This window comes from Archocentrus centrarchus, chromosome 1 (genome assembly GCF_007364275.1).
Source record: "Archocentrus centrarchus isolate MPI-CPG fArcCen1 chromosome 1, fArcCen1, whole genome shotgun sequence".
Lineage (NCBI taxonomy): Eukaryota > Metazoa > Chordata > Actinopteri > Cichliformes > Cichlidae > Archocentrus > Archocentrus centrarchus.
In genome coordinates, this window is record NC_044346.1 from 2065878 (window position 1) to 2197129 (window position 131252).

General features: G+C 44.4%; 6 protein-coding genes across 7 annotated transcripts; 1 reads left to right on the forward strand and 5 right to left on the reverse strand.

The window, feature by feature from the left end:
• Nucleotides 1-231: 231 nt before the first annotated feature.
• LOC115789700 (transmembrane protein 121-like) lies at nt 232-1302 on the reverse strand. The gene has a single exon (XM_030743218.1). It carries the CDS (start codon nt 1300-1302, stop codon nt 232-234), a length of 1071 nt encoding a protein of 356 aa, XP_030599078.1.
• A 30992-nt stretch (nt 1303-32294) lies between these two features.
• On the reverse strand, nt 32295-41414 carry spast (spastin). The gene is made up of 17 exons (XM_030731959.1): nt 40994-41414; nt 38860-38943; nt 38622-38705; nt 37751-37837; nt 37137-37324; nt 36882-37012; nt 36387-36480; nt 36192-36266; nt 34382-34453; nt 34229-34304; nt 34046-34137; nt 33882-33961; nt 33676-33718; nt 33526-33605; nt 33284-33354; nt 32632-32672; nt 32295-32469 (listed from the first exon to the last, which is right to left on the reverse strand). Exons 1-17 carry the CDS (start codon nt 41337-41339, stop codon nt 32344-32346), a joined length of 1770 nt encoding a protein of 589 aa, XP_030587819.1. The 5' UTR covers nt 41340-41414; the 3' UTR covers nt 32295-32343.
• A 2735-nt stretch (nt 41415-44149) lies between these two features.
• LOC115782159 (NACHT, LRR and PYD domains-containing protein 3-like) lies at nt 44150-62282 on the reverse strand. The gene is made up of 10 exons (XM_030732209.1): nt 62242-62282; nt 60152-60470; nt 47970-49824; nt 47618-47791; nt 47131-47304; nt 46747; nt 46026-46198; nt 45663-45836; nt 45277-45323; nt 44150-45095 (listed from the first exon to the last, which is right to left on the reverse strand). Exons 2-10 carry the CDS (start codon nt 60459-60461, stop codon nt 44560-44562), a joined length of 3444 nt encoding a protein of 1147 aa, XP_030588069.1. The 5' UTR covers nt 60462-60470; nt 62242-62282; the 3' UTR covers nt 44150-44559.
• A 6002-nt stretch (nt 62283-68284) lies between these two features.
• On the forward strand, nt 68285-76655 carry psen2 (presenilin 2). Its single transcript, XM_030733385.1, has 11 exons — nt 68285-68429; nt 69599-69748; nt 69837-70051; nt 70137-70278; nt 71558-71625; nt 71710-71930; nt 72049-72147; nt 73570-73629; nt 73719-73805; nt 73887-74002; nt 75281-76655. The coding sequence occupies exons 2-11, from the start codon at nt 69611-69613 to the stop codon at nt 75434-75436; spliced, it is 1302 nt and encodes a 433-aa protein (XP_030589245.1). The 5' UTR covers nt 68285-68429; nt 69599-69610; the 3' UTR covers nt 75437-76655.
• A 1433-nt stretch (nt 76656-78088) lies between these two features.
• On the reverse strand, nt 78089-81957 carry dpy30 (dpy-30 histone methyltransferase complex regulatory subunit). Of its 2 annotated transcripts, none has more exons than XM_030735633.1 (5): nt 81890-81957; nt 80770-80810; nt 80644-80691; nt 80402-80544; nt 78089-78252 (listed from the first exon to the last, which is right to left on the reverse strand). In XM_030735633.1, the coding sequence occupies exons 1-5, from the start codon at nt 81897-81899 to the stop codon at nt 78180-78182; spliced, it is 315 nt and encodes a 104-aa protein (XP_030591493.1). In that variant the 5' UTR covers nt 81900-81957; the 3' UTR covers nt 78089-78179. The 2 variants fall into 2 exon arrangements, with proteins under 2 accessions (XP_030591493.1, XP_030591498.1); XM_030735638.1 differs by lacking the exon at nt 81890-81957 and adding an exon at nt 81228-81296.
• Nucleotides 81958-82255: 298 nt separating this feature from the next.
• Nucleotides 82256-130963, reverse strand: LOC115784410 (3-oxo-5-alpha-steroid 4-dehydrogenase 2). Its single transcript, XM_075074394.1, is given in 7 exon segments — nt 82256-83964; nt 84153-84303; nt 84763-84864; nt 117048-117211; nt 130603-130786; nt 130789-130818; nt 130821-130963. Coding segments are annotated over 7 exon segments (750 nt in total). The 5' UTR covers nt 130873-130963; the 3' UTR covers nt 82256-83897.
• Between the last annotated feature and the right edge of the window lie 289 nt (nt 130964-131252).

Sequence of the window (131252 nt, forward strand, 5' to 3'; positions counted from 1 at the left end):
AAGAGAGATTATTAGTTTTTTTTACCCCCTCAAAGGAAAGGTCATATTTGAGCTTATCAACAAGAGTCTGAAAGCATGTCCGATCTGTCCGTCAGTGTACTGCAGTGCAGTGAGAATAACACGGTTTAGTATGGTTTGATTTTGTAAAGCAGCTTCAGTCTGAGCAGAAAAATACCAGAAACGTTCTGAAAGTTTCTGAGTGAAACTGCACACAAAACACGTTCCTTCGTTTCACGGCTGGGTGTCTCCTGCTTTTATCTCATCCTCATTAGAGGTCACCTCTTGTTGGCATCCATCATCACTTCCCTCCTCACCTTCTTCATCCTCTTCCTCCTCCTCCTCTGGTATGCTGGTGAAGTCCTCGATCACGACTCTGGGCAGCACCGCATGCTGGGCGCTGGACACCTGAACCTCCTCCTGAGAGCTCTTCTGGATCGTGGCACCTCGATCTGCAGGAGAAGAAGCCGGCTGGTGTTTCCTGTACTGCGCCAGGCTGCAGCTCTTCACAACGATGGCGATCACGTTCTTTCCCATCATGATCCCCGACACTCGGATGTCACCGTAGACCAGCAGGTTTCCCGCACGGATTAAGAGGGTGATGATGTTGATGGTGGCGAGGCTAAGGATGGGATAGAGCATCATTCTGTGGGGGACGATGTTCACCCCCTGCATACTGATCTCGCTCAGGGAGACGCATGGCAGCACCAGGAGGAGGATGTAGCAGTAGAAGAACATCAATCCCTCCACCCACAATGGGAGCCCTTCGCTTTGAAGCTCCCATAGATTCGCTTGAACGTCCACAACATCCAGCAGGTCCAGCACCACCCAGAAGAGGCGGTTCCGTATCTCCTCTCTTTTTTTATATGGCCGCAGGTACTCCAGGTGATCTATGGCAGCCAGTGTTATGAACACGATGGGCATGCAGACAGACAGCAGCAGTGTAAGAGCGCTCCTGGATAGACCTGCTTCCATCTCCTCTGCATCTACATTTGTGTCCTGAGACTTGTAGTTCTGATAAACAAAGTAGACCTTAATTTCCAAGACAAAGATGTAGAAGAACCAGAGTATCATGGCGTAGCCTCGCCTCGCAGTGTGCACCTCTGACCCGGCCCAGATGGCAACATATCGAAGGACGATGAGGAAACAGGCGTCACTCGCCAACACTGTGACGCACACCCCGAGCCTCCTGGGACCGGGATTCTGCTCCACCAGATAACCATCCATCAGCGCCAGGCTGGTCATGATGAGGACCGCCGTCAGGCACACGTGGGGCTTGTTTGCAACAGGTCGCGGGGTAACCATCGTTGGTTGAAGCAGCAAAGGGATCAGGAAGGAGGACAAACTCTGTAACCCTGTCCTCGAGACAATGCTCCAAGCAGCTACACTAGTATTTCCTCTCTGTGAGTGAGGGGAGCAGGTGAGGTTCTGTGTGGATGTCCATGTAATGTTCAGTTAGAAGCAAAACAGCCCTCAGTTGGAACTCTTCGGTCCAAGTTACAGATTCAGAAAGATTATCCAGCTCTTTGGTGTCATTTCTCTTCTTGTGGAGTGAGTGACCGTCCAAACTCTCCCCCTGCAGGTGCTGGAAGCAGAAAGTTAGTGTTGAAAAGTTTTTTAGAAAAAGATTTTTGTTCTTTGACGCACTGTAACAAAAGCTTCTTCAAAAATCCAAATAATGAAACAAACAGGAAGAGTGAGCGAGCCCATTATTGCTTCCACTGCTGAAAATGAATCCGGTCACAATCCAGAGCGCTATCACCGCTGCCTGCAGTCGCTCCACTCACGGCACCGAGCGGCGAGCTGGACTGTCATCGGGCTCGTACGAGCGCGCAGGGAGTCTTTCTCACGCTTTGTATCTGCTTTCACACAGCACGTCTGCAGGAGCTTTCCAAACATCTCTGAGCAGAGGAGAGCAGAGAGGGGGAGGGAGAGATGGGGAAACGAGCCTCTTTGACTCTCCGCCTTCCATCCGAGGCTCCCATTATTTTTTTTTCTTCATCCTCAGCAGCATGACCTTGTTTCTGTACACACACACACACACACACACACACACCAAACTTCTGCTTATACAGCTGAGGTGCCATCTCAGGCAGGAATCTTACAGGGAGCCTCTTCAGACTCAACTGCTTTTGTTAAATAACTTCTAAAATCTCATTCTTAAAGCATCTATCATGTTAAATCTTATATCAGTGTATGAAATGTTGTGTTCAGGTCTGCCCTGTAATCCGGGTGAGGTTGCTTGAAAAAAAAAAAAAAAAGCATCTGTGCTGCAGATGTCCCAGTTAAAGGAACAGTTCTCCCAGTCTGTCACCACACCCCAGTACCTGTGGGTGCCTGCTGCAGTATTCTCGTAAACCATAGGTGTCGGCACTCTGACAAAACCTCCACGTCATCGCAGGTACCGAAGTAGAAGAAGTTTAAACTGGAAGCAAAGAAATGGTTATCTCCAGAAAGTCTCGTCTTTTCAGGCTGTTGCCTCGGTACAAACTGGGATTCTGAGCTTCTGCACAGACGTGATCTCACACACACGTGTTTTCAGCTCGGCCACCGCGGTTGTCGTATCTGCACAAATGAGAAGAACTGAGAGGTGCTCCCATGGCTGAAATGTCACCAAAGTACAGCTTGTGTCAGCAGATGTGACATCACTTTTAGAGTGTGGCGGCATTGCTTGTGAGTATAGGGAGCCCTTGAGCTTGCTCGCTGTTCCCAGTACAAGGCTTCTTCCAGTTCAGAGCCAAAGTTCTCCCATTGGAGGTTGTGTGGGTAAGTTGTTAGACCTGAGTCTGATGATGAAAGCCATCTACAGGTGATAAATCTTACTTGGGCTAAAAAAGGTCCTACAATGAGCAGGAAAATGACACCTAAACCACTGCTGCTGTGACCCAACTCCAGAGGCGTGGCAGAAAATGGATGAATGGATTTGATCAAACCAAAAGTTTCTGTATCGATAAAAATCTCAGGGAACATTCAGGATTCAGGCTTGCCATCAGACCAGGTTTGGTACGATTTGTTTTCTCATGAGCTCAGTGGTTCTATAAACTCTAGTGAAACAAAATGAAAGACAGGAAGTGCTAACGTGAGTTACAAATGTGCCGAATACTGCACCTACCCCAACCTTTTCCCTTGCTCTCATGTACAGTACAATACTTGTCAGACTCAAGGCCGATGTAATTTCATACGGCCCACGAGAAGATTTCATATAGCTATTATTAATGGCCAACGTAAACAGTGCTCCCACCACTTATACTACAAATCCCACAATGCACCGCAACAGCTCCTGCAGGCCAAGACCTGTGCGCTAACCCATTTGTGTTGCCAATGACCCACTGATCAGTGATCAGCAGACAGCACTTTTTACAGTGACATTTACGCTAGCTTGACCCCCAAAAATAGCCAAATGAAAAGTGGAAAACAGGTGGGAGGCAGAGGACCTGATCGCTGACATCGGAGGTAAACCGTCTGTCTCATTAATCCGCCTGCGATGTGTGGGTAAAAGAGCGGATTGGTGGGACAGTTATGGGAGAAGATGCAGAGGGAGACCTGCACAGGTGAGCTGACAGTGCATCACTGCTCACACACCAGGAAACGCTGTGCAGCAAAGTCCCGAAGACACAAACATCATTAGTAATTTCACGGTTTGTCTTAATGGAAAAATTCAAATAATTTCTGAAAGCTGAGAAATTGCGCTTCACATCCAACATAGTTTATTACAGTAAAAGTTCGCAAACGGCGGCACCTTTGTGCCTGCAGCTTCAGGGATGGAAATCCGAGCAGGTCTCCACTGCTGTGCCTGCAGCAGTGGCAGCTCCAGAAATATTTGTCTACAGGTGCTAAGGGGGGTCTAAGCATTTTACTGAGGGTGCTATGAAGGATCATTTGTTCTTTCAGTCCTCAACACAAACAGACACAAGCTATTTTCTTGGGGGTGCTACGGGGTGGTATGACTTTTCCAGGGGGAGCTATAGCCCCCCCCCCCCCCCCCCAGCGCCGCCACTGGTTTGCAGCTGCGCTTTTTGCTGATAAACTGGACACGCTGCCCAGTTTATGGAGCATTTTTCCACATATGAAATGCAAAAATCCACATCACAATTTTTACCTGAAAAATAAGCAAATTTTCATCAGCTTGAAATATTCTAATTTTTCCTGATGTCATTTTTGAAGAAAAATATTAATTTATATTTTATTTAATGTGTTGAGGGAAAAGTTGCTGTATTCTGACCATTCAAATCATATTGCTGATTAAAATGATTTTAAATTCTGGGCGGCCCGCGACTCAGACTGTCTTCAATTTTGGCCCTTCATACAACTGAGTTTGACACCCCAGCTTTACAAATCAGTTTGTTTCCTTCTGCAGGTCACAGATGTTCACCTGGTAAGCACATCAGGAGGTTTTGCATTGAAGCTGCTGCTGTTAGAAGCAGCACCTGATCTCTGTGTTAGTGGTACAGAGCAGTCACAGGTTTGTGACTGTACTTCATTAGCTTCAATTCATCAGTTCAGCCCTTTTTGGAGGCTCTGATCTTAATGACCCAACTTTTATCTAGGCTAAGCTTTTTATGGGAAGAGCACATTAAAAAGTTATGAGAAGATGCTCTGGAAATGCATAAGGATGAATTACATTAGCCCAGTTACAGCATCATACAGCTGAGTCCCGCTCAGCGCTGCGTTCAAGGGTGGCTCAGATGTTCTTTCAGGCTGCAGCCGCCGCTGAAGCTCACTGCTGCTCGGAGAGGGCCAGCAGTGGCACGAGGCGACGCCTGGCTCCACATCAGAGGTGCAGATCTGTGATTTAGTGGGTCACAAGTGAAAGCAGCAGCTGGCTTTGTGGACAAAAAATACTAACGAGGTGTTGATGGAGCTTCATCCTTCAGGTGGAGCCAAAGGAAAGGTGAAGAATGTAAAACATGAACTTGAAGGGTGATTAAAGTGAAGCATGTTGGAGTTCAGACCCATCACGGGAAGAAACATGCAGCAGAAAGTGCAGCCCCTGCTTTTCCTCTCGAGGCCAGTAAACAACTGCATCGTTAAAGAAGCAGTTCAGTTACATTTAAAAGGAAATGTATGTAAGCATATGCAAACATAACTGCAGCGGTGAAACAGTTGCTCCCTGAATGTCCTGCTCAGGTGAGGTCAGCAGCTGTGCGCTCTGTGGGAGGAAAATGCCTCATTAAGACTGCAGGCAGAGAGCCTCACAGCTGCCTCCAGCACCTCTTTTCCCTGATGCAAGAACTCTGCACTCCTTCACTTCACTTCAAAGCCAGCTGGAGGGAAAGGAGAAGCAATTAGCATAGATTAGCATATACCTACAGATGTACTCCATCCTGCAGCAGCTGTAAAGTCTCCATCCTGGGATGAGAACCTCTCGGGAAATGAATTTTCCTTCTGAACCTTCATGGAGCAAAACTGCATTTTCTTTAAGCAGTTAGCAGATATTAAGGAGTGTGGCAGGTAGCCACTGCTGCCACACTTTCTTTCAACAGGCATAAATCTCTGTGTAAGCAGAAGAGTCTCACCAATAAATACACAATAAATACAGAAGCCAATCTTTCACGAGCACTGCTGGAATCAAAAACAATAAGTACACATCTGAAAAAGCTTCTTCTCTGCAAGTGTTTCCAGTTTGGAGTCAGATTAAGAACGCACCTGGGAAACAAAAAATAACGTGGGAAAGTTCTGTGGATTATCTTCCAGTGATGAACACTTTTCTGAGCAACACAAGCAGTTCATTTTGTTTCATTAATGACCAACACAACCTTCCAAAAGCAGCATGCATGAGCAGGTCACAAACAAGCGCACCCAGTAAGCAGCGGTGGGTGGATCGATCTAGATATCAACAGTATTGATGCCAACACTGGTACTGGTATCAGATCGATACCAGTACCAGCCCTGGTCATGGTGTGCAGTACTGCACCTCCCAACTACCACAGAGCAGCAGTATAAATGTAGATGTTACCCCATGAGTACGTCTAGAAACCACAGGTCATCCAGAGCAGCGAGCACATGTTCTGTGGGGGCAGCCGTCCTCCATGTGGACCCTGACCACTCTGATGTTTCCACCTGAACAGCACACAGGTAAACCACAGGATGCTGGTTACCACCAGATCCCAGCACATATGCTGTTCATGAAATTAATGTCGCTGTGCCACATATTGCACACATTTATTCCTCTCAAACTACCCACTGTCAGACACTGAAGCTGCACATCTGCCTGAAAAACAGGGTGAGGAGTTCAGTCATTTAGGAAGGGGTCAGAGTAGAGCTGCTGCTCATCCACATCAAAGGGAGCCAGTTGAGGTGGTTCAGCATCAAAGTGTGATGAGGTGTTTCAGGCCCCAGCACAGATCAGGACACATTAGGGATCTCTCTCAGCTGGTCTGGGAGATTCTTCCTTTGTTGCATTGAAAAAATGGCCCAACAGCAGTGAAATGTGCATGACTAATTTTAGTAAATAACAATATATTGTTTCCTGAAATATTCCCCTCCCCAAACTGTTCACTTTGAAGGAGAAACTTCTCTCCTACAGCACAGCGACCATCTTCTGCTCACAAACAGGATGGAGCCTGTAGGTCATCACAACACCTCAACCAGGTGGGACCGAGGTATAAAAAGTGGTAGGTCAAGTCATGGTGTTTATTGCAGTAGCTCTAGGATCAGCTCGAGTCCACTAGGGAGCAGAGTGACCAGGGAGAGTAAGTTGGGGGGAACCTTTGTTCACCTGGAGATGCATTATATACACTGGTGCACTTCCTGTGGAAAGCACGGTTTGAATAGCCTAACACATACCTCACCTGTAGCCCGTTCCTCATACCTGTGGACAAAGGAGGAAGAAAAGAGAACTGGGCTCATGATTTGAACCCAGAGATGGAACGGGTGTGAGATTCTCATGTTAAGTGATTGTTAGTTTTATGCATGGTATTTAACTGAATTATTGTACGTTGGCCTGTAAGGCCTATTGTTTAGTTGATTTGGTTTAGTATAATGTATGAACAATGTTAACAATATTAAGGTCAATTGTGGGAAATGTAAATATTAGTGAACAGAAGGAACATGAAAAGAGGGATTTTCGACCCGTATACTGACGCGAGCACCGCTAGTACACGACAGCTTTCGACAGTTTACGGGGCAGCGCATTTGCATTCGCCTGAGTCGGATATGGTCATTTACGTACCACCAGAAGCAGCAGGGGGTAAAGGTGTGGGGGAGCCAGCAGGCGGGAGGTGTTAACGACTACTTTACATATGAATAGCAGCCGAAGCAGCAGCAACAGACCAACGTGGCTTCTCAGTCATTGGATGAAAAAAATGACATCACAATTCATCACTCACATGTGATTGGTTGGTAGATCTGTCCCCCCATTGGCCTTTATAAAGACAGGCCTGGGTAAGCCCCTCCCTAATAAATAATAACCCAGTCTGTGTCAACAGCTGCTGGAGCACACATTAAGTCATTATGAAACTGTATGAAATATTGTGAAAAATCAGGAAACTACACTGAAAGTTTGAGTCTCTTTGACATTGAATACACACATAGCAGATAAGACCCTGAATGCAAAAAAATAAATAAATAATCAGCCCAACGTCACCAAAAACAATGGTTATGTGACAAAGTACCAACTCCTGTGCATCCTGTGAATAAAAGACAAATGAACAAGTACTTTGAAAAAATTTAACATTGATAAAAGTACCTCAGTGATTTTGGTCATTAACCCTTGAGGCACCTTTAAACTGATTATACACTTTTTATCTTTTAGGTCCCAAAATGTTACAGCTGCTAAACATTCTGTGTTAATTATTTTCACCTTCACTGCATCATCTTTTTATAGACATTTTGGGTTGTTCAAAAGAAGCCAGATTTTATATAAAGTTAAAAAAAAAAAGCATTATTTTCCAAAAATAAAACTGCATTTCTAAACTAACTACACAAATACAGCAGACCAACAATACAATCCAATACGTCTTACCCGCTTCCTTCTTTTACGACACCAGGCAGAATTTTTAATGGCTGCTGCCTTTTCCAGAACGTGAGGCTGACTGTAGCGGAAGCTGCGGCGGACCGTCTGTAGGTTTTGCAAGAAGCTGGAAAGCATTTTTGTACATTGTAAATACGGAGTGTAAACGGCTTTTATTGGATTGAGAGTTGTGCAGGCCGCGAACTGCTTCCTATAAAATAAGATTAAACCAAATAAAAATAAGGAACCAAATCACAATACGTCTGTCAACTTACTGTGACCATTTTACGACTCTTAGTATTTTTGTTTTAGAAACGACCAAGTCTTACTATAGTTTTCGGATTGTGTTGCCGTCTTTTCCTCTTGAGTCCTTCTGTAGGTGAGTCTTTGTTAGAGTCCAGAGCATCGAGTCTCTACATAATAGACGCCATCTTGTCTTTCAGTTGCGCTAATAAAAACTTGAGTAACTGACAAGATAACCCACTCATTGCAGCCAGCAGTGTCTTCTCGGCTGCAGCGGGGCTGGTTGAAGCTGGCCGGTAGAGAGGCCCGCTTTCACGAGGAGCTTCTGGGGTGTTGAAATATAGACGAGGTCCTCCATTGTCGTACCAGAAAAGCAGGGTAGACAAAGAACACCATTCAGTTTGAACAGAAGAGAACGACGGTACTTATTTCCTGTGGTCTTGAAAGACCTTCAGCGTGATCCCACACGTGATCTGTATTGTCCAATCACAGGCGAGGAAACTGCCATGCGGAATTCAATTAATTTCAATTCAATTTAATTTTATTTATATCCACAGTATTCCTGACTTCGCAACATTACCCCAATTCATAGTGGAAGCCGGTATTTTACTTCTGTTTGCGCTGCTGTTTACGGTTGCGGGGTTACACACTTGCCGTTCATGAGGGGACGACCAAAATGGCAGAGTGAGTGGACGCTCTCTACCGAGGTCCGTACGAAAAGCTCGTAAAACACGGTATAACTGTATCTACTTGTCTACTGACACTAATAGCTTTTTAAAAGACAACTGACACAACAACCACAGCAAAATGCCAAACCTGAAGGGAGCAAAAAGCGGGCTAGAAGGATCCAAGTCCAAGCTTACATCAGAGACTGCTAACGAGGCTAAGGCTACAACCGGCAAGGTGTTGTTAGAAGACTTTCACAATTATGCTGCCACTCTGATAACACTGGCACTGAATGAAGAGGGAATTGATGACTTTCCGGCCTTACCTGTTAGACCTCTGAAATCGCCTGCCCCGAAGAAGGTGATGTATGACCGTAACAACCCTGACCCATCTGCCACAAAGGAGATAATATCCAGTTTGTCTACTCTAATAAACACCCAATCTGATAACATCAAGTGCATGGTGAAAGAGAATTTGTTAAAGATTGAGGGTCTCAAAAAGACTATTGGCTTTATATGCGCTGAAATGAAGGATGTGAAGGGAAAAGTGAGTGGTCTGGAAAAAAGTAACAAGAGAGGAAGGTCAGGTGGACAATTGCCTGCAGAGGATAGCTGAATTGGAGAGATACTTCAGGAGGTGGAATCTCACACTACAGGGAGTAGAGGAATTAGAGAAAGAAGACATCCGAAGTAAAGTGATAAATAAATTTGCCAGTCAGTGCTACCAGAACTTAAACACAAGCTGCCTGAAGCCATTGATACCGTGCACCGACTTGGACCCAAACGACAAAGAAGCCCTAGACCTAGAGGGATCATGATCCAGTTCACTTCCAGAGTCATCAAAGATGCTTTATGGAAAGCATCCAAGACATCACTCTACCTGAAGGACAACCAACTGAGATTCACAGAGGACTTGTCCAAGGAAGACAGAGAACGATGTAACAAACCGTGGCCCATGATCGACAAAGCCCTTAAGGAGGGTAAGCCAGCTTACTTTGTTGGGGGTCGTGGATTTGTCAGCGGAGTAGAAGTCTTCCCCCCATCATAAATGCTCACCTAAACGTTAAAAATGATCACTTTGAGAACTTAGTTACTTATTGAACCTGGTTTATATTTTGACTACGCTCTTAGTTCCCTTTTGTCAATTTAAATTTACCCTTAGTTAAAATTAGTATTTTGATATAAAAACCTACCCTGTTTTTTTTTGTAAGATTTAAATTTCTATCGTTAAACTAAGGCAGTTCAATGCTATATTTTTTGTGTTCTTGGAAGATATATACTTAATCAGATTACTACCGCTCTTCTACTTAAAGTGTATAGCACTCAGTCCCCTTTCTTTGTGAACACACTCTTAATTTTAGAGGATTACAACTTGTTCTCTTTGTTATTCCTATCCAGTAACTTTGTCTTTTACATTAGTTTCTCTCAACGGCAGGTTCATTCCACATCTGCTGACACTTAATCTCAATGGGGAAGTGAAATATGGTTATCTCACGGATCTGAATGCTCTGCTATTGTCGCCACATTTAAAAATAATTTATTTGGAACTATATTACACTCTGACTGCGACACCCTAGGTCACTACATGCTCAGTAATTGGAAACCATAACAATATCTTTATTATAGTTAATGTATACGGATATAATAATAAAATTGATAATGACAAGCTATTTGAGTCTCTAGAAGAAAGAACTTCTGTATGGATTTCCAAATACCCAGACGCAAATCTTTTAATTAGCAGGGACTTTAGGATTGTGTTAGATCAGGGGTCGGCTACCCAAAATGTTGAAAGAGCCACATTGGACCAAAAAAACAAAAACAAATCTGTCAGGAGCCGCAAAAATTAAAAGCCTTATATAAGGCTTATAATGAATGCAACACAGGCTTTAAGTGTCTATATTAGCTATATTAGCCTACTATCAAAATGACTAAGTGTATACATGTTAAGTGTGACTATTTTATTTTGGTAGCGCTCTTGCTTATTAGATGGGGAATGTTGGTTGACACTTTGCGGTACGTCGGAGTGTGACGTCATTACGTTTATGTGTGTTGTTCTCACCATGGTAACCGTCAACAAAGGGGATTGGACGGAGAAATCTGTATCTGCATACATGTTGAGAGGCTGTACAGATGGAGCCTGTTCTGTTTAATAAATATGCCTAAAGGCTAAAAGGAAATGGAGTCACGTCTCGCTTGTCCATCCACACGCAAGAAAGAAGGCTGCGCGACCAAGCTCAACAATACATAATGAGCATTCATGATTGAATATTTATTTTCCCTGCAGTGCGTCCTGGAGGGAATGACGCACCACGTGACTACTCTGTTGTACGATGGTATAACTTCCATTAAAATATTAATGTATTATGTTTTGTTGCATTGATAAAATTAAAGAAATGCAATAAAGAAATTAGATTTTGATGTCATTTTTATTTTGAAGTTTTGACAGGGAAAGATAGTCATTTTTTCCTTTTGGAACTCGAAAAATCTGCTCCCAAATGCAGTTTGCATAACAATGATCGCACCTTGTAAATAATCACCATTAAGTGTGTGATCAAAAAAATAACATGCGCGAAAAAACAACAACAAAACGTGCATAACATGCCCCTTATCTGGGCAACAAATGGAGTGCAATAAAACGCAGCCTGCAGTTATAAAAATAAAACGGCAGGTTTTTGAAAAGGTAAAGTACATAAAATTAAATTAATACAGTTTAAGTTTGATTTCTGTGCAAAGGCCAAGCAAGTCGGTGCAAGGGTAAAACGCAGCAGCATCCTCTTCTCTTTTGACACGCAACCAACGCAGCCATCCTCGGACCTGAGCAACAAAACACAATAATATTGCTAAGTGTCATTCCAAATAAATACTGACAAAAATCACTAATCACTTTATAAAAACAACCACTTTGTTACTAAATATGTGCCTATGACAGGATTGTGTTCTTACCTGTTTAATGTGACTTCTGTTTACGGACATCACTGGAGAGCTTCTCAACATCAGGCATGTAAGATGTAACTTTAATCTTGACGCAGGACTGCAAACTCTCATCTGTGAGGCGGGTGTGATATTTGGATTTGATGTAGTTCGTGTTTGAGAATATCTGCTCGCACAGGTATGTTGATCCAAAGATGGACAATACTCCAAACGTGTATTTCTTCATGTTCCTATAACTGTCAGGAAGAGCATTCCATGTTTCATAATGGAGGCTTTCAATTTCGCTCCATTTGTGGCTTTGGGCAAGCTGGGCTTTCTGGCGAGTGACGTCTTCAAGCGCGGTTGTCAGACATTTGAATTTGGACACCCATAAATCCTTGTCAGCTATATCAGCCATTTCCATTTCAAGGTCAGCTTCATTCACTCCTGGGAATGTGTTCAACAACGACGGGTCAATCTCCAGGGGTATGACAGGGAAAGATAGTGTTGTTTTTTCCTTTCGGAACTCGCAAAATCTGCTCTCAAATGCAGTTTGCATATCTACGATCGCACCTTGTAAATAATCACCGTTGAGTGTGTGAATCCTCTCAGGGAGGGGAAGTGGGAGAGTGTGCCTCGCTGAACATCTTTGGCAGCTTCCAGCATTTGCAGTGCAGTGTTTCCCCGCCCCTGGAGACTTTCATTCAGCATGTTTAGGTGGCTTGTCATATCCACCATAAAGTGCAGTTTTTCGAGCCAGTTGGTGTCTTCCAGTTGCAGATAGTTTAGGTCTTTGCTTTTCAGGAATGTTTTCACGTGTTCTAAACAAGCAACAAAGCGACGCAAAACCTCACCCCTGGACAGCCATCGGACTTTGTTGTGTAGCAGGAGATCGGAATATTCACTGTCAGCTTCATCAAGCAATGCACAGAACTGAAGGTGGTTTGCTTTTGCAATTAACTTGTTCACCATCTCGATTACAAGGTTCATCACCTCCATACACTCCGATGGGAATGTTTGTGCACACAGTGCCTCTTGATGCAAGATGCAGTGGAATGCAAGCACATTTCGATCCAACACTTTCTGTATCAAAGTCACAAACCCCCTTTTTGATCCAAGATGGCACCGCGAATGGATGCCCTGGTACTTCGGTGCGCTCTGTTTTGTTTGTTTTTGTGCATTATTTCTGTGTCTGGACACTCTTCTGGGTATTCTTACACCAGAGAAGAGCTTTTCAACATTAGGTCCACAACACCTTCGGATTTATTTCCTGTTTTTGTCGCATCTGCGGCGGATTTATTACACACTCTGGCCCAGAAAGTGAGACGCCGAAAGAGAGGGAAGCGCGCTGGCGTGCTTGTGAGGCTAAGGAGACGTGGATTACGCACAGCCTTACCTGGGATTTTCCTCTCCAACGTGCGTTCACTTACGAACAAAATGGACGAACTGACACTGATGAGGAGCATGAATAGAGACTTTTCCAAATCCTGTGTGTTATGCTTCACGGAGTCATGGCTGTGTGAGGAGATACCGGACTGCGCGCTCCAGTTGGAGGGATTTCATCTCCTCCGCGCAGACCGGCAAGCTGCGCTTTCCGGCAAGGCTACAGGTGGAGGAGTCTGCTTCTACATAAACAGTGGCTGGTGTACAGATGTGACAGAGATTGCTAAGCACTGCTCTCCCTCACTGGAATATCTTTTCATTCACTGTAAACCGTTCTACTCTCCGCGGGAGTTCGCTTCATTCATACTGGCTGCTGTTTACATCCCGCCGGACGCGGACGTGCACGAGGCCCAGTGCGCGCTCACAGAGCAGATTCTGTGCATGGAGCGGACATACCCGGACTCTCTTATCATCGTACTTGGGGACTTTAATAAAGCCAGCCTGAGACAGGAACTTCCCAAATATAAACAATATATCACATGTCCGACCAGAGAGGAGAAGACACTAGACCACTGCTACAGCACGATAAGCGGGGCTTATCACGCAGTGCCCCGCGCTGCACTCGGCCTCTCTGACCACGACATGATCCACCTGATCCCCGCGTACAGACAGAGGCTGAAGCTCTCAAAACCTGTGGTGAGGACAACAAAGCAGTGGACCCGTGAGGCTGTGGAGGAGCTCCGCACATGCTTCGAAACTACAGACTGGGACTCAATGAGGGCTGCCTGTGACAGTCTGGATGACTACACGGACACTGTAACCTCGTATATCCACTTCTGCGAGGACAGCATTGTGCCATCACGCACCAGGGTGAGTTATAACAGTGACAAACCCTGGTTTACTCCCAAACTGAAGCAGCTGTGGATAGAGAAGAGGGAGGCTTTTAAAAGTGGGGACAAAGACTGCTACAAAGAGGCCAAGTACAGGTTTAGCAAGGAAGTGGCCACTGCTAGATCACATCACTCTGAGAATATACAGCAGCAGATCTCAGAGAACGACGCGGCCTCTGTATGGAAAGGTTTTAGGCAGATTACCAACTACAAGCCTAAAACCCCCCACTCCACAGACGACCTACAAACTGCAAATAGACTGAACGAGTTCTATTGTCGTTTTGATGGTCAGTTCAGCAGCCTTCACACCTCCACCAGTCCCAACTACAATACAGCCAACACAAATATTCACCCCCCAACCTCCCCCACTCCCCACACCTCAGAGAAGCCCACATCATCAAGGACTCCCACCCCAGAGTCCCCCTCCTCCCCCACCCCCACAGTCTTTTGTATTCAGGAGGACCAGGTGCTAAAGCAGTTCAGGAGTGTCAAAGCTCGCAAAACTCCAGGTCCAGATGGTGTCTCACCTGCCACACTGAGACACTGTGCTAACGAGCTTGCCCCATTGTTCACGAACATCTTCAACTCCTCACTGGAGGCTTGCCACGTGCCTGTCTGCTTTAAAACCGCTACCATTGTTCCTGTCCCCAAGAAGCCAAGGATCACTGGACTAAATGACTACAGACCTGTGGCACTGACTTCTGTGGTCATGAAGTCATTTGAGCGTCTGGTGCTGTCCCACCTCAAGTCCCTCACAGCCCCCCTTCTGGACCCCCTGCAGTTTGCCTACAGAGCCAACAGGTCTGTGGACGACGCCATCAACCTGACTCTGCACTTCATCCTACAGCATCTGGACTCCCAGGGATCCTACGCCAGGATCCTGTTTGTGGACTTCAGCTCTGCCTTCAACACCATCATCCCTGATCTCCTCCAAGACAAGCTGTCCCAGATGAACGTGCCAGATCCCATCTGCAGGTGGATCATTGACTTCCTGATGAACAGGAAGCAGCACGTGAGGCTGGGGAAGAATGTCTCGGACTCCCGGACCATCAGCACCGGCACTCCTCAGGGCTGTGTCCTCTCTCCTCTGCTCTTCTCCCTGTATACCAACTGCTGCACCTCTGACCACCAGTCTGTCAAGCTTATTAAGTTTGCAGACGACATGACTCTCATCGGACTCATCTCAGACGGGGACGAGTCGGCCTACAGGATGGAGGTCAAACGTCTGGCGTCCTGGTGCAGCCACAATAACCTGGTACTGAACGCCCAGAAGACAGTGGAGATTATAGTGGACTTTAGGAAGCACACAGCCCCTCTACCCTCCATCATCCTGACTGACACCCCCATCACCACAGTGGACTCTTTTCGCTTCCTGGGAACTACCATCACCCAGGACCTCAAGTGGGAGCCCACCATCACCTCTGTCGTCAAAAAGGCCCAGCAGAGGATGTACTTCCTGCGGCAGTTGAAGAAATTCAACTTGCCAGCAAGGACCATGGTGCAGTTCTATACTGCCATCATTGAGTCCATCCTCACCTCCTCCATCACTGTGTGGTACGCTGGAGCCACCACTAGGGACAAACAGAGACTACAGCGCGTTGTGCACTCTGCTGAGAAGGTGATTGGCTGTAACCTCCCATCTCTCCAGGACCTGTACACCTCCAGGACACTGGGGCGTGCAGGTCGGATCACAGCCGACCACTCTCACCCTGGGCACAGACTTTTTGACCCTCTCCCCTCAGGCAGGAGGCTACGGTCCATACAGACCAGAACCTCCCGCCATAAGAACAGTTTCTTCCCCTCTGCTGTTGGACTCATGAACAATTACCCTAAGACTGTTACCACCACCCTCCACAAACGCTGATGACCCTATGTCTATGCACCTGTCTGATTGCACTGATGTACATATTAGTGGAATATAGTTTACATTCTTTTATCTTTTAATTAGTCTCTGCACTGTATATTTTGTAATTTTGTAATATTGTGTTATAGTTATAGCTCTAGTATCTCTGTATATTTGCAATTTGTATACTTGTATATTGTCTTATAGTTTTTATACTTATTTGTTTTTTTTTCTGTAAGCACGAAGTACCGCAGCAATTTCCTAATGCTGTGAACCTGTTCACCCATATGGCAATAAAAACCTTCTGATTCTGATTCTGATTCTGATTCTGATTCTGATTCTGATCCTCTCATGCTGGGTGCCCCATCTGTAGCCACTGAAATCAGGTGGTTGGTGTTTATTCCATTGTTATTTAAACACTTAACCACAGCCTCACATATGTCCTCCCCCCGTGTTTGGCCTTTCTTCTTGCGGACCATCAGAGTTCACATACCTGCATAAAAGCGCAGCCTGTTCAATATCGATTGCATCACACGACTCATCACAGGCAATTGAGTATGCCGGCGCTGAGTTAATGTCCTTGATTTGCTGATCGGTGATGTTACCTGCCATTTTAATGGCCCTGTCCTTCACTGTCTTTGCGGAGAGAGGCATGTCTTTAATTTTCTGTATTATCTCGGTTTTGTTTTTAAAGTCTGCAAATAGGTGTTCTGATATCTTGATGAAGGACTCCTTCATATAGTCACCATCTGTGAACGGTTTTCCACGCTTTATTATCTCCCGGGTTGCAACAAAACTTGCAGCAGTAGTGGAGTTTGGAGATGCATTCCACTTCTTTAATCTATTTTTGTGCTCCTCTAATTTCTCCAGAAGTAATGCAATCGCACTTTTTCTCTCACTCCCAACTTGGGTTCAGAATGGAATCCTACTGGTGGCTCAGCTGGTTAATAAGGAAGGACGATTACTCAGTTATAGTGAATTCTGTTCAATATATAATTTTTCAGTTAGTCTCCAGGAATTCTATACGCTGGTTACTGCTATACCCCTGGGCACCTTAATCAGGGTTTCAGGTAAATTTTTCATCACCCCCCCAATATATTTTGACTTTTACATTGATGCAGACTTTTTGTTTTAAGTTTGTTTAACTATAAAATCTTTATAGAACTACAACTACTCACCAGGTCCGATCTGCTGTGCACATGCGGGGAGTCATTTTGTGCCTCGTCATGGGAAAATGTAAGTTTTCACAACTTTGGCTCAATGACCCGACATTCAAAGACTGGCTTAAGCCAGTCATTGGGAATGATCGACAGGCATTTTGTAAAGTGTGCAAAAAAAATATATAAATTTTACCTGAAACCGTGTGACGGCGATCAAATCACACCAAGCATCCACCATTCACCAGCAAAGGATTCGTGTGTGCAGGGAGCAGATCCCTATTTTGTTTTTTGGTGCTACACAAAACACTGCAACTGCAACCTCAAGGTCAGCTACAAGCACAAGTATTGCTGTCACACCTCAGCAGCAAACCAGTATTCCAATATTCTATTGGAAAAATAAATCATCGGCTTGTGAAACTTGAATTTCATTGCATTTTGTTTATATTCTTAGAAAAACAAATTTCCTGAGTCTTTTTTAAATGTGTTTGGAATATTAATGTATATAAGACCTTAGTCAAGACAAAGTCACAGTTACATTTTCAAGTAAGTAGGATAAAGTTTTGTCTTTGGTGAGAGATGGGCTATCATCTTACATGGCTTAGTGCTGTGAATCCACCGCCACCCCAAAGAAGGCTGCTGCTCGATTTTGTGCTCGTAGTAAAAATATTTTAGAGGTAGTAAAAATAAGTAGTAAAAGGTAGTAAATTGAACTCTAGGATTCCTGCATAAACCCTGATCATAGTCAAGGATGATGAAGCATTTCTTTTGACTGCTAAAGTAGAGGTCCCCAACCCCAGGACCGGTCATTTGGTACCGGGCCGTGCAAGACTAAATAACTTACATTATTTCTGTTTTATTTATCTGAGGCTGAAAGATGTTTTATTTTGAAAAATTGGCGGATCCTCTCCGCTACATCCATCTATGACTCTCTCTTGATGTGTGTAAAGACTTACCTCGGATAAAAAATATGCTCCCATTGTAATTCATTTCCAATTAAATTGCAAATGGACTAGTTCTTATATAGCGCTTTTCTACTCTGTCTGAGCACTCAAAGCACTTATTAAATGTGATCCATAAGTTGGATGAGTTTAGCGCTAAAGCCCTCCTCAGCTCCCATCCCCCCACTTCCATGAATCGGCTTGTTCATGCACAACTACACTAACAATGCCTGGAGATCGCTTTAGTGTCTCTATCAGTTCATTTCACCAGAGAAAATCATGGCAAGCATAAGCTACAAACTCACACTTGCAAGCAAAAATATGAGATTATAAAATTTGCAGAAGTAAATCCAGAGATGAAGCAGGAGCAATTGCAGCAAAATTCGATATTAGACCCCAAACTGTCCTTTGACAGATTTGACGGATTTTATATGACTTACACTTATGATGGATTTTTTTTTTTTTTTTTTATGTTGGATGAAATTTCATGGGGCATTTGACCCCAACTGAGGAGATTGATGCTACTGTACTGGTGTTACTTTTAACATTACGTTTTAACACCAACACCATAGTAATGTTAATGTGACACCTGGTATTGTTGAATGTTAAATAATGTCTGGTGTTAATTTAACAAAAAAATGGGGGTCAATCTTTTAACACTTTCACAGATGTTATTTTAACACCAGCTAGTGTGGACACATATAGACACTTTGTTGGTGTTGAAATTAACACTGTGGGTGTTAAATTAACAGTGGAATTTTTACTGTGTAAAAATTACAGTTATGGGCGCCTGGGTGGCCGGCGACCACATACACACGGCGCGTTGCGGTGCGGGCTGCCCGGGTTCGCGTCCCGGCCCGGCGCCGATTTGCCTGCGTGTCTTCCCCTGTATCTTTCCCCCATTTCCTGTCTCTCTCCACTGTCACAAAAAGCCGCTGTGGCCAAAAATGAAAAAAAAAAATTACAATTATGTATTGTTTTTGGATATACGGTAATCACGTTTCTGCCACAGAGATACACCCTTTTCAATTTCACGGTTTATTACTGTTGCCATTTCAGTTTTCCACTGTCATTTTTACAGACTTTTTTTGCAGTGCAGGAAAAAGATTTTCACAGTGAAAATGTGATTTCAACATATTATCAAAGTGAAAATTACAGTTATGTATTGTTTTTTTGATTTACGGTAATCACGTGTTTCTGCTACAGAGATACACCCTTTTCAATTTCACAGTCTATTACTGTTGCCATTTGGCAGTTTTCCACTGTATTTTTTTACAAACTTTTTGCAGTGCAGGAAAAAGATTTTCACTGTGATTTTAACACATTATCACAGTAAAAATTACAGCTATGTACTGTTTTTGATTTATGGTAATCAAATGTTTCTGCCACAGAAATACACCCTTTTTGATTTTACAGTCTATTACTGTTGCCATTTCACAGTTTTCCACTGTCATTTTTACGGACATTTTTTTTTTACAGTGTACAGCTTAACACCATAGAAACCCTGAGAACTTTATTCATTTTTAAAAGAAAATAAAGTCAGTATTATTTAGTTTTTTGATTCTCTGACTTGAATATTTACACCTTTGAAGGAAATTAAAAAGAGACAACAGAAAGATATTTTTTTATTACTATTTATTTATATATATTTGTTTTCATTTATTTTCAATACCAGTCAAAAGTTTGAATGTGTCCAAACTGTATATAGGACCAAATAACAGACCCTACAATGCAAGAAAGAGAACCCCAACAATCAGACAGTCCCCTATGAGCAAGCATTTGGCAACAGTGGGGAGGAAAAACTCTCTTTTGACAGGCAGAATCCTCCAGCAGAACCAGGCTCAGGGTGGGGCAGCCATCTGCCGCAACTAGTTGAGGGGGGGGGTGTTCTTATAGATCGATGTGAATCCTAGTTCTCTCTTCTTGCTGTCATTACTGTTAAGGCCCTTTTTCAAGTTACGTGAGTCGAAGTTTGTTTCCTGTAAGATGAATACTTTGGAACTTCTAAATGGTTTGGTGATGGCTTTGCCCAGCGTGGAGAAAAACCTGACAATGGCACTCCACTTCTTTTTTGGTTTAGTGAGATGTTGAACCAAACTGGCAGCAATGATTTTTATAATGATCTTTTTCTCTACCACCATTAAGGCAAGAACATGTTCTACATCCCCACAGTAGTTACAGAGGTCCTCCAGAATGTACTTTTAAATGTTTTTGAGTTTTTTTTGAGTGATGTGTTCTGTATTCTGGAGTTCAGCCCATACTTCTTCCAGGAGCCAGTTGTGGTACTTTGCGCAAGCATACATGCAAAGGATGTTTGCCTTCTTGGTTTCAGGATAAGTAGATTGTGAAGTACCAGGCCAAAGTAGGCTTTGCGCATTTCAGGGTCAAATTGAACATGAAAGTCCAAATTGAACAGACAGGTCCTGTGCTGGTTGTATCCTTGGCCTTATGGCAGATATTATTAAATCTATCACCCGCTGACTGTATGGCTCCATCTGTGTGGTTAACCACCATCTCATGAACGCAAAGATCTAATATCCACAGTATTCCTGACTTCGCGCCATTACCCATAATTCATAGCGGAAGCCGGTATTTTACTTCAGTTTGCGCTGTTGTTTACAGTTGCGGGCTTACACACTTGCCGTTCATTTAAACATTTTGACACTGCAGTTTCTTTTACCTAGCGTAAATGGTACCACATCCGACGTGGGTACATTGCAAGGATGTTTTAAAAAGCAGCGAGGACAATTCGGTAACAGTGCCTCACCCGTCACTTGTGTAAATGATATGAAATTATCATCCATCCATTTGCTTCCGCTCATCCTGTTCAGGGTCGTGGGGGGCTGGAGCCTATCCCAGCTGTCATAGGGCAAGAGGCAGGGTGCACCCTGAACAGGTCGCCAGCCTGTCGCAGGGCCAACACAGAGAGACAAACAACCTTTCATGCTCTCATTCACACTATGGGCAATTTAGTGTAGCCAATTAACCTAACCCCAGTAAGTGCATGTCTTTGGAATGTGGGAAGAAACCAGAGTACCCGGAGGAAACCCACGCAAGCATGGGGAGAACATACAAACTCCACACAGAGAGAGGGAGAGGCCTAGGCCAAGGTGGAATCGAACCCAGGCCTTCCAGATTGCATTCTAACTAACCAAATTATCAGTTACCTTGTTTTTTCTGAAGGTGTTAATGGTGAGGAATCACGTAATTATAAGAGCACCAAGGCATATAATTACCTTCAAAGCAATAAAGTCAATAAAGTAATGCTGAACAAACAAGGCAACGTTGTTTTCCTTAAAGCAGCTGTAAAGCCAAGCCAGAGCATCGGCCAAGCTAAGCACTTAGCATGGGTCACACTAAGGGAAAGTGGAGTGATGGAGGCAGTCAGCTGTTCCTGTATTGCCGATTAGGGAAATCGTGTAGTGATGCGGCAGCTATTCTGTGGAAGGTAAATCATTTATCTGGATATTAGAGTGTTCAGATCACTGAAACAGAAACACTGGACTGGCTGAAGGCTGTGATTGAGGAGACACGCAGCTGTCATCTTGCTAACTGCTACGTGTTTACATGTGGAAGGCACGCATCATTAAAGCTTTGTGTAGGTGTATCCTGTAGTGTCACACTATAAATAAATTAATGTAAAAAAATAAGGAAAACTTAAACCATGAGGAAAAAATACAGTAACAGAGAGTCAACACTTTTAACAAGCTTCTCCACTGACTCATGGCTGTTGGTTCCGCTTTTCCCCCAGAATTTGGCCCTGAGTTTAGCTGCACTGCGAAGAATCGAAAAAGTGGTTTGCAAAAAATGTTTTAATTTTGATTCCTGCTTCTTGCAGCAATGGCTGGCATTCCTCATTGTGTTGCTCCTTAATAAAATCACTGAGTTCCACTGAAAGTTTCTGAGACTCTTCAACTGTATCTGACTGCACATTTTTGGATTGTCTGAATGTTCAATGCTAGCTGGGAAGCCACTGCACAGAAGAGGATGATGGTGTGACAGACTTTTTGTTACAGTGAATTAGACTGAAAATTGAGTATGCTTTTCAATGAAAATAATGCTTGTGGTGTCACCAAAATCAAGTTATAGCCTTTGTTTATCTCCCTCAGTCCACTAAAGATCAGGGATGCTGTAGGATGATGTTTGTTTGCAAAAAGTGAGTTTCCTGTTTGTGTTTTTGTGATGTCAAAGGATGGAGAGGGAATGAATGTCTGAAATGATGGAACAGTTATAATGAAGTCTGTTGTTTTTAAGTGATGGACTGCAGTACAAAGAATTTTTACCTGCACTGATATGTTTGTTTAATCTGTCTCAGTTTAAAAAAACGAATAGTTTTGTCTATAACTTCTGTTCCCTGAAGGAGAGGAACGAGGTACAACACATATAGTATGGGATATCACGCCCTCGCGTGTCCTGCTGAAGACACCTCTTTCACGCCTCTAAGGCAAATGACTTGTGATGACATATGTGTGGCTTCGCCCGCACATATATAACACTGCCATCACGGTCATTCCTCAGTTCAATAGCCGCTCTTCACCAAGCCCAGCTGCACGGCGGGGCATCCTAGTGTTGTACCTCCTTCCTCTCCTTCTGGGAACAGAAGTTATAGACATAACTATTCGTTCCCTTTCAATCGATTCACTCGGTACAACACATATAGTATGGGACATATATACACGCCCCAGAGAGCAGCCACCGAACTGGAGTCGAATCACCAGCACCCTAGTGCAAGGCAGACCCAGCAGAAAGAACAGAATGAGCCACCGAAGGGGCTGTCACATCTAAACAGTAGAACTGAACAAAAGTGTGCGGTGATGACCAATTAGCTGCAGCACAAATATCACTTACAGGAACCCCTTTAAAAAGGGCCCATGAGGTTGCCATTCCCCTGGTGGAATGTACCCTCACACTCTGAGGCAAAGTGACACCTTTAGTGCCATATGCCAGGGAGATGGCCTCCATAATCCAGTGGGAGAGCCTCTGTTTAGACAGAGCTCGACCTCTAGCTGAATTAGCAAAGCAGACAACTGGTCACATGAACGCACATCCCGAGTGCGGTCAATGTAGGCCCGTAGCAGATGCACTGGACACAGAGAATGCAACCTCCTCTCCTTCTCAGATGTGAAAGGAGGGGGGCAAAAATTCTGAAGTTCAAATACCATAGAGCTATAAGCTGCTGGAATAACCTTAGGTAGATATGCGGCATTTGGGCGTAGTGTGACCTTGAGACCATCAGAAGAGAACTGTGTGCAAGAAGGATGCACCGATAATGCATGAAGGTCACTCACTCGCTTTGCAGAAGCCAAAGCAAGAAGAAGTGCAGTCTTGTATGAAAGAAACTTCATATCTACAGACTCAATGGGTTCAAAAGGGGGGCCACAAAGGGCATCCAGCACCAAAGTCAAGTCCCACCAGGGGACAGGGGACTTAACCACAGTGTTGTATAGCGACTCCACAACCTTCTGCTACTACACCATTGAGCAGGGAGTTCTGCACCGCTGACACACTCTAGGTTAACCAACAAATAATTCAGTTCCAACATTGCACTTCAGGTTGTTTATTTGCATGTTTTAACCATCCACACAGCAGTCAAGCCTGAGCACATGCAGGCTATGTACTTCATGGCACTCCATACAAATCAAGGCATCGACAAGCACATAGAAAACGTGAAGAAAGTCCTTGAAAAGCGGTCAACAAAAATACATTCTCCCTACTCACCGATACTCCATGCTGACACACCGGTGACCAGGTGATTATATTTCCTACCCATTAACCAAACACCTCCCACGTGACCTACGTGCCTACCATAATCCCAGGCATAAACATGCAACACCGTATGTTCACCATAACACCACTAAGTTGTATATGGCTCTTACACACAGGTCGCAGTCGGCGAACTCCCCTCAAGAAGCACATGGCAAGAGGATGTGCACCTGGTGTCACCCCATCAAAGCCGATATGACAAGGAGATATAACTGCTAAATAGACCTTAATTGTAGAAAAGGAAATACCCTTATCTAACAGCTCCTGCAGGAATGTCAAAACATCCACAATAGAGCACTGGAATGGAATAATGTGCCGGTCGTGGCACCATTGCTCAAATGCTCGCCATTTGTATGCATACAAGCCTCTAGTGGACGAAGCCCTGACACTCTGTATTGTTGCCACTACACTTGGGGGCAAACCCTTAACTATCAAATTTGACCTCTCAACAAGTAAGCATGCAGCCACCACAGTTCTGGGCGTGGGTGAATCACTTCCCCTCCTGCCTGAGAATGGAGGTCCCTGCAGAGAGGAAGCTGCCAGGGCCTTGCTGCCAACAGACTGATTATTTCTGCATACCATGGCTTCGCTGGCCACCAGGGGGCCACCAGAATCAGAGAGAGGTGCTGCTGACGCAGTCTCTCTAAAATCGGTGGTATCATTTCCACCGGGGAAAAAGCATAAAGGAGCATGTCTGGCCATGGGTGAGCCAGCGCATCCGTCCCCAGAGGTGCATCGTGGTCGGTTATGGAGAAGACCAGGGGGCAGTGAGCATTCGCTCTTGAAGCAAACAGGTCCACCTCTCACTGCATGAAAAGTGGGTTTTTCGACAGTTTCTTGCATGTAATATTGCCGCGCGCCTTGAGCTTTAGGGCTGTCAGCAGGAGGCTTTGGCCAGAACAATAAACTGTAGGGAAACTGCCGTGGACTCTCTGTGTCAGTGCTCCCTCAGCCCCCCCCCCTCTCCTTAGGTCTAGGGCAGGCTCTCATATGTAAAGGAGGTTTCTGTGAGTCATACAAATGCAAAGCAAGTACTCACCAGTGGTCACCAGTACTCGCCAGTGGTCTACCCCTCCCAACAGTTGTAAGCAGCATATTTTTATTTTGAGATATATATAATCAAATTTACATTATCATCTTTTAAGCCTTTTTCCATTTCAGTGTGACTACACATAAATTCTACAGCGAAACATTCAAACAAGACTAAACTCAGAAGAAGTCATTCTATTTTATAAATTAGTATTATCTAGTTGGAAATATACTTTTGGACATTTGGACGGATGCAGGAGTTGGTACTTTGTCACATAACCATTGTTTCTGATGACAAAGATGGGCTGATTAATTTTTTTTTTTGCGTTCAGGGTCTTATCTGCTATGTGTGCATTCAAAGTCAAGAGACTCAAACTTTAAGTGTAGTTTCCAGATTTTTCACAATATTTCATATAGTTTCATAATGACTTAATGTGTGCTCTGTGTCAACAGCTGCTGGAGGTGAGGGCGAGTGTCCTGGCAGTGAAGGAGGTTACCTTCTGGGACGGTGTCACCACTGACCTCATGTTGGATGAGGAGGATGGTGTCTCAGAGGGCGTATCGGGCTGGATTAAAACCCCCAAGCTTCCCCAGCCAGGAGCTCAGTGACCTCTGAGCCAAACTGCAAGACAGACTAGAAGCTCACCCTAAATACAACGCCATAAGTGTTTGTATGCTGGACCATGCTCTGAGAGAAAGCCACCACCACATGGCCCAGAAGTAGCAAAGCATCATATGTCATAATGTTTTTGTTTTCTTATATATGATGTGTGTGTGTGTGTGTGTGCATATTGTTTGTAAAAAAAAAAAAAAAGAAATTCAAACTTGTGCCTCACAATTTGTTTCTCTTAATTGAATTCCTTTTAGTTGAGGTTATTAGCATGGCATGAATACAACATAACATACAAGGTATATCACAGAAATAATAGCTAAAAATAATTTTTATTACTGGGTTATTATTTATTAGGGAGGGGCTTACCCAGGCCTGTCTTTATAAAGGCCAATGGGGGACAGCTCTACCAGCCAATCACATGTGAGTGCTGAATTGTGATGGCATTTTTTTCATCCAATGACAGAGAAGCCACGTGGGTCTGTTGCCGCTGCTTCGGCTTGCAGCGCTGCTATTCATATGTAAAGTAGTCAACGCCTGCCGGCTCCCCCACACCTTTACCCCAGCTGCTTCTGGTGGTACGTAAACGACCATATCCGTCTCAGGCGAACGAAAATGCGCATCCCTGTATGCTGACGAAAGCTGCCGTTTACTAGCGGTGCCCGCGTCAGTATACGGGGACGAATATGCTTCTTTTCGTGCAGTGTCTGCCCTGCCAAATATGTCCCAAATCTGGGCCACAACCAAGGGGTGCAACCTCCATTCCCTCACCAGGGGACCCCATCTGGAGAGAAGGTCGTCCCAGGTTCAGACAGCCTGGAATGTGAGTGGCTCTCAGCGACAGAAAACAAACACTGCACCATAACAGTAGAGAGTGAGACAGCTTTAACAGGGGAAGGGAACGTGTCCCTCCCTGCCTGTTTATGTAAGAGACCACTGTCAAATTGTCTGTCTGGACCAAAACAAGCTGGCCCATTAGAACTGGACAATAATGCTCGAGCGCTAGAAAAGCGGCTAGTGACTGATGTGCAGCTCGCGCTGTAGAGCAGTCCAGACCCCTCTCACCGATGCGCCGTCGCACAGAGCCCCTCACCCGCTCAGGGAGGCATCTGTGGACACCACCTTGCAAAACAACACCCTCCCGATCTGAGAGCCCTGAGCGTGCCACTGAGGGAGGTGGGCCACCAGTCGGCTTACCTGCAGTACTGTAGCTGAGGCAATGTCGCCCCCCAGTGTGTCTGCGGGGAAAGGTATGACCTGCCTGACTCGGCTCATTTGGCCTGCAGGCTGAGGATTTGCACTTGTTTGTGAATATGTATTCTTTATTGATCATAGTACAGGAACATGTACACTTATATGGTTTGTAAGAGGCACCTTTATTGGGGCCTAACAATGAAATACAGGAGGAGCACTTGATGTGGTCACCTGAGCATTTAACCCAGGGATCCTCACATCCAGGCCTCGAGGGCCGGTGTCCTGCAGGTTTCAGATGTGTCCCTGATCCAACACACCTGAATCAAATGGCTGAATTACCTCCTCAGTATGCAGTCAAGTTCTCCAGAGTCCTGCTAATGACTTCTATATTTGACTCAGGAGTGTTGAAGCAGAGACACATCTAAAACCTGCAGGACACCGGCCCTTGAGGCCTGGATGTGAGGATCCCTGATTTAACCCAACCTGAACAGAACTTACACAGCACCTTTTGTGCAGCAACAGATGGGGCGAAGTGGCATCTCTCTGCCACTGGAGCCCCTCTCCACTCAATTCCAGAGCTAGGAGGGCTGAGGATTCTTCCTCCTGGGCACGGAATCCTTCCTGGGCCCCAAAGGTGGGCCTTTGTCCAAGCCGACTGGCCTGGAACCCGACCCATCGGCTGTGTTCTTGCTGGTGGCAAATCCAAGCCGATGTCCAGCAGGTCCTCATCATCCTGGCAAGCAACTAGCTCAGACTGAAGCTGGCCAGCACTCTCACATGGTTCCGGCTCACTTTTGACTAACCCATCAGTGTCCTCCATATGGTCTGCCCAGCTAAATACGGGGACATCAGTCGGATACTCCTCACCTTCGGATCCAGGGGAAGCCAGGATCCCAGACTCGGAGAGGAGGGGGTCATACCGTGCAGCAGCCATCCTTCCCAGCACTTTTTCCACAACGTCACCCGTCTCTCCAAGGTCGAGCACCAGCGCTGGCGACAAAACGCACAGACATCGGGCTCAGTCAACGCTCTCCTAGCGTGGACAATCCCCAGGCAGACGGGGCACGCGTCGTGCTGGTCCTTGTCGTGCAGAGAGAAACCGCACCCCTGAGGACAGGGGCAAACAGAAGATTTCTGCTCTGCTCACTTTGGTTTAGTATTCATGCTAAAACGCAAAGCAAAAATGCTGCACTAGAAGACTCAAAATTAGCACTCCGCGGGCAGTCCACACACCAACTGAGCGGTGGGGCTAACACCAACAGGGGCAGTTAAACTAACTTCAAGCTGGTAGACAACAGAGCTAACTAGCAGCAGCTAGCTAGCTCACCTCGGCAGAGGTGTTCTTAGCAAGGTGAAGAGCGTAAAAACTGAGGAATGACTGTGATGACAGTGTTATATATGTGCAGGCGAAGCCACACATGTCATCACAGGTCATTTGCCTTAGAGGCGTGAATAGAGGTGTCTTCAGCAGGACACGCGAGGGCGTGATATCCCATACTATATGTGTTGTACCAAGTGAATCGACTGAAAGGGAACTGCACACTGCATTTGACTTTGAATGAGGACTGCTTGCTCAGGATGGCATTGACTGCTTCATGCTGTTTTTACATTAAGTGAACAAGACCTCTGCAGTCAATATTAAATATATTAAACCACAGAACAGCTAATGTTTGTAAATGAAACTGCTATATGGGACATTCCATGTAAAATCAACCAGTGTCTCCTACCTGACTGCTGCAGAAACTGCTGATATTTTGGGTACAACAACTTTGGTTATTTCACATATTATGATTTTTTTTTGTTTGTTTGTTTGCCAGAGTTACAGACTCTGGAAGTACTTATTGGGTGTTCTCCATAATTTTGTGCCCCTCCTTAAGTACATGGAAATATAGAGAAAACAAACACCACTGTTTGTATTCTTCATTTCACAGCCATAAACTGCAAATCTTAAAATAGGATTATATAAAATAAATAAATAAAAAATAAACTGGACAGTGCATTTCCTGAAGAAACTGCAGCGTGAATGCTGAAAGCTGAATGATTTGAGTAGAATTGTTTAAATTGTTGAAATGTTTAGCCACAGGATGATTGTTTAATTTGTCAAACCTATCAGGCAACCACTAATATATCAGATAAAAGAAAATCAGTCTAGTATAGTTTTGGGAATTTTATTAATTCCACTGTAATCATGTGGAATAGAATGAATGGATAATGTGCCGGGAGCACAAGTTTTATGCTGCCATCTTGTCAAGCGTCCGAAAAACTCCCTTTTTAATGGGAAGAAACCTCCAGCAGAACCAGGATCAGGTGACCGGTTGAGGGTAAAATTTACACATATATGTAAGTATCACATAATGGATATCGGCATCTGTTGTAGGTCCATCCATCAAATCAAGCGAGGTGCATATGGCGGAACAAGAACGTAATTCTTTTTGGAAACTGATCGAATGCCTGTTCCCATAGGCACACGTTTGTTGGAACCAATGGGAGGAAGGGTGGGGACTTGTGTCCCAATCCGACAAGGTGGTGGAACAGGAAGGTAATCATTTTCGGAATCTGATGGAATGCCTGTTCCCTTAGACACCCGTTTGTTGGCACAAATGGGAGGAAGGGTGGGGACTTGTGTCCCAATCCGACAAGGTGGTGGAACAGGAAGGTAATCATTTTTGGAATCTGATGGAATGCCTGTTCCCTTAGACACCCGTTTGTTGGCACAAATGGGAGGAAGGGTGGGGACTTGTGTCCCAATCCGACGGGGTTTTGGAAGAGGAAGGTATTTTTTTTCGAGCAGACTTTCACTGTTAGATCGCTGTACCCGTCCTGCTACTGCACGGTTGAATGACACATATTCAGCATATGCCTGTCGTCTTTTTACTTGTTTCATTACGGCAGTCTCGGATTGTTTCAACTGTTTTTGTTTTTCAGGCTGAATACGTTCATCATGTTTGCATTTCGCCTTCTTTTTTTGTCCATCCATTTTTCGCTGTGTTTCTCTTGGACCTTCTTTAAAGGTTACCTTCTCACACTGTGATTTTGTGTGTGTTTGGTTTTCTGATGGCTGTGCTAAAATGTCCTCGCACAGCATTGTTCTTTCTTTTCCTTCAGCTGTTTTGTCTTCAGCACAGGAAAACTGACAATTAGCAGCAAGTTCTTCTCCGCCTGCATTAAAGGTTCCCGTGTCTGATGAGGCCTTACTTCCTTCACAATCTTCCATCTCTTTATCTTCATGTTCAGAGAACATGTTCTCTTCCCTCATTGCTAGGTTAGCAGCTTGCTCTTGTTGTGCTGCTGCTTCACCATTGCTTGATGCAGTTTCAGTTTTTAGATAGCTTTTTAGTTTGTTCATAGTTTTTGTATTGGGTTTGTATTGCCACTAAATAAAACAAGACGGTTTCTTCTGTTTTTCTCTCCAGAGGTTCGATTGAGGTTTGCTATGTTGGGCTGGTAGTACTTATGCGTTTTTTAATCCCTAAATGATGACATCACTTGTAAAGAGCTTTGAGTGTTTTGATCTCGAAACATTGTAACCACTTTTGATCTATCCCTAGGTCCCGCCCCCCTGTTTGCATAGCAAGCGTTGCCTAGTAACAGTAAATACATGCTGTGTCCAAGGTTTAGAATCGAATCGAATAGAATAGAATCGAATAGAATAGAATGCCTTTGTCGTTATACAGAATGTACAATGAGATTGGAGGGCCACTCCTGTTCAATGCCATGTAGTAGAAAGTCACACTTTTTATTTTATTTTTTTTTAAATTAGGAAGAAATCAAAGACATAAAAACATACAGTGTTCGGATGCTTGGGTGGCTCAGCGGTGAAGCCGGCAACCACATACATATGCCGCGTTGCGGTGCGAACGGCGCAGGTTCGAGTCCCGGCCCGTCGCCAATTTGCCCGCGTGTCTTCCCCTCTATATTTCCTGTCTCTCTCCGCTACCCATAACAGTCATTCTTTTTTTAAAGCACACCCACACACACCCATAGTTTTAAAAAAAAATACAAAAAATAATATAAAAAGAAAAACAAGATCGACTACTGAACAATGATAATACTCAACAATCAGAAATCCTGGTGATTCAAGTTTTATAAAGGGAAGGTAATTAACGTACAATAAGACAATAAATAAACGGACTGGCTTCAAGCTGATGCTAAAAAGTCCAAAACACCTTGCCATTAACTATTAAATGGGTTTGGTGAGCCACATCTTGACTATCTGATTTTCAGAAATGACATAACTTTGTTAATCTAACGTGTAGTGGAGTATGGAGAGCCGTTTCATTCAAAATGAAATAAATAAATAAATAAATACTGCTACTGATAAATTATTAATAAATATTCCATGAAATAAATAAATATCCCCATGAAATAAAGCAAAATATAAAATATAAAACAAAACAAATTTTCATTATTATTTTTATTTTAATGTATTTCGTGGTTTATTTAGTTATCTATTTATTTATTTATTTCATAATGGAGTTTTATTTTGTAAAGCTACTTTACGTATTTCAGTGACTTTTATTTTTTAACCCCGTTTTTCATTTGCAGCTCTTTTTATTTCATGTTCTTATATTCAAATGAGGGGGCGGAGTTTATCTGTTAATTAATTAAAATAAGATTGACTGTAAAATAAGACTGTGACCTTCATTATAATCATAATTCTTTTTCTAATTATTAGTGATTGATTATTCCTATAATTAGTATTTACAGTAATTCGATTTTTTTTCTTGCTAAAAGCAGCTGCCTGACCAGGGATCAGAACAGAGACCCCTCAGACCCCCACCATGGACTGTTCTCCCTGCTGACCTCTGGAAGAAGGCTTTGAAGCAGAACAGATTTAAAAACGGCTCCTTTCCAGATGCCATGGAGACTGTTGGACTCGAATTAAAATGCTGCTCCATCCTCCATGAATGCGCCACACTTTGGAGCTCCAGTGTAAAATATTCTTTTTGTGCAATATATTTTATATATTTAGTATTTACCTATATATGTATACTATGCATATAAGCTTACTTTTGTTTTTACCTTTATATTGTATTAATTTTTGTTTTATTTATATATTCTGTATTTTATTTTAAATGTAGTTATTTCCAAGAGCTTGTAGAAATGCACTGGATTTCAAAGTATTCACTGCTCTTTAAGCGCAATAAATGCAGTGTTTATTGAGTCAATGAGTAATCACGTTAAATAAACGTGATTATACACAGGTGCTGGTCATAAAATTAGAATATCATGAAAAAGTTGATTTATTTCAGTAATTCCATTCAAAAAGTGAAACGTGTATATTATATTCATTCATTACACACAGACTGAGATATTTCAAATATTTCTTTTAATTTTGATGATTATAACTGACAACTAATGAAAACCCCAAATTCAGTATCTCAGAAAATTAGAATATTGTGAAAAGGTTCAATATTGAAGACACCTGATGCCTGACTTGTATATACACACACACACACACACACACATTAAATTTTACTTTCGTAGTCTTCTTTGTACTCTGTACTACACTGTATCACCGCTGCTGTTCCTCCAAATCTACTCAGAGCCTATAGCAACATAATTTAATTCTAATGTGGGCTGATTGGTGTAATTTGAATGACAATAAACTCTGTTTCTGTCTACACTTAGAGTTTGACCCAGGACTGTGTGTGGACTGTTCAGCTAGTTAAAAAAGACACAGATCAGACTTCCGCCAATAAATAAAAAACATTTATTTTAAGAAACACTCGTACAAAGGTTCGTACAAAAAAGAAAAAAAAAAAAATCATCCAGCCGTAGTGTCTCCGTAGTCTCTGTTCCAGCGGACATAGAGCTCCAGCGTCTGCGCGCTGACGCTCCTCTTGATCTTCTTCAGAGAGTCTGCAAAGTCTCGGAAACAGATGCTCCTCACCTGTGACGAAACAGAAGGACTCACAGTAAAGGTGCATCTTCAGGTGCTGCTAGCAGACTCTCTCTCTGTCTCCTTCCTTTTTCCCTTTGCTTCCTTTCCTAACGGAATTCAGAATGAGTCGACCCCACGAGCACAACATCAGCCGGAGCGGTGTGAACTTACCTCGCTGACGTCCACGTTCCTCACCTGTTCTGGACGCAGCTCTGCCAAAACACAAGCAGAATAAAATCAGAACAGCTCAGAATGGTTCCCGTTAAAGAACCGTGAGGCTGAACTCTGAGCGGAGCAATGCTACGAGAGAAACTCTGCACGAGCATGAGGGCGATAACAGCCATCACTGATCCTGCTTCAGTACTGCCGTTCACCTCCCGGAGCTTAAACACAGGTCACTGTGCTTCACCCTGTGAAGACCAGAAACTGGAACAAGAAAACTTTGCTTGTAATCCTGAGTTACGGCAATCCCAGCTGTCACCATGGCTGCTTATTTCAGTAACACTCTCTCTAAATGAGGACATACTGAGCTCACAGCACGGCCTCCATGACAGACAGGAACTTCCTTCTTTTTGTCGCCATGAAATCAGCACAAAACTAAAGTAAACTTCCAAAGAATCGGATCAGTTTCACACAGACGGCTCGTTTTCACCTTCACTTGGAGATTGTTGGAATTAATTTCTTTATTTTTTTAACTAAACTTCAGGTCTGTTCAAACTTTCATTACAAGTTTTAAACACAGCAGCGTCAATGAAGACATGGTGTCACCAATTAATGCTCAAATTAAACATATAATAAACTCTAATATGCAGAGTTTTCTCACCTCTGATTGGTCCCAGGGAGGCATCTTTAGCCAGTGAGGTGAGATCACTGCCTGAGTAGCCCTCTGTCATTCTAAACCAGGAAGACAAAGGTCAGAGGTCACGCTGATTGCCACTGCAGTGCAGTGCGTAAAGCTCAACCTGCAGATATTCCCAATAAAACTATTCCTGACCCGATCAGGAACAGCCAGATCAGCTGATCAGAGTGCAGCGCTAACAGTCATCCAATGATCGATGAGCTCACCTGGCCAGCCGGCTCAGTTCTCTGTGAGTCAGCGGGTCGCCGTGTTTCCTCAGCAGGTTTTTCAGCAGTTTGAAGCGAGTCTGAAAGCAGACACAGCGTCACATCAGTGCAGCAAACCCTCAGACAGTTTCACCTCGAGGCTCAACTCACCTCCTCTGACGGCAGAGCGACGTACACACGTTTGGCGAAGCGTCTGCAAATGAAAAACAGCGTTAAATGTGCACATGCTGCCACCTACAGGCAGAGAACCACAGCAACATGACAGGGAGGTCAAAAGTTCACTTAATCCAGCCTTTCACCGAAATGAGCCAAACAACCAGAGAGAAACTATTTTTATGAAACATGGGAGCTCTGACCTGAGAACAGCCTCGTCCAGCTCCTGAGGCCTGTTGGTGGCGCCCATCACCAGAACCCGGTCCTCACTGCCCGACTGGACCTGGAAGAAGCTTTCATCTGTCAGCGTGTGCCGTTGTTCTTCTGGTTAATATGCATTTGTGTGAGAGCTAATTAAAAACATCACCCCGTCAAACTCGATGAGGAATTCCGTCTTGAGGCGTCGGCTGGCGTCGTGCTCGCCCTCCCTGCGCTCACACAGCAGACTGTCCACTTCATCTGGACACAAACAGCAGCACCGAACCAGCGGCACGTTAACATCCATCTGCTACCACTGAGATGTGAAACATCTAGTCATGAGCCAAGTTACCAATGAAAACGATGGAGGGCTGCAGCTCTCTGGCCACGGAGAACAGAGCTCGAACCAGCTTCTCTCCTTCGCCCACCTGCACACAGTCAGCCAGCCATCAGCGACCTGCCTCAGCAGCAAAGTTCAGATCCTGCTCGACTCAAAGCTACTTACGTATTTGGAGGTTAAGCTCGCGGCGCTGATGTTGAAGAAAGTGGCGTTGGACTCGGCTGCCACAGCTTTGGCCTGCAGACCACAGGAAGCACAAACAACGCGGTGACTTTCTAGTTCAACGGGTTTTAATTTTATCTGATGTCACCCGATGAAGGCGCGGTTCTGCCTGCGACACCGGGCCGCACCTGTCGGACCACCTGACAGTCTCGATAGGAGGCCTAACATCTGGAAACGAGTTCACATTTCTCACTTCAGCTGAGCTTGCTGACGCTTCTAAAACCAAACATTAGCCCAACACTTCTGGAGAGCGCGTGCTCGCTTCAGAAATCAGAAAAGCTGTTTCACTCAGAGTATCATAAACCTTTATTTCCCACAGATCTTATTACCAGGGCAATGCCACGTTCTGGGTCAGTCTACCAAAATACAATGCTGTGCAAAAGTCTTAAGTCGCCTTCATTTCTTTATATGTTGCTTCTGAGGAGCCGCTTGCTTCCTGTAGTTTTCTAAAGTGCTCTTGAGCAGCAGTTCTCCAGCTTTCTGAAGGTCTTTAAAGTTCTGATTTGGACATTGGCTGCTTTTTCACCCATCTTCAGTCTGTGTGGCTGACCATTTTCAGAGGTTTTTTGTTTTTAAGCCTCTGACCTCTGACCTGTGAGTCATTAAAACACAAAAATGCTCCAAACTCAAGAATGAACCAGTGCTGTGTCGACACATAACAGACCACTGAGCAAAGAACCAGTTTAATCTGGATCTCTTCAGGCTTGTTACCAGCAGCCTGTCACAGAAACACATCATTTGTTCCCATTTCTTTAGTTGAATCTGTGAAAAATGCCAAAGAGAACTCAGTCTGACAGCATAAAATAGGATTTCTGCACAAACGTCATTCCCAAAGAGCTGTTAAAACTCAGCATATCTCAGCATGGTGTGCAGTGTGTTCTTAAAAATGAGGAAACTGAACATGTGAAAGACAAAAGAAGAACTGTGAGGCCTAAAAATCTATCCACAGCAGAAAGTCACAATGACACAGGACCTAAGAGATGCATCTGGACCTTCACCTGATCTACTGTTCACTGAAGCCTCATCAGAAACGGTCTCAGTGGAAGGGAAGCTGTTCTTAAGGGAAACAGGGAGGAAAGGCTGAGGTCTGCCACATTACACAAGAACTGCAGGTCTGATGGAGTCTGCAGCCATCTGTGAAACATGGTGGAGGCTCTGTCATAGAACAAAAGGCAGAAACATCCAAAGAAGAGCTTTAAATGTCCTTCAAGAAGCCTGGAGAACTGTTCCTGCAGACTGCTTAAAGAACTGACAGGAAGCTGCCTCAGAGAGTTCAGGCTGTGTGAAGGATAAAGGAGGTCACAGCAAATATTCACTTTTGAGCTCATTAGAATTGTACAGACTCTGCTTTTGCCTCATATGCTGTATTTCCCTGTATGTTTGCGCATGTTTCAATAAACCACTGCATGTTTCCACTTTTCACAGCAAAATATAAAGAAATGACGAGCAGCTCAAGACTTTTGTGCGCTGGATGTTCCTCGAGGCACCTTGAAAACTAAACACAAAGACTTTTCTTTGAGCTACGAGGGATTCAGATCATACCTTACACTTCATGACAGTTATGGAGGAAATGAAACAGACTTCCATGATTATAAGTTCGCTGTTGGGCTGCCGTGATATCACTTTACTAAAAACCTGGTAGTCCAGTGAGATTCCATCACTCAGTCAAATCATTTCACTTCAATGTAATCTGTTAAAATAATAATAATAATAAACATTCCCATCAGCCACCATCTGTCAGTGAACATCTCACCAACATCGTCTTGCCGTTGCCAGGTGGCCCAAACAGAAGAAGCCCTCGAGCTGGAGCACGCAGACCTGTGAACAGCTACAGAAGAAGAAAATTATGTTCAACACCAGCAGACCACAGGTCAGCACTGCAGGTTCATCATTAAATCTTTTATGTGACGAGTCCATCGTGCACGTGCACTCTGATTCGTGAACTCACCTCCGGCCTCAGCGCCGGCAGAATGACGATCTCCTGTAACGCCTGCTTCGCCAGGTCCTGACCCGCAACATCTTCAAACCTCACAGACGAGCCGCTGAAATGCATCATAGACACCATCAACACCGACCGCTGTTTTTGGATACACCTCGATTTACCTCGCCACCTTTCACAGACCAGGCTGGAAACAAGCAGCCATCAATCTGAAAGAACCTTTTATTTGCTTTAAGAAGTTATTCGAACCTCCTGAACCTTCTAACGTCTCCCTCACAGTTCTGGTGCCTGCTGGGAAGGTGTGAAGTAAAGTCACCATAGAAGCCTAACTGAACCAAACACAGGTGAAATTAAACAGTACAGCAGCTCTAATGCAACCACTGAGCTGGAATAACAGCCAGGTGTGTGGACACTCAGGTGAATTACATCATGATCACACCTGGTTGACTCCTGTACATCACCTGAAAGCCTGTAATGTCCACCTGGGTCATCAGAGTCTCTCACCTGCTGACGATCTCGTTAAGAATGAGGCTGGCGAGCTTCCCATCGACATTTTTCAGGTTCTTTGTGTCTCTCTTCTTCACAGGTGTCGACGGCGGGGAGCTGACTTGACTCCTGTGTCGACTTGTTCTACCCTGCACGACGAGTGCGGCACAGGAAATGTTCGTTTGTAGCCTTACAAGCACACACAAAACGCTCTGCCATCAATGTTTTAGTCAAACGCAGCTCAAAAGGAAAATAACTGAAATTTAAGCGCACCTTGCAGTTGCTGCTGTTGTGGGTGGGGGGGCGCTGCAAGTGGCCACTTGGGTGGAGGTCGGGTGAGCGATGGCCGCCCGCAGAGGAAGACGAGGAGGGTGGTGACGAACAGGACGTCTTTAAGAGGTGCTTTGGTCGGCTGGACGGTGCCACATTAAGAGAGTCTTTCCTTCTGGAGACAGCGCCACCTGTCAATCAGCAGTCACACTGCACACCTCAGAGCACCTCAAAGTAAGGCTCACATTAATTAACAAGCATCAACTGTATACAAAAGATGGACACAGTCACCGCGATGTCACCCACTCGTTAGTGATTTTGAAACCGGACATGAAGCGAGAGGGACGGCTCGCACTGAGAAACTGAGGAGCACAGCACACTCGTACAGCAGCAACCTCTGAACCACAGGTAGCCCCGCCCTAAATCCTCACCTGCTTCATGCTCCTTCAGGGCTCTAATGGAACCACAGTTTCCAAAGTTAACTTCATTGTTTTATTCAGACAGATCTGAAAGCAGCATTTTTTGTACTCAAACTCATGAGGAAAAAAAAAATCAAATCCTTCTTTCAGATAGTTCAGTGGATTATGTGTATGCAGTGAATAACCTGCACATTATACCTGAGCGCAGAGGTGCAGGGTGGCTGGAAGAGTCTGTGGGGCCAGAGCAATTGTCCGTTTGAACCCCGGAGCCTGAGAGGACCTCAACTGAAACAAGAAGAAGGACAAAAATAATAATTTAAAAGAGCAGAGCTGTCAAAACTGGACCAAACATATTTGATTATTCATTCATAAAAAACACAAAAGCTTGAACAATCGCAATATCACATCACATCCACAAGAGGGTTAACCAACACAGACAGAGACAGAACTACCTGTACAGGTGCACTGATTTCAACATAAATGTGCCTTTCAAAAGATGATGTTACATAATAAGTAGAATAAAAAAAAAGAAAGGGCACTGGACACCCTGAGCGAGCTCCACTGAGAAAAAAGGAAACAGCATTCCAGTCAATAATGGTCAAGTAGGTATAGCCAACCACACAGCACAATATGATCACATGATTAGGCTAAGCCAATCGGCCATGAGAAAGAGGCTGCATCTCATTAGTATACATTATCATAGCATTAGAAGTTCTCCATGTTGTTTAGTCTCCACTTCAAATAAATACAGTCAAAGTGTACAAAGAGTACTAAACATCCAGGAATATGAATATCGTCCTGCACATATTTGAAGAATAAAGAACATATTTGCTACATTTCATGGCTCAACTCCTTGTGGTTTTGGAGTCTGTAGGCAGAACCTCACAGACAGAGGCTGGATGGATGGCTGGTATGACAACGATATCCTTCCTACACAAACTAAAGAGGGAGCATATCGTCGTCATGAGACAGAAAGAGCTGAGGCCAAAACCAAAATGTTAAACACCGGAAAAGCAGATTAATAAAAGATAAATTGACAAGATATTTATCAAAAATTCAGAAAGCCTACCGAGACTGTGCAGTCTGTCTCTGGCCATGAGCAGGTTGGTTGTCATCTTGTTTTGCAGCCGTCTGTCACACTCGTATTTCTCCCCTGCAGAACGAGACAGAAAAAACGACTCAGGTGAATTCAACGGGGACGCTCTCTGCAGCTAAAGGAAAGATAAAGGAATCGAGACGCTGATTAAACCATGAACACGGCGCACCGCAGAGATCCCGTTAGGATTTGTAGAGCGTTCACCTCTCACCTGTTCCTGAGATCTGGATGGCGACACCTTTCTCCAGCTCAGCGATCCCTCGCTGGTACCAGCTGACCGCCTGCTGCTTGTCTCCTGGCAACACATCAGCCAATGAAATGGACATTTCTGAATGTTAATAATCTGCAGTGTGACTTATGATCAGATGGTGACTTGAAATCACACAGAAGAGCAAAACATCAAATCTGTGGCTGGATCCTAAAACTGCAGCCTGTTATAATGAGCTCTCAAACACAATGAAAATACATAATTTCATCCTGCACTTGATCTGATGAAGAACCAAGAAAGCATTTAAGCAAATGCAGGTAAGAAGCAGTGTTGGGTGAAAGGATCCTGAGATCAGCTGCAACCATCCACCCTTCCTGCTGACGCTTACAGAGACCGAGAGGTTTCTGTGACCGATGGAGAGACCGCTGCCTTCAAGTCTTTACTGTAACATCCGAGGAATAACGGAGGGGGACACACGTGGGGTACCACAAACACAACAGCCCAAAGCAGACAGGAGTAGAGGGCCTTTGCTGTCCTACATGACACCAGGTGGCATAACAAGCCTGAAGATCCATCCATCCACTTCAGGGTCACAGGAGGATTTTAAGCTTATTAATGTTGGCCCTGTTAAATACTGAGCCATAAAAAAAAAAAACAAACAAAAAAAAACACTAACATGAAACATGGCAAACACACGAGAAACTAAACTGAACTAAAAAACAAATCAAAAAAACAATGAAAATAGAATCTAATAAAACACAAAACTGTAATAATGTGAATAATGTGTGAATAATGTGAATTATTATATCTTTATGTGTGAATTATTATATCTTTATTTATATTTATAATAACTGCGGCTGCTGTTACACCCAAATTTCCCCTCTGTGGGACAATAAAGGCTGTTTCTTCTTCTTCTTCTTCTTCTAATCCTGCTGTACTGGAAGCCTCCATAACACACCAATAAGAGATTAAAAGCAGGCCCAAAGTAACAGCAGCTGTCCCTGCATCCCTGCACACAGAGAATCAATAATCAATTACAGAGTCAGCAGCAGTTTCAGGTCACCGAGTTTCAGAGTCTCAAAACACTAGAGTAGCATAAAAATGTTATTTTTCCATAAATGGAGCCTTTAGAGTTTTAGTTCGGATGATTATGGGGTGCAAATAAATCAGAAATCCAGATTATCAGAACAGTTCCTCAGATCAATAAAAAGGCTTCTAGAGAAATGTAGAGTTCCACAGTACCAGTTTAGCTCATATGACATATTACACGGGTTCAAGTCTGACTCACGGCCCTATGCCGAGTGTTTTCCCTTCTCTCTCCCCACTCTCCTCTCCAGCTTCACTGATCTTCTATCAATAAAAATTTTTTTTTAAATAATCGTAAAAATAAGAAATGTGCAGCTTGGTTGGACTTGGTTTGGCCTCCTTCACCATGAACTCGTGCAGCATGGAGACCAGCTCGTAGCTGCTGGGGTGTTATTGAAGCTCAGGTTGCTCTGATAGCGACCTTCAGCTTGTCTGGATTTTTGGGTTGGGTGTTTCTCATTTTTCACAGATTCTCTGAGAGCTTCGGTCCGGTCAGGAGCAGGGCTGGTTTGATATGAGGACTATGACAGCTGGAGCTCCTTTCCTGAAGACGTCTGTATGTGGAGGCTCCTGATAATCTGAGACCAGCCTCAGTCCACTCACTGTGAAGCTCTCCAAAGTTCTTCAGTCGACCTTTCCAGGCTGAGGTCACCCCTGCAGCTTTTCCTGCCACATTGGTGCCTTCAGCCAGCGAGAACCTCCCTGTGAAGGTCCATCATCATCTGGACACCTGTCAGGTCAGCAGCATTAACTGAGTGTATGTGTGCTGAAGCACACAGTCTGAGTGGTAATTTAGATTAAATGTTCTCCTAATCTGCGATCCCGGGTTTCTGATTTTCATGAGACAGAAGCTTTAACGACCCGAATCAAATCCAAAAAGCCTGAACAAAGAATAAACTTCACCTATTTAAATAAATGACAATAAATTCAAGCTCTCGGTATGCAGTAGTAGCTCCGTCTGTCACAATAAACTCAGAAAACCTGCGAATTTATTTTGCTAATAGTAAATATGCAGCTTTCACCGACACCTCCGGCCCCGCAGCCCGAGTACCTTCCTCATCCTCGTCGATCCTCAGCGCCGCAGAGATGAACTCGAAGGCCCGCCTGTGGTGGCTCTTCACCCGCTCGCCTCGCTCCGGACTGCCGCTGCCGACCCGCTGCTTCACGCCGCCGGGTTCGCCATCTGCTTGGGGCAGGGCTCTAACAGTGGTACCGTGGCGAGTCCACGGCCAGCGAAGGAGCCCCCGGAGCAGGGACAGCGCGGCCAGCAGGGCGCAGATAACGGACAACAGCACGCCCAGCCTCCCGGTAAAGGCGCCGTCACCGGCGGCCCCTCTGCCCGGCGGAGCCGCGGAGCTGCAGGTCCGCTTCCTATCAATTCTTCCGCAGGGACTCATTCGCTTCCATATCACAGCATAGCGGTCCGGTTCGGTCCAAAGAGCCGCAGCAGCTCTCACACTCCCGGTCCGGCTTCCTCTCTGTGCTTTAATGCAAACCGACACTGAACAGCGCCCCCTGCTGACCGAGAGGAGTCACCGCACTGAAACGTACCTGTTCCAGCAGCTGACTACACCTGGAATCATGTCAGGGCTTCAGATGAAGGTACTTGTTAGTGTAATACCTGGAATCAGAAGAACTGACGTTATTCCAGGTGACACAGGTTTTTTTTCTACTGATATGAGCACAGGTGTGTCTTTGGCATTGTACTCCAAATATACTGGACAAAGAATGACTCCTAAAGGGAGCAACCAGAATTAGAAGAAGAAGAAAAAGCTCTCATCCAGTGATGCTCAGAAGTGGACGAAGGTGCGTTCCAACAGTCCATTTGGCCTCCTCACTGAAAGAGGTGACCCGGAAGCATCTGCACAGCGGTCATAATAAAAGCTGGTGCATATTAGGGAAGGATACTTCAGTGCTTCCTTTATTAGCTCCTTTAGCAGATGAGACACTGGAGCATCAATTATGAAAGGAAAGGAGATAATGCCATCCCAGAATTCATAGCAACACAACATCAGACAGTCCATGAAGACAATCAATCGATCAACAATAGATCATCTTGAAGTTGTTGCCTGTGTGCAGCACATTGTAAGGCAGCTGGTCACAGTGAAGTGAAGGCTGGCTGTAACTCAGTTTGCATTGGTCATGTCCTCAGGTTCAGGATCATCATGACTGAATAAAGGAAGAGGAAAAATGGATCATCTCCTCAGCAGTTAGAGAGAACAGCTGAGCCCAATTTAATTTCACTCTGTGACTGGGAAGCTTTATTCTTTTTCCAGCCTCTGTAATAAAGTGATATTTTTCTCTGGTTTGTCCACATGTATAGAGGTCCTATAAAATAAAACTGTGCCAGCACACGGGGTCAGCAGCAGGACAGTTTCAGGCCGCCTGAGATTGATTTTGGCACGCCATGAACAGTCGATTTGTCTGTCAATAATCAATCAATAAACCATTCAGACAGGAGAGCATCTCAGAGACACACATAATGGGCATATTCAGCCTCTAGCAGTGAAGTGTGTGTCTATGTCAGTCTTTACTGATAATATTTAGGGTCCCAGCCAAATGCACAGTCAAACAAAAAGGAATTATTGAGAAGAGAGTACCACAAAAAACACCAGAAGATGCAGCTTAATGCAAAAAAGAGAAACAGCAGAGAAGCTCAAACTTCTGTGGGAACCTCCTCCAGGTCATCCAAGGGTTAGACACTGATGTGTTCCCCTGCCAACTGAGAGATATAATCTCTCCAGTGTGTCCTGGGTCTGCCCTGGAGCCTCCTGGTAGGACATGCCTGAAACACCTCACCTGAGAGGGGCCCAGAAGGCATCCTAGTCAGATGCCGGAGCCGCCTCAGCTGGCACATTTTGATGTGTATGAGTAGTGGCTCTACTCTGTGCCCCCCCCGAATGACTGAACTCCTCACCCTATTTCTAAGGCTGACACCAGCCACCCTTCAGAGGAAGTTCATTTCCACAGCTTGTATCTGTGATCTCATTCTTTCAGTCACTACCCAGTTTGTTCCCAAGGAGGCTGAGGATTGTGATCCCTGTACAGCTGGAGCACAACCTCTGTTCTCCCTTTTGAAACAGGGTACCACCACCCTAGTCTGCTAATCCAGAGGCACCGCCCCAGAGCTCAATGTGTCAACCAGGACAGCCTCACTAGTGACTTCATGCTCACCAGCCAATCACAAGAGTCTTTGGTGAGTGGTGATTATCCTATTTGTAATTTTTAATAAAAAGATGAAAGATTACTGCTCTGTTTCCCATGTTCTGCTCTAACTCACTAATCTGCTGCCCACCCCCCCACCCCCCGATCCTGAATAGGATAAGTGGAAGAAAATGGACGGATGGACTTGAATTCTTCAAGCATCAGCGTCTGGATCCACCTGTGGGCAGAGTCCACTGTTTAGTTTGTCCTCTCCACACCTCTACCTGATAAACTAGTTTTGTTCAGGGTATTTAGAGGCTGGAGGTTGCCTCAGTTCCTTGCCACAACAATGAAGCTGGGGCCAACTCTGTACTCAGTACAACTCAGTACTTTGTGTGTCAGCTAACCCTGAGTCTCTCTGTTCCTTTCAGTTACCAGCCTTGTGCACCTGTGGATCATTGTTTTCTCTGGAATTCATGAATCTGTGGACTTGTGAAAGCCTCCAGCCACACCTAGCCAAAACTCACCTGCAGAGCACCTCCTGGAGCTAAACTCACCTTTCACCCAAGTGAGGCTGTGTCCAGTCTCCACTATCCAGTCAACAAACTGTCTCTCCTCCTCCACATGGTCCCATGTGCCCCACCTCACAGCTTCCACCACTTTCATTTTACTAATTCACCTCATGGTAAACACAAACTCCCACTTGAGTTTTCTGGGTCCATGCCGACCTTTAGCATGACACACATCAGGCACAAAATCATCCATTTGTTGTTTTTTTTAACTACTAGCACAAAGAGCTGCTACCCAGAAACCTTAGCAAGCAACAACTGCATTTATGTGCTCTTTTTTAAATTGCAAAAGAGTCCAGGGAATGTCCCATAAATACATCATAACTGTAATCAATATTATACAATAATAAAAAAAAATTTTAAAAAACAAATGCAGTATCAGATTTTTTTAAAAATAACATTGTATTTACTGAAATGGTGGAAACATTTCTACAGTGAAGTAAAATCAAATATCCAGACATTCAGAGCAGTGATTCTTTAGTATATATCCTGAATAGCTGCATGAAAAACTTAAGCTGTAATTCATAGTTGAAACCTGGATATTGTTTTTGTACGTTTAAGTGCTTTTAAAAAACTTATAAACTCAATCTCAAAACCATAAAACACAGTATATTAATATGCCGAGTGGTTGTTTTTTTTATATGATACATGAAATAAAAATGTTTGCTATAGAATGTGAAATGTTTTGCAGGTTGTGAGCGTAATATTCCCACAGGGAAACGCACTCTTTATTGAACCCATCACAACAATTACATTTAGTGCAGCGCTACCATGTGTCACCCAATGTCTGCTGCAAGCCACTGCTTCAGTCAGCGTCACAGGAGAAGTACCCAGGCATGATTAGGAGGAATTTGAACTACCAGAGGACAGACGAACATTCAAACTCCCCACAGAAGGGCCTTGTTCACGCCTGATGTGTATCAATCTTCAGCAGAGACACCGAGGAATGATGGGACAACCAGAATCCTGGGTAAAGAAGGTCAGTGAAGGTGGTGTTGAAGGTGTGGAGGTGGATCAGCGAGTCAGAGGAGACTCTGTAGAAGGACAGAGTGCCAGCAGGCCAGTCCACATAAACTGCTACTCTATCAGGGACAGTGGAGGAGGAGACACGGGCTCCTCTATTATTGTGCAGCACATAGTACCCAACATCAGAGCACCTCAGACTCCATGAGTGTGTATTATCTCCAAACCGAACCCTTTCATAATTGTTTCTGTTTTCTCTGTAACTCACGGCTATGTCAACCACTCCGTCCCACTCAACCTCCCAGTAACAGCGACCAGTCGTTCCATTTGTACACAGCATTTGTACAAAGGAGTGAAACCTCTCTAGGTGATAAGGATATGGCTGCTGTTCCACCACACGAGTGACCATCCTGTTGCTATTAGACAGTTTGAGGTTTCTGTGTGCGGTGTTTGTATCTGGTATGAGTTCGCAGAAATCTGATGGAGAGAAGAAACAACAAAGCAACCGTTCATCACTTTAAGCCTTTATTTGCTGCTTTATTAAAAGAGACTTAATTAGAGAAAAACTTGGTGATCAATCTTTTTGGATCTCCAGTCAAACTGCAGATGAATACAGACACACATTTCTGATTTAAACTCAGAGTGAACACACACTCACACTTCTTTAGACCAGGTTTAAGCCTCTGCTCTCCACCGTGATCCAGCCTGCAGCAACAAACAAATTCTAATTGAGTGTCATCGATGATTTTCATAAATCTTAATTCAGATTCAACCTTAAGACAAACTGTATTTAACACATGAATGCACACAGTCATTAAAATTCTTAGATCATCTTCATCCGCTAACCAGGGTGAAAGACTACATTTTAAACCTCTCGACCATTTGACATCAGCATTGAAAGCTTGGCTAAAATTAACATAAAGAGATGGGGACAGGGACTTAGATCATCAGCTGATGTCTTCACTATCAGCAATGGTACTGCTAGAACAGACTGTGAACCAAGTTCTCAGCCTATCTGTGTGAGCGCTCATTGTCTGTTCATACCAGAGGGTTTCAAGTCTCCAGTGTGGATCCTCCAATCCAGCAGAAAGCAACTTCTCTCCAGGATCTCCAGGGTGATTGTAACTCAAGTCCAGCTTTCTCAGATGGGAAGGGTTGGAGTTCAGAGCTGAGGCGAGAGAAGTACAGCCTTCTGCTGAGATCTGGCAGCCTGACAGCCTGGGCAGGAGGGAAGAAGGTTCATGAATTGACTTGTTGCAGTGGTGTCATCAGTGATGTCAGTAACGCACTACTTAGTAACGTGTTACTCTAATCTGACTACTTTTTCTCGGTAACAAGTAATCTAACGCATAAACAAACAATAAACAATTACACTTTTTTCCAGTTTATAAGAGGTAATCATCTTACCTGAGAGTCTCCAATGTACAGTCAGGATTGCTAAGTCCGGCAGAGAGCAGCTTCACTCCTGAATCCTGCAGGTCATTGTTACTCAGGTCCAGTTCTCTCAGACTCGAGGACTGGGAGCTGAGAACTAATGACAACTTGTGACAGCAATTCTCTGTAAGACTAGTTTGATTCAACTTGATGAAAATAAATTATTTTGAGTTTTAATTTATCCCTTAGTTTATCTGTTTACAGTGAAGTTAGATATACAGTACCAGTCAAAAGTTTGGACATACTCATATGGGTAAGTCTGTCCAAACTTTTGACTGGTACTGTAACTATTCTGAAAATGTCATTAACAAAGAACAAAAAAAAGAAAACCTCTAACTTCCAGTTATCACCAGGAGAGAAGAAAAACAAAAATACAATACAGCACTGAATGTTTGAGGTGCAACACAGCACTACATGTCACAATGGCCCTTTTTCCACTGACACGGTGCCGGTGCCAAGCGCTTGAACTGTTCAGCATTTTTTCCACCGTGAACTCACGCGGTGCTCGGCCAAAAAACGTGTTCAGCTCCAGCATCGCAAACTAGCTGGTCTGGAACCAAGAACGTGTGACGCAAGCAGCAGAAGGGCGTGACTCTGCCATCTCAACTTAAACATTTCTACCGCTATTTCACTGCAAGGTGTGTATTACACGAGAAAAGCGGTGTGATTTTCACAGCCGTGAATTAGGTTGGACCCTAAAGCTGAACTTGCTGAACTTTGTATCAGTTTATATCACAGACAAAAGGATGCAAAGTGCGTACTTGTTGTCTTGATCGTAATCGCTGTCTGTTTATACCTTGTGCTGCACACAGATGCTGCAGTAGTTTTGTTTGGACCTTAAAATACGTTTGCAGCACAAGAAATAAAGTTTTACAAAAGGGACACGTGTTCTGCCATGTTTGTGTCCTTCGGCTTATGTTTCCAGATGAGGAACCACCCACACGCATACGTAAAGGATTAGCTTGCAAAGTGCAGGGGAGACGCAGGCCCGTTCTTAAGCAGTTCGTCAGTTCATTGGAACCGGCACCGGCACTGGCACGCAAACCGGCACCTCGTCACCTGGTAAATGTGATCTGACCTGAGAACCTGTAGGGTACAGCGATGACGTTCCATTTCAGCAAAGAGTAGCTTCACGCCTGAATCCTGCAGGTTGTTGTTACTCAGGTCCAGCTCTCTCAGACTGGAGAACTGGGAGCTGAGAAGTGCTGAGAGTGTTTGACAGCATTTTTCTGTGAGGCTGGTTTGAGTCAACCTGACAGAAACCAACAAACAGCATTCTTAATGTTTGAATTTGATATCATGTACTTGTTCGTAGTGAAACAGCAGAAGATGACAGTGTGAATTCCTTTACAGAAGTTATGAGTCAAAAGATTAAACAAATGATGGCTTAAACCAGTGACAAATGTTTGAGTAAAAACTACAGAAAATCATCAACATTAAACAGTGACTGGGAAGAGTTAAAGATCTAAATGTATTCCTGAAGGGTCTGTATATATTGGATAAATGAAGAACGTGGACCACAATACAGTGCAGTGTTGTACAAAAACATTTCAGTGTAAGCTTACCTGAGGCTGTGTAGTGTACAGTGAGGGCTCTCCAGTACAGCAGAGAACAACATCATGCCTACCTCCTGCAGGTTGTTGTTACTCAGGTCCAGCTCTCTCAGCCTGGAGGACTGGGAGCTGAGAACTGAAGACAGAGTTTCACAGCTTCTCTCTGACAGATTACAGCCACTCAATCTGGAGGGGAGTTAGTGAGATGGTTTATGCTCTATAAAACTAATGTAATGACAGTAATAATAATGACTTTCTCATTAAATAAATTTCTGATGAAATGTTAGTTTAATGTATTTTTAATAGTTAATAAAAACCTTACACCTGTGATACCATTATCATCTCCAATTATCTGTGCACTTACATAGCTTTGGTGGAGGCTCTGACCACTGGCAAAAGCCTCAAAAAAGCTTCCTCTGAAGCAGAAGCAGAGTATTTCTTCAGCTCAAAAACATCCAGATCTTTTTCTGATGAAAGTAAGATGAAGACCAAAGCTGACCACTGAGCAGGAGATAGTTCATATGTGGAGAGACTTCCTGATCTCAGGTACTGTTGGATCTCTTCCACTAGAGAATAATCATTCAGTTCATTCAGACAGTGGAGCAGATTGATGCTTCTTTCTGGAAACAGATTTTCACTGAGCTTTTCTTTGATGTACTGGATTGTTTCCTGATTGGTCTCTGGGCTACTGTCTGGTTTTATCAGCAGGTCCTGTAGTTTTTCCTGGTTGGTCTGCACTGAAAGACCCAGGAGGAAGCGAAGAAACATATCCAGGTGTCCATTTGGACTCTGTAAGGCCCTGTCAATGGAGATCCTGTGGATCTTCTTTGAAGATGTTCTGTCGAAAAGCAGTCCAAGCTTTTTCAGTGACATTGGTGGTGAAGGCATCACATTTTTGTTGCTGTTAATAAATGACATCCTCACATAAAGAGCAGCCAGAAACTCCTGAACACTCAGATGGACAAAGCTGAACATTTTGTCCTTTCCTTTCCTTCCTCGCTCTTCTTTGAAGATCTCTGTGAACACTCCTGAGCACACTGAGGCTTCATTGAAATCGATGTTGCTCTCACTCAGATCTTTCTTGTAGAAGATCAGGTTGCCCTTTTCCAGCTGATGAAAAGCCAGTTTTGCTAATGACTTAATGTATTGAATGCTCTTCTCTGGGCCATACTTCTCTTTTGTCTGATCAATATGAAACACCAGGAACTCTGTGTACATCTCAGTGAGGGTCTTGGGCAGCTCTCCACTCTCTCTGGTTTTCAGCACATCCTCCAGAACTGTAGCAGTGATCCAGCAGAAGACTGGGATGTGGCACATGATAAGGAGACTTTGTGATGCCTTCATGTGGGAGATGAGTTTGTCAGCTTGCTCCTTACACTTGAATCTCTTCCTGAAGTACTCCTCTTTCTGTGGGTCAGTGAACCCTCTGACTTCTGTTGTGCTGTTGACAAACTCTCGAGGGATCTGACTGGCTGCTGCAGGCCGTGTGGTTATCCAGATGCGAGCAGGGCGTAGCAGTTTTCCACTGATGAGTTTCCTCAGCAGGACATCTGTTTTAGTTGGCTTTGTTACATCAGCAGAGCGAATGTCGTCAGCATGAAGGTCGAGATGAAGACGGCTCTCATCCAGTCCATCAAACACAAACAGAAGTTTGAATTTGCTCTTGTCATAGTTGGTGTTACCTGATGACTCCACAGCTGTAAAGATGTAATTAAGAGCCTCCTCTGTGATGCCTACAGTTTCTGGGATACATTCATGAATGAGCTCTGCCAAACTGAACTTTTCTCCCTTCAGTGGATTCAGCTGACGGAAGGTGAACGGGAAAATCAGATGCACATCTTGGTTGGATCTTTGTTCGGCCCAGTCCAACACAAACTTGTGAACAAGGAAGGTTTTCCCAATTCCTGCAATTCCATTGGTCAGCACTGTTTTGATGGGTCTGTACTCTCCAGAAGGATGTTTGAATATATCTCTGGGTTGAACAGGTTTCTCTGATTCTCCTGGCTTCCATACTTTTTCAATCTGTCTGACCTCATGTTGTATGTTGATATGTATGTCATACCCAGCTGTGATGTACAGCTCTGTGTAGATATCAGCCAGGCATTGTTTATCTTCTGCCCACCCTTCTTGTGCACACATAAATTTGTCCTGGAAGTTTGACTGAAGCATCTGCTGGTAAAACATGATGGGATGTGGCTCTGGTACTGGAACCATCACATCTGTGTGAAATATGAAAAAAAAGAGAGAAAGTGTGTGGTAAATATTTTACAGATACCCATGTTCTTTTTAGAAACAGTAAAGACACGGTTCCCATCATTGTTTGGAAAAATCTGCATTACAACAGCACATCCTAAAATTTTTAAGCCAGACTGAAAATGTCCTCAAGGCACTGAATAACAACAGCTTCAGGATGAATAAACTGAATGCAGATACTTTCCTTGCTGCTGGATCAGAGGATCAGGGTGCTGAATTACAGTTGCAAGAATTTCTAACACTTTGAAATTATACAAATTTCTGCTCTTACTCAGCACAAAATGTGCTCTGACCTTTTTATTTTTTTTTTTTTTTTTTTTTTTTTTTTTTTTTTAGCCTGTCATGTCTGGTAGATCTTGCAAGCAGAACTGTGATCTGAATGCGTTGTTGTGCCAAACATATTTTCTATTTCAAGATGAGCTCTATAGGTTCTCAATAGGCTCTTCTTGTTGTTGTTTTAACCCTTTATTTTATTTATCTGAGTTATTTTTCCACATACTATGTAACAGCCAGAGCTGACAGGCTGAAGAAGAGGAAAATAAAGAGAAGAAAAAGGGAGAGAGAAAGGGAGCAAAAAAAAAAAAAAAAGGGGAAAGAGCACAAGTCTATTAATCAGATACTTCATCACTTTAACATATAAAAAAATACTATCAATACTTGCAAAAATAAATTTGTGTGTGAAAAACAAAACTAACAAAGCATGTTACGCACACCAACAATTTTGTTGAGTTGTGATTGAGTGGGCGTTTGTGTCTGTGTCATGTTTGTGTCTGTGTCATGGAACGTACTTACCAATGAGGGCAAAGCGCTGCAGCTCCACCCATCAGAAGCCAGAGGCAGGTACGGAAAGCCCCCAGAACCCCAGGCCACCAGCAGCCCACCAAGGGCCAGGAAGACCCCCGGCCACTCAGTCCAAAGACAACCGCACACCTACCCCAGCAGACGGGAGAGGGTGGTCTCAGACGGAGCCCCCCCAGTCGAGGAGCGAGGGCTCCAGGGAACCCAAGGCGATGAGAAGCCAGCCCCCCCCCAGCGGCCAGCCCCCTGCACTGGCCGGCGGCAGGGCTCCCGGGCCCACGGCACCCAAGGACCCGCCCGACCCTCCACAGAGCCCCCCCCCACGCCGAAGAAGCCAACGCAGCCCCGCACCGCACCCCCAAGGGGGGCAGGCCAGTACCCACGCCAGAACACCCAGCCCCACCCAGGAACCCCGAGGCACCCCCATCCCAGGGGGGTAGGGGGGAGGAGGCAACCAGCAAGGAGCGGCCAGGAGGCAAGGCACAAGGCCCAGACCCAGGTCCAGCCATACATACAAACACACCCAGACACCCGTGTACACATTTATACACAGATACTCATACATGCCCATACATACTTACCCACACACAGATATGCCATACATACACATTCACTCACCCACCCATACTCACGGAGACGGTGACAAATACACAAAGACACACATTCATCCATAGCTACCCACCCTCTGAAGGCGGGGCAAGTGGAAACCACCCCAGGGCCAACAGCGACCCCAGGACGCCACCAGCCCGGTCCCCAAGGAACCACCCGACCCCTACCCCGGGCGAGACGCAAGAAATCGGGGTGTAAGATGACCCATCCACCCCTCCTCCTCCCCAACTTGTAGGTCTATGTGTTAATGTTTGTGAGTGAATGAGGTGTATAGGGTGCAGTTAAAATTGAGGGGACAGTTATGCCACAAGCGCCAACTGTTGGTCGTCAGCGCTTGCCCACACTGCCCCCCCAAAACCCTCCATGTCTAAAGTGCAAATAAAATTTGGAGACAGACAGTGACGAGGATCCGAGTGGGGCCACCTCAGCGGCCCATCTCATCAACCTCTGAGTAACATGCCTGCCCCAAAGGTCCTATGTGTATCAGGGTGTAAGTGTGTATGTGTTGTGAGTTATAATGACTAAAGTGCAATTAAAACGGAGAGGCAAGTGGTGGTGCAGCTCTCCACGTGGCCTCTCCATCCTACATCTGTGAGTGATGTGTATTCTGTGTGTGTGTGTGTGTGTGTGTTTGTGTATGGGGAGGGGGAGGGGGGGGGGGGCATATGACCAGGAAAAATCCTGGAAGAAGAGAGCCAGCTGGCCGCTGGCTCAATAGGCACCCCGACCTCCCACACCCCAGCACAGGGCAGGGGGAGGTGAGCCCGGGGCCGCGGTGACAGCATCCCGGAGCACTGCAGCACCCGAGGTTGGCGCCCTCGCCCCCACCGCAGAGGGCGGCCCGCTCCTCCTAGATGCCCATTCACTCAACAATAGACACAAACAGGCGACAGGACATACTGGCCTGGGCATGGAAATGCAGTGCCCAGTCCCCCCCAACCACCCCACCGCGGCCCCATCCCCCACCCCACCCCCCTGCAATGCAGGCACCCCAGGGCCCCAAAAGCGTAGACCGGACATCCCGACGTCAGGCCAACCCACCCCACCCGGCGGCGCGGCCGGGACAGCAGAGGCCCCCCCCGCGCCAGGGGGGGCCCACCGGGAGCCGGCGCGGCCCCAGTGCCGGGGCCCCAGACCCCAGCCCCCAAGCCATACAGGGAAGACCAGCCAACCGACCGAGGGCCGGCACCACCCCCCCAAGCACCCCGCCCACACCCCAGGACCGAAGGCAGCACCATCCAAGCCCCCACCACCATCAACCAGGACAGGCACACAGACATCACCAGAAGGTCGCCCCAGGACCCCAGCCCCAGGAGGCTACCAGCTACCCAGGCCCCCGGAGTCCCCCCCCACCCCCCCACAAAGCACATCACGACCAGAGCCCGCAGCCCACCACCCCCACTAAGTAATGGAGCTGAGCAGTGGGAACCAAAGAGAGTCAAATTCCTCCAATTTGTTTTTAGAAGAAGCAGACATTCTCTCTAAACTAACATGATCTACTAATAAATTTCTGTACTGAGTAATACATAGTTTATTTTTTGTCTTCCAGTTCATGAGGATCATCTTCTTAGCGATGCACAAGGCAGTAAGAACTATGTGTGATATATTTAACTCCATAATTAATTCACTGACATCACCTAAGATGCATAGTCTGGGGGAAGTTGGGATATGACAGCTAAACCATGTGGATAGATCTTCACAAATCCTCTGCCAAAATCTCTGAACTGGTACACAAGACCACAGAGCGTGTAGATGATTATCCTCTGCATTGCTTGTACAGTGGGTGCATATGTTTGAGTGTGTAAGGCCCATTTGGAACATCCTTTGTCCAGTGTAGTATGTTCTATGGAGAATCTTATATTGTACAAGTTGTATTTGGGGTCTTTTAGTCATTTTGAAGATATTTAAACATATTTCTGTCCATAAATTTTGATCCAGGTTGACAGAAAGATCACGCTCCCATTTTGTAATTGGGAGGGAAACTGAATCATCAGTTTTTATTAATAATTTATATAATTTTGATAACAATTTTGGGGTACAGAGGTTAAGAAATTCTGTTACCCAAGTAGGCATTTCTAGATTCAATTGATTAAGGTTAAATCTTCCCTGTAGGACGGACTTAACTTGTTGATATTCCAGAAATCTACCGTTGCCAATTCTATATTTTGATATAAGTTCTTGGAACGTGATAAAATTTCCATCTTGGATAATATGTTCTAAGTTATTTATACCCTTATCACGCCATAACGGAAAATTCAGCATTTTCTTTTTCTGACAAATATCTGGATTGTTCCAAATGGGTGTTAGTTTACAGGGGATGAGTGAAGACTTAGTTATTTTTAAAAATTCCCACCAGGCTGTCAGAGAGGTATTTATACTAAGGACTTTATAGCAGTTATGATGTTTAATACTGGAACTAATGAAAGGTAAATCTGAGATTTTTATTTTTCCACAAAACGCCTGTTCTAGATCCAGCCATGGGTTGTCTAATGAATTGGATTTGATCCACTTTGAAATATACTGCAATCTACTGCTTAAGAAATAGTAATAAAAGTTTGGTAATTCTAGACCTCCACTGTGTTTTGGCTTTTGTAAAGTTTTTAAGCTTATTCTTGACGGTTTGTTTTTCCATAAAAATTTTGAGATGTTTGAATCTAGTGACTTGAACCAAGGAATAGAAGGTTTATTAGGGATCAATGAAAATAGATAATTAATTTTTGGTAAAACCATCATTTTAATGGCAGCAACTCTCCCCATAAGTGATATAGGTAAACTGTTCCAACGTGTGAGATCATCCTCTATTGTTTTTAATAAGGGGATATGATTTAATCGTACCAAGTCTGAGAGCCTGGCGGAAAAATTTATGCCTAAATATCTAATATTTCCTGACTTTAGTGGGGTCCTAGAGGTTCTCTGGAAATTACAATTCAGAGGCAAAACTGTTGATTTACTCCAATTGATAGAGTAATCAGATATAGATGAGAACTTATCTATCAGTGTGATAGTCTTCAAAAGAGAGCCTTGTGAATTCCCAAGGAAAAGTAATACATCATCAGCATAAAGGCTAAGTTTATGGTCCATATTTTCAGTTTGAATCCCTTTAATATTTGCATTTTGACGGATTGTTGCTGCTAGCGGCTCAATGAAAATTACAAAAAGAGAGGGAGAGAGTGGGCAGCCCTGCCTAGTGCCCCTCTGCAGACTGAAACTTTGTGAAATGAGATCATTTGTCCTAACACGCGCATTCGGAGAGCTGTGTAGTGTTCTGATCCAGTTTATAAAGGATGAACCGAATCCAAATTTTTGCAGAACTGCTAGTAAGAATTTCCAATTTACCCGATCAAATGCTTTCTCTGCATCTAAAGACACGATTGTCGTCTCTAATTTGTTAATAGAACAATAGTCTATTATATTTATCAGTCGACGTGTATTATTGGCTGAGTGCCGACCCTTGATAAAGCCTGTTTGATCTGGATGTACAATAAATGGAGTAATACTTTCTAATCTTTTGGCAAGGGCTTTGCAAATTATTTTAAGATCTACATTAATGAGAGAGATTGGCCTGTAGCTGGATGGGAGTGTGGGGTCTTTGCCTGGTTTAAGAAGCAGGCTAATGTTAGCAGAGTTTAAGGTTGGAGATAAGATGTGGTCATTCTGAATCTGAGTTACCATTCTGAAAAAAATGGGAGCTAGCTCAGACCAAAATTCTTTATAAAACTCGGCTGGAAAACCATCTGGGCCTGGGGCTTTATTATTTGGGAGATGCTGTAGGGCTTCACTAAGTTCAGACAATGAAAGAGGTAAATCCAGAGCTGCAGCCTGGCTGTCATTTAGTTTTGGTAGATTTATATTATTAAGAAATTCTTCAATTTCAGTATCAGATGGGTTAATCTGTGGTGAATATAAGGCTTCATAGAAGTCTCTGAAAGAGTTATTTATTTGTTGTGGGTCATGAGTAATAATACCAGTCGAGTCTTTAATAGAAAAAATAGCTGTTTTTTCTTTATTCAGTTTTAATTGCTTGGCCAGGAATTTTCCAGATTTATTTCCATGCTCAAAGTTTTCCAAACGCAGCCTCTGCAACATAAATTGTGTCCTTTTATCAATTATTTCATTTAGCTCCAGTTTCAGTTTCCTCAGGCTGATAATTGTATGTTCTTGTGGTGAAGCGGCATAAGCAGTTTCTAAAGATTTAATTTTTTGTTCTAATTCTAACACAAGTGCTTTTTCTTTATTTTTCCTATGCGAGCAGTAAGATATTATTTTGCCCCGCATTACTGCCTTTCCTGCTTCCCAAAGAACACATGGTGATATTCCTGGAATATCATTATATTCTAAGTATGCTGACCATTCCTTTTTGAAATAATTAATAAAATCTTCTTCTTTAAGTAATGATGTATTAAATCTCCAGTTCCTGATTGGTGGTGTGACTCTTTTCTGTGTCAGAGACATAGACACCGGTGCATGATCGCTAATAGTGATAGGGTGAATCTGAGTGTCTGTGATATCCATCATTATGGAGCTGCTAACTAAAAAGTAATCTAAGCGGGAATGAGATTTGTGTACTTGTGAGAAATAACTATAATCTCTCAAAGTAGGGTGATGTGAACGCCAAGCATCGCAAAGTCCAAAATCCTTCATGTACTGTTTAAGAATGTCTGCAGACTGCCAGTTCCTCTGACTCGCTGCTGTACTGAGCCTGTCAATATCTGCATTAAGTACCAGGTTGAAGTCTCCTCCTATTACAAGTGTGGTGTCAGAGTGATCTGAGAGTGAAGTGAACAAAGCATGAAAGAAGGAGGGGTCATCAACATTTGGTCCATATATACTAGCAATACATAAATCTGTATTCTGTATAGATAAATTAAGTATTATAAATCTACCTTCAGGGTCTATTGTACTGTTGCTAATGTTAAAGTTTATCTTCTTGTTAATCAATATAGCTACACCTCTTTGTTTGGAGTTATAGCAGGCTGAGTACGTGTGAGGGAACTGTGGAGAGGAAAGAGTGAGCACAGATGTTTTGGACACATGTGTCTCCTGTAGAAAAACAACATCTGCTTTTAAGTCTTTTAACCGATTAAAAATTTTTAGTCTCTTTTCCCTCGAACCAGCCCCGTGCACATTCCATGAGACAAATCTGAGTGTGCTCATATTTAAACTAACTGATGGACTGTTGTGTGCTCACTAAGGATGTGTGTGTGTGTGTACATATGTTCTGTATGTTGGCGTGTGCCCTTTATATTGATGTGTGCGTGTGTATGTGCGCTGTATGTTGGTGTGTGTGCATCTGCGCTGTATGTTAGTGTAGTAAACTGTAGCATTGTAAGTGACGTAAACATATTGCTGAGTGCAGAAAGAAAAAAGACGTGTAAAAAGTGAACTAAGTGACATAAGAATAAAATTAGATGAGGGGAAAACAAAACAGAACAAACAAACAAACAAACGATCACGGTACTATGCTGACTCGTCGGCGTTAATGGTACTACTTAGACAGATTTAGACTATTTAATGGTACTGTTTAGATAGTTGAAAAAAAAAACTCAGAAAAGAACGTTAATATGGACACAGATCACCTGATCGATCAGCTGAGCCATGGCGTGGTGTTTTTGTCTCGGTAAAGCTGTCCGTTTACATACAGTTTGTCCACGGCGATGACAGCCCGGGAGCCTTCCTGCATGAGCTTCTTCCGGATGGGGAATAGGGCCTTGCGTCGCTCCAGAATCTCCTTTGGAAACTGGTCGTTGACGCTGAAGTCCGTCCCTCTCAGCTCCCGGCCGCGGCTCTTCACCAGCTCTTTTTCTTTGAAGTGTTCGAATTTGGCCACGATCGGTCTGGGTCTGCGTGCTCCGGGTCGCTTCCCTCCCAGGCGGTGGACTCTATGGAAGGCGATGGTCTTCACGGCGTCCTCCGGGAGCTTCAGGTGAGTTTGGATAAATTCCTTCACTGTAGCCTCCGGGTCCTCCTCTGCCTTCTCCGGGATACCTGAAAACACAAGATTTTCTCTCATGCTGCGGGCCTGAAGCTCGATAATCGATTCTTTAATTTTCTTATTTTCTTCTGAGAGCCGGGTCGTTCCTCGGTGAGGGAATTCACCGACTCTCTGAGGACAGCGTTTTCAGCAGCCAGTGTTTCCACCTGATGCTGGCTGAACTCGACTGATTCCCGCAGGGCCTGAAACTCCTTGTGAAGGATTTCAACCAGGGCCAAGCGGGCGTCAAAGCTGGACAATTTGTTATTAATGGACTCCAGAATGTCCACAATATTGGTGGTGGGTGGCGAAGTTGCCTCTGGGGAATCTTCTGGGCGGCTTCTTTTTGTGGACGGCGTTGCTTTGCTGGTGGAGGGAGTCGGCGTCTTGTCTGTTTTCCCCATGACGACTCGCTCAAAACACCCGTCGATGTACCGCAGCAAACTATCCAGGTCCTCTCCACCGTCCTCCAGATTGTTGAAAATAATTTAAGTTAGGCTAAGAAACTACCTATATTTTTTTAGTTTTAAGCCTGTCTAGTTATAAATTGGCGAGAAAAAAAAAGGCTAATCACGCAAATGTTTGCTGATAGAGTCACGCCGCCATTAACGATACTGCCGAGATTCACAAAGTCTCGCGTGACTACAGCATAGTCTCCGTCCCTCTGACCTTTTTAAAATAAAAATTAAAAACAGAATCGGAGTAAAATCATAACACACAAATAGTTGTAATTGTCATGTCATGTAAATACATTGACTAAACCTTGTTCAGTTCCTTGGACATGCTTATGTGAGGACAGACTTTGGACTTTGGATAGTTTATGACTATTTCTGAAATGTATGATTAAGTCACAGCATCTCAGGTAAGTAAAGATTAGGATCATTATTACAAAAGAGAACAGTTGGATATGCAGTGGGCCGGACCAGTGAAACTCCCCTTTCTGTCTGTGTATTCCCTGCGATATCTTGATACTCAATTTATTTCAGTTCAGTTTTAGTTATATAGCACCAATTCACAACAGTAACCTCAAAGTGTTTTAGATTAAAATATACAATATAAACTAACAGAAGAAAAAGAAGTACAAATTCAAGAAATGTTGTTGTAGTAAATGAAAAAAATCTGTCATCATGACTCTTTTGGCCCAAATTGTAAGAAATAAATGTATAAAAGTACTGAAAAAGTTCTGGTAGCTCATTGCCAGACAGTCCTGTAATTATAAAACATAAGGTTTTTGTTCATTCACAGAAAATATATTTTTTTGCCCCATTGTTAAAAACAAAAACAAAAAAAAAGTTTATCATTTAATTGTTTATCTATTACTAAATAAACTAGGTAGGAAAACTTGTAGGAAAAGTAAAAATTAAACTAAAATACAATTAAAAGTCAAAAATTTATACCCCCCTTTACATTTTTCATAGCTGTTCACTGGGCAAGAGTGGGCTAGAGTCATTGCCTGGCTGACTCTGGACCCTGAGCCTTGCGCTTGAAACCCCTTCCTCAGACAGTAATGCTATAATATGTTTATTTAATTGAATTTGAATCATTGTTTGTGGTTTTGTTGTACTTTTGCTTATTTATGATGTTTTGTAAAAAAAAAAAAAAAAAAAAAAAAAAAGAAGAAAGAAAGAAATCTTCATGATGATAAGATACACCATATAGCCAAAAGTACAGAAACCTGGTTACAGCAGAAACAAATATGTTAGTTTAAATGAATCAACGCACCCAATTCTCACCAACTGTCAGAAAGCTCGAAGAACAGGCTGAGGAGGAGGAGTAGCAGCAATCTTCAATTCCAGCTTATTAATTAATCAAAGACCCAAACAGAGTTTTAATTCATTTGAAAGCCTGACTCTTAGCCTTGTCCATTCTAATTGGAAAATTCAAAAACCTGTTTTGTTTGTCATTATCTATCGTCCACCTGGCCATCACTCAGAGTTTCTGTCTGAATTCTCAGAGCTTTTGTTTGATTTAGTGCTCAGTTCAGATAAAATAATTATAGTGGGTGATTTTAACATCCTTTTAAATGCAGAATTGAATTTAATATCCTTCTTCTCACATACAAGGTCTTGAATAGTCAGGCCTTAACTTATCTTAAAGACCTCATAGTACTGTATCACCCCAATAGAGCCCTTCATGCTCTGAGTGCTGGCTTACTTGTGGCTGCTAGAATGGGAGGCAGAGCCTTCAGCTCTGTGGAACCAGCTTAAAGTTTGGATTCAGGAGACAGACACCCTCTATATTTTTAAGACTAGGCTTAAAACTTTCCTGTTTGATCAAGCTTATAGTTAGGTCTGGATCAGGTGACCCTGAACCATCCCTTAGTTATGCTGCTATAGGCCTAGGCTGCTGGGGGGGTTCCCACGAGGGACTGAGTGTTTCTTCTTCATTCACCTCTTTTTCACTCTGTTTATACCCATTTAATCATTAGTTAATATTAATCTTGGGCTCTCGTCCACAGTGTGTCTTTTGTCCTGTCTCCTTCCCTTCACACCCAACTGGTCTTGGCAGATGACTGCCCCTCCCTGAGCCTGGTTCTGCTGGAGGTTTCTTCCTGTTAAAAGGGAGTTTTTCCTTTCCACTGTCACCAAGTGCTGCTGATAGGGGGTCGTTTTGACTGTCGGGTTTTCTCTGTAATTATTGTAGGGTTTGCAATAGCAAGGTCATTGAGGTGACTATTGTTTGATGATTTGGTGCTATATAAATGAAATTGAATGAATTATTTTCTGTCTATTAAAATATCCTGTGGTTAGACTTTCCCCTTAATCTCTCTTATTCTCTCGTTCTACTATAACTGCATCAGTTAGCATTGGGAAACATGTAAGGATTATATTTTTATGCATTTGTACCAAAATCATTAATAGTCCTTTGTTTAAATTTATCATCTACATATTGTCTTTCAGAGTTTCCTTACATACCTGATACTCCAGTTTTACCTTCAGCCTGAGGAAGAGGAGTGCAGGTCTGAGAGAGAGAAGACAAACTCAGCAACAAGTCATTCCTGCTGATTCTTTCTAAAACCTTTCTGGTCACCTCCACAGCTCCAGGAAGTCTGTAGGTCTGCACCATCAGACTCACAGTGTCCTGCCTTTCTGCTTTTTCCAACTGACATGCTTTGATTGATGGGAGGCCTTCCAGGAAGCCATCCTGCTGCAGGAACCACTTAAAGTCGTCAAACTCCTTTTCTCTTAACTCCTCCAGAATATCCAAGAAGTCACCTGGTGTCATCACAGCTCCCTGATAGTCAGATAATATAATCAGCAGTTATGTAACACTGGTGTTATTGTTTTCATTTGATCAAAAATTACAATTAAAAAAATTAGGTTTATGGTCTCTCATCTTTCAATGGTTTTCATCTGTCTTTAACATCAATGTCACACCTGATCCTGGAACTGCTCTGTTGGGATACTCCATTACTCTGAAAAACCTGGATTGTAACATACATACTGCTCTGATTCTTTGTATGATGACTGCGAAGAGGTGTATTCTGAAACTGTAGAAGTCTGATCCAGCCCCCAAGTTTGAGACCTGGCTGACTGAAATCATAAGTATCCTACATGTGGAAAGACTGAGATACGAACTTTCTGGTACGGTAACACTCTGAAGTTTTCAAGGACATGGAACCCACTGTTAGAACGTGAATGACCAATGATGCTAGATAAGGTGGGCAGGTAAGCAGGTAACACAGACATGATTTTTGCCCCAGCCTTTTATTTATTTATCTTTTATTGTTATTTTATTATTGTTTTATAATTTTCATGCTTATGTAACATTGTGGGTTTTTATTTGTTTGTTTTCTGTTTTATCAGTTATTTTTGTTTCTTTGTTAACAAAAATAACTGATATTTTATTAACAAAAAATCAGTTAATAAAATATATATATATATATATGTATATATATATGTGTGTGTGTGTGTGTGTGTGTGTGTGTGTGTGTGTGTGTGTGTGTGTGTGTGTGTGTGTATAAAAAATTTGTTTAATTAAATATTAAACAAATTTAATTTGCTTAGTTAATAGTTTATATATATATATATAAATATAAAAGATCAGTGGCAGTTGTGCAGTGGGTAGGCGCTCGCCTTGCAGCCAGAAGGTTGCAGGTCCCTATACCTGCCCTTGGGCAAGACACTTGAACCACATTGCCTAATGGTAGCGCCGGTCTCTGGCTGCATGACCGCAGATGCTCGTCTCTGGATGAGTGTTCTGGAACAATCATTTCCTTGTGTGCACAATGACAATGAGTTACATCTAACATATATATATATATTTGGTCCATCACCTCTAGCTTTTCAATATGTAATTAAAAATTTAAGACTAAAGAGAAACTATTTATTTATTTGTCACCTGTTCACCATTCAGTTTTAATTATTTTTTGCTAAAATATTGATGTTAAATAGTGTTTTTTTTTATTTCATCACAGCTAACTAAAATTGTGTTATTTACATCAAATGGCACCATGCCCTGACAGTATTGTGTGATTGCAGCAATGTAAAAAGGGGAAGTTAGGATGTGTAATTGTACATGTAGGAAGGGGAATTGCTGTTTTTCTTCGTTCCTTTAAAGCTTCCAGTTCTGACTACCTTATTCTACTGTATCTGACATTAAATATCATTAGGAACTTGTGAGGATTTTGTAGGTATTGAAAATCACATGATACATTTAGAAAAATAACAGTAATGTTGGGAAATTACACCATAAATCACAGACTTATTTTTATTATTAACATATGGTAAGTAAGATAAACAAATGTTCAGTGAATATTTTTTAGTATGACTTTAGTATGATTTAAATGATAAATTTGTCAGAAATGCAACAACAATGATTTTCCTTTGACACGCCAACAGCAGTAACACTGACTGTGTTACAAATGAAAATTTAAGCCCCTTCCTAAAGAAGTGTTTCTCTATAATGCTGCTAATAATCCTTTGATGCTCCTGGACTTAATATTCTCATGTCGGCTAAACAATTTAAACAGAGACCCGTCAGTAACAATGTGTTTAACACTCACCCAGAAACCAGCTCAAGTCTCGGTTCCTTTATTCTTTAGAGCCAAAGCTAAACTGAATAAAACTGGAGAAACAGGAAATGCACACACACACACACACACACACACACACACACAAACACATACACACACACACACACACACACACACACACACACACACACACACATTAGCAAAGGAACAGAGTGAACTAATGTGTCATAACTCACATCCTGTTACTGTAACTTTAAGATGAAGATTTTAAAAAATCAGATGGTGGAGAGTCTGGACAGATCCAATGAAATCTGAATGGACCGAAACTGAACTGGCCTTTTAATGAGTTATGGCATAAGAGGACCAATCAGCCACCAGCCATGAGGATATGAAGTCAGGAGCCTCTCAGGCAGAGAGGGGACAGCAAATACTGGTGAGTTTAATTCAATTCAAGTTTATTTATAAAGCACCAAATCACAACAGCTGCCTCAAAGAGCTTTATACTGGAAGGTGCAATAACGCTGTCACGGCTCGGCTGCATGTGGACCCAAAAGCAGGACTCGGTAATCAGTACGTAAACTCAAAAAGCAGCTTTACTGCTGAATACTTTCAAATACTACAAAAATACAAAACACAGGCACAGCTGGAGAAAGGGATCCAAAATTTGGGGTAACTCTGAATACACATAATTTAATAGGAGGTGTCTCAATTCAAATCATTTGGAACAATTTTCTAATAGTTTCACTGTGAGTGCAGTTCCAGAGACTTGGTTAAATGGGGATCAAGAAAAGCTGAGATTCATGGATATGAGAAATATCACATCAGCAGAAATGAGAAAGGGGGTATTGGCCTGTATACTGATGAAAACTACAAAAGTAGAATCAACAGTGAAATGTCACTAGCAACTATTGAAATAGAAGCTGAAAAGTCAAAGAAACAGCAAATCTGCTGTATTTACAGGACCCTGGAGCATTAATAAAATTGTTTACAGAGGAAATGCTTAAAATGTACGATTCTGTTAATAACAAGAAAATTATATTTATTTTTGGTGCCTTCACTGTGGATTTGTTAAGTCCAGCTGAGAATAATGTATCGCTGGTTTCATCCACACAATGTCCAGCATCAGCCTGTCCCTCAATCACTCGTCCACATAGTGCTACACTCATCAATAATATATTACTAATGCTGCTGACAGGAATGTTATAAGTGGATCAATAATAAATGATGTAAGCAATCATCTACCAGTTGTTGCAACAGTACAGACCTACGCCAAGACTAACGGATGCAAACCTATTAAAAAATGAATTAGACATAAAGCATGAGAAGCAATCACCAACACAGACTGGAGTAACACCTGTGTTCGTGGCATAGTGAAGCTTCTCGTCTGTAATATCAACACTTTGCAACAAACACTGTTTCATTGATATCACTGAATGTATCATGAAACCGTTTTCCTACATTGGTAATCTGTCATTGCAGAATGGTTTATTCTGAAAATATGAAAATTGCAAATGTTGTGCCAATATATAAAGCTGGAGATAAACATCTGCTCACTGCTATAGTTACTATAACTATAGTATGACTTTACACTTGCCTCTTTATCCACAGCCACCTTGTGGCTTTCTCTGCGGCTTCACTCATGGATTTATCAGCTCTCTTCTTAGCCATTCCTGTTGGGCCCAGTCATTTGAGGACTTTTCAGAGTGAGTGTCCTGCAAAGCCTCTACAGCCCATCTCTATCGGCTCACACTGAGTCTTCCAGCCCAGCTGTGCGCACTTTTCAACTAGTTCCTGATAATTTGCGCGCTTTTTCTCGCTGGCTTCATCCATTCATTCTTCCCAGGGCACCACGAGTTCCAGCATGATCAGTTGTTTTGTTCCCTCTGAGCTGATGATCATGTCTGGGCAAAGTGATGTCTCAACAATGTTCTGAGGAAACCTGAGCTGCTTCCCCAGATCTACATGAAGCTGCCAGTCAGAAGCTGTGTGGAGGAGACCTGATCTTGGCCTCTGCTGTGGGTTCCTCTCCAGCTTTGACAAAAACAATTTTCCTCTTCGGGGCAGGGTGGTATTTGATGGAGCTGATGGCACTGGCCATGCTTTCTGCCCCCGCCTTGAGCACTTTGTCATGGCATCATCGAAAGTGACCTTCCACAAGAGCCTGCTCAGATGTTCTAAGGATCCTTTTCCAGAGCATAATAGGCAGTCAGGAGTCTCCCTCTTGCTCCACACATGGAGGTTGGCTGAACTTGGTAGGACATCACAGACAGCCTGGACAAGGAAGCGGACTAGATGGAAGTCTGCCTGCATGATGTCAAACCAGATGATCTTATGCAGTGATACACTCTCCCATTTTGTGCATGCTCCCTGCTGCCTAAGCCCTACCACCCTGCTCACTCTTCCTCAAGGCCTGCTCAGACTTCTTCCTGGATCAGATGGTGTCATGGTTTTTGTAATATTTCTTCACTGTAATTATTGGTTTGTTTCTTGTTAATATTCTTTGGGTTTTGTTTCTGGTTTAGTTTCCTTCATGGTTACTGCTCATGTTATATTTCCTGACTCCCTGGTGTTTCTGTTTTTGTGTCTGTTGCGTTTCTCTGTGTCAAGTTCTCATCTCTAAGTTCTGGTTTCAGTGCTGTTGCTTCCTGTCTTATTTTGATAGTCTCTTGTCTCTCGTGTCTGTAATTAGTTTCATGGAGGTTTTGTGGGGCAGATCATGGAAATGTCATCCATTTCATCCATAAGCTGCTGACATGTTTGAGTTTTTAGCACACACTCACATCTGAACTCTGACCTTCTCACTGCTGGAAGAAAAACAGCTTCCTGTTGTTGCTGCTGCTGCATGAAGAACACAGATTTCTATCAGCTCTCTGAAGATTATGAGCTAAAGGAACTGATCAGTGTTTGAGCTTCTGTAGGATCAGTCTGCATCAGTAATGTCCTTTGGTGTACTGCAGCCTGTAGAGTTTCATGGATTAATGTTTCCTTCAGGTCAGCTGGGATCAGTGATGGATGGAAGGAATTTTAGTGCAGTCACGGAAATCCTGAACAGGGAGGAGGAGGAAAGGAGTTCCACTGGATCATAGGAGGGGAAAATAAGAAAATAAGATCATTTTAATTTTATAGACTATGGGACTGATTTATTCATTATTATGATGCCATAATCGCAGGGTGATCTGCTAACGCTGGGCTCTAATTCATTTACAAAGATGCAGCCAGTTCACTTCAGTAATAACAGCATTCCCTCTTCAAGGGAGAGAGATGAAGGGCTAAGAACCAGAATAATCCAAGGAAGGCTCAGGTTTTAATCATGTTTCTCTCTGGAAACAGCGAGGCAGCTCAGATCAGTGACGGGTAGCTGAAGGAGTATCAACATGTTTGTGATATCAGGAGCTGCTAGGATGGTGCAGAGGGCCCTGAGGTCAGAGACTCAGCCTGTCACAAGCCAGAATTTCTAAAGTCTGAAATCAGCCCAGAGGAGGTGCAGGGCTTTGATTCCCTCTAAGAAGTAAATTCAAAGTAAAACAGGAAATAACTTAAAAGACAGACAGAGACAAGGGCTGTGGTTCAATAGTCCAAAAAATTCTCTCCTTTCCTCTTTGTGATGATGTTTCCCTGAACTTGGTGGAAAATGTCCTAAGTCAGTCAGTCAGTCAGTCAGAATACTCTAAGGTGAGGGAAAAGGGTGAAGGAGGATTTATAAGGATATAAGCTATTGTGCTCGGCCCCACAAATCTTAGAAACATGATGGCATTACGTTGGCCTCCAGTAACAGGAATCTTGGAGTCATTTTTGACCAGGATATGTCCTTCAATGCACATATTAAACAAATATGTAGGACTGCTTTTTTTGCATTTGCGCAATATTTCTAAAATTAGAAACATCCTTTCTCAGAGTGATGCTGAAAAGCTAATTCATGCATTTATTACTTCTATGTTGGACTATTGTAATTCATTATTATCAGGCTGTCCTAAAAGCTCCCTGAAAAGCCTTCAGCTGATCCAAAATGCTGCAGCTAGAGTACTGACAGGGACTAGAAAGAGAGAGCAGATTTCTCCCATATTGGCTTCTCTTCATTGGCTCCCTGTTAAATCTAGAATAGAATTTAAAATCCTTCTCCTCACATACAAGGTCTTGAATAATCAGGCCCCATCTTATCTCAAAGACCTCATAGTACCATATCACCCCAACAGAGCACTTCACTCTCAGACTGCTGGCTTACTTGTGGTTCCTAGGATACTTAAGAGTAGAATGGGAGGCAGAGCCTTCAGCTTTCAGGCGCCTCTTCTGTGGAACCAGCTCCCAGCTTGGATTCAGGAGACAGACATTCTCTCTATTTTTAAGATTAGGCTTAAAACTTTCCTTTATGATCAAGCTTATAGTTAGGGCTGGATCAGGTGACACTGAACTACCCCTTAGTTATGCTGCAATAGGCCTAGGCTGTTTATACCCCACTCTGCATTTAATCATTAGTTATTATTAATCTCTGTCTCTCTTCCACAGCATGTCTTTTGTCCTGTCTTTTGGCTTTTTCCTTCCCACTGTTGCCAAGTGCTTGCTCATAGGGGGGTCATCTGATTGTTGGGTTATCTCTGTATTATTGTAGGGTCTTTACCTTACAATATAAGTACCTTGATGTGACTGTAGTTGTAAAACCAAGAAGAGGATCCTCACCGTGGCACGATGAGGATCCTCTTCTTGGATTTCTCAGTTGCCTTTAACACCATCCAGCCCCTTATGCTTCAAGACCAACTGAACAGGATAAGAGTGGACCCCTGCCTGGTCACCTGGATCTCCAGCTACCTCACTAACAGGTTACAGTATGTCAGGCCGAAGGACACCACGTCTGACATTGTGATCAGCAACACTGGAGCACCCCAGGGGGCGGTGCTGGCTCCTCTTCTCTTGGCCCTGTACACTGCAGACTTCTGCTACAACTCTGAGCTGTGTCACATCCAGAAGTTTGCTGATGACACAGCCATTGTTGGGTGTATCAGGAATGACAGAGAGGAGGTGTATAGGAGCCTGATGATGGACTTTGCTGTCTGGTGCCACAGGAACCACCTGCAGCTCAACACCTCAAAGACCAAGGAGCTGGTCAGTGACTTTAGGAAGTCCAGACCAAGGTAATAACCAGTACTAATTGAGGGAGTTGAAGTAGACTGTTGACTCCTACAAGCACCATGGACTGTGGTTAGACAGCAAGCTGGACTGGACATGCAACACGGATCACCTGTGCAGGAAGGGACAGAGCAGGTTGTACTTGCTGAGGAGACTGCGGTCTTTAAACATCCGGAGATGTTTTATAAGGCTGCCATGGCGAGAGCACATCCAGGAAGGACACAACCAGCAGCCTGAGCCTGACTACAACGCAACATAAAGAAATACTTGTCTGTTTAATAAATTATTTATTTATTCATATGTTTATCTGTTGTGATTTCTGCTGTGTGCCTGTTACCTGTAAAAGCTACTACTGGAAATTTATTTTCCCTGACAGAATCTTCCTAAAGGAATTAATAAAGTTTTATCTAATCTAAATAAATTGAATTCAGTTTAATAGTTCAGATTCTGAATCCAATCCTGTAACTGCCTCTTCATCCTGCATCTGTAGGACCATTTCAGCCGTGTACCTAGCAGCCATCACACCTTGGATGAGGAACCATCAGAGACGGAGAATGTTTGAATGTCAAGCAAACCATCGGTCATTATGTAGCTATGCACACAACACAGAGACATGCACACAGACGTGCAGTAATGTTACCTAGCTAACTCCACAAACTATAAAATAGGCAAATTTGATGAAAGTTGATAAGAAACAGTTACTCAATCAACATTTCTCATGAAATTCTACAGGAAATGAATGCAGGTCATTTCTGACCCACCCGTGGAAGGTTGGGGTAGGAATATAAAAACTACAATTTTGTAAAATGCAGAAAAGTAACAAATTTGTTGTTTGAGGAACAGCTGGAATATGAACTGATAACAATTTTCCACTACAAACATATGTATTTAATTAAAACGTTCTGTTTACTGCAGGGATTTGTGTTTACACGGTTTCACAGCAATCATCACATGCATGGCTCAGGCCCATTTCCTCCGGCAACGCTGTGACGTTACCGGTGACGTCGTGGTTGATCACGTGCTGTGCCGGTCAGCTGACTGCCTTCTTCCGGGTCCCCTGATCCGTGTTTACTTCGGCGAGTCCTTCTTTAATCCAGGTGAGCTCTCTTTTTTATCGCTCTGATCGATCACTAACTGCATCGATTGATTTCCTCTGCGGACAGGCCGGACCGAGAGGAGCGGATTAAAGTGCAGTCAGAGCGGAAAAAGCGCACTTTGCGCCTTTTTCAGTCTCGTTGAATTCGCTGTTTTTAAAGCGGACAGACGAGGGAAATGAAAGCAGCTCGTGTTTAAAGCGCTAAATCCTACTCGGCCTCCGGATGAAGTTGCATTTACACTCAAACAGCAGGGCTGCATGAGGGCGGTGCAGGACATGGATGAGGACACAGAGACAGCACGGAGGTGAAAGGGGGTTTCAGGTGGGGGGTGGGATTACATCAGGGATCAGCTCTGTGCCCCTTCCTGTTTGTGAGCAGGGAGCAGGTGGAGGTATGCTCTGTAGAGAAGAGGAATGAACGTCAGTAGAAGAAAGACAGAATAGAGGTGTGTGAATGAGAGGGAGGCAGGTGGAAAGATGAACATGCAAGGAGCAGAGGGAGTGAAGGTGGATGAGTTTAAATATGTGAGGTCATCCATCCAAAGCAACACAGAGCACAAGAGAGGTGAAGAAGAGAGAGCAGGCAGGGTGGAGCAGGTGGAGACGAGTGTTAGGGGTGATCTGTGACAGAAGGAGAGCAGCCAGAGTGAAAGGGAAGGTTTACAGGATGGTGGTGAGACCTGCTGTGATGGATGGTTTGGCGACAGGAGGCCAAACTGGAGGTGGCAGAGTTGAAGATGCTCAGATCTCAGCAGGATGGACAGGATTAGAAATGAGTCCATCACATCAGAGTCAGAGAGACTGAGATGGTTTGAACATGTCAAGAGGAGGGAGGGTGGATACACTGTAGCTGCAGACAGGAGGAAAAGAGGAAGACCTCATGGTTTGTGGTTCAAGGATGTAGTAAAGGAGGACATACAGAGAGTTGGAGTGACAGAGGAGGATTCTGGGATAGGGTGGGATGGAGGCAGGTGATCTGCTGTGGCGCCCCCTAAAAGAAGCAACTATCCAAAGTGTCTCAAATAACTCAGATAATTGCATTAAAAGTGCTCCAAAAGCCTCCAGCAGCACCAACGTGGTCCAGAGGTCCAGTTCAGGGACTCCTGAGGACACAAGAAACTCCTGTTTCTTGTTGTGTCTAATTATTCGTGCTGTTTTATGTCATTGCAGTGTCAAGCTGCCATGAACGCCTCCGACAGCGAAGATGACATCTACACCGAAAGGTCGGCCTTGGTCCAGTCGGAGACTCCCGCGCTTCCGTCCTACATACCAGACTCAGACCTCTCGCCCCCCAACGGCATGCCAACCAAAAGATTAAAGGTCAGTTTCCATTTGCTGCATCTCTCAAGTGTTTCATACCCGCATCTCCTGCTGCACTGACGCCTGGTGTCGCCCTCTGTTGGTGCAGGCGGGGGTGAGCAGGAGTGCAGGTGCAGCTGCCGCAGACGGTGCCAGCGGCGGTGGCTCAGATCAGGAGGTGGAAGCGGAGGAAGAAGAGCTGACCCTGAAGTATGGAGCCAAGCACGTCATCATGCTTTTCATCCCCGTCACCCTGTGCATGGTCGTCGTGGTCGCCACCATTAAGTCTGTGAGCTTCTACACGGAGAAGACCAACCAGCAGCTGTAGGTCCACGCTTCAGCCGCCACACGGTCTCCTCCTCCTCCCCCTCCTTCACTCACGGCTAACGGTGGTGATTTTTCCCCGCAGGATCTACACGCCGTTCACAGAGAACACCTCGTCTGTCGGCCGCCGGCTCCTCAACTCCGTCCTGAACACCATCATCATGATCAGCGTCATCGTGGTCATGACCATCTTCCTGGTCATCCTCTACAAGTATCGCTGCTATAAGGTGAGCTCCTCCCCTCCCGACTCTCACAGGTACTCTGCTGCTCCTGACAGGAGAAACAATGAGTCTGAATAAAGAGGGATGAGAGTGCAGGCGTATGGTGATGTCACATTTAGACCTGGTATGTGATTGAGGTCTCCTTAAATTTATGCTCTCAAAGAGAAATAAAGATAAAACAAAAAGTAACTGCCAGGATGTGACACATTTAAACCAGCACGATGGAGTCAGCATCAACGGTACCACATCATCAGCATGTAAGAAGTGCCAGAAATCCACACATTTAAACAGAGACCTTTATGTAACCAGGGGAAGAAGCTAATCTGATGATCAGGAATATGGAGGAGTTTGAATTTTAGGGTCTGCAGACGTGATGCAACATGCAGAGAGATGATCAGTTTCTGTGGTCCAGAAAAGCAGACCGTGACAGAGCTCAGCTACATGTTTGTCCCTTTAATGTGGAGAGGAAGAGACCACGAGCACCCGGAGCAGAGACGAGAAGTAACGTCGCGGCAGCAGGTGCGGAGCTTTGGGACGCTGACTTTCGGCCATCGAGCACCACGGTTCAGGAGTCTGAGAGCCGGCAGCAGGCGCTCATGTATACCATCATGTTCAGTAGAGTTACTGATACTGAAAGCAGCGGCCTTTCTGTAGTGCAGGAGCATCAGACGTCACGGGGGTGTTAGGGAACTCAGGTCCTGAGCGGTGGGGAAGCTGCCACTAATAAAATTATAAAGATAAAATCTCCACTCACCTGAAAACAAGAAAAGGACGAAACTAAGTGAAAACAAGCGGTTTGAGTGCCAGTAAAGTGCAACAGGTTGGGCAGACTATAAACTATTTTGTGTGTCCTATTATGTGGAATAACCCATGCAGTGTGATTAAATCCAAGATACCTGGACTCTGTGAAGGTGTATATCTCAGTGTTATTGGCAGTAAATTGGTTGGGTTTGTATTACCTGATGTATGACGATTGATGTGGAGCAGCTCCTGCTCTTTTTCCCAGAGTGACTTTCAGAAATATCTCATTAGTTATATCAATGTTTTTATTCTCTATTTGATTTTTTTACTACTGTTGAACTTTTTTAATACACTTTGAAAGAAATTTCAACCTATTTAACTCCATTTCAGGGACATATAATGCATATTAAAATATTACAGCAGTTGTAAAACACTCCGTTGGTGAGTCGCTGGCTGTGTGTGCCGCTGTAGTTGGACCTCCCACTGTTAGGGGGCACCGCGTCCTGAGCAGGAAGTGACAGTTTGATGTGTTTGTGCTGTTCAGTTCATCCACGGCTGGCTCATCCTGTCCTCCCTCATGCTGCTCTTCTGGTTCAGCTTCATGTACCTGGGGTGAGTCCTGTGATAAAATACTTTTACAGCCTGATACAGAGCGTTTATCAGGAAGGGTCTGACCTTGCTCATCCTGTTTCCCAGAGAGGTGTTTAAGACGTACAACCTGGCGATGGACTACCCGACGGTGGGGGTGATCATCTGGAACTTTGGGGCGGTGGGGATGATCTGTATCCACTGGAAGGGCCCCCTCCAGCTGCAGCAGGCCTACCTGATCCTCATCAGTGCCCTCATGGCTCTCGTATTCATCAAATACCTGCCCGAGTGGTCGGCCTGGGTCATCTTGGGAGCCATCTCCATCTATGGTGAGTCGAGGCTTCAGACCTGGACAGGGCCTCTGACATTTGACATGCGCTCAGTCTAAACACAGAGCGATCTCAGTCTTCCCATCATGCCTCGCTCAGGCTGTTTGTGTTGTTACAGATCTTGTGGCCGTCCTGAGTCCGAAGGGTCCCCTCAGGATGTTGGTGGAAACGGCTCAGGAACGGAACGAGCCCATCTTCCCCGCCCTCATCTACTCCTGTGAGTCCTCCCAGCTCTCATGTTTAACAGTCAGCAGCTATTATTGAGCAAAGTTCACAATCGAATGATCTTTTTAAAAAGGCACTGTTCGCTGCTTTGAGCTGTTCTTTGTCCTTCGTCATATAAGGAGGAATCCAAAAGTTTCAGGGACATGCTGATAAAAATCAAACCTGATTTAAACCAGCAGGCTCATCTTCTTGTGCACCTCTGCATATTTTCAGGTTACTCTGTTAAAGTCCCGTTCTTTGCGGTGCATGCTGCAGCATTTCAGATGCTAAACCATCACAGGGAGACATATCTGACGAGCAGCGGGACGTCCAAAATAAGTTTTTTAGTCTGCTCTGTGCTCGCACCGGAGCATCCTCTGTGCCACGTCCCTGACCCGATTTGTGGACTGGCCGCTGAAAACTGCGCCTCGGTCTCTGGTGTAAACCCAGCTGTCGTCACCACCGGAGACCCAAGACACCAAAGTCGGGTCAGGTTGAACAGACGTGGCTGTTTGCTCTCTGCGCTGCTCTCTGAGGGGAAATCCCAGAGTGCTTAGTGGAAGCACCCCAGAGCTGCAAACGAGACGAGCTCGAAGTTAAACCTTTTTTATTTCATGAACCACCTCCTGGAACCTCAAAAAACTGAAGAATTTTAAGAAATAATAATGAAATGAATGGTCAGAGTCAGATGTAGAATAATAGATTAGACTTGCTCAGTGCAGGCAGCTGTATCATCTAAAAATGACCGAGAATAAGAAGTCATTAAACCACATGCAGAATCGTGGGCTGTACTGCACACGGACATGTGTGAGTAATAATAAAAATGGATAAATAACTAAAAAACAAAGAAAAACACTAATAAGAGGAGTTTATAGAGTTTATCGTGGAAATGCAAATGTCTTCGGATCACGAGTCTGACTGCAAAAACATGCAGGTTATTGAGGGAACTCATGTTAAGCACCTGTAACGTTTAAGTTCTGGAGACTTTAACCCTATAACGCCAGGTGATTGCCACTCAAGCTCCTGTTACCTGCCCCTACTAGCCGTCAACAGCTGGTTAAGACCGAGCGTATCACTGCTGAGCCGGCTGATTTAAGGAATTTTGAATTACTGTAATTCGTGACCGTTTGTCCTATCGGAAAAATTCAAATGGTTTTTGAAAACTGAGAAATTGCGCTTCACACCCAACATGGGGTTATTACGGTACTTTTTGAAGTACGCTGTGTCACAGATGACACGTTCTGCGTTATAAGGTTTAAATGTTGACCAGATGGTGGAGCTGTGTGAGTGTGCCAAGATCTCCACAGTTCTTACAACTGTATTCTGAGGTGATCACGAACCTCTGGACTGAATCCATTCACAAGAACCAAACTGTCTAACCAACTGAAAATAAGGAACCCGATGGTGCCACTTTCATGTTGTTCTCTGTGTTCAGCCGCCATGGTGTGGACAGTGGGGATGGCGAGCCCGGATGACGCTCACCACTCTGAACCAGGTCCAGTATCACACCGACAGGAGATCCACGTTTCTTCTTTGTGCGTTCGTCCAGCATACGAGCCGCTCTGACAACATTTTGTTTTTCAGATGAAGAGGCGGAGCAGAGCGATGGGAGGGCGGAGTCTCACAGCCGACATTCAAGGTTGCTTCCAGAAGACGACACGGAGGAGGACAGTGAGTCCGCGGTCGATCGGCTGCCTGAGGTTTAGTCATGCAGTCTGCTGTTCTTTAAAGGTGTGTTTGTTGCGTCTGCAGGAGGAGTGAAGCTGGGCCTTGGAGATTTCATCTTCTACAGCGTCCTGGTTGGAAAAGCTGCGGCAACCGGCGGCGATTGGAACACGACGCTCGCCTGCTTCGTTGCTATTCTTATTGTGAGTGTCAGTTTTAGAAATGTGAATGAAACAGTCTTTGGTTCTTAACATTTGCAGCATCTAAAGCAGCTCCCCAGAAATCCCAGGAGGTCCTTTACAAAAGCTGACAGTAACACACACTCCCAAAATCAGCATTACACTCACACCCCAAAAATCCAAGGAAACCTAAAATCTGCCATGATAATTCCCAAAATATTTGCTAATTCACAAATACTCTAATTCCCAAAAGCTCTACAAAAACTGAGTCACTCCTTAAAATCTATACTTCCAGCTCCTATGAGTTTAGCAAAGTTAATCTACACACAACAAACATCAGTCACTCTCCTAAAAACGTCCTCATAACAGCTTTCCAGAATCAGCTCCTTTAAATCTACAGCATCGGCCAAAAAGCTCAACCTGCTAAATCTGCCACATTCAATTCAATTTTATTTATACAGCACCAATTCCCAACAGTCGCCTCAAGGCGCTTTATATTGTAAGGTAAAGAAGCTACAATGATTACAGAGAAAACCCCCCAATCAAAACGACCCCCTATGAGCAGCACTTGGTGACAGTGGGAAGGAAAATCTCCCTTTTAGCAGGAAGAAACCTCCAGCAGAACCAGGATCAGGGAGGGGCAGTCATCTGCTGTGACCGGTTGGGGCTGAGGGGAGAGAGACAGGACAAAGACACACTGTGGAAGAGAGAGAGACATTAATAATAACTAATGATTAAATGCAGAGCGGGGTATAAACAGAGTGAAAAGAGTTGAATGAAGAAGAAACACTCAGTGCATCATGGGAGCCCCCCAGCAGCCTATTGCAGCATAACTAATGGAGGGTTCAGAGTCAGCTGATCCAGCCCTGTGTGTGTCTCAGATAAGACTCAGATAACTGAGGATCCGAAGGTCCTGGTTTTTGCTTACAGCCAGTTTAATAAGTCGAGACAGATTGTTTAAGATTAAGCCGTCAATCAAAGTAACAAATGAGTCTGATGTTTCTGATAAAGGTGAAAAGAGTAAAGTAGTAAAGAGTAAACACAGCACACCTAATACCCAAACCCAGGTTTGGGTATTAGGTGCGCAGCATGGAGTTTAATAAAAAAGCTCGACTGTGAGAAGTTATCTATTATAATGATGTTTTAGTCTTCAGATGTGTTTCCTTCGAATGCTTTAATGTTCGTGAAATAAAACGAAATGTGAAATCCACAGAAAATAAAAACGGACCCCTGAACTGAACTTGTGTTTAAGTGAGACTGAATCCACTCACCTCACCTGTACTCCACCTGTGCCTCACTCAGGGTCTGTGCCTCACTCTGCTGCTGCTGGCCATCTTTAAGAAAGCTCTGCCGGCGCTGCCCATCTCCATCACCTTCGGCCTCGTCTTCTACTTCTCCACAGACTTCCTGGTTCAGCCCTTCATGGACAACCTGGCCGCTCACCAGTTTTACATCTGAGACGAAGCTCCGCCCACCTCACCTTCCTCCCTGTTTACGTCTTTGTTATCCGTCTCCTCGTTCTCCTACTGGACTGCTGCCTTTTTGTTGATGTAACGCACAAAGATTGTTTCCTGCGCTGATCCTCAAACCACAGGAAGGGATGTAAGAGATTGCAGAAGCTGGGCGTGGCTGTTAACTGGTTGTTTCTTCTCAGGTGTGTTTCTAAATCGGCTCGCCTGCTGACAGATAACTTATAGGAAAACTCGACCTTAAACCCTGTGTGTAGAGTTTTTGTCATGTCCCTGTCATTATTCTCTGATTTAAGCTCATTGCTGTTCTGACCTTAGGAAACAGGTGGTACATCTGAGTGGGTCATGTGACCTGACATTGTTACCTGACAGACGAGCTCACCTCGTGTGACGCGCTTCAGGGCAGTGACACGGAGCCGCAGAGAGTTTGGTATTAAAAACACAAAAACGCACAAAGCTTCTTTCAGCTGCTCCCTGGATCGCCACAGCGGGTCGCTCCGCACGCTTGATTTGGAGGCGAAGCTGCTCCTAACTCCCTGATTGGATGTTTCCTGCTGACATGCACCTTAGGAGTTGTAGTTTATTTCTAAGCTTCAGCTTTTATCCAAAATGATCTGTATTTATATGATCCAGGAGAAAAAGAAAAAAAGAATGACATGAAATGAATCCAGGGGGTGATAAAAGTCTGCAAACAGGATTTTACTTTCATGTCATTCATTGCGCGTTTTTATTGATTAATATTTGACTCTTTGGGCCTCCGTAAGTCACCAGTACAATGAATTTCTTTCTTTTTAGACACTAAAACATGTAAAAATGTTTCATCCAAATATACAATTAACTTATGATTAACAGGGATTTTCTCCAAACACACAGCAGTAATTTAGAGCTGCAGTGATTCATTTTTTTAGCATTAATAATGTCTCAGATGTGATTATCATGGCGCTTCGTTTAGGGAGATGAATGCAGTGTCCAGAGTTCAGGAGGATGTTTCATATCTGGATAAACTGACATAAATAAATCCGGAGTTGTAGGAAAAAGTTCAGAAGCTGCCTGAGAACCTGACTGTAGATTACACACTGCACACACCTGTTCTGGCTTTTTATTGGTCAGCTGAGTGATGGACCAAAGCAGAACCACGAGGACGGGTGGAAACAGTAAAGTTCACACTGTTAACCTCTTTTTAATTAAAGCTACAACGATTCTGCTCATTTCCAGCTCCGTGTTTTCATTTTTAGATGCTGCCAGAGCAGCTTTGCATGATTCCCAATTTATAATAATCCTTCTTTATCTCACGACTCGGTTCAGCCTTCTGATCCTCCTGACTGAAACAAACCATTTTAGCTCCACCCTTGTTTAAGCTGGCTTTTTCCTAATTGGCTGCTTTTGTAAACAGAATGAAGTGGGTGGGGCTTTTCCCCTCTCAGTGATGTCATCCAAATCCCAGAGTGTAAAAAACTGAAACTTCATGTTTACTATGAATGTCCAGTGCTGGGACAGGAGATATGGGACAGGAGAAGAATCAGTGTTCAGAGACACTTCTGCACTTCCTGTGCAGACAGGAAGTAAACAGCTGGAATTTTACTTTTTTTTAAAGAAGGTGTTTAGGCTGTTTGATGTCTGGTCTATTGTCGCTGCTTTGATCGCGTCACGCTCCAACTGTGGCATAACCACAACCCTGTCAGTGTTTTTATTGGCAGCCAGTCTCTGCAGTCTTCTCCTGAACCACAGGTGGTGCCACTCAAAGAACCTCCACATGTAGAAGACGTCAAAAGGAAGGAAATAATTTTCAGAAATCATCAGTAAAATGTGGGAATCTGAGCGCCTGTGCTGGCAGTACAAACTGACCTGCTCGTGCACGACACGCCAAAATGACACCAGAGCACAGCGCGCACCTGCAGCTGTGACCTGTGCACCAGAGCGAGCATAAATGTTAGTCTGAAAGATTTAAAGGAACAGAAGCTGAGATTTTAAAAAAGCTGCTGCTTTTAAACTGACTGTTGAAAACTGGTTATTATACCAATTATAACTTTAATATTATGGAAGGTTTTTATATATTTAATATAGTTTTTGTTTTGTTTTTCCTGGATTCAAATAAAAACACCCAAAACTGAACCCGTGGGCTTCCAGGCCCCCCGTACAGCTGGCGTCCTGGCTTTAATGCTACCTGGACGGGTCTTTGATTTCTTCATTTTTGTATAATAACGTCAAATCTGTGTAGCGAGCTAAATAATAAAGTTTGTTACAATCTGAACTTTTAGCCTCATTTGGCTCTTGATTTTGGTTCCTGTCTCATATTCAGTGCTTTCCTTCTTATAATGAAAATTATTTTCTGGACAAAAAAAAAAAATTCATAAACTTAATTTTCACAAATATTTAATATATTATAAATTTAAGATATTATGTAAACATAATATTTATAAATATTTAGAAAATTGTTTTATGACTTTAAAGTCAAACTGTTTTTTCAATTATTCTTAAAAAAAAAAATTCTCAGAGATCCTGAAATCCTAAAAGAAATCTTAAATTCTTTTTTTTACCTTTAAGTTAAAAAAAAAAATTCACTTATTTAGAAAATATTTTCCACCACCAGGGGCACCAAAGAGCAGAATCATCCTTTCATGATAAAAGCCCAGCAGACAGCTCCTCTACCATGTTCTTTATTTCTGATTTAAAAAAAAACAAACATAAAACAGCTGATGAACGAACAGAAATGAGTTTCTACTGATGAGTCTTTAATTTCTCTCTTCAAACTGGGATTTGTTCTTCAGCAGGAACGCAGCCAGATATTCGATCGGGTTTGGAGGTCTGAAAGAAAAAACAGGAAAACCTTCACCAGAGGCGTTTCATCAGGTTTTAGTGGCGTTTTAACAGTGATAAGAAATCCGACAGTTTTTTTAATGACGCAAACAAAGTGAAATCTGTTTCCTCAGAGAAACGCTTCCTGCAGAGCGCGCCATCCTTCGCCGCAGGCGGGCCGCGGTCTGGACTCAGACCTGTCACTATGGTGACAGATGTCATATGGAAGCACTCCAGCTTCTAGGAATCTGAAGGGAAAAAAGACCTGGACAAGAGCCTCACTGTAAAACTAAAACGATACTCTGGAATCACACCGAATGCGATGAACTGTGTTTCCAACTGGAGGAGGAAGAAAAGCAGCCGTCAACTAGAGCACCATCGAACAAGCCTCATCCAAGGTGCCACCAAACTACTGCAACTTTTATTGCAGAGGACCTGCATCCGTATTCAGTCACAGAGAACCATCATCGGCTTTTGTGTTGCGCTGTGCACTTTGGTACTGAGACGTGGCGAGGAGCAACACCAAACGTCCCACCTGGGAGATATTTTTACAGATGCAGCGATTCCCGCACTCTGCAACGAGACCCAAAACACAGTTGTATAACTGCTGAAGAAAGCATGTGCAATCGCTCTAACAGGTAACTCGCCACAGGCTACGCCCCACAATCTCAGCCAGCGCTCAAGTCGTCCACTGTTTCGAGGCTGCTGAGGACACAGACAAATTACTATGTTTTCCCACCGCAAAACACCTACTTCAAGAGAAGCAGAAGTTACCTGGTGCAGCAGTGTGCAGTGAGGTGGTTGACAGGTTTGTGGAGCACCAGCCTGCAGTCTGCACCACCTTGTGTCTCCTCAGGTGAGTCTGACATCTGCACTCTCAGAGAAGCAGGCATCGACTCTCCTGGCAGAGAAGAGCAGCCCCACCATCCGTCTCCTGTGGATGCTCAACTGAAAGGACAAAAGACCGTAACGGAGACTCATTGATGGTGCGGGAGATGAAGCAGGACATCTATGGGGAGGAGCAACACCAAAGCCCTGCTCCCAAAAGGAGGTCACATTTCCTCTTCTAGAGAATTTGCTGGGGCAGACCTTTATTCATGCTGCGGTCCACAAGCAGCCAGAGCTGAGGAGGAAGAGTCCAAGTAATGCAGTGCTCCATTACTCCCTCTCTGAGGAGCTTCTCAGCTGGTGCAGTAAGAATCAGGAGATGTTGGTCCAGAGATCCTTGTGTATCGTAGGCACCAGCGAGAGTCTTCTGTACAGCAGGAGATCCACTAAGTGCACAGCAGAGCACACTTTCATGTGAATATGGAGACCAGCTCCCGTTCTCAAAAGAACTCAGCACAGTTTCCCTGCCACACATTAGGAAGATTTCGCTGTGGCTCCTTTCATAGTTTTGGTATGAGAGTCGTTTCCTTTTCTGATCGTTTCCTTCCCGGGATCGCTTTTGGAAGGAGGCAGTTTTATATTGGAGAATACAGGAAAAGCAGCTTCAACAAACTCGAGTCCAGCCGTAAACTGAGAAACTTTATTCCTCATTTCCTTCAGCTTTAAGTCAGTTCCCTGTTCTCTGTTCTCCCTGCCTGAAAGTAGGGCACCCGTCTGTGCCTGTGAAACAGGCTAATCCTCCATTAGTCTTCAAATAAACTTTAATGCAGCAGCTCTTTCCAGTGTGAAAAACTTCACACACACACACACACTGCTGCTTTCACTGTGTTTGAACTCTTCAGATTTTTCTACAGTTTTTATCTCTTTGCAAAATCAGCTGCTCTGCTGCCAGTACACATGTACTTGTTTCTGATTGGTCAAAAGCTGCAAACGCCGCTTCCTTCGTGTGAACACTTCACTTCACTTACAGTTAGACTGATAAGCCCTAGATTGATTTACTGAGTTGATAAACAGCTTTGTGTGAGCCCTGATCCTGACAGCTCATGTTCGGTTAAGTGAATTCAGACAACAGGTAGATATCCTGGATGTGTTGAACCTGCTTGGCAGTGCAGCCACTGAGAGCGACAAGAGGGCGAGCCGATGGAGGAAAAACTGCTCAGGGAGAGAAATCAGGAGGTTCGGATGAACTGCTGTGAGACTGTTTGCATTCCTGTGTGTGTGTGTGTGTGTGTGTGTGTGTGTGTGTGTGTGTGTGTGTGTGTGTTCGGACCTCTCCTTGGCGAGTACCGACAGGCCCTGCAGCAGGATGGGGACCACCGTCTGGTCCAGGTACGCTCGGGTCGGCAGCGCCTGCAGGTCCACCTTCTGCTTCGACATCTTCTCCGCACTCGCCTTCTCGTTCTCCACTGTCCTCTGAGGAGCAGCAGCAAAGCATGTTGGGAGTGCAGCGAGCTTCACATCACGCACAGGACTCTGTGTGTGTGTGTGAGTATGTGTGTGTGTATGCATTACCTGGATGTTGTCTGTCAGGCCGTACTCTGCATGCGGGTTTTCAGAAACCTGCAGGAGGATTCCCATTTAAACACTCTGATCAGAGAACAGACTGAACACACCTGTGTGTGTGTGTGTGTTACTCACAGGTGTGTGTCCCTCCATGGACTGCTCTGCCTCTGTGTGATCTGAAACACAAACAACTTGTTTTTGTTTGTTTTGTAAGTTCACAGAAACGAGTCTGAAGGGTAAACAGACGTCTTCTTATACGCCACTTTTCTACTCGAGCAGTCAAAGCCGTTTATATTCATTCACACAAGCTTTCCATCTAACATTCACTCATTCACGATGAAGGCATCTTGCCCAAGGACACTTTGGCACACAGACTGGAGAAGCCAGGGATTTAACCACCAACCTTCCAATTAGCAGGTGACCCTGAGCCACGGCCAAATGAATGTTTTAAGTACTTTTACACACTGAACTCATATTTAATCAGATTTATGTGAATTACAGCTGCTGAGTAAAGGAAATACTGCGCACCGTGATGACAGAAGAGTTTGAGTCACAGGAGATCACAGATTTGATTAACAGATGGATAAACTCACCGTTTCAGCTCAACATGAAAGAATCTCCCTCTATGCTTTTACGTAGACCTAATGAGCGTAAAGTGAGCGATTTTTGAAAGAATAGTGGGACAAAGAAACTCAAATAACTCAAGTATCTCTCTGTGTTTGATGCTGATGTCGTATTTATAAAGAGTCTCAAAAGAAGACAAAAGAAACATGTATAAATCCACCTGTTTAGACGCAGAGAAGTGGAGAATCGCAGAAATGGTCGGTTTTTAAACAGAGTTTGGTTGAAATGAATTTTAAACGGAACATCTGCTAATTAGTTTCAGGATTTAACGCAGTTAGAGCAAAATATCCGAACTTCTTTCTTTCTGAGGCAAAGTCTGAAGAGCACAGCGCTGGTTCAGGTCGTTTATCCCGGGCTGCGTTTCCGTGAAACGGGAAAGAGACGTTAACGGGGCCGAAGCTCCGCCGCGTTTCACCGAAATCTGCGCCGCGCTGCGGGCGGCGATGTGTTAGCTTAGCGCCACAATTACAGTTCATATCCACAAAATAAGCGTCACCTGCTGGCGAAGGCGACCGCTGTGGCTAAAACTGTTTATTAACCAATTCAATCAAACCAGAAATGTACAACAAAGAACCCGAATTACAACAAAAATACTGCGAAAAACGCGATCAATGGCCCATAATAAACCTACCGTCCGCCATGTTTGTTGTGGATCCGGCCCCGCAATGAACAAGCTTCCGGTCTACAGCTACACTTCAAAATAAAAGCAGGAGGACAAAAAAAACGTTTTTTTCAGGCGGTATGATTCATAATCGTTTTCCCTATTTTATTTAATTTTATATTTCACAAAGAGCATACAAATAGCTCAGGAGAGCGCAAACAAAATAAAACAAGCTTTAAAAAAAATGAGAAGCTGAACTCAAAACACGTTTTGCGGTTTTATTCAAAACAATTTTAAATAACAGAAAAACATTTGAAGTCATTCGTAAAGCAAACAATTTCTCCTCCTGCTGCAAAGAATATTTTATTTAACCATAAAAATGGATGTCAAGGGCAGCTTTCCATGAAAACAAACAAACAAAAAAAAAAACATTAAAAAAAAATCAAAACTCAGCCTGTTTCAGAGTCTCAGAGTTTAATGATGGAAATTATCAGCTGGTTAGCAAACTAAGGGTCGGGCTCTTCCTCGGGGTCACCGGGTACCTCTGAGGGCTCTACAGATCAGTTTAATTTTTTTGTTTTCTGATATTATTATAGCACACTTTAAAAAAGAAAGGACAACATTTAAAACCAGTTTAAATTGTTTAAAAGGAATTTTTTATTATCAGACAAGAAAATGAAGAAAATGCATGCACACATTTTTTTTTTACATCACTTTAAAAATAGCTGTAAAAATGAGAGCATGAGGTTGAGGTTTGTGCCTTCATCTCGAGCTGGCTTGTTTCATTTGAACACGCTGGACTAAAATCAGCCAGAATCCCCCAGAAAACTTCTAAAGGCAGTAAGTGACCCAGCTCAGACTTTCAACTCAGTGTCATGGAGCTGTATGTTGGTCTCTTTTGTTTCCTGTTTTCTCCTCCATCTTCACTGTTAGCTCTAACTTCCTGTTTACGTTTGAAGCTTTGTCTTTGTGGTTTTTCAGTGTTCAGGTTTTGCATTTTTAAATAAAGCTTGCCTTCAGTGACTCAGTGCTTCTGTTTGAATGAGCAAAAATAAGCTGCCTGAGTGAAAGGCACCTCATCACCTCCATCCGTGTGCTGCTGGGAATTTCAGATCAGCTCTCTGATTTCAGACATGAAATTTAAGCCTGCACGTCAGACATCACTGACGTCTTGACAATTTTGAATATTAATGTAATACATCAACACAATGTCTGGAATTTTAACTGTTCCCATGTTTTTATTTCTGCCAATTTAGCTCAAAATAAAACAAGGTTAAAAGTGTTTGGGACACTCGCTTTTGTGCTTGTACTGCACATCAGTCTCTGTAAGAACCAACAGCGCTCAGATTCACCTTTCCCTCATATACATCTTGATCAACTCTTCCCCCGTGCTTACGGCTGAGTGCATCTTCATGGACATTCTGGCTCTCGTGAGCTGATACACTTCAGCATGCCATCCATAATCCTCTACTCTGAGACTGCCAAGAAACAATCTGCATGAATGCTTCCCACTCTGCTGAGTCAGCTGCTTCGGTTTCCTGTTGAGCTCCAGCACTGACACAAACACCTTCTTCACTTCTTTTGGTTTCACTTTTCTGGAGACCAAACATTTCTTAAATGCTTCTGTACACTCATCCTAGCTGTCCAATACCTGGAGCGTCACAACTACAGAACGGGACCTTTCAGATTTGGAGTCAGCAGGTGAAATCAGTGCAGGTGAGAGCCTGTGTGCATCCTGTACATAAGGCAGACCTGATAGTAAAGCTGACTTTGAGCTTTGGTCAGACCAGCACAGGTGGACGTGTACCTTTAGCTAATGAATGAAAAGCCTACGTGTTAAACGTTACATCCCAGAATCATCAACTAGAATATTTATACATCATTATCTGAGAAAAATGGTGAAATATGATCAGGGGGGATTCAATTAATGCATAAATATTGGATTAAAAAAATTAAAGATAGTAAAGAACTTCATATCAGAGTTTTACTGGAAACTGATTGGTGACGATTAAAGTCTCCAAAGTCTGCTGACCTCAGGTCACAGTATGAAGGGGATGATGGCTTTCCTGGAGCGAGGATAGTCCTCAAACTTCTGCTGGTAATATCTGCAGACATACAACAGTACAGTTTCAGAGAGGAACACTTCTCATGGGTTCAGCTTTCTTCATCATGTATGATCGGGTTGGGTTTATGGCCAAAAAAAAAAAAAAAAAGGACCAGCTGTTTTAACGCACACAGTCATCACTGCACTGCACACACTACAAAGTCTGGAGCAGGACTTGAGGCAGATTACCTGTGGTGCATGTAGGCTCTGGGCCCGATGGAGCAGATGGTGAAGAAAGCAAAGGCGAAAGCTGGGAAAGACCAGACGGCCACAGCGTAACCACACCACTCCATGATCTCGCCGAAGAAGTTCGCCCCGGATACAAACTCAAACATTCCCCCTGAAACACAGACAGCAGCAGTTCAGCGGGAAGCCGCACAGGAGAAGGTCTGCCCACAGGCTGGGGCCTTCAGCACATCGGGGAGATCTTTGCTCTTTGCTGCTTTAACTGCAACGCTGTGAATAATTAACTTGTAGCTGCTGAATGCCACCACCAGGTGGAGTCTCTTCCCCTGTTGCTGCTGGACAGTTGACTGGCCCTGACTGGCCCCTGAGACACTAAATTTTGCATGTATGATCTCAGATGATGGAAACTGACACATAAAACATTAAGAGATTGTTCTGAGTGTCAGAAATGAGGATTATGGCGTGCTCATTGGATAATGACTTGACTGGTAAGTTATTGTCCAATGAGGGTGGTGACGGCTTCATAGCCGTCACCTGCCTGTGGGAAAATGTCAGCATGTGGCCCACCCTTATTCAGGATCTGCTGTGTCTGCAGGAGGGGGGTCTGGCGTACCGTGGGGGATTCTGTAGATGACCTCTCCGGGTTTCCGCAGACTGCGCAGGATGTGGTCGCTGTGGATGTTGATGATCATACCGAGTACGAACGCAAGGAAACCTTCAAATACACAAACAGGAAACAGAGTTCAAGTCCACCTGCACAGGTTCACAATGACACCTTACCCCCAGCCTAAAGCTCCGTCCACACATGACTTTGTAACTGATGGTTGGCCATTTTGGGCCTGGTTTCCTAGGTAACTATGTCTAAGTATGCATTTACCATCCATCATTATGTAAGTGTTTACAGGATGGTAGTGAGACCTGCTATGATGGACAGTTTGGAGACGGTGGCACTGACACAGAGACAGGAGGCCGAGCTGAAGGTGGCAGAACTGAAGATGTTCAGATCTTCACTGGGAGTGAGCAGGATGGACAGGATTAGAAATGAGTCCATCAGAGGGACCGCTCAGAGTCAGAGAGGCTGAGAGGGTTTGGACATGTGCAGAGGAGGGAAGGCGGACATACAGGAGCTGCAGGCAGGAAGAAAAGAGGGAGACCTCAGAGGAGGTTCATGGATGCAGTGAAAGAGGACATGCAGAGGGTTGGAATGACAGAGGAGGATGCTGGGATAGGGTGAGATGGAGGGGGATGCTCTGCTGTGGCGCCCCCTAAAGGGACCAGATGGAAGTAGGAGGAGGAAGTTTTAAGCGTCAGAAGTTCTTAGAAAGAAATACTTCCTGGGATGGGGCATCCAGTTTTATTCATCATATGATTTGTGTAAATATGAATATTGCTTATATTGCTTCCAAAGTGTAAATATGTACAGTTTTAAGTTTCTGTACTTTTTTTGTAGCACTTTAAAGGTGGATGAGGACTGGGACAGTTTTCTCATGGCAACCTTTGAAGGAGGTTTACCTGCATCAGCTAAATATCATACAGGTGATATCATCATGATTGGTGACCCTCATCTGCATTTTATAAATCATGCGGGATTATTGTTTGAGCATCTTGCTGTCAAAGATGTTTGAAAAATATTTCAGGCTTCCTTCCTTTCATGCTGTGTCATTTAGCTCATTTTTTTATTTGTTTGTTTATACAAATTAGCTCAACAAAAACGGAGGTATTTGACATGAAGCACTTTCCCGTTCAATGAGGTTTAAAATCTCCTTAAAAAGCAGGAATTAGCAGTAATGAGCTTACAGCTAGCAGCACATCACTTTGTCTGTGCTAAATTTGTTTTGCTTTTTTAAATCATTTATATTTTCAACACTTATCTTGGAGACTTTAGGAAGGCTTCTGTAAAGATTGTAGCTCATGGGAATGGGTCAGATTACATCGTGATGGCTTGAAGTAAATCATGACCTTCAGCCAATCAGGCTCTGCTTCCATCTATTGCAGCCTACATCTGGCTTTGTACAAGATGCTTGTGAGATGTGGCAGAAGTAATTTTAATGTTGTATTTTATTTGATTTTATACCAAAGTATCCTTGGCCAAGATACTGAACCCCAAGTTGCTCTCCAAAGCAAGTGTTACAGTATGAATGTGTGTGAATGTTAGATAATAAAAGCATTTAACTTAGATCTTCATGGAAGTGAATGGGTAAATGTAAACATGTTGTATAAGCTTTTTGAGTGTTCAGACAGAGCAGAAAAGCGCTATATAAGAACTAGTCCATTTACTTGCATGCTTTTAAATGTATTTATTGCATGCTTTTATTGTTGTGGTGTTTTTACTTCCTGCCACACCAATCATGGAATGGGCAATACCTGCTGGGGCATCTTTATAAAGAATGGGGAAGCAAGACAGAGCTGCAGAGAGGTTGTGCAACAAATGGCCTGAGTTGAACCAGCGTGACAGAGGAGAACCAGCAGAGATGACACAGCGATCACTGCATGAAAAGTGGGTTTTTCGACAGTTTCTTGCATGTAATATTGCCGCGCGCCTTGAGCTTTAGGGCTCTCAGCAGGAGGCTTTGGCCAGAACAATAAACTGTAGGGAAACTGCCGTGGACTCTCTGTGTCAGTGCTCCCTCAGCTCCCCCCCTCTCCTCAGGTCTAGGGCAGGCTCTCATATGTAAAGAAGGTTTCTGTGAGTCATACAAATGCAAAACAACTACTCACCAGTGGTCACCAGTACTCACCAGTGGTCTACCCCTCCCAACAGTTGTAAGCAGCATATTTTTATTTTGAGATATATATAATCAAATTTACATTATCATCTTTTAAGCCTTTTTCCATTTCAATGTGACTACACATAAATTCTACAGCGAAACATTCAAACAAGACTAAACTCAGAAGAAATCATTCTATTTTATAAATTAGTATTATCTAGTTAGAAATATACTTTTGGACGTTTTCAGCTTTTGTCCCTTTTTCCAATAAGGCTGTGAGCTTCTGTCTGTGAGCTTCTGTCTGTGAGCTTCTGTCTGTGAGCTTCTGTCTGTGAGCCTTTGTCATGGAGTTTTTTGTGAACCCTGAACTTTAGTGGACTGAGGGAGATAAATAAAGGCTATAACTTGATGTTGGTGACACCACAAGCATTATTTTCATTGAAAAGCATACTCAGTTTTCAGTCTAATTCACTGTAAAGTCTGTCACACCATCATCCTCTTCTGTACAGTGGCTTCCCAGCTAGCATTGAACATTCAGACAACATCCCATGAACGCTGCTATAAACGTTCAGTGAATGTTCACATGCATTAATGACATTAAAGACTACCAAGGCAGATGGAATAAGAAAACATATAAACATATAAAACATAAACTTTTATTTTGCTATACATGGATGTACATAAGAGATATCAGCAAAACCTTCATGAGAAAAATGTAAAAAAAAAAAAAAAAACAGACAGTGGATGTGTGTCTTCCAGCTCATAGGGGGTCGTTTTGACTGTTGGGTTTTCTCTGTATTATTGTAGGGTCTTTACCCACAATACAAAGCGCCTTGAGGCGACTGTTGGTTGTGATTTGACGCTATATAAATAAAATTGAATTGAATTGAATTGAATTGAAATGAAATGAATTGAATTCCGTGTGGCAGCGTCCTCGCCTGTGATTGGACAATACAGATCACGTGCGGGATCACGCTAAAGGTCTCGCAAGACCAAAGGAAACCAGCGCTGTCGTTCTCTTCCGTTCAAACTGAATGGCGTTCTTTGTCTACGCTGCTTTCCTGGTACGACAATGGAGGTCGTCTATATTTTCAACACCCCAGAAGCTCGTCTGCAGCGGGCCTCTCTATCGGCCGGCTTCAACCAGCCCCGCTGCAGACGAGAAGACACTGCTGGCTGCAGTGAGCGGGTTATCTCCTCAGTCACTCAAGATGGCATCTATTGTGTAGAGACTCGATGCTCTGGACTCTAACAAAGAAAAGACGGCAGCACAATCCGAAAACTGCGGTAAGACTTGGTCGTTTCTAAAACATAAATACTAAGAGTGGAGGAATGGTCACAGTAAGCTGACAGATGTATTGTGATTTGGTTTCTTATTTTTATTTCATCTTATAGGAAGCAGTTCGCGGCCTACACAACTCTGAATCCAATAAAAGCCGGTATGATCCTCTGCAGAGGTAAGAATCAGAAACAAAGCAGCAGTATTCAATGTGTGGAGGAGAGAAGAACTCAAAATGTTTTTACTCTTATTTATTTTCACCTTTATTTTCCACAGACTGTGTTCACCTCACAACGCGAGTGTGAGTGTTCCTAATGCGTGGACCGTGATATAATTGTGTGCAAGTATCTATTGGTGTTGTTTGTTTGTGTGTTTTTTGCCTGAATATGTTTATGTATACACTGTGTTTATGCTCTTTATTTACAATGTACAAAAATGTTTTCCAGCTTCTTGTTAAACCTACAGACGGTCCGCCGCAGCTTCCGCTACAGTCAGCCTCACGTTCTGGAAAAGGCGGCAGCCATTAAAAATCCTGCCCGGTGTATTTGTGTAGTTAGGTTGTAAATGCAGTTTTATTTTTGGGAAATATTACTTATTGTTTTTTTTAACTTTATATAAAATCTGGCTCCGTCAGCATACGGATCCCCGTATGCTGATGAAAGCTGCCGTTTACTAGCGGCGCCCGCGTCAGTATACGGGGACGAATATGCTTCTTTTCGTGCAGTGGATGGTCGTGGGAGAAAGCAACAATGGACTTCATAAATGTGGTGAAGGAAGAAAAGAACTGTTTGTTGCAATGGTCATAGGGAATTTAAGATTGAAATGTGTACATGACGCTTTGCTGGACTCCAAGCTTACCTTGTTTTAGTTTTATCTTTTGTTTTTAAAGCGCTTTTTTTTTTTTTTTTTTAAAGCTGGACCTTTCTAACAAACCATATTTGAGGTTTCTTGGACAGTGCCAACAAAAGTACGTGAATCTATTCATCACATATATTTGAAATTTCTATCTGTTCCCATGTTTGTAAGTCTGAATTTCCTCAATGCATCTGTCAGTTTGTGGTGTGGCTCTCTCTCCCTGCCCCTCTTAGCAGATGGAGTTGAGACCAATGGAAACAAGTGCAGTTCGGTAGTAACTCCACACTTTACAAAGATGAGCAGGTTTCGTTGCCAGGGTTTATTGAAGCACAGGGTTAAACAGAGTACAAGAAAACAAAAAGCCCTCCTGGGAGTAAATGCCTTGGAGCCGCTGCAAAGGCGACAGAGGGCGAGCAGGAAGAAGAGCAAGAAAAAAAGCTCTCTCTCAACTTTACCACTGCATTTTATCCCCAGAGCTCACCCCTCCCTCTGGGTTTCTCATAGGCCAGTAGGCACTGAATGATGCTTCCAATCCACTATGAACTACACTGCTCAAAAAAAAAAAAATAAAAGGAACACTCAAATAACACATCCTAGATCTGAATGAATGAAATATTCTCATTGAATACTTTGTTCTGTTCAAAGTTGAATGTGCTGACAACAAAATCACACAAAAGTCATCAATGGAAATTAAATTTATTAACCAATGGAGGCCTGGATTTGGAGTCACACACAAAATTAAAGTGGAAAAACACACTGCAGGCTGATCCAACTTTGATGTAATGTCCTTAAAACAAGTCAAAATGAGGCTCAGTATTGTGTGTCGCCTCCATGTGCCTGTATGACCTCACTACAATGCCTGGGCATGCTCCTGATGAGTTGGCGGATAGTCTCCTGAGGGATCTCCTCCCAGACTTGAACTAAATGGTAAATGGTAAATGGACTAGTTCTTATATAGCGCCTTTCTACTCAGTCTGAGCACTCAAAACGCTTATACAACATCCTCCAACTCCTGGACAGTCTGTGGTGCAACGTGATGTTGGTGGATGGAGCGAGACATGATGTCCCAGATGTGCTCAATTGGATTCAGGTCTGGGGAACGGGCGGGCCAGTCCATAGCTTCAATGCCTTCATTGTGCAGGAACTGCTGACACATGAGGTCTAGCATTGTCCTGCATTAGGAGGAACCCAGGGCCAACTGCACCAGCATATGGTCTCACAAGGGGTCTGAGGATCTCATCTCGGTACCTAATGGCAGCCATGCTACCTCTGGCGAGCACATGGAGGGCTGTGCGGTCCTCCAAAGAAATGCCACCCCACACCATTACTGACCCACTGCCAAACCAGTCATGCTGAAGGATGTTGCAGGCAGCAGATCGCTCTCCATGGCGTCTCGAGACTGTCACGTCTGTCACATGTGCTCAGTGTGAACCTGCTTTCATCTGTGAAGAGCACAGGGCACCAATGGTGAATTTGCCAATCCTGGTGTTCTCTGGCAAATGCCAAGCGTTCTGCACGGTGTTGGGCTGTGAGCACCCCCATCTGTGGACGTCGGGCCCTCATACCATCTTCATGGAGTTGGTTTCTAACCGTTTGTGCAGACACATGCACATTTGTGGCCTGCTGGAGGTCATTTTGCAGGGCTCTGGCAGTGCTCCTCCTGTTCCTCCTTGCACAAAGGCGGAGGTAGTGGTCCTGCTGCTGGGTTGTTGCCCTCCTACGGCCTCCTCCACGTCTCCTGGTGTACTGGGCTGTCTCCTGGTAGCGCCTCCAGCCTCTGGACACTACACTGACAGACACAGCAAACCTTTTTGCCACAGCTCGCATTGATGTGCCATCCTGGATGAGTTGCACTACCTAAACCACTTGTGTGGCTTGTAGAGTCCGTCTCATGTTACCACGAGTGTGAAAGCCCCACCAACATTCAAAAGTGACCAAAACATCAGCCAGAAAGCATAGGTACTGAGAAGTGGTCTGTGGTCTCCACCTGCAGAACCACTCCTTTATTGAGTGTGTCTTGCTAATTGCCAATAATTTCCACCTGTTTTCTATTCCATTTGCACAACAGCATGTGAAATTGATTGTCAATCAGTGTTGCTTCCTAAGTGGACAGTTTGATTTCACAGAAGTTTGATTTATTTGGAGTTATATTGTGTTGTTTAAGTGTTCCCTTTATTTTTTTGAGCAGTGTAGTTCGATTCCTTTGCAGAGGCTCCATGACACAGTTCTCTGGGGCTGTCAAAACAAACAACTGTCCCACGTGAAAATATCTCCCACAGAAACACTCCCACACCCCGCTTTCCATAATTTCTTATTAATAGAAACACTTTTAGGGCAGTCTTATCTTAGTATGCAACTTTATTCCCTTACATTATTACAGCAACTTGACCTTGAGTTGGTAATATACTGTCAAAAGTGCACAGTGTACAAAAGTGGGACTCTAGATATGAATAAGTGTGGTTTTACTAAGAGAAAAAAACTGAGGCCCTGAGCCGAGGCCGAGCAGGCCTCAATCCTTTCCACTCACCTAAAGCATGCAGTGTTCCAGTGTGTGTGTGACAAACAATATATAATGTGACCATTAATCCAGTGTGTGTGATTAATATAGGTACTAATACATGATATAGAATAATGACAGTGAAATACTGATGTCAAAGTGATAAAAATATTCAACACATCAAGATATTCACTTTCTGTGTTCAGATTTGTGGCAGAGCCAGCCGTGGTGGTTGGTCTTGTGACAGCATGTAGGATCATCTTAAGACATTGGAAGACCACAAAGTGTCCTGAGCAAAATGAGTGGATTAAATCAATGATGGACACAGCCTCCAACGAGGCCACGTTCAGCAACATGAAAGGAAGTGGAAATATTGATTGGGACAGCATTGAAAAGAATTAAGGTATCTGTGTGATCTGAAAGGATGAAGTTTTGTTGTTGTTGCTTATTTATTTTCTTTTGGATTTCCAGGATTACCCAATTGTCCCAGTTGATATACAGTGGCTTGCAAAAGTATTCATACCCCTTAAACTTTTCCATATATCACTTGCTCCAGCCTCTGACGGGGACGGTCGCATTCTATCTCTCTCCCTGCCCTCCCTATCTTTCCTGCTTGCTGCTTGCTGTGAGAGCGTCTCTTGCACACTGTTCGAATAAGAATAAGATTGAGAGCAATATGGATTTGGCAAACTGGGCCTTCAAGACCATTGATCGAATTTTTTCCACTATGAGATCTGGGAAAGGGGAGCCTGCGTGTCCGAGTGGAACAGACCCGGCTGGATACGTCATCGACTCTTGGAGCTCGTGGAGACCTGTGTGCTTCTCGGCCCTCGAGGTGGAAGACGTGGAAGACGCTTACATATTTGGCTATCTGGTAGCGGTATCTTTTCTGTTTGGGCTTGGAGGATACCTGATTTACCGTGAAATCAAGAAAACCTGGACGGCAGTTCGACATCTGCAGAGGCTGCCGACCCAGGTGGATGGGCTGACCAGAATGGTACAGACTCAGACTCAAAGCCTGATGAACCTGAGCCGTAGACTTGGGGAGTAGCAGGTGAGAGGGGTTCGATCTGGAGATAAGGTACGGTTCTGCACAGTGAGGACGGTAACTAATGAATTTGGATTATTGGATTTATTGAATGGTTTCCCAGTGAGACTGAAGGCTGTTGAAAAAACAAGCAGCCTGTTCCAAAACAACACCTGCATTATCAGAATTCGGCTCCCTAGCCGGCCTTGGCTGGCAATCATATCTCTCCAGAGCTATGTGTGAAGGCCGCTATCCCCCTCAGCCCTCTCTGTGATTTGTGAAGCTGGATCTGGTGTACCAAGGCCGCTGATGAACTTCCATCACTATCAGCGAACTGTTTGGCTGGGAGCTGGCATCTGGGCTCCACAATGCCCCCACCCTCTCGTCTCCGTCTGCATCCCCTCCTGACCCTGACCCTACCCACCATACTGCTATCCCGGCTTTATATGTGCAATATGCTTTTTGCTGAGGTGTTTTTTGGAACCTCGTAAGGTGTTCTTTATGAACACAGTATGAGATGATTTTTTGAACCTAACTATCCCAATGTATCTCTTTCTGTCTCTCTGCTAAAGGTAGCGCCGTTGAGAAACGGTTGCATGACCTCAGACATCTGTCCCCCCTGTCTGTGTTATGTTTATGCTTGTTTTGGATGGATGTTCTGTTAACTGCAATTTCCCCATTTGTGGGACTAATAAAGGCATTCTTGATTCTTGATCTAAGTTTAATGGCAACAGCTCACTCTTATGCAGGTTTAGTTTATACCCTGAAATTTTCCCAAATTGAGTGAGAAGGTCTAGAATAGGAGGAATAGTCGTCTCTGCCCTGGATACAAACAGCAAGAGGTCATCAGCATAGAGGGATAATTTGTGTTCTGTACAGCCTCTGATAATACCATGGATAGAACCACTAGATCTTATGGCTATAGCCAAGGGCTCGATTGCTAATACAAAAAGAAGGGGACTCAGAGGACATCCCTGGCGAGTCCCACGATTTAATTTGAAAGATTTAGAATAAAGGTGATTTGTAAGAACCATGGCTGAAGGGTTGGTATATAATAACTTAATCCATGAAATAAATGTTCTACCAAATCCAAATCTTGCCAATGTCTCAAAAAGGTAATCCCACTCTACTCTATCGAATGCCTTCTCTGCATCCATGGAGAGAAGGCACTCCGAGTCAGCCTGGCATGTGGTGTACATAATGTTAAACAGACGCCGTACATTAAAGAAGGAGCATCTATCTTTAACAAAACCTGTTTGGTCTGGAGAGACAATATCTGGCAAGACATTCTCTAATCGTCGGGCCAGTACCTTAGCTAATATTTTATAGTCACAATTTAACAGGGATATTGGTCGATAGGATGCACAGTCAAAGGGGTCTTTATCTTTTTTTGGTAGCAATGTTATACAAGCCTCATTCAAAGTGGCAGGAAGAGACCCTCTCTCAAGGGAGTCAGAGTACACGGCCGCCAGCACAGGAGTAAGTTGTGCGGAGAATGTGGCATAGAACTCGCTCGGTAAACCATCTGGCCCGGGAGATTTCCGAGGTTGTAGCATTTTGACTGCCATCTCAACCTCCCGCTGCGTTATTGGTGCATCCAAGGCAGAGACCTGGTCTTGAGACAAGATTGGAATAGGTAAATCCCTAAAAAAATTCTGTAAGAGATCAGGGTTGCTGAGATTATCAGAACTATACAATTCTTCATAATACTGTTGAAAAGCATCATTTATCCCCTGCTGATCAATGGTGAGCCTGCCATGATGAGACTTGATACCTTTAATAATTTGTTTAGCTCTCATGCCTTTTAATTGTCTTGACAATATCTCTCCAGCCTTATCGCCATGTTCATACAAGTCACTCCTATTTTTCAATAATAGGTATTCTATAGATTGTGAGGTGAGTAAATCATATTCTGCCTTGAGTTTTAAACGTTCCTTATACAGATCCTGGGATGGAGCCTGTGCGTTCTTATTATCTATGGCTGCAATCTGACTTTCCAAATCCAATTGTTTGGCTACACTGCTCTTTTTCTTTTTGGCCACAAAAGATATTACCTGGCCCCTTAGATATGCCTTGAGCGCCTCCCAAACAGTCGACATAGAAACTTCAGGGGTCACATTGATATCCAGGAACAGAGAAATCTGGTCTGACAAGAATTTTCTAAAGTTTTCATCAGATAATAGAAGAGAGTTAAACCTCCAGTGTCTCCTAGGAGTCATCACTTCAGATATGTGGTCTCTGTTTTTGACCTTCCCCTGAACTCTCCTGAACTGTGGACTATTTTTCCCCCTTGCCGGTTGCTGTTTTTGTTTTGTTATAGCTCCTGAGCTGTTCCTTGTGTTTGACCCCTGTATTTGACATTGGAGCTATCCGGCCTTGTGCCGTCGCTTTTTGTTTCGTCCTGTTTTTTCCTTCTCATCCCCGTGTTTTGTTGTTTTTGGACTGTTGTTCGGCCTTGTGCCATTGCTTTTGTTTATTCTGTTCCTTTTGCTTATTGTCTTTTTGCCCTCGTGCTCTAGCCTTGCGCCAGTGCTTCTTTGTGTTTTGGCTTTTGTTCCCGGACTTTGTTGCCCCCGCTCAGTTTTGTTTTTGTTTCGGGCCCTCCTTCCTGGTCCCCCGCCTCCCGCCCTGGTCTGGTTTTTTGTTTCTTGTCTTGGCCGTCAGGAGCCGGCCTTTGAGGGGGGGGTACTGTCATATCCTGGGCCGGTGGCCCAGTGTATTGTTTTCTTGGTATTGTTTCTGTGTCTCAAGTCATGTTTTGTTGTCTTTTGTATTTTTGCCCTCAGCTATTTCTGGTTCCTCGTGTCTCCTAGTGTTGTGACTAGTCTGCGTCTCTGTCCTAAGTCTGTGTGTCTGCGTCTCTGTCCTAAGTCTGTGTGTCTGCGTCTCTGTCCTAAATCTGTGTGTCTGCGTCTCTGTCCTAAGTCTGTGTGTCTGCGTCTTTGTCCTAAGTCTGTGTGTCTGCGTCTCTGTCCTAAGTCTGTGTGTCTGTTCCCCGTCCTAAGTCTGTGTGTCTGTTCCCCGTCCTAAGTCTGTGGGTCTGTTCCCCGTGTTAAGTCTGCATGTTCCTTGGTTAGTCACTTCCTGTTTATTTTGACAGTCTGGTTCCCCTGTGCTTTGTGTTTAGTTTTGCTTCCTCTGTGTTGTTAGTATTTGCCTCACCTGCTGTGCCCTGCTGTTATCTCTTCCCCTGATTACCCATTGTGTATTTAAGCCCTCAGTTTCCATGTGTTCTTTGTCGCGTCGTTGACGTTATTGTGCCTGCGTGTACCTGTGTTCCCTGTGTCTTCCCTTCGTCTCCCTTCCAAGGGTTTTGTATTTGTTTTTCTCTACGTAAATAAATACCTTTAAGTTATGCCACTCTCTGGAGTCCCTCGTGTTGGCCCTTCCTCGCCCGTTTCCTCCCCGGCCATGACACTCACAGCTTCTTCTTCAGCTCAGGATTTCATATAGACACAGCTTATCAATCTTGGTTACATCATTATACAAAACAAAATGTGGAAAACAAAGAACTTCAGCAGCTGCTTCCTGAGATGAGCTCGGAGTCTCCCTTTATCGTTTGTGTAGTCTCCATCAGTGGCCGACCATTGCCAAAACAGAGTACTTGCATCTGTTATTGATAATCTATTAGTTAGAGACATTCCCAGAATGAACACACTAGGGCTGCAACTAACGACTATTTTGATAGTCAATTAGTCATCGACTATTGAAACGATTAGTCGACTAGTCGGATTATGAATTGCATAATTATGAAATGGCACTTATTTAGCTATCAGCTTTTACATTTAGCATTAGGTTATTTAAAATGTGGTAGTAACGCATACTTCATTCAAAACCTTTAATCACGTTTGCTGCTGATATGACTAACGGTCCATTTTTCCAACCATAAAAAAAATATATATAGTACTTTTTTGTCCCTGTAAAACAAAGTTTGCACAGTTTTACCAGTATCCCCCATCACTAAACGTGCGGCTGAATGCTATCCGATCTTTAACTTCTGGGTCCAAATGATTCTAAATAAACAGCAACGGTATAACCCAGGGGTCGGCAACCTGCGACTCCGGAGCCGTATGCGGCTCATCCAGGCTTAATATGCGGCTCTGCGGGTCGTGGAAGTAAATTATCAGTATCCAGTTAAAGTACATTTTGTTTTTCTCAGTTCGGTTTTTGTTGTAGTTTTAAATTGGAACATTAGTGTGATCTTGAAATATTAAAATAAAATCATTTTACTTATTTATTTTAGTTTCTCAATATATGCGTCACTCGCGGTAACCTATACCGGCTTCCGGTAGCGGCTACCGGCTTCCGCTATTATTTGCGGCTTTTCCGTGTAAACCGGGTTCAAATGGCTCTTTCCGGATTACGGGTTGCCGACCCCTGGTATAACCAATGACTGGTCACTATTAAAGATGATTCTAACATACCTTATCAACTGCAGCTATTTCCGCTTCTCTTTTTATCATCAGTAAAATCACACCTGAGTGTGTTTTTTTCGAGTTAAAACAACCAGGGACACAGCATTGCGGCAACTTGATCACGTGACAGTTTGGACCAGGAAATGGAATTCTACGTCATCACTTAACAGCCGGATTGCGCATGTGTGAAGCTTGCCAGAGAAAGACGGACAGGAAGATGTCTCACTACGTAAAAAAAAAAATCACCAGTAATAATAAACAACTATTGTCGACAATTAAATTCGTCGTCGGACTATTTTTATTGTCGATTATTGTCGACTATGTCGACTAATCGTTGCAGCCCTAGAACACACTGTTCTTGGCTCACACCAAACATTATGTACTTGTGTATTTTTAATCAGTTATGTTTATTTTCCAGTCTAAGACAGAGTTTCTCAGGCAAATAAATGTGTGACTTATTTGATAGAATCCGAGACCAGAGCAGAAATTCCATCTTGAACGGCAATTTAAAATAATAATGGATTAAAGAACAGGGCGAACACGGTTACGCCTACGTTATGCTAACGTAACGCATTCAGCTACTTGACGCACAACGAACAGAGTATGTGTTTGGTATGTTAACGTAACATTAACAGTTATTCAGATAACCATAGCATAAAGAACATACTAGCAAGTTAACCAAACCATCAATCCATTGAATTCTTCATCCTCAGTGTCACTTCTAAACAACTCCGCACACTCCGTAGGTAGACGAAGCGCCGCTTCCTCTTCTGTGTCGCTTTCGTCAGACTCGTCGTCAGCTGCAATTCCAATTATTCCGGCCTTTCTGAATCCCGACAGGATGGTTTCGGTTGTCACTGAAGCCCATGTTTTCTTGATCCATCCAATGACTTCCAGGAAAGTTGTGTGGCGCATTCTCCCAGTTGCCGTTAAGCTGTGCTCTCCATCCATCATCCACTGTGGCCACAGGTTACGCAAGACTGCCTTAAAGCTGCAGTTCACGGAGATGTCAAGTGGCTGAAGTATTTTGGTTCATGTGTTATAAATTTCACATATAAGTCGCTCCGGAGTATAGGTCGCACCCCCAGCCAAACTATGAAAAAAAGTGCGACTTATAGTGCGGAAAATATGGTACTTAAATACCTGCAGACATGTGAGGGGTGTACTCACTTTTGTGATACACTGTCGGCCTGCTGGTTTTTTAGAATTTAAGGAGAGCAATTCCTTCCAAACCTCATTTCTTTAATCAGTTGAAAAGAAAATTTCTGAGGAATGGGATGAAGGCTGGATTGAAACTGAGTAGGAATCGAACCTGCACAAGATGGTTTAGGCGAGTTCAAGAGTTGTGAACTATTATCTAGACATGCTGATGTGGAAGCAGAAACACAGCCAACTTTTGTGAAATGCTCCTGCTATTGACAAAGAAAAGTTTTTTGACAGTTGTACTTTCAAAACCAATAAATCACATTGTTACAGAATAGATTTTTCCAGAACAACAGAGCATTGCAAATGCTCCTTTGCAAAGATGGAAACTCCTCCACCCCTGGTTAACCCATCTTGCTGATAAAGAGTGCACCCGGACAAATGCAAATCAGGACAGACAGTAGATTTGCACAGGTCTAGAGCATTCAGCCCACACCTTAAGCTGGTCCAATTTAGGTAGTGTTGGGGATTACTTTTTTACCCAATGAATAAAATGACAAATGTTTAAAAGTAAACTCCAGTAAATTAATTAATAAATAGTGGCTGAACCAAATAACAGATAATACATTAGACAGAGAGCGACAGATAGATAGTACCAGACCAACTTCACGGCCTTTGGGCAATATGTTTATCTTATTTATGACCTTCTTGGTCTCAGAGAAGAATATGTTTATCTTATCCTCGAAGGTTTTGCCAAAACATGTTCATCTGTGTCTGAGGAGGGAAGGGTGTGTGTAGGTCATCGTACCCTGTTGCAAAGGAGAATAAAACTGCCAAGTGATGATTAGGAATATGTGAGAGGGGAAGGTGTGTGTTTCTTTAAGGAGCTTTTATTGCTGTTTGGAGAAGCTTGTGCCATGATGCCGGAACCAACAACTGGTCGAACCAGTCTGAGAAGGCCAAGTCTAAACCACGGCTCTCTCCATCTGTTGATAGATGAATTGATAGCGCTTGTAGTATAAAATTGTTATGTTTTGCTTAGAGCAGTGCTCTTCTGGGGAGGGAGCACAGGGAGCTGGTTGGGAAGGCCAACATCTCCCTCAACAAGATTTGCCCACATGTACATTCTTTAATAGATTAAATGTTACCATTTTTTAATTAAAGTGTTTCAGGTGTCACACGACCTGTCAGTAGAGTTCTTGCATTAGTATGCATGAAAACCATACTATTACAAGAGCAGGCGAATTAGCGAAGAATTATTTGCAGTGCCCAAGTTACTACACGGACTGGGGTGAACATGAACATTTCCTGAGATTAATAAAAGTAATAGAATAAGTGCACAACTAAAAATAAAAAAAAATCTTCAAACGCTTAAGTTTCTTAAAAACAACACCTTATAAAAGGTAAAGCAATAAGGATACTCTAAAAACATCATTCACAGTGTGATTATATAGTAAAGGACAATTAAGAAAACAAAAGGTCAATTTGGCTCACACAGCACGAGTAATCCAGAAACAAACCTGGTCCCTTTCAGATAGTCTGTTTCAGGATTTGGCTAAATTAAATACTGATGTACAATAATCCAAGGCCAGCTACAAAACAACCAACAAAATATAAAATAATAAGCAACTAAGTGTGGGAGATGCCATGATGATGCCAAATTGTAGCTAAAGATTAGCAAGCAGAGCCAGCGACAAATAAACAAAGTTTCTGTAGACGGCTAATACCTGTAACTTTATTAGTTCCGTAATAGCCAAGGACTAGAGGCTAATAAGAGGCAATAACAGCCAACAAGGGCGAAAGTTAGCAAACAAGGCAAAAGGTTGAAGGATAACAAACAAGGCTGATGGCTGAAATCCAGCAGAGAAGGCCGATAGCCAGTTAGCAAACAAAGCCGACAGCTAAAAGTCTGACTGGCAGAACCAATGGTAGAAGCCTCACAAACAGGGCTAGCAGGAACGGCAAATGTCTGGAGACAAATAAACAGAGCCAGTGTCTGAAAGAAGACATGCGAGGCCACCAATCAGATGGTTGCTGCTACTGGGCCTGACTGTAGCTGCTGCTAAGCCTGGTTGTAGCTGCAACAGGCCCTAGCGGTGATTACTGTTGGACTTGGTGGTAGGTTCTGCCGGACCTGGTGGCAGATACTGCTGGGCCTGGTGGTAGTTACTACAGGGCCTGATAGTAGCTGCTGCTGGGCCTCATACATTAATGTGTGTTGCAGTGCAAAGTTATGTGATAGTAAAGTGTGCTCTTAGAATAATTTATTCAGGTGGTACAGAATTTCTTGGGCAACCACAAAGCCACAAACTATAAAGAACTAGTTGACGACATGCTCATATCATTCAAACGCATGTATTGCAGAATGTCACTTAAGATTCACTTCCTTCACTCTCATCTTGACTTCTTTCCACCCAGTTTGGGTGATGTGAGCGATGAGTGTGGTGAAAGGTTCCATCAATATATCTGTGACATGGAGACCAGGTACCAGGGGCACTATAACGGAAACATGATGGGTGACTATGTTACACCCTGAGAAGGGGAAAGGAAATCAATAAATACACTCGAACGCAATGCTTCTCCTTCAGCAGCTTCATTGAGAATGAATAATTATTTTGAAGTATACACATAGATACAAAACATCAATATGGAACACTATAACAAAAGTACACATCAGTCAGTTCTAAGACAATATCACAAAATGATCTCCCTTCATCTGTCTTCACAGGTATGTAACGATTTCAACCAAGGTACAGTACAATTTCCCCTTCCTCCCTTGCAGGTAAATCCAAATATGACATAAATGCCCAGACAAATTATTAAACACAAATTTAAATCATCAAACTCAAAAGTATTGAAAAGCAAGAGACATTTTTCCTTATTCCTATTCTCTCTACAATAGTTGTTCAGTACAAACATAACTAACACGCATATGCATCGCCATCACCGTATGCACACATTCTGGCGGCGCAGTGCACTATGCTAGCGGCAGCGTAGAGCACTTAGCTCAGCTAGCTGGCCAACAGTATGCTACAAGAAATGCAAAAGAAATAACACTTCAAAACGTCTCGAACAGTTAGTGAGTCAGTCTACAGACAGTCAAACAAAACTCGGCACATATCTCCACAGCTTAGGAGCACAAACACTCATCACATACCTGAGAAGGGGAAAGGAAATCAATAAATACACTCGAACGATGCTTCTCCTTCAGCAGCTTCATTGAGAATGAAGCACCGCGGCCGGAGTGCCCCCCCCCTCCTGCAGTCCAAGGTATGACTAAATGATCACATATCCCACACATTAACAAAAAGGCTCAACAAGTAGATCACCGATGGAAGAATGATAGGTTATATTCTTAACAATTCCCATGGAGATATTTACCTCAATTATGAATTTTGATTAATAATCAATAGAATAATAAAATCAACCTATCACACTCTCCCCTACAAAGTTAGATGTCGTCCCGACATCACAGCACTCATAAACCAAGGGTTCTTAAGTCATTATGTCCTAGTTGGCTCAACCACGTGATTGGTTCATATTTAAGTACATGGGAGGGTACTGCCAATTAATCACCCAAATGATATGATCTTTCCCCTTTATTCACCAATTTTGCATGGTATCTGTGTCTAGTGTCCTTGCATTATTATGGGTTGATAAGTTTGGAATGGATTGGTCCACAGTGTCGCTGGTCGAATGCGTTGATGTTGTATGGTCTGATGTTGGTAGAGCCTTTCATTTCCATATGCTGCACTATAGCATGTTGGAGTCCCAAGTTGATCATAGGTGAAGACTTTAGGGCAGTCATACTCATCTCACGGCCCGCGGGCCAAATCCGGCCCGTGATTGGCTGGTGACCGGCCCACGGCCATTTCTTGTAATTGCTCAAAATTAAAATAATTTTCCCTTTTATTGTGTAACAAATGCTGAATAATTCCCCCTTGTGTTCACAAAGTGAACTGTCTGTAAGACAGAATCATTAGTTTGTACACGGCCCTTTAGGTCCTAATGATTTGGGCCTTTAAGGTAGTGAACAGTTTGCGCAGGTCAAGAATCACTGCTGATCTGCGAGGAAAAGACGTGTCCTTAAATGAATATCTTGGCAAAAAATGAGTGAGGTTAGTAAGCGGAGAAAAGTTGACGTCGAAAACAGACAGTTTAATAACAAATGGACAGATGATTTTGCATTCATTTTGCCACCTCATGCCAACGCAAAACCGTTGTGTTTAATTTGCCAAAAGACAGTTGCTGTATGCAAAGTTGCTAACATTAAGCGGCATTACGAGTCAAAACATGCTAGCTTCAGTGCAGCTTTCCCGGTTGGTAGCATTGCACGAAAAGACAAAACTGAGGCCTTAAAGTTGTCTTATGCTACCACATCAACAATCTTGACGACTTCCACTACTGCTGCTGAAAAAGCCACCGCTGCTTCACTGCGTGTAACCTGGGAGCTGGCTAAAAAGGGCAAGCCATTTGTGGACGCTGAGCTTGTGAAAGTGTGCACTTTGGGAATCGTGGAGGAGTTGTTTGCCGGTGACAAACACAAAGATGACATCGTTAACCGCGTGAAGCAGGTTCAGCTTTCGGATTCAACGGCGGCACGGAGACTAGAAACTTTGTATGAGGACAGTTTTTCTACTTTACTTGCTGAACTGAAGTGTGTGGATTACATGTCAATAGCTATGGACGAGTCTACAGATGCAACAGACACTGCACAGCTGTCCGTGTTTGTGAGATATTTTAACGGGGAGCTTTTCAAAGAGGAGCTGCTGTGCCTTTTGCCCATCAAGAGCAATGCAACAGGTGAGGCCATGTACAATTCTATGAAAAGTTTCTTTGATAAGAATTCTCTGGAGCTGGATAAAATCAACCTCCTTGTAACTGACAGTGGGCCATCTATGATAGGACGAGAGAGGGGCTTAGCATCACGTCTCATAGCGGACCACCCCACAGTTAGTTCACTACACTGCATCATTCACCAGACGGTGTTGTGTGCCAAACTGTCTGGTGAAATGAAAGGAGTGATGGACACAGTGATCAAAATTGTAAATCACATTCGCTCAACTTCAAGTTTACAGCACCGGCTTTTCAAAATGCTACTACAGGAGCAAGAAGCTCAATATTCAGACCTACTACAGCACAATGATGTCAGATGGCTGAGCAGGGGGCGAGTCCTACAGCGCTTCTTTGCACTGCGCAAAGAAATCACAGAATTTCTTTCCAGTCAAAAAACAAAGAAAGCAGATGAGTTCTCTCAGTTTATGCAAGATCAGGAATCTGTGGCTCTGGTTGCATTTCTGTGTGATATCACTAATCACTTGAACCATCTTAACCTGCAGCTCCAAGGTGGGGATTCGAATGTGGGAGAGCTCTTTGAAAAAGTGAGCGCTTTTCAGACAACCTTGGGCGTATTCGTGACGGACATAGAGGGGAAAAAACTTCACTTCCCTACCCTGCGTGATGTTCCTACAAATGGGATTGTGCTGTCACGAATGGTAGCACTGTTAAAAAATCTGTCAGAGAACTTCAGATCGCGGTTTCACAACTTCAAAATCCCACAGCAACTGCTACTGTTTGTGCGCAACCCGTTCGCCGTTGCTGTCACCGGGAGCTGCCCAGCAGAGGCAAAAAACGCTGTGCCTGCTATCAGTGAGGGCGCTTTCCAGCTGGAACTGGTCCAGATGCAGGCTAATGATGTCCTAAAAGCCAAGTTCAGAGAGGAGAGACTGTGTGAATTTTGAGCACACTCTGTTCATCAGTATCCGAACTCTAAAAGACTCGCTATATACATTTTGACAATGTTCGGATCCACTTACATATGCGAGTCGGGGTTTTCAGTGATGAATCTAATTAAGGACAAAAAGCGCAATAGACTCACCGACTCACATCTCAACCAGTGCTTGCATATTGCCTTGACCTCTCAGAAACCAAACTTCAGTAAGCTCTCAAAGGAAATGAGATGTGTTACCTCACATTAAGCATGTAGTCAGTAACTAATAGTATGTGATGCATGAAGAGGTTAAAACATAAACATCTGATTACATACCTGTGCTGTCTGTTCCAAACTTTAAAATAACTGAAATATAGTAAAGCAGTTTTTTTTTTTTAAATTGTATTTCTGAACTATTCCAACATTTGGTGGCTTGCACTGTGCAGTTATGTGTTTAATATATTTTATAAACAGCTTTCACACCAAAAGAGCTGAAATATGTTCATTCTATGCCTAAGAACTGTTAATAATCATTTTCATTTTTGAATTTGTCCAATATTTGCCTGCATAATAGGAAACGTTCCAGCTATGCTGTTCAAGATGGTTCAAAATATATCTTGCTGAATTGCAGTGGAGCTAATAAAATGCATCAAAATATGAGCACAAGCTATCAGTCTTTTTTAAAGTTTGCTCATTTTATATGAATGTAGTTTAATGGCTGGCCCTCGGCCACTTCTCATTTTCCAAATGTGGCCCTCGGCTAGATCAAGTTGAGTATCCCTGCTTTAGGGGCTCGTCTTTCCCTCCTTGGTGCACCATGTATCTCTGTCTCTGTCTCTGTCTCGTTCATCTTTCTTCTCTCCTGCTTTGGTGGTGCTTTTGGCTGAGTTTCCAGAGGTAAATAATCACATGGCAGCATCAAGTTGCGATGCATGATTCTTGACCTTCCTCTTCCTTGCTCGGGCTTGACTTCATACACCGGGAGGCCTTCTGCAACCTGACGGATCACAACATGAATATCCTGTTCCCAGTGATTACGAAGCTTTCCAGTTCCTCCCTAGGTGTCAGGACTCGATCACCAGGACATAGCACAGAGCTTCTTACTTTCCCATCATAATGTTTTTTACTTCTCTCTGCTGCCTTCTTTGCGTTCTCTCGTACTATTTCATGTGCCTTCTTCATTTCTTGTTTCCATTTCTCCATGTATGTTCGGTGGTCTGTTTTCCCTGTCTCAGTGGTGAGACCAAACAGGAGATCAATAGGTAACCTTGGGGACCGTCCAAACATTAGGTAAAAAGGGGAAAAACCAGTTACCTCACATCTCATGCAGTTATATGCATAGATCAACTTGTTCAGGGATTCTTTCCAGCTTGTTTTCTGCTGGTCAGTAAGTGTCTTTAACATTTGTAATAGTGTTCGGTTGAAGCGTTCAACCTGCCCATTTCCTTGTGGGTGATAAGGTGTCGTTCGGGATCCTACTATGCCACAGTACTTTTTCAACTGAGAAAAGAGTTGGTTCTCAAATTCGCCACCCTGATCATGGTGTATCCGTGCTGGCAGTCCAAACTTCAAGGCATAATCGTTAAATATACGATCAGCCACTGTTTTGGCAGACTTAGAGGTGGTGGCATAAGTCTGTGCAAAACGAGTAAAGTGATCAACGATTACCAAGATATACTCGTATCCACCTTTAGATTTGTCCAAGTGAAGAAAATCTATTGACACCAGTTCAAATGGCTGTGTGGTAACAATACTTGTGAGAGGGGCCCTCGTTTCTCTACATGGTGGCTTTTGTTTCAGGCAAGTACAGGTCTTTGTCACATAATGTTCAATGTCTTTTTGCATGTAAGGCCAAAAGAATCGATCCCTGACCAACGATGTTGTTCGATCAGTGCCTTGATGACCCCACAAAGCTGACATCCATCATGGACAACCCCCATCACCCTCTTCATGAGACCGTGGGTGAACTGAGCAGCTCCTTCAGTCAGAGATTGAAACATCCTCGCTGCAGGAAGGAGCGCTTTCGCAGGTCATTCATCCCAACAGCAGTTAGACTGTATAACACATCATAATGTCTTGAGTCACTTGGACACTTTACCTCCTCTGCCATCACTTTATCCATACAGTCAGATACATTTTATTTTATTTATTACACTCACCCATATAATGCATACCGTGTATGCTGTGTACCTTACCGGCTACAAATGTATATAATATTTTGATATCTGTATATAGTGTTTTGACGTGTGTGTATATGTGTGTATATGTAAATGTGGGTATTTGACACTGATATATATATTTATGTATATAGTGCTTATGTATATGTGTATAGTTTTTTGCTATTTTATTTTATTCTATTCTATTTTAGTTTTTAGTTTAGTTATTTGTTCTTACTCATCCTTTTCATTTTTTCTCTGTATTGAGCTGCTGTAATGCACAAATTTCCCCGTCGTGGGATCATTAAAGTTTTATCTTATCTTATCTTATCTTATCTTATCTTATCTTATCTTATCTTATCTTATCTTATCTTATCTTATTTCATCATGTAATTCTCTCAGTACAGTGGTTTTATACTTCTCAGGTAGTACAAGCTGTGTCTTGTTTGTTGTCTTCCTGCAAAGAATGCCATTGTCATCAATATGAAGTCTTTCCCATTCACGCAGTAGACACTTACTTTGGGTGCTTAATGCATTGAATTGTTGTCTCTTTGGCCTTTCATTTCTTATTTTGCACTGCATTATTGGGCCAATGTTTTCATCATCCTGCTGTGCTTGCCTAATCTCTGCCACCGGGAATGGTTTGTGTGTCTCTTCACTGACTGCTGTACACTGGAGAGGGGAAAGCATTGTACAGACATTTGCTAAGTTAGATTCTTGTGTCTCAACAGCTTGGGTTATTGTTGCCACACAATCTGATCCCACTTCCTCTGTGCACTGTTTGATCATTTCCTCTATTTTAACATTTATTCTTGACAAGCTATCAGCATCCACATTCTTTCTCTCTGGACAATATCGGATGGTGAAATGGAAGTCTGCGACCTCTGCCACCCATCTACATCCTGTTGCATTGAGCTTGGCACTTGACAGAATGTGGGTGAGAGGATTATTGTCAGTGAACACGGTGAACGCAGGTGCATAATAGAGAGAGTCTCTGAATTTCTCTGTGACTGCCCACTTTAGTGCAAGGAATTCCAATTTTCCTGAATGGAGGTGATACTTCTGTTCAGCTGCAGTCAATGTCTGGGAACTGTAAGCTATCACACGGAGCTTATCATCCTGTTGTTGATAAAGAACTGCCCCGAGGCCCTGGTTTGAGGGATCAGTGTGGAGGATGAATGGTTTAGAGAAGTATGGGAACCCGAAGATTGGTGGCTCAACCAAACAATCTATTAGATGTTCCAATATGCACTGGTGTTTTTCAGTCCACACAATTGGCTTATGGGATGGCACAGCTTTGCTCTTTCTTCTAGACTGCCTTGTGTTTGTCCTGTTTTGCGGCACATTGTCTTCTGCTGTGCCTTTCAGTAAGTCATAAAGGGGCCCTGCAATTCGGGAGAAGTCCTGTATATACTGCCTATAATAGCTTAACAAGCCCATGACAGTCCGCAGCTCTCCCACATTACTTGGCGCCTTATCTTTCAAAGCTCTTACCGCTATGGTGTCACTTGGGTCAATTTTGCTACCTTCTGCTGAAACAATCCTTCCCAAGTAGCGAACCTCAGGTTTAAATAATTCGCACTTACTGGGTTTTAGCTTGACTCCATATTTCCTCAGCAGTTGGAGCACTTTCCTGACATGACTGACATGATTCTCAAATGAATGACTGTACACTAGAGTGTCATCCAGGTAGGGTACACAGATGTTGTCTCGCACCTCTTCCAGACAGACATGCAGCATTGGAAGGCTGTGGGTGCATTCATTAGTCCGAATGGGATTCTTATCCATTCGTACAGGCCCCATGGTGTCACAAATGCAGTCAAAGGCCTGCTCTCTTCATCCATAAAGCCCTGATGGTAGGCTTTTCCTTGGTCTAACAATGAAAACCATCAGTTGCCACCAAGACTGTCAAGGATATCCTGCACTCGAGGAATTGGTTGCCTGTCGGGGTGAGTCTTTTTATTGAGTTCTCGGTAGTCTATACAAAGACGTAAGCTACCATCCTTTTTTCTCACACAGACAATTGGTGAGGCATAAGATGAGTTGGACTTCTTTACCCATCCTTGTGCAATAAGGTTGTGCAGGTATTCTTTCATCTCTTGATGTAGGGGCTTTGGCACTGACAGGTAAGTGCGGGCCACAGGATCCAGATCCTTCAATGATATTTTCAGTTTCAGCTTTTCAATGCATCCAATGTCATGATCTGATTTGGAGAAGGAGGAGCATTCCTCACGAAGCATCCCTTGTACCACCACTCTTTCAGATTCCCTCAGATGACTTAGGTCAATTGGTGGATCCCATGGAGTGTCAGGAACTGGCCCACTCTCTGCATCCACTTGATTCACTAACACTGGGGGGCACTGATTCAGTTTCTCAACAATTGTAGCTGGATATACAGCTTGGACGTGCTGTAAGGTGCCCACAACAGTTTTTCCTGATAACTCAATATCATGGTCAGTGGGATTTTGCACATCGAGAGCAATGTAAGGAGGAACACCCTTTCTGAGTGTTATCAAAGTCTCACAAAACTCAAGCCCTTCAGCCCACTGAGGATTTATGTCAGGCTCAAAGAGAAGGGTAGTGTCTTTATTCGGTGGCTTGGTCTGCACCCTACAGTCAATCTGCACAGAGGTGTGTTTGGGTACAAAGATTTTCTCTTTTGACGTTCTCACCACATAGTCATGTGATTGGTCAGCAGTCACCAGATCAACGAAGGTAGTGACATTTTTCTCTCCAAGACATGGGAAAGCCACTCTTAATGACTCATGCAACTGCTCTGTTCTTGCGGTATCCATTTGCTCTACAGTACTGGTCTTCACTATTTGTTCAATGACATTAAAGCCTATAATGGGCTGTGGAAGATTTCCACCTTTCATCACTAACATAGGAATAACAAGTTCTTTAGAGTTGGCTCCCTCAGCAGCCAAACTAAAAGTGACTTCAATGAAACCCTTATAAGGCATGTTCTGTCCGTTAGCAGCTGTGATTTTCAGGTCATCAGGTGCATCAAGTAACTCAGAGATGTCTCTTAATTTCTCATGTGGTAAATATCTCTGCTTCCACCTTTCATCAACAATACACAATTGGGAGCCTGTATCCCATAACGCTTGAGTTCTGCAGCCTTGTATATAACATTCAACCATACACTGCTTCCCTACAAGAGCAACAAGACGGGACTGGCTATCCACCTTCATGGGGCGTACAGAACTTGTTTTTGGGTGAATGTGCTGGTTTACCTGAGGTTTTGGTTGTTTAGTACAGTTTTTTCTGTGTTTTGGCCAATGTTCAGCTTGACAGATCTTAGAACAATAAATGCTTTTTTTACAGGCTGCACACCTTCTGAGTCTTTGGAGTTTCATGTATAATTTTAGGGGTGGGAATCGATTAAAAAAATTAATCTAATAAATCAGGAGCTTTGTAATTACTTAATCGAAATTAATCGCATTTTAATCACATTTAAATATTTAACATGATAAATATTAATTTAAGTTTGGTTGACGAATGAATCAATATACAAAATCTTAAACTTCAAAATTTTGTTTATTTTCCCACCAGTCTACTACACAGTAGTAGAAAATAACATTAATTCTCACTTAATATAGTTGGAAATTAATCATTCACTCAGCTGTATTCCTTGATGTTGAACACAGCTGCGCTTTGCACTCACGGTTGCTGGCGACACGAGCTACGCAGAGGTGAGGGCAGGCGACGCTGATATGAAGGCTAGACCGTCCACTTTCACAGCCGCTCACTTTCAGCCTTTGCAGTCTTCGTGGGCTGCAAAGGACCATGGGCCGGGTCCTTCGAAGGATGCGGCCCCTGAATTTTTGACATCGTGCGTCGATATAATCGGTATGCCTGGAAATCGTGCACTGTGAAACGTTCCACGGTGCAAAGTGCGATTAAAATGCGTTAAAATTTTTAATTCGTTAATTAATTAATCGAAATTAACGCGTTAAAGTCCCACCCCTAATAATTTTCTTTCCACTTCACAATTGTATACCACTTTGTGTTGGTCTTTCACATTAAATTCCAGTGAAATATATTTATGTTTGTGGTTGTAATGTGACAAAATCAAGAATCAAGAATGCCTTTATTAGTCCCACAAATGGGGAAATTGCAGTTAACAGAACATCCATCCAAAACAAGCATAAACATAACACAGACAGGGGGGACAGATGTCTGAGGTCATGCAACTGTTTCTCAACAGCGCTACCTTTAGCAGAGAGACAGAAAGAGATACATTGGGATATTTAGGTTCAAAAAATCATCTCATACTGTGTTCATAAAGAACACCTTACGAGGTTCCAAAAAACACCTCAGCAAAAAGCATATTGCACATATAAAGCCGGGATAGCAGTATGGTGGGTAGGGTCAGGGTCAGGAGGGGATGCAGACGGAGACGAGAGGGTGGGGGCATTGTGGAGCCCAAATGCCAGCTCCCAGCCAAACAGTTCGCTGATAGTGATGGAAGTTCATCAGCGGCCTTGGTACACCAGATCCAGCTTCACAAATCACAGAGAGGGCTGAGGGGGATAGCGGCCTTCACACATAGCTCTGGAGAGATATGATTGCCAGCCAAGGCCGGCTAGGGAGCCGAATTCTGATAATGCAGATGTTGTTTTGGAACAGGCTGCTTGTTTTTTCAACAGCCTTCAGTCTCACTGGGAAACCATTCAATAAATCCAATAATCCAAATTCATTAGTTACCGTCCTCACTGTGCAGAACCGTACCTTATCTCCAGATCGAACCCCTCTCACCTGCTACTCCCCAAGTCTACGGCTCAGGTTCATCAGGCTTTGAGTCTGAGTCTGTACCATTCTGGTCAGCCCATCCACCTGGGTCGGCAGCCTCTGCAGATGTCGAACTGCCGTCCAGGTTTTCTTGATTTCACGGTAAATCAGGTATCCTCCAAGCCCAAACAGAAAAGATACCGCTACCAGATAGCCAAATATGTAAGCGTCTTCCACGTCTTCCACCTCGAGGGCCGAGAAGCACACAGGTCTCCACGAGCTCCAAGAGTCGATGACGTATCCAACCGGGTCTGTTCCACTCGGACACGCAGGCTCCCCTTTCCCAGATCTCACAGTGGAAAAAATTCGATCAATGGTCTTGAAGGCCCAGTTTGCCAAATCCATATTGCTCTCAATCTTATTCTTATTCGAACAGTGTGCAAGAGACGCTCTCACAGCAAGCAGCAAGCAGGAAAGATAGGGAGGGCAGGGAGAGAGATAGAATGCGACCGTCCCCGTCAGAGGCTGGAGCAAAGTGTTATCTTTGCAAGATAACACTGTTCTTGCAAAGATTAGGGTGCCTTTTAAGATTGCTGAGCAAAGCTTTATTTACCTAGGAGTTTCTGTAACTAAGGATTTTGCAGATCTCAAAAGAAATAATTTTGATAAATTATTACTTAAAATTGAACAAGATTTGGCTAAATGGTCTCCCCTCCCGCTGTCTATGCTTGGGAGAGTGAATGTGATTAAAATGTCTGTGCTACCTAGGTATCTATACTTGTTCCAGTGTCTCCCTGTGTTTCTTCCCAATGCCTATTTTAAAAAGCTTGATGCTATTATATCAACATACATTTGGAATGGGAAAAGGCCACGCTTGCGAAAAGATCATCTACAGAAATCAAAACAAGTTGGTGGAATGGCCCTTCCAAATCATAGATATTATTATTGGGCAACTAATTTGTGGTGTCTGTCATTTTGGGCATATTACTGCTTTGATAAAAGAGGCCCCATATGGGTTGAGATGGAGAAACAGTCCTGTGACCCTCAATTTTTATCATTAGTAATCGGAGCATCTCTACCTTTTACCATAAATCGGACAATCACTAACCCAGTAGTTAATAACTCTATTAGAATTTATTCACAATTTAGGAAATACTTTGGCCTTCGAAACATGAACCTTTCTAATTCAATAGCATCAAATGTTTTCTTTCCTCCGTCAATGCAAGATGCCACTTTTAATACTTGGTTCAAAAAAGGCCTGAAGTATTTTAAAGACCTTTACATTGAAGACAAGTTTGCCTCTTTCGCACAGCTGTCTTCTAAATTTAATCTCCCCACTTTGCACTTTTTTAGGTACCTACAAGTTAGGCATTATGTTTCACGCTCCATTTCAGGGTTCCCAGATAAACCAGACAATAATATAATTGATGAACTGATATCATTTAACCCAACCAAGAAAAGAGCGATTTCTGCCATCTTGAGATTGATTTCCCATTTGCATTTCCCTCCCATCCCTGCAGTAAAACTAGCTTGGGAGCAAGACTTGCAAATCACAATCAGTGAGACAACTTGGGTTAAAGTATTAAAGAGAATTCACACCTCTTCCATGTGTGCAAGACACTCCCTTATTCAATTTAAAGTTGTTCACCGGATGCACCTTCATAAATCAAAATTGGCTAAGATTTATCCAGAAGTGGATCCAATCTGTGATAGATGTAAATCTGAGGAAGCCACTCTGATTCACATGTTCTGGGCCTGTCCTAAAATACAAGAATTCTGGGGAGGTGTTTGTGAAGCCCTTTCTGATGTTCTTGCAGTTAAATTGAATCTAAATCCAACTATATTGCTTTTTGGGGTTGTTCCCGAGGGGATGATATTACCTGTTGGGGGACACAGGGTGATTGCCTTTTCAACTTTGTTGGCACGCCGTCTGATCCTTTTGGGGTGGAGGGACGCTGCCCCACCCACAGTAACATATTGGATTAGGGATGTGTTAGCTACTTTAAAACTGGAGAAAATCAGATGTATAATGAGAGGCTCAGGAAAGAAATTCTATCAGACTTGGAAATCTTTCTTTTCTTTAATCAACCCTCAACACAGGTTCAGGAATAAGGTTCTTTCTTTAGTTATACAGATCGATCGGGTATTATTCATCAGTATATACTGTTTTACACCCTTTGAATAGTATTTCATGACAGTGTGGACTGGGTTTGTTCATTATTGGGGGTGGGGGGGGGGTCCTTTTTTTTTTTTTTTTTTTTTTTTGTTTTTTGTTACTATTATTACTAATCTTTTTCTTTTTTTTCTCTCATGGATATTTCTTGTACATTTATATCTTTGTAAAGTGATTTTGTAATGTAAAATTTTCAATAAATATATTAAACACCAAGAAAAAAAAAAAAAAAAAAAAAAAAAAAAAAAAAAAACAGAGACCACAGTCCAAGAGGCCGCAGAGGCCAAGGGCAACAAAGTCCCAACGAGGGAGGCCGACCGCGCTCCCAGCGGCGGCGGCGACGAGGAGAAGACACTGGAGGCCGACCACGCTCCCAGCGGCGGCGGCGGCGACGAGGAGAAGACACTGGAGGCCGACTGCGCTCCCAGCGGCGGCGGCGGCGATGAGGAGAAGACACTGAAGGCCGACCGCGCTCCCAGCGGCGGCGACGAGGAGAAGACACTGGAGGCCGACCACGCTCCCAGCGGCGGCGGCGATGTGGAGAAAACACTGGAGGCCGACCGCGCTCCCAGCGGCGGCGGCGACGTGGAGGAGTTGCTGGAGGCCGGTCGCAGGGCCTGCGGCGGCGGAGACGGGCAGCCTCGGGTGGACGGCCGCATGGCATGCGGCGGCGGAGACGGGCGACCTCACGCTCTGGCGTGGGACCCTCGGGCTCTGGCGCAGGACCCTCGGGACCCTCCGGACGCTCGGGCTGAGCGGAGACCCCCAACGGCTCGGACTGAGCGGAACCCTCTGGCTCGGAGTGCTCGGAGTGCTCGGACTGAGCGGGACCCCCTGGCTCGGAGTGCTCGGACTGAGCGGAGACCCCCACCGGCTTGGACTGAAGTTCAGGACTCCCCGGCTGCAGTGCAGGGCGCACAGCCCTCTCCTCCGACGACTGGGGCTGCTTAGCCGATGGACCGGGAAAGTCCGAAGAAGGTGATGAAGGCAGATGAAGAGCAGGCTGAGTGGCTGTCTTCCAGGGCAACAGGGGCTGCGTAGGGGGCAGTTTGGGTGTGGCTGACACAACTGACTGCGTGGGAGCAGGCCGGGGCACGACTGGAGCTAGAGCTGACTGAGGGCGAGAGAGAGCTGCTGGCTGCATGGAAGCAGCCGGAGGGCGAGGGAGAGCTGCTGGCTGCGTGGAAGCAGCCGGAGGGCGAGGGAGAGCTGCTGGCTGCGTGGAAGCAGACTGCGTGGAAGCTGACTGAGGTGGCTGAGGGGTGACTATTGCAGGCGGCGTAGGTGACTGAGGCGCTGGTGCTCCCACCCGTGGAACAGGAGCGGGTGCAGGGAGCTCCGCAGAGGCCGGCCGAGGGAAAGCTGCTGGGGCCACAGCTGACTGGGGAGACTGAGCCGGGGCCACAGCTGACTGGGGAGACTGAGCCGGGGCCACAGCTGACACTGGGAGACTGAGCCGGAGCCACAGCTGACACTGGGAGACTGAGCCGGGGCCACAGCTGACACTGGGAGACTGAGCCGGGGCCACAGCTGACACTGGGAGACTGAGCCGGGGCCACAGCTGACACTGGGAGACTGAGACTGAGCTGACACTGGGAGACTGAGACTAAGCTGACACTGGGAGACTGAGACTGAGCTGACACTGGGGACTGAGAATGAGCTGACACTGGGGACTGAGAATGAGCTGACACTGGGGACTGCTGTAGGTGAAGGGTGGAGGTTAAGAAATCCTGCACTAACCCATGCAGAGAGCCAAATAGCCAAGAGTTATCGTCGACTAGCCCTTGCAGCTGGGCCGTGAGCTGTTGCTGTTCCTGCTCACATGGGTCAGCCAGAAGGTCCATAACCAGTGAATCCACCCTACGGATAATGGTCTGCTTTGCCACCTCAGGGAGGGGAAAGGCAGGGGGGTGACGGGAATAATTGTCCATAGGCATAGTAGCATTGAAGCCAGTGTTACTCACGGAAACAGAGGATTGGGCGTGAAGTGGTGAAGCGGTCCACAGCGTTATACCGCTCGGGTCTAGGGGTGCCTTCCGCCGTTGCTGCCGGGAACTCCCTCTCCTCTGCGGCTGCCGAGGAAGGGAGAGATCAGCGAAAGGAGAAGCAGGTGAGTGACGATGACGGGGACTGTTCAAAGACGCCGGGCCCCCCAGCGCTAGACGAGTGCCGTCGAAAAAATTGGAGCCGAAGAGGGTTTTATAATGGTCGCGTCGTTCTGTCATGGCCGGGGAGGAAACGGGCGAGGAAGGGCCAACACGAGGGACTCCAGAGAGTGGCATAACTTAAAGGTATTTATTTACGTAGAGAAAAACAAATACAAAACTTTTGGAAGGGAGACGAAGGGAAGACACGGGGAACACAGGAACACGCAGGCACAATAACGTCAACGACGCGACAAAGAACACATGGAAACTGAGGGCTTAAATACACAATGGGTAATCAGGGGAAGAGGAAACAGCAGGGCACAGCAGGTGAGGCAAATAATACTAATAACACAGAGGAAGCAAAACTAAACACAAAGCACAGGGGAACCAGACTGTCAAAATAAACAGGAAGTGACTAACCAAGGAACATGCAGACTTAACACGGGGAACAGACACACAGACTTAGGACAGAGACGCAGACTAGTCACAACACTAGGAGACACGAGGAACCAGATATAGCTGAGGGCAAATATACAAAAGACAACAAAACATGACTTGAGGCACAGAAACAATACCAAGAAAACATAAAACACTGGGCCACCGGCCCAGGATATGACAGTGAGTACTTCATGTCATGTTCAGTACCGCATTGGCCATGGTATGTGGTTCTGACCCAGGTTAATCTGTAAACTGTGACAAATGGCTAATTAAATTTAATAATTGGACTCCTTATTCCGTTGTTTTGTGTCATTCCTGTTCCATAAACAAACAAGTAAAAGTAAAAAATGACTACGTTCTTAGTTTTCAACATTAACATCTTTGCTTTTATTGGAGGCCCTCTCCCAGTGCTCCCAGTACTAACTGCAGAAATACACAGCTCGGGCAGAAACTCCAGGAGGTGGAGGAGCTCGATTTTGTCACAGATTATCTGTCTCATACTGTTGCAACATGGTGACACTTCCACCAAATATGTAAAAAAAAAAAGATTTTTAATAAAAGTTACATAATCTGTATGAGAGAAACTTGTGGCTTTAGTTCTTACTGTTGATGAGTGTTTTTCAGTTTTACACATTTAGCTATGTGGTTTTGAAATAGCACCTATTTTTACAAATTGTTGTTGTTAGTTAAAAACAACATAACTTGTTAAGGAGCAAGTCGTGTATTGTTTATGAAAGGCAGAGAAAAGTAAAGACTATTGTGATGAACTATGAATGATTGTTTTACATTCTGTGATAAATGATGGAAATCACCCAGGAGTATCAAATAAAGATGGTTAAATTTATTTCAGCTCTGTGAGTTTAATATCTAGGTGTTTTTATGGGAATGTAGATCTTTCAGATCAGTTTGAAATGTGATTTTGATCATGTTTCACATTTGATTGTGTCATGTAGCGTGAAGAACTGGTCTTGGTCTTGTCTCGGTCTCGATACACTCTGTTCTTGGTCTTGACTTGGTTTCGGGTTAGGTGGTCTTGACTACAACGCTGGTTCTGACTGACATTTTCTAACTATTTGTACAGCCCTTCAAGCCTTCGGTTTGTACGCTTTGGAAAATGTTGATAGTTGTGAATGATCCTTAAGCCACAGTCATCCAAACCAGCTCCAGGTCCAATCTGCCACTGCTTCACTTTTCTGACATATTACAGGTACATAGGTCATAGTGCTGGACTGAAGGATTTCTAGTATTCTGACCGGTATGTGTATACAGTGTTACAGCAAAACTGAACTCTGCTGCCAACCATAAATAAAGAAAAGCTGGTTTTCACTGGGTCATGCTTTACTGCCTCTGCCTGTTACCACGATCTGGTCCACATACTTTTTACTGCATCCTACGACTGTCTTTTTTAACCCAAGCACCCTCCTTCACCTCACTTTCTGCAGGGTTTAAAACTTTTTTCCAGTGTCATCTTTCTCAGCTCACTGTTAACAGTTACTCAAACACTTCTGGCTTCTCTGACAAGATAACTACATTACCCACAATCAACCCAAACTGAACATTTTCAGCACAATGGTGGCAGACCCTCTTTATGATTGGTGAATGTAGCTGTGACTCACCTGCTGTGAGGCGGGCGTGTGTCAGCCAGGTGTCCTCAAAGTGGGCGCAGTGCAGCAGGAAGTGTCCCTGCAGGAAGCCATTGAGTGAGCAGAAGATGACGGAGGAGGCGACGATGAGCAGCGGTATGGGTCGCCCTCTGGTCAGGAAGGCGTAGATTATGCTCCTGAGGAACAAACTCAAGTCACTTCCTATTTGAACCTGACCACCTTTCACAGTAAAGTTCCACTTTCTCCCCACCCCCACCCCCCTGGTTTGTCCCTTCATACTTTAACCGTGTTTGGTATCCTAAACCAAACAAGCTTCAGCATCAGAAAACCCTCCCATCACTCACAAACCACACTGAAGGTCCACATGGGACTAATGAAGTGAATAGCCATCTAACAATCTATCTAACAAAGCAAGGCGGAGCATGTGCAGCGGGTGGCCGCAGTACTGGAGTCTCTGAGGCAGGCTGGGCTCATCGTTAATCCAAAAAGTGTGCGGTTGAATGGAGGGATGTGCAGTATCTGGGGTACCTTTGGGCAGTGGGCAGATGTGTCCTCAGCACAATAAAACTGCTGCCGCTGCAGCCGCCCAGTGCTGCACATCAGCCAGCAATGATCAGTGCGAGAGTCATGCTACAGCGCCGTAGAGAAGGAGTCGACACCCTCTGTTATCTCCTGGGATGCAAATTCACCGTCTGCTCGGACCGCATGAAAGATGCCAATACCCCAATCACCTGTAGCATGTGGCTTTGCAGCCATTTAACTTCAAGGTAGTCCATAGGTCGGGGGTGCCCATGGCTGTGGCCAACTTCCACTCCCACTCAAGGGAGGTTGGGCCAGATGGCTCCCCAGCCTACGTGGCATGCTGCTCTTCAGTGTCTCGGATCACTTGGAACCCCAGCTGAGTGAGTACTAATGGAAATGCCTACAAACTGTGCTGAGTCAAGCCACGCTGAGTGGGTACTAATGGAAACGCAACTTATGTCGCACGCTGTGGGAGGAGTTACACCCCAAGCAAGAAGAAAAATACAAAAAAGAAATGAGCCGAAAGCAACATGTGGTGGAATGTGTTGCTTTGTAACAATCCCAATTATGAAGCACTTTTGAAAAACACATTCAAAACCTCTGTGCTTATTGAGTCTATCTTGAACATAATCCCACTCCAACATGTCCTGACGTGCTGGAAACAGGCTGGAACAGTTGTGCCAGCAGGAACTGCTGTCATGATCCTGGGCCGGTGGCCCAGTGCTTTGTGTTCTTTTGGTTATGTTTGGTTATCTCTGATTATGTATGTTTGGTTTCTCTCATGTGGGTCTTCAGTTGGTTATGGGTTTGTGCTTAGTCTGCATTATGTCTTTGTTTACTTCCTGTTTTAGTTTGATAGTTTAGTACTCCCTGTGTGTCCTGTCTAGTTGTCTTCCCTTGTTGATTAGGTAGATTCTGTTCACCTGTGCCCTGTGTTCCCCAGCTGTTTCTTGTTACCCACCATTGCCTTCTGTATGTATTTAAGCCCCTGGGTTTGCTTTGTTCTTTGTCGCGTCATTGATGGTTGTTCTCTGCTGTCCTGCATGTACGTCTGTTTGCTCAAGTCAAGTCTAGTTAGTTTCACGTCTCTCCGTTAAGTGTATGCCAGGGAGAGCTCATGTTAATGTCTGTCAGATTGGGGTAAATAAAGCGAGTGAATGAATTACACCTGTCCCGAGTCTGCTATTTGGGGTCCTCCTTCCTGCCTGCACGGCGGCCTGCCATGACAGAATGACGCGACCACGAATGGACCCCGCAGACTCCGACCCCTACAGTGGCACTCGCCTGGCGCTGGGGGGACCTGCTTTTTGGAACGGTCCCCGGCGACGCCACTCACCTCCTCCTCCTAAGCCACGAGTTATCCGCACTGGCGGAATTTTTTTGTCTCCTGCCGCTCGCTCACCTGTCACTCCGCTCACTGGTCCCTCCCCTCCTCAGCGGGCGCCGCAGCCATGGCGGAAGGGGAATTCCTGGCAGCAGCTGCATGATTCGTCCCCGGAGCCGTGCGGTATGACGCCGCGGTTTTCCACGCCGCAGCCACGGAGGACGAGAACCCGGAGGAAGCAAAGAGACTTTTCGCCGGAGCCGCCGCCCGGAATGACTCCGGAGGAGTCGTTTTTCCGGTTCCTGGGACACAGGGGTCCCTGGCCTCCCAGCGCTTCCGCTTCGCCGCTGCCTGCCGCTGAGGGAGGAAGGCCAAGCTCCCGGCAGCGTCGGAGAGAATCGCCGCGGAGTCAGTCACCACAGCTTCAGGTTTCCACACAGCCGTCACCGCTTCATACACCATTAATCATGTCCGTGAGTGACTCTTTGTCTATGCCTGTTTCTTTGCACCCCAAAAAGAAAATAATGGAACCAGATTGTTGTAAACCACTGTGTAAACAGCCCAGTGAGGGATTTAAGCAGGACTCCTGTAAACATGTTTTGGAATTGTGCATTCAGTGGTTTCGGCAACCCTGTGACAAGCAGGGGAAAGCCATAGCACACAGACTTCATGGACTAATAATAGAACACCCCTGGCTTACGGACTCATTACCACCATTAACTCATAGTTATGTAGAGCGAATACTGAGTTGGACTGAACTCCCTTTTCCTTCAAAGACCCATAAAACTACTTCTGATACTTTGGCCACAGAAAAGACTGCAGACACCCATTTCCATGCAAGAGATGTTCCGCGGGTGGAGGCAGCCACGGACGGGCTGTCCTCTGCACCCGTACCTGTTTCGCGGGTGGAGGCAGCCACGGACGGGCTGTCCTCTGCACCCGTACCTGTTTCGCGGGGGGAGGCAGCCACGGACGGGCTGTCCTCGGCACCCGTTCCTGTTCCGCGGGTGGGGGCAGCCACGGACGGGCTGACCTCTGCACCCGTTCCTGTTCCGCGGGTGGGGGCAGCCACGGACGGGCTGACCTCTGCACCCGTTCCTGTTCCGCGGGTGGGGGCAGCCACGGACGGGCTGACCTCTGCACCCGTTCCTGTTCCGCGGGTGGGGGCAGCCACGGACGGGCTGACCTCTGCACCCGTTCCTGTTCCGCGGGTGGGGGCAGCCACGGACGGGCTGACCTCTGCACCCGTTCCTGTTCCGCGGGTGGGGCAGCCACGGACGGGCTGACCTCTGCACCCGTTCCTGTTCCGCGGGTGGGGGCAGCCACGGACGGGCTGACCTCTGCACCCGTTCCTGTTCCGCGGGTGGGGGCAGCCACGGACGGGCTGACCTCTGCACCCGTTCCTGTTCCGCGGGTGGGGGCAGCCAGGTCCAAGCCTTCGCATCGGTTTTCAGCGTTAACTGCAGCAGCAGGGTCTCAGTCAGCCTCAGCCTCAGCTCACTCCCAGCCATCTCAGTCAGCTCTCCCTCACTCTCGGTCAGTTTCCACGCAGCCAGATTTCCCTAGCTCTCGGTCAGTTTCCACGCAGCCAGATTTCCCTAGCTCTCGGTCAGTTTCCACGCAGCCAGATTTCCCTAGCTCTCGGTCAGTTTCCACGCAGCCTGATTTCCCTAGCTCTCGGTCAGTTTCCACGCAGCCTGATTTCCCTAGCTCTCGGTCAGTTTCCACGCAGCCTGATTTCCCTAGCTCTCGGTCAGTTTCCACGCAGCCTGATTTCCCTAGCTCTCGGTCAGTTTCCACGCAGCCTGATTTCCCTAGCTCTCGGTCAGTTTCCACGCAGCCTGATTTCCCTAGCTCTCGGTCAGTTTCCACGCAGCCTGATTTCCCTAGCTCTCAGCCAGCCGCTCTCCCTCAGCCTCAGTCTGCTGTAGCTCCAGCCACCTCCCAGTCTCAGTCTGCTTCCACGCAGTTCGCTCCTGTAGCACTAGCTCGCCCTCAGTCAGCTCTCCTGTCACCCTCATCCTCACCATCTGACTCACCCGATCTATCTGCAAAGCAGCCCCAGTCGTCGGAGGAGACGGCTGCGCGCCCTGCAATGCAGCCAGGGAGTTCCGCTCAGTCCGAGCCAGGGGGTCCCGCTCAGTCCGCGCGCTCCGCGCCAGAGGGTCCCGCTCAGTCCGAGCGCTCCGCGCCAGAGGGTCCCGCTCAGTCCGAGCCGATGGGGGTCTCCGCTCAGTCCGAGCCAGGGGGTCCCGCTCAGTCCGAGCGCTCCGCGCCAGAGGGTCCCGCTCAGTCCGAGCCGATGGGGGTCTCCGCTCAGTCCGAGCGCTCCGCGCCAGAGGGTCCCGCTCAGTCCGAGCCGATGGGGGTCTCCGCTCAGTCCGAGCGCTCCGCGCCAGAGGGTCCCGCTCAGTCCGAGCGCTCCGCGCACGAGGGTCCCGCTCAGTCCGAGCCGATGGGGGTCTCCGCTCAGTCCGAGCGCTCTGAGCCAGGGGTCCCGCTCGGTCCGAGCCGGGGGGGGTCTCTGCTCAGTCCGAGCGCTCCACGTCGCCCGAGGGTTCCCCACCGGAGCCCGGGGTCGCCCTTCTCCGCCGCCGCATGCCCCGCGGTCGGCCTCCAGTGTCTGCTCCCCGTCGCCGCCGCCGCATGCCCCGCGGTCGGCCTCCGGTGGCCCCTCCTCGTCGCCGCCGCCGCGGGGAGCGCGGTCGGCCTCCAGTGACCCCTCCTCGTCGGCGCCGCATGCCGCGCGGTCGGCCTCCAGTCTCGTCTCTTCGTCGTCGTCGTCGCCGCCGCCGCTGGGAGCGCGGTCGGCCTCCAGTCTCGTCTCTTCGCCGCCGCCGCTGGGGGCGCGGTCGGCCTCCAGTCTCGTCTCTTCGCCGCCGCCGCTGGGAGCGCGGTCGGCCTCCAGTCTCGTCTCTTCGCCGCCGCCGCTGGGGAGCGCGGTCGGCCTCCAGTGACTCCTCTTCGTTGCTGCCGCCGCCGCTGGGAGCGCGGTCGGCCTCCAGTGACTCCTCTTCGTTGCTGCCGCCGCCGCTGGGAGCGCGGTCGGCCTCAAGCCACGCCACGTCCACGCCGCCGCCGCTGGAGGCGCGGGCGGCCCCCAAGACTGAGTTGCCACTTTTGTGGTTTCCTTGGCAGGCCCCCTGAATGGTGTCTTTGGGGTGTTTGGTCACTCATGTTTTGTTTTTGGACTCTTTTTCCAGCCTTGTGCTGCCGCTTTTGTTTCTGTACTAGTTCGTTTTTTGGACTTTGCTGCCCTTTTGGCCTTATTGTCTCGAGCCCTCCGTCCTGGTCCCCCGCCTCCCACCCTGGTTGGGGTTTTGTTTTTCGTTGCGGCCGTCGGGAGCCGGCCCTTGAGGGGGGGGTACTGTCATGATCCTGGGCCGGTGGCCCAGTGCTTTGTGTTCTTTTGGTTATGTTTGGTTATCTCTGATTATGTATGTTTGGTTTCTCTCATGTGGGTCTTCAGTTGGTTATGGGTTTGTGCTTAGTCTGCATTATGTCTTTGTTTACTTCCTGTTTTAGTTTGATAGTTTAGTACTCCCTGTGTGTCCTGTCTAGTTGTCTTCCCTTGTTGATTAGGTAGATTCTGTTCACCTGTGCCCTGTGTTCCCCAGCTGTTTCTTGTTACCCACCATTGCCTTCTGTATGTATTTAAGCCCCTGGGTTTGCTTTGTGCTTTGTCGCGTCATTGATGGTTGTTCTCTGCTGTCCTGCATGGACGTCTGTTTGCTCAAGTCAAGTCTAGTTAGTTTCACGTCTCTCCGTTAAGTGTATGCCAGGGAGAGCTCATGTTAATGTCTGTCAGATTGGGGTAAATAAAGCGAGTGAATGAATTACACCTGTCCCGAGTCTGCTATTTGGGGTCCTCCTTCCTGCCTGCACGGCGGCCTGCCATGACAACTGCATTACAGAGCCATCAGCTGTTGTTGGTAAGCAACAGCAGAGTCTGTGTTTGGCTGAATGCAGCCCTGGATGTGAATGAATCTGAGCTGCATTCTCACAGTCTCCATCTGTTCTCACACATTATTATTAATCAGCTCAGAGATTTTCTTCACCTTTTCTCCACTTTTCTTCAGGTTAATTTTTACTGGAAGGAAAAAGAATGCAGAGTTGTGTGTTTTTGGGCTCTGTTTTTGGGTGCGGTCTACAGCTCGAGAGGCTGATGCCAGTAAAAACAGCTCATCTCAGTCTGAGCTTCGCCAGCACTCTCGGCAAGATGTCAGCTTTGCTGAGCAAACACTGAAGGCTTGCATGAGGCACACAATAAATCACGCTCTATGTGCTTTTCATTTTGTCAACATGTGTTTCATTCCTTTGCACCATCCACTTACTATAAATACACCATTGAGTGTATTCAGCCTCCCACCTCAGTAATGCAGAGGTCTTCTGTTACTGGTTCAAAATAAACTGCTCTATTTTAGGCAAAACCGGATACTTTTTCTTTAGTTTTCACTGCTGACAGTTTATATTAGAGTTTATATGGGAAATGGTTATGTGGTGTTACTGTCTTGTGAAATGCACAGCCCTCCACAGTTCAAATTATATAAAAACTGCATTGAAAATCAGTGGCAGCAGCTCTGATGCAGTGATGGATCTGTCAGTATGTATAGAGGAGGTATGAGAGGTCCTACAGCGAGTGTCTGCAGCCATCTGTGAAACACTGTGGAGGCTCAGTCATGGTTTGAATAGAATAGAATAGAATAGAATGCCTTTATTGTCATTATACAGGATGTACAATGAGATTGTACACCACCGGCTGAGACTGCATCTCAGCCGGTGGTGCTAGAGATCTTGTCAAAATTGATGGAATTATGAACACAGAAAAGCACCGTTTTTCAGCATGACAATGATCCTAAACTCACTGTCAGTGCGGTAAAAGCATCCCTGGATAGAAAAAAAACACAGTGGAACATCATCAGCCGTTGATTGGTCTCCCCAGAGCCCGGACCTCAGCATTACTGAAGCAGTGTGGGATCATCCTGACAGAACAGAACCAAAGGTAGAAACATCCAAAGAAGAGCTCTGAATGTGCTACAAGAAGGTAGATATTTGGTATTTGGAGTTGAGTGCTGGATGCAGTTGATTAGTGAGGGTTTGGGACCCTTCCCAATGAAGGGGAGAGAAAAGGGGAAATGTGGGTTGGAGGGACAGGAAGTAAGGGGGCTGCAGAGCATGGGAGCAGCTGGTTGATAATGATTTGAATTGGAGCCCTCAGCTGGAGAAAAAACACACCTTTAAATCTGTTACCTGGCCTGGCTGGTTCTCTATCTGGTTAGTAGTAATACGCCTGCAGCATTGGTGATTTATGACCGACAGGTGGGTGACAGGTGGGGGTCAAAGGTCAATGCGCGTACATGAGCGTCCTCGTGCGCGTGTGATCGTGCGTGATCGAATGATTTATGATTGTCAGCTGCATGTGTGTGAGTGGAGGAGTGTCAGGAAAAGGGCAATCCCATTCATCCTGTTTGTGAAGATGCTTAAATAAACTCTTTCTTTAACAGGTGATATCTGAGCATCAAAGGGGGTAATTCTCCACACGCAATTATAACATCTGTTTTTTTAACTAAAAGACAATGCACACTTCAGCTGACTGGCATAAAACAGACCATCACCTGTTGAAATCCTGCCGAATTCCTGTTTCCCACACTCTCTCCCACTCTCTCTCTCATTACAAGAAAACTTCATCAAAAGGGCAAACCCATTCATACTGTTTGGGACGATGCTTAAATAAACTCGTTGTTAAACAGGTGATATCTGATATCCGTGGCGCTTTTTACAACGTCACAACCAGCGACAGCGACCGGTCTTGTTGTTTACAGATACAGCTGGCAGGGTTACTTCTTTCCACGTTTCAACGAGCTCGTCAGTTTCTTAAAAAAAGAAAGTTATGTGGTTATTTTTAATTTGATTTAACAATCAGGATATAATGATAATACACATGGCAGGACGCAGTACTTTTCCAGAGCGAACAGGTGGTGGTTAAAAAAGGACTGAGGGGAGGGTTTCAAACCAAACAAACAGGACATACACACAGTCATAAAAAAGGGTTGTGGTTTTATAAAGCAGGCATGGCGAAGACCGTAACATTCACTAATAATCATTGTGAAGACGATCGCTGCGCCCTTTTCCTCGTTTTTCCACAGACTCCGGCGCAAACGCTACTCTCTCTGTCTTTTTAAATGGATTCAGGTAAGCATATTCTTTTACACAAAATTATGTGAACCAAACTGTATTCTGTATACCATCTCATTTCTTTAAAAAAAAAAAAAATAATGGTATGTTTGTGTATTACATGAATGATGGCTACATAACTAACAATTTTTTTCTTTTTTTTTTTCTTTTTTTTCCAGACGTTAAAACTTCAACTGTTCAACTTCACAACCATCACAGATGCTGGCCGTTCCTCCTCCTCCTCCTGATTCCTCATCTTCTTCACTTTCACCATCTCACCAAATACCTGAAGAGCAACTGACGAAGCGCGGCGTCGCGGCCGTTAAGCTCGTCACACTACGACTTCTGTGTACAGCGGTGGAGAAGTATCATGAAGGGATATGCCACGGATGTCTAGTCAAACACCTAGCTATGATCAGCACAGCTGTAAGCAGGATATTCCTGATTTCTTCTATGGTCGCCATTACGATGAGAGTGATGAAAATATTCAGGACAGATCGACATCATTCCTGCCATTCGACTCTTTTTGTGGTCAAACAGTCTGGACGACGCACGTAAGGATTTCACATGGATTGTGGATGCTCAGGTGTCTGAACTGAAAGATGCATTAAACATCACAGATGCAATAGACAGTTTGTATCATGAACTGGGGAGGAGTATTTCTTTGAGGACTTACCAGCAGAGCTCTCATGGTGGAAAACTACTGGCTAGGCAAACACAGGATGTGTATTGTAATACATTCTCTGTATTTTTGGTTTATGGGGTTGAAATAAAAATCAATGTTAAAACTGTACAGGGTGCTCATTTTTAACTCTGCATTCCTCATGGAAACACAGTGCAACATATGTTTAAACATCTTTTCATTCATAAAACATCCCCAAACAAAAAAAAAAACTATGGTTAAAGCAATAGCTGTGTATTTTATGGAAGCTCGTTTCCGCCACTAAAAAAAAAATCGCATCCGTAACGCAAAATTTCGAGTTATTAACTCAAAATTTCGAGAAAATAACTCGAAATTTCAAGTTATTAACTCAAAATTTTGAGTTATTAACTCAAAATTTCGAGTTACAGATGGCGATATTAACTTGAAATTTCGAGTTATTACAGCCAATCAGGATGCAGGAACGGATGCAGGAACGTTAATTTCCTTGTTACCGGAAGCAGAGGCACAGGCGCACTCGGGTCGAGACTGTGCCTGCATTGTCGCCAGGGTTTTCAGGTAGAGATGTAGTCTAACGAGTGGTAACTATCTAAAAGGTATGTAATCAGTGCAGATTTTTTCGTCATGCCTCACTTATATGAAATATTTTAACACCCACACGCTAAGATCGGTTCTGGGGGTCGATGTTGAATGGCGGCCATGACGGCATTATGTGCACAGCTTGGCTTGGCTAGTCGCCGTGCTAACGTAGCTGCTAACGTTCCTCCTTCCGCTGGAAAATAAATCAGATGTTCAACGTCTGTTCCGCATGACTTTTCTCCCAGGTCATTCGCCATCCCACCTGTCATGACATTTCGCCCCACAATTTGAGAACCCACTGATTAGTGTTTAATTGCAGGGAAGGTATATTACCCAGGAAGTTATATTACAAGCTTCTCAACTACATTAAGTACACTAGACACGAGACTTGCTGATCATGTGGTGGATTCATAATGAATGAATGAATGAAGTTTTATTGCCATGTGGGTGAACAAGTCACACATTGGAAATTGCAGTTACAGAACACCATCCAAGAATACACAACACAACAACACATAGGGGATATGTGTCCTCGGGTCATGCAGCCGACTTGCAGCGCTACCTTTGGCAGGAGGAGAAAACAACACATCATGGGGAAGTTAGGTTAAAAAAAAAAAGTCATCTGGTACAGTGCTCGAAATTTCGAGTTATTTTCTCGAAAAAATAATTTTGAGTTATTAACTCGTAATAATTTTGAGTTATTAACTCGAATTTCGAGTTATTTTCTCGAAATTTCGAGTTATTTTCTCGAAATTTTGCGTTACGGATTGCGATTTTTTTTTTTTTTTGTGGCGGAAACGAGCTTCCATAGTATTTCCTATCTAAGGTGGGGGGAAAAAAGAGTTCTTACAGCATTCTTGTGTTCTATTTGAAACGGGCGAGAAAGGGCAAACATGAAGGACTCCAGACATAAACATAACTTAAAAGGGTATTTATTTAGGTAGAGCCAATCAAAATATCATGGCAAAAGGTCGAATTTCAGGGGGGCATAAGGGCCACGCCCCCTTGGCAAAAGCTCACCATTTTTGAAATGTAGATTCCCCTTGGTGTGTAGATGAAACACACCAAATCTGAAGTTGATAACTTCTAAACCCTTTGAGTTATTAGAGAAAGTCTGAAGGGTGCAAATCGCCAAATTTGCATGTTTGAGTCAAAATGGCCGACTTCCTGTTGGGTTTAGAGCATGGCCTTAAGAGGATTTTTTGTGCGTCTGGATGTGATACATATGTGTTTGAAGTTTCATAAATGTACGTGAAACACAGCTGTGGGGCTTGACTTTAGGGGGCGCTACTGAGGCATTTTGCGGGGCCCTTGCCCGAGCCCATTAAAATACTTAAATTTTCAACAGGTGTGATGCATGTGCAAAGTTTCATGAGTTTTTGAATATGATAAAGCCCCCAAAAAGCCAATTCATTTGCCTGAATAAAAAAAAAAAAAAAAAAAAATAATAATAATAATAATAATAATAATAATAATAAACAGAGCAATTACAATAGGGCCTTCGCACAGTTCGTGCTGGGCCCTAATGAAGGTGTACGTGGAGTTTAAAATGCTGGTCAAATTGCAACCAAATGCAGTTGCGCAATAATTGTTTTTGCAGATAAAACCAGAGAATTTAGACTTACATATGCATTCAGTGTGTCCCAGAGTGTTGTATCCTTCCTCTAACAGGTTCACAGAAATTGAGTAAAAAGCACAACAACAAAAGTACTCCATGCACTTTGTAGTGCTCATTAACATTTACAGCGGTAGCATTTCTGCATCTAGAAAAATATGCAAATACATAAAATGATTTTAAATGTCCTTGTGGGTTTAGCTACTTTCTTTAGTTACTGTGGATTTCTTTCATACTTATTATTGAAATTCGAGTTATGAAGATTCTATTAATGTATAGTAAGCTGGAAGTGAGTTTTTATAAAGCTTAAATATAATCATGATATGCCTTTTCTTTTATGATTCTCACATTTTTGCCTTAGAGTATAACATTAACAAAAGTCGCTTAGCAATACAGAAGTATATGTTTTACTGCGCGCAGGCACAGTGTGTTCTTGGTGGGTATGTGTTAATCAGTCACAGATGTTTGAGGCTCTGGTGATGGTCAGTCACAGACGTGCAGGAGACAACAAGGAACCAAAACAAGTGATAAGAAGAAACTCCGAGGTCATACGAAGAAGCAGCTGGGATTCTATATCTTGCATATTTTTGCTTTGCATATGATGTAACAGAAGCTGATAAGCTCTGAGTATGTGAGATCTGGACTGGCTTAGATCGGTATCAGACTTTGTGCCCTGATTCTGCTTCTGTATTACAGTAGCTCAGTCATGGTTCACAGACTGGTCCAGATCAATCTGTAAAATCTGTGTGTGATTGGCTAATTCAATTTAATAATTTAACCCTTATACCATTGTGTTGTGTAATTCCTGTCCAATAAACAAACACACCGAAACCTGGAAGGAATAAGCTGGTAGCAGGTCTCTTCACAAACAATGGTAGTACAGCATGTACAAATGTAAAGATATGGTCTGATGGACTTGTTCTATTATAGGTCATAAAGGGTTAAGAGGGGGCCAGCGTGATGAAAGCACCTGGAGAGGAAGAGACTGAGTCACATTCCCAGGATCTCATGTGAAACTCCCTCCCCACTAAACACGAGGCCTGTTAAGATGGGTGAAAACTCTTTCTTTCTCTTTCTCTTTCTGAGGAAGATGCAATTCAATATGTGATTGGCTGATTATTCTCTGTGCTGTTTATAACCAGGCCAGTGGTGCAAAAAGTTGGTATGCACTATATGCAATGCATAGGAGCGCCGCACAAGTGGGGGGGGTCTGATGCAGGGAAATTATTTCTCTAGTCGGCATTTTCTGTATTTAACAGCTGTGCATATGATATGATCAATAACAGAGGCACGGCGCTGATTAGGCGCCCCTATGCACACACACATACACACACACACACACACACACACACAAGAAGAGGCGCTTTTGAGAACGAGCTCGAGCTCTCATGGGCCCAAAACAGAAAACGAAGAGGGAGGAGGATAAAAATGTTGTTGGGATGAGAAAAAGCTTTTCAAAGTGGTTTAAGACAGTCGGAAGTTATGTCAGTGTATCAAGAGAAGGCTTTTAAATACTCTGGTTATCTTAAGTTACTAGTAGTAAAATAACAGCTCACTGTTCTGCAACTGTGTGCTGTAGTTACAAAGTAACAGATCATAACAAGAAAAATAAGGAACTTGCAGTGATACACTTGAGTTTAAATGTCTTCACTCAGTGTAACACTACAGTGCTGTTGTGATGTATCTGATAAGTCTGTTCAGATGCAGCATCCTGTCAGCGTCCTGTTATCCAAAACATATCATTTAAAATTAAAAATTTCATGTTTTTATATGTGGTTTGACTGCTGTATTTTTTAAACATACTGAACCAAAGTTCATGCCATTCAGCTGTGAGGATGGAGAAAAAAAAAATATGTCTGCATAACCTCAGAAAGTATGTAGCTGCACCCCTGACCAGGCAGATAACCCTGACTGTGGCCCTGGACTGTTCTCAGTGTGCTTTTAAAGAGAAGAAATGGCAGTGTGTGTGTTTGGTGGTTTTCTCCTGGTCACCATTAGAACTAATTTCTTTCTTAAACTGAGGCAGATTTGGTCCACTCTCTAAAACTTGCACAGCATTAATTTTGTTAGATTACTCACTCCTTCATCAGGTGTGATCGCTTTGACTCCTAATATGTATATGAATGAGTGCTTTATTAGTAGATCATCTGCTCACTCCCAGATATTTAGGACTGGGTGGGTAGCCAGGTGGTGGATTAAAAACCCAGGAACTTGCTGTGAGGCAGCAGTGCTAATGATCAGACTGGGGTTCCGTTAAACATTTCCTCATTTATTAACCAGACTTTTATCGTGAAAAAAAGCTGTCTCTTTTTTTTTTTTTTTTGAAATTAAAAAAAAAAAAAAAAAGCTGTTTCTACCTTTGGAACAAAGCGGTGATGTGTGGGAGTAGCTGTGGACAGAGCATCGGAGAGATGGAGGGAAAAGCTTTAAACTGAACATAAAATCACCCTCAGGTATCTGTCGCACCTGAGTCAGCGCGTGCACGGCACCTGTGGTGCGTGCTCGGTACTTTATCACAAGTGCTACAATATCAGATTTTTAACTAGTGATTATCGATCAGTCTGCCTCTGCTGGCAGTGCTCTAACCCTAACCCGCACAGTCACAGACTTGCGTCCTTCAGCGGGTGGTTGTCAAACTTTCGTCAGACCTCACACAAACTTGGATGCCTGTGTTAAGAGTTTGGAGTCTGACCTGTGGAAGTAGTGCAGCATGAAGGTGCAGACCAGCAGCCACGTGCCGTTCCCGGACTCCGGCTCCGCGGTGAACAGCAGCAGCAGCAGCGGCAGGAGGAAAGCTGGCACCTCTTGCAGGAACCAGCCCAGCTTGGCCGAACAGCAGCGAGCCTGCACCGGCACGTAGCGACCGTACTCGCGCAACTCCGGCTCTGGCGCAGCAGATAGGCCACGCACCGATGACCAGAGCCCAGCTCATGTAGGAAACGGCGGTGTCCCAGCACTCCATCACCTTGGATCCGACAAGACTGCGAGAGTTACAGAGCGAGAGGAGATAAAAGGACTGAAGTACACGTGACCTGTTTGAGTGCGGGTTCCTGTTCCAGTTCTGTTTTTCAAAAAGAAAAAGGGGCGCGAGAGAGAGACACACAGAGATGTCTTATCAGAGATCATACCCGTCTTTGTTGCGGCCAGATGTGCCACTTCATGTCTGCCTGAAGTCCGCTTTTATCCTCACCTGTAGTTTCACCTGTGCGGTGTTCAGTGAAACAAAAACCAGCATAAAGAAACTGAGGTCACAGTAAACACGGAGAGTCTGAGTGTTTCACCCAGAGGAAACTAAAGCGCTGTGAGCCAAAGCTGACTAAAGACCAGAGCAGCTGCTGAAAA

Coding starts and splice junctions, on each gene's coding strand:
- psen2 (XM_030733385.1), top strand. CDS start 69,611: ATGAACGCCTCCGACAGCGAAGATGACATCTACACCGAAAGGTCGGCC. Junction 72,148..73,569: donor CCCCGCCCTCATCTACTCCT/GTGAGTCCTCCC, acceptor CTCTGTGTTCAG/CCGCCATGGTGTGGACAGTG. Junction 73,630..73,718: donor CGCTCACCACTCTGAACCAG/GTCCAGTATCAC, acceptor TTTGTTTTTCAG/ATGAAGAGGCGGAGCAGAGC.
- LOC115782159 (XM_030732209.1), bottom strand. CDS start 60,461: ATGACACCAGGTGACTTCTTGGATATTCTGGAGGAGTTAAGAGAAAAG. Junction 47,305..47,617: donor TGTACACTACACAGCCTCAG/GTAAGCTTACAC, acceptor GGTTTCTGTCAG/GTTGACTCAAACCAGCCTCA. Junction 45,324..45,662: donor TGGAGACTTGAAACCCTCTG/GTATGAACAGAC, acceptor TTGTTGCTGCAG/GCTGGATCACGGTGGAGAGC.
- spast (XM_030731959.1), bottom strand. CDS start 41,339: ATGAGTCCCTGCGGAAGAATTGATAGGAAGCGGACCTGCAGCTCCGCG. Junction 37,838..38,621: donor AGACAGACTGCACAGTCTCG/GTAGGCTTTCTG, acceptor TTCTTGTTTCAG/TTGAGGTCCTCTCAGGCTCC. Junction 32,470..32,631: donor GGAACGTGGACGTCAGCGAG/GTAAGTTCACAC, acceptor GTTTCGTCACAG/GTGAGGAGCATCTGTTTCCG.
- dpy30 (XM_030735633.1), bottom strand. Junction 80,692..80,769: donor CCATGGAGGGACACACACCT/GTGAGTAACACA, acceptor ATCCTCCTGCAG/GTTTCTGAAAACCCGCATGC. Junction 78,253..80,401: donor TCGGTACTCGCCAAGGAGAG/GTCCGAACACAC, acceptor TTTTTCTTTCAG/ACCTCCAAACCCGATCGAAT.
- LOC115789700 (XM_030743218.1), bottom strand. CDS start 1,302: ATGGTTACCCCGCGACCTGTTGCAAACAAGCCCCACGTGTGCCTGACG.